Consider the following 132,603-nt stretch of genomic DNA (forward strand, 5'->3'; position numbering starts at 1 on the left):
TGTCAGGTCTTGTAGCACTGGCTAAGTACATAAGCGAGCCAATAATCTGAGAATACTTCAATTGATCTCTAGCAATTCTTCGGTTCTTTCGAAGCAGCACGCTAGCATCATATGGTGTTGGAGAGGGCTTGCAGTCACTATAGCCAAAGCGACTCAAGATCTTTTCTGTTGGGGAACGTAGTAATTTCAAAAAATTTCCTACGCACACGCAAGATCATGGTGATGCATAGCAACAAGAGGGGAGAGTGTTGTCCACGTACCCTTGTAGACCGAAAGCAGAAGCGTTAGCAGAACGCGGTTGATGTAGTTGTACGTCTTCATGATCTGACCGATCAAGTACCGAACGCACGACACCTCCGAGTTCAGCACATGTTCAGCCCGATGACGTCCCTCGAACTCCGATCCAGCCGAGTGTTGAGGGAGAGTTTGTCAGCACGACGGCGTGGTGACGATGATGATGTTCTACTGACGCAGGGCTTCGCCTAAGCACCGCTATAGTATTATCGAGGTGGACTATGGTGGAGGGGGGCACCGCACACGGCTAAAAGATCAAACGATCAATTGTTGTGTCTCTAGGGTGCCCCGTGCCCCCGTATATAAAGGAGCAAGGGGGGAGGTAAGGCCGGCCTAGAGGGGGCGCGCCAGGAGGAGTCCTACTCCTACCGGGAGTAGGACACCCTCCCTTTTCCTTGTTGGACTAGGAGTGGAGGGGGAAAGAGGAGGGAGAGAGGAAGGAAAGGGGGGGCGCCGCCCCCTTCACCTTGTCCTATTCGGACTAGGGGGGAGGGGCGCGCGGCCCTGCCCTGGCCGCCTCTCCTCTTCTCCACAAGGCCCACTATGGCCCATTAAGCTCCGGGGGGGGGGGGGTTCCGGTAATCTCCTGGTACTCCGGTATAATCCCGATTTCACCCGAAACACTTTCGATATCCAAACATAGGCTTCCAATATATCAATCTTGATGTCTCGACCATATCGAGACTCCTCGTTATGTCCGTGATCACATCCGGGACTCTGAACAACCTTCGGTACATCAAAACATATAAACTCATAATATAACTGTCATCAAAACGTTAAGCGTGCGGACCCTACGGGTTCGAGAACTATGTAGACATGACCGAGACACGTCTCTGGTCAATACCAATAGCGAAACCTGGATGCTCATATTGGCTCACACATATTCTACGGAGATCTTTATCGGTCAGACCGCATAACAACATACGTTGTTCCCTTTGTCATTGGTATGTTACTTGCCCGAGATTCGATCGTCGGTATCTCAATACCTAGTTCAATCTCGTTACCGGCAAGTCTATTTACTTGTTCCGTAATACATCATCCCGCAACTAACTCATTAGTTGCAATGCTTGCAAGGCTTAAGTGATGTGCATTACCGAGAGGGCCCAGAGATACCTCTCCGACAATCAGAGTGACAAATCCTAATCTCGAAATACGCTAACCCAACAAGTACCTTCGGAGACACCTGTAGAGCACCTTTATAATCACCCAGTTACGTTGTGACATTTGGTAGCACACAAAGTGTTCCTCCGGTAAATGAGAGTTGCAAAATCTCCTAGTCATAGGAACATGTATAAGTCATGAAGAAGCAATAGAAACATACTAAACGATCGAGTGCTAAGCTAACGGAATGGGTCAAGTCAATCACATCATTCTCCTAATGATGTGATCCCGTTAATCAAATGACAACCCATGTCAATGGCTAGGAAACTTAACCATCTTTGATCAACGATCTAGTCAAGTAGAGGCATACTAGTGACACTCTGTTTGTCTATGTATTCACACATGTATTTTGTTTCCGGTTAATACAATTCTAGCATGAATAATAAACATTTATCATGATATAAGGAAATAAATAATAACTTTATTATTGCCTCTAGGGCATATTTCCTTCAGTCTCCCACTTGCACTAGAGTCAATAATCTAGATTACACAGTAATGATTCTAACATCCATGGAGCCTTGGTGCTGATCATGTTTTGCTCGTGGAAGAGGCTTAGTCAACGGGTCCGCAACATTCAGATCTGTATGTATCTTGCAAATTTCTATGTCTCCCACCTGGACTAAATCCCAGATGGAATTGAAGCGTCTCTTGATGTGCTTGGTTCTCTTGTGAAATCTGGATTCCTTCGCCAAGGCAATTGCACCAGTATTGTCACAAAAGATTTTCATTGGACCCGATGCACTAGGTATGACACCTAGATCAGATATGAACTCCTTCATCCAAACTCCTTCATTTGCTGCTTCCGAAGCAGCTATGTACTCCGCTTCACACGTAGATCCCGCCACGACACTTTGTTTAGAACTGCACCAACTGACAGCTCCACCGCTCAATGTAAATACGTATCCGGTTTGCAATTTAGAATCATCTGGATCAGTGTCAAAGCTTGCATCAACGTAACCGTTTACGATGAGCTCTTTGTCACCTCCATAAACGAGAAACATATCCTTAGTCCTTTTCAGGTATTTCAGGATGTTCTCGACCGCTATCCAGTGATCCACTCCTGGATTTCTTTGGTACCTCCCTGCTAGACTTATAACAAGGCAAACATCAGGTCTGGTACACAGCATTGCATACATGATAGAGCCTATGGCTGAAGCATAGGGAACATCTTTCATTTCTCTCTATCTTCTGCAGTGGTCGGGCATTGAGTCTTACTCAACTTTACACCTTGTAACACAGGCAAGAACCCTTTCTTTGCTTGATCCATTTTGAACTTCTTCAAAACTTTGTCAAGGTATGTGCTTTGTGAAAGTCCAATTAAGCGTCTTGATCTATCTCTATAGATCTTGATGCCCAATATATAAGCAGTTTCACCGAGGTCTTTCATTGTAAAACTCTTATTCAAGTATCCCTTTATGCTATCCAGAAATTCTATATCATTTCCAATCAACAATAAGTCATCCACATATAATATCAGAAATGCTACACAGCTCCCACTCACTTTCTTGTAAATACAGGCTTCTCCAAAAGTCTGTACAAAACCAAATGCTTTGATCACACTATCAAAGCGTTTATTGCAACTCCGAGAAGCTTGCACCAGTCCATAAATGGATCGCTGGAGCTTGCATACTTTGTTAGCTCCCTTTCGATCAACAAAACCTTCCGGTTGCATCATATACAACTCTTCTTCCAGAAATCCATTCAGGAATGCAGTTTTGACATCCATTTGCCAAATTTCATAATCATAAAATGCGGCAATTGCTAACATGATTCGGACAGACTTAAGCATCGCTATGGGTGAGAAGGTCTCATCGTAGTCAATCCCTTGAACTTGTCGAAAACCTTTCACAACAAGTCGAGCTTTATAGACAGTAACATTACCGTCAGCGTCAATCTTCTTCTTGAAGATCCATTTATTCTCAATTGCTTGCTGATCATCGGGCAAGTCAACCAAAGTCCACAGTTTGTTCTCATACTTGGATCCCATCTCAGATTTCATGGCCTCAAGCCATTTCGCGGAATCTGGGCTCACAATCGCTTCTTCATAGTCCGTTGGTTCGTCATGGTCTGGTAACATAACTTCTAGAACAGGATTACCGTACCACTCTGGTGCGGATCTTACTCTGGTTGACCTACGAGGTTTAAACCGCATAACAACATACGTTGTTCCCTTTGTTAAGAGATTAGGAAGATCAATGACCAGTAATATGCCACCCTCTTTGGATAGCGAGACATTGAAGGATACGATGACCAGCCGGGAAACGGTGCCCGAGGACTCGGGGGCTTACCAGTCGAGGAATTCATGAATATCCTCTTTGGCTAGGATCATCAAGATCCCCAAGTAAGTGGCTTAACGGCAAGCATCTTCATGCAATGGGATTGCCAGAAGGTAGCGGAAGGAGGCTACTCTACCGACAAAGCTAGTACTAGAGGTTCGGCTACCTGAATTGGAAATTCATTAAGAAAATAAGTGATGTAGAGATAAGGCAGGATCTCACCCGCTTTAAGTATATCATCAAGCCATCTGGAGGAGAATTATCGAGGAGAGGATAAGTTTATAGACAATGTTGCCGATAAGTGTTTCTCATGCTAAAAACTATAATGGGGTTCACGAGTTCACCAAGTGCATCTCTCCAATACATAAAGGTGCCGTAAGTAACACAATCATGTGCAAAAGTACAAAATGAAATATTCCATGCTCATGCCAAACATATGAAATTCTCGATTCCTATATAGACAATACTTTCAAATACTATTCCATTGAAAGACTTCATATAGCAGAAGATGGCCACCGGAGGGCCACCAGGGGGCCCACGAGGTAGGGGGCGCACCCAGGGGGGTAGGGCGGGCCCCCCACCCTCGTGGGCAGGGTGTGCCCCCTGGTGAATCTATTCCGCTGAGTATTTTTTATATATTCTGAAAACGTCTTCCGTGAAGTTTCGGGACTTTTGGAACTGTGCAGAATAGGTCTCTAATATTTGCTCCTTTTCCAGCCCAGAATCCCAGCTGTCGGCAGTCTCCCTCTTCATGTAAACCTTGTAAAATAAGAGAGAATAGGCATAAGTATTGTGACATAATGTGTAATAACAGCCCATAATGCAATAAATATCGATATAAAAGCATGATGCAAAATGGACGTATCAACCCCCCCAAGCTTAGACCTAGCTTGTCCTCAAGTGAAAGCCAAAATCGAAAAAATATGTCCACATGTTTAGAGATAGAGGTGTCGATAAAAATAAAATACGAACATGAGGGCATCATGATCATTCTTAGAACAACACTTACATAATTCTTGTCATATGATTTCTTATGCTAGAGTAATACTTCAATCACAATTTCAAGTATGAATCATAAACTTCATCAAAAACTAACAAACTATAATCTTAGGCATTGGAGCAATTGCAATTTATCATAACATAGGAAAGCGTCAATATATAAGAGCTTTTCAGCAAGTCCACATACTCAACTATCATATAGTCTTTCACAATTGCTGACACTCACGCAATACTTATGGGTATGGAGTTTTAATCGGACACAGAGAAAGATAGGGGCTTATAGTTTTGCCTCCCAACGTTTTACCTCAAGGGTAATGTCAACAATAATAGTTCATGAAAACTCACATCCAATTAGCCATATATACCAGGATCTTTCCAACATAATGTGCTTGCCAAAGGATAAAATGTAAAAAGGAAGGGTGAAGATCACCATGACTCTTATGCAATGTAGGGGATAAAAGTAAAAGATAAGCCCTTCGCATAGGGAAGCAGAGGTTTTCATGCGCTTTTGTAGTTGGATGCACAAAATCTTAATGCGAAAGAACGTCACTTTATATTGCCACTTGTGATATGGACCTTTATTATGCAGTCTGTTGCTTTTATTTCTTCCATATCACACGATCGTATAAAGCTTATTTCTCCCACACTAATAAGTCATACATATTTAGAGAGCAATTTTTATTGCTTGCACCGATGGCAACTTGGAGGATCTTACTCAATCCATAGGTAGGTATGGTGGACTCTCATGGCAAAACTGGTTTAAGGGTATTTCGAAGCACACGTAGTATCTCTACTTGGTGCGATGAATTTGGCTAGCATGAGGGAGAAAGGCAAGATCAACCATGTTGGATGATCCATGACAATATAATTTATCTCAGATGTAAGAAAACGTAACCTATTACGTTGTCTTCCTTGTCCAACGTCAACTCTTTAGCATGTCATATTTTAATGAGTGCTCACAATCATAAAAGATGTCCAAGATAGTATATTTATATGTGAAGACCTCTCTTTCTTTATTACTTCCTATTAATTGCAACGATGACCAAAAACTATGCTTGTCAACCCTCAACAACTTTTATTCATCATACTTTTTTCTATGTGAGCTCATTACTCTCCATAAGACTCACATGATCTCTTTGTTTCTTTTTATTTTTTTCTCTTTTCTTTTGTTCCCTTAGGATCATGGCAAAATAATCAAGCCCTTGACTCAACACTAATCTTTATTATATAGCTCACGGACTCGATTACATAGAATAATTATAAAGCAAAACTCACAACTAGATCATACTAAGAACTTTTATTCTACTAGATCAAGATATTACCAAAAGGATAGAACTAAGAAAAACGGTAAAGATAAAAGTGATGGTGATACGATACCGGGGCACTCCCCCAAGCTTGGCAGTTGCCAAGGGGAGTGCCCATACCATGTGATTATGTCTCTTTTTTTTGGTGAAGAAGGTGGAGTTGTTGATGATGGATAGCCGCACATCAAGCATAGGAGGTCTTCTAACTTGCGGATAATGCCCTTGAGTGCGAGGATATGCTCCTTCAACAAAATATTTTCACGTGTGAGATACTTATTTTGTATACGAGCTAACTCAATCATCTTGAAAGCTTCGATTTCTGTTGGGGTAAGAAGATTGTGATCAAGTTGAAGGGTGTCTTCTGTTGCCGGAACTTGGTCCCCCATGGCCTTCTTGATCCCTTCATCCTTGTTGATCTCCATGGGTTCTTCTCTCTCCAGCTCTATCTTCATTAGCCAAGCATCGTTGCCCTCATGGTTGGAGGAGGAGGGAGACGACATAGTGCCTGGCCTTGAAAACCCTGACAGAAAACAACTTGAAACAAGAACAAGAGATTTTTGCGTGATACGTGATGTCAAAACCTCCGGGAGATTATATAATGAATTTTTACCGACCAAAATACGTGTCGTGCAAGAAAACGGAGTCCGGAGAGCACACGAGGTGCCCACGAGGTAGGGGGCGCGCCCAGGGGGTAGGGCGCGCCCTCCACCCTCGTGGAGCCCTCGTGTCCTTCCCGGACTGCTTCTTATTTTTCTATTTTTCTAAATATTCCAAAACGGAGAAATATTGCCTTAAAAACTGTTTTGGAGTCGGTTTACTTACTGTACCACATACCTATTCCTTTTCGGAGTCTGGAACATTCTGGAAAGTGTCCCTTATGTATTCCTCCGAGGTTACGGTTTCAATAACATTGGTTTCAACATTTATGTGATTACCTGAGATATAATGTTTGATTCTTTGACCGTTCACCACCTTCGGATTTGTGCCTTCGAAGTTGTTAATTTTTATGGCACCGGAACGATAGACCTCCTCGATAACGTAAGGACCTTCCCATTTAGAGAGAAGTTTTCCTGCAAAAAATCTTAAATGAGAGTTGTATAGCAATACATATTCACCTACATTAAACTCATGCTTTTGTATCCTTTTATCATATGCCATCTTTTAACTTTTTGTTTAAACAACTTGGCATTTTCGTAGGCTTGGGTTCTCCATTCATCGAGTGAGCTAATATCAAAAAACCTCTTCTCACCGGCAAGTTTAAAATCATAATTGAGTTCTTTAATAGCCCAATATGCCTTGTGTTCTAGTTCGAGAGGTAAGTGACATGCTTTTCCATAAACCATTTTATACGGAGACATACACATAGGATTTTTATATGCAGTTCTATAGGCCCATAATGCATCATCAAGTTTCTTGGACCAATTCTTTCTAGATCTATTAACAGTCTTTTGCAAAATTAATTTGAGCTCTCTATTACTCAATTCTACTTGACCACTAGACTGTGGGTGATAGGGAGATGCAATTCTATGATTAACATCATATTTAGCAAGCATTTTACGGAAAGCACCATGAATAAAATGTGAACCACCATCAGTCATTAAATATCTAGGGACTCCAAATCTTGGAAAAATAACTTCTTTAAGCATTTTAATGGAAGTGTTATGATCGGCACTACTAGTTGGAATAGCTTCTACCCACTTAGTAACGTAATCAACGGCAACTAAAATATGTGTATATCCATTAGAGGAAGGAAAAGGTCCCATATAGTCAAAGCCCCAAACATTAAATGGTTCAATAACGAGTGAATAATTCATAGACATTTCTTGACGTCTACTAATATTACCAATTCTTTGACATTCATCACAAGATAAGACAAACTTACGGGCATCCTTGAAGAGAGTGGGCCAATAAAAACCAGATTGCAATACCTTATGTGCAGTTCTATCTCCAGCATGGTGTCCTCCATAAGCTTCGGAGTGACACTTGCGTAGGATCTGTTCCTGTTCATGCTCAGGTACACAACGTCTAATAACACCATCTACTCCTTCTTTATAAAGATGTGGGTCATCCCAAAAGTAATTCCTCAAATCATAGAAGAACCTTTTCTTTTGCTGGTATGTGAAACTAGGTGGTATAAACTTAGCAACAATGTAATTAGCATAATCAGCATACCATGGAGCAGTATTAGAAGCATTTATGACATTTAATTGCTCATCAGGAAAGCTATCATCAATAGGAAGTAGGTCATCAAGCACATTTTCTAACCTAGACAAGTTGTCTGCAACGGGGTTCTCAGCTCCCTTTCTATCAACAATATGTAAGTCAAATTCTTGTAGCAAGAGAACCCATCTAATAATTCTAGGTTTAGCATCTTTCTTTTCCATAAGATATTTAATAGCAGCATGATCAGTGTGAATAGTTACTTTAGAATCAACAATATAAGGTCTGAACTTATCACAAGCAAATACAACCGCTAAAAATTCTTTTTCAGTGGTAGCATAATTTCTTTGAGCGTTGTCTAGGGTTTTACTAGCATATTGAATAACATTTAATTTCTTATCAACTCTTTGCCCTAGAACAACACCTACAGCATAATAACTAGCATCACACATAATTTCAAAGGGTAAATTCCAATCAGGTGGCTGAACGATAGGTGCAGAGATCAATGCTTTCTTAAGTATTTCAAATGCTTCTACACAATCATCATAAAAAACAAATGGTATATCTTTTTGTAATAAATTAGTCAGAGGCCGAGAAATTTTTGAGAAGTCCTTAATGAACCTCCTATAAAATCCGGCATGACCAAGGAAACTTCTTATACCTTTGATGTCCTTGGGACATGGCATCTTCTCAATAGCAACAACCCTGGCTTTATCAACCTCAATACCTTTTTCAGAAACTTTGTGCCCCAAGACAATACCTTCATTAACCATAAAGTGGCATTTTCCCCAATTCAAGACAAGATTAGTTTCTTCACATCTTTGCAAAACTCGATCAAGGTTGCTCAAGCAATCATCAAAAGAAGATCCATAGACAGAGAAATCGTCCATGAAAACCTCACAAATCTTTTCACAAAAGTCAGAGAATATAGCCATCATGTATCTTTGAAAGGTAGCAGGTGCATTACATAAACTAAAAGGCATACGTCTATAAGCAAAATTACCAAAAGGGCAAGTAAAAGTAGTCTTTGATTGATCTTTGGCTGACACGGGTATTTGAGAGAAACCAGAATAACCATCTAGAAAGCAAAAATGTGTATGTTTGGATAGTCTTTCTAGCATTTGATCGATAAAAGGTAAGGGGTAATGATCCTTTTTAGTTGCCTTATTTAATTTGCGGAAATCAATTACCATCCTATAACCTGTAATAATTCTTTGAGGAATCAATTCATCTTTATCATTAGGAATGACAGTAATACTTCTCTTCTTAGGGACACAATGGACAGGACTTACCCACTGACTATCAGCAACGGGATAGATTATACCTGCCTCAAGGAGCTTTAGTATTTCCTTTCTTACCACTTCTTTCATTTTAGGATTCAGCCGTCGTTGATGATCATGAACTGGTTTAGCATCTTCTTCCAAATTAATTTTATGTTGACATAGAGTGGAACTAATGCCCTTAAGATCATCAAGAGTATACCCAATAGCAGCACGGTGCTTCTTCAGAGTTTTCAATAATCTCTCTTCCTCATGCTCTAAAAGGTTAGCACTAATAATAACAGGATATATCCTTTTCTCATCAAGATAAGCATATTTAAGAGTACCAGGTAACGGTTTAAGCTCAAACACGGGATCACCCTTGGGTGGAGGAGGATCCCCTAGGATTTCAACAGGCAAATTGTGTTTCAGAATAGGTTCCTGTTTAAAGAATACTTCATCTATTTCCCTTCTTTCATTCATAAACATGTCATTTTCATGGTCTAGCAAATATTGTTCTAAAGGATTACTAGGAGGTACGGCAATAGAAGCAAGACCAATAATTTCATCCTTACTAGGTAATTCTTCTTCACGGTGTTGTCTACTAAATTTAGAGAAATTAAATACATGAGTCATATCATCTAAACCGATAGTAACAACATCCCTTTTGCAATCTATGGTAGCATTAACAGTGTTTAAGAAGGGCCTACCAAATATAATGGGACAAAAGCTATCTTGTGGGGAACCAAGAAAAAGAAAATCAGTAGGATATTTAGTTTTCCCACTCAAGACTTCAACGTCTCTAACAATTCCCATTGGTGAAATAGTATCTCTATTGGCAAGTTTAATTGTGATATCAATATCTTCTATCTCAGCAGGTGCAATATCATGCATAATTTCTTTGTATAAGGAATAAGGTATTGCACTAGCACCCATATCACATAAGCCATGATAACAATGATCTCCTATTTTAACAGGAATAACAGGCAAGCCTACCACCGGTCTGTTTTTATCTTTAGCGCAAGGTTTAGCAATTCTAGCAGTTTCATCACAGAAATAAATAACATGCCCATCAATATTATCAGACAAGAGATCTTTAACAATAGCAATATCAGGTTCAACTTTAATTTGCTCATGAGGTGTATAAGTTTTAATATTGCTTTTAAGAACCACAGTTGAAGCTTTAGCATGATCCTTTATCCTAACATGAAAAGGTGGTTTCTCAACATAAGAAGTAGGAACAATAGGATCATTATAAGTGACAATCTTTTCTTCAACTTTAATAGGTGCAGCTACTTTTACTTCTAGGGGAGGATGATATTTAAACCAGTTCTCCTTGGGGAGATCAACATAAGTAGCAAAAGATTCATAGAAAGAAGCTACTATCTCAGAGTCAAGTCCATATTTAGTGCTAAATTTACGAAAAACATCGGTATCCATAAAAGATTTAACACAATCAAAACTAGGTGTCATACCTAACTCCTTACCTTTGTCGAGGTCCCAATCTTCAGAGTTGCGTTTAATTCTTTTCAATAAATCCCATTTGAATTCAGTAGTCTTCATCATAAAAGAGCCAACACAAGAAGTATCAAGCATGGTGCAATTGTTATCAGAAAGCCGAGCATAAAAATTTTGAATAATCATTTCTCTTGAGAGCTCATGATTGGGGCATGAATATAACATTGATTTAAGCCTCCTCCAAGTTTGAGCGATACTTTCTCCTTCGCGAGGCCAAAAATTATATATATAATTGCGATCACGATGAACAAGATGCATAGGATAAAACTTCTGATGAAATTCCAATTTCAATCGTTTGTAATTCCAAGATCCCATATCATCACATAGCCTATACCATGTCGCTACATCTCCCTTCAAATATAAAGGGAAGACCTTCTTCTTAACAACATCTCCAGGTACACCTGCAAGCTTAAATAACCCACAAACTTCATCCACATATATTAGATGCTCATCAGGATGTTTTGTTCCATCTCCTAAAAAGGGATTAGCTAGCAGTTTTTCTATCATACCCGAAGGAATTTCAAAGAAGAAATTTTCATTTTCAGTAGGTTCAGTAGGTTGAGGAGAAACTCTTTGCTCTACTGCTCGGGGTGAAGATACCCCGAACAAGCCCCTCAGAGGACTACTTTCCATAGTAACAAGTGACAGTAAATTTCAGCACACTATATAAATTTTTCCTTACCAAATTCCACCTACCAAAGGCGCTTCACTCCTCGGCAACGGCGCTAGAAAAGAGTCTTGATGACCCACAAGTATAGGGGATCTATCGTAGTCCTTTCGATAAGTAAGAGTGTCGAACCCAACGAGGAGTAGAAGGAAATGATAAGCAGTTTCTAGCAAGGTATTCTCTGCAAGTACTGAAACAAGTGGTAACAGATAGTTTTGTGATAGGATAATTTGTAACGAGCAACAAGTAACAAAAGTAAATAAGGTGCACCAAGGTGGCCCAATCCTTTTTGTAGCAAAGGACAAGCCTGGACAAACTCTTATATAGAGAAAAGCGCTCCCGAGGACACATGGGAATATCATCAAGCTAGTTTTCATCACGCTCATATGAATCGCGTTCGGTACTTTGATAATTTGGTATGTGGGTGGACCGGTGCTTGGGTACTGTCCTTACTTGGAAAAGCATCCCACTTATGATTAACCTCTATTGCAAGCATTCGCAACTACAACAAAAGTATTAAGGTAAACCTAACCATAGCATGAAACATATGGATCCAAATCAGCCCCTTACGAAGCAACATATAAACTAGGGTTTAAGCTTGCATGCCTGCAGGTCGACTCTAGAGGATCCCCGGGTACCGAGCTCGAATTCGCCCTATAGTGAGTCGTATTACAATTCACTGGCCGTCGTTTTACAACGTCGTGACTGGGAAAACATACATCTCATCAAAATATCGAACGAATACCAAATTCAGATGACTACTAATAGCAAGACTTCTCCCATGTCCTCAGGAACAAACCTAACTACTCACAAAGCATAACCATGTTCATAATCAGAGGGGTATTAATATGCATATAGGATATGAACATATGATCTTCCACCAAATAAACCAACTAGCATCAACTACAAGGAGTAATTAACACTACCAGCAACCTACTAGCACCAATCCCGGACTTGGAGACAAGAATTGGATATAAGAGATGAACTACGGTTTTGAGAGGAGATGGTGTTGATGAAGATGTTGATGGAGATTGCCCTCTCCCGATGATAGGAGCGTTGGTGATGATGATGGTGATAATTTCCCCCTCCGGGAGGGAAATTTCCCCGGTAGAACAGCTCCACCAGAGCCCTAGATTGGTTCCGCCAAGGTTCCACCTCGTGGCGGCAGAGTTTCGTCCGAGAAGATGGCTTCTTATTTTTTCCCATCGAAAGACTTCATATAGCAGAAGATGGCCATCGGAGGGCCACCAGGGGGCCCACGAGGTAGGGGGCGCGCCCAGGGGGGTAGGGCTCGCCCGCACCCTCGTGGGTAGGGTGTGGCCCCCTGGTGAATCTTTTCCACTGAGTATTTTTTATATATTCTGAAAACATCTTCCGTGAAGTTTCTGGACTTTTCGAGCTGTGCGGAATAGGTCTCTAATATTTGCTCCTTTTCCAGCCCAGAATCCCAGCTGCCGGCATTCTCCCTCTTCATGTAAACCTTGTAAAATAAGAGAGTATAGGCATAAGTATTGTGACATAATGTGTAATAACAGCCCATAATGCAGTAAATATCGATATAAAAGCATGATGCAAAATGGACGTATCACCGCCGCACCTTGTCGCTTCACCCTCTCCTCCCCACTTCCCTTGTAAATTTCTTCTAACCTTCTTCGGTGGTTCTTGGGTTGGGTCGGTAGGGTCAGCCGTTTCTTCCTCGTCGGCTTAGGCGGTGGTCTTGGCTATGAAAAGATTCCACTTCCATTTCCCATTCAACTTCAACCAACAATGCATGACAGTGAAGGGCTTCCGCTCCAACTTCTTGTACACCAAACAAGCACGAGTAGGGTACAAAGTGAAACATTGTCAACAATGCATATCCGGCTAGTGAGCAATAAAAAATGGATGTCTGGCTAGTGATCAACAAAACTAAGCATATCCATCTAGTGATCAATAAAACAATGCATGTCCAGCTAGTGATATAAAAAAATGGTAACCTGAACTTCCATCACTTCCCGGCCCCTGATAACACGACCCTGCCATCGCTTCCCTCCCCAACATGGCCATGTCTCCCTGCAGCACCTCTGGCCATTGGAAATGCCCTGTGCATCAATACCATAGCTCCGGCAAGAGCCGACGCCCGGCTTACATCACTAGCTTGTGCTTTGCAACCAGTCGTGACCCTCAGGTTGTAGCGGCCGTGTCGCCGGTCAGCAATCGCAAAACCCCTTGAACTTGGCGACCCCAATTTGGTAAATTGTGTCCATTTTTTGGAAAGAAGTTGGCGGTGGCATAACACGGCGGATTCTGATTGGAACATGAACTAGACTCAAGGGATCCACGCGCTAACTCGCGCATATAAATGCTGCCCTCGTACCCCAACCCGTCACCTCGCAATCCATTCATCCGAAGGATCTACATGCAAGCCCTTGCCTTGATCTTCACCCCGTCGATCGATCTGCAAGGCCAAGGATGGTGTTGGTCTCTCGCGTAGATGGCGAATAAGTCAGCACCGACTGGCAAGGCCCATACGAGCATATCCTCCGTGCCTTGTTTACCTACCTGAGGAGGAGATGGGTCCGGAAGGATTTGGAGGCAACTATCAAGGACTTGCAGAAGGGGTATGCTGAGGCGATTAAGAGCATCCCTGAGGAGTACCCGGCGGTGATCAAGGGCATGATCAAGGAAACATTCAAGGGCGAGATGAGGAAGCTATGCAAGAGGGTGATCCAAGGCAAGTGAGAGAAGTACGCGGGCATGCGCATGCTGCCGGAGGAGTACGAGGACCTACTCCCAATGGTCAAGGACATGTGCGGGGAGTACAAGGTGGAGTAGATGTTGGAAATATGAGCAATTACCGAATGATTTTATTAATAGAAATATTAGATAAAGCATGACTAATATAGCAGAGATAAAACAAGTCATGTCCTTTGACAGAGAGAAGGTAAATAGTATCTGCATATACGAACTAGAACCGAACACATCTAGAACAGACACTAGAGCAAGAAGTTGTGACATAACCTCTAACAGGAAGAGTATGAGAACATACGGAACAGGGGCAGATGCACCGGTCTTAGGGTCGGTGTCCTCGCCAGCCATGTCATCTAGGAGGTTGTCGACGTTGGGGAAGAAGTCGTCGTTGGGAAAGTAGTTTTCGGAGCCCGGGGCGTCCGTGACGAAGAAGTAAGTACTCGTGCTGAGCGCTCCCCAAAAACCTTATCACCCTTCTCCCGTACAGGACTCAAATGGTGTGGTTTCAGAGGCCTACTGTCCCGACCTGCGGTGCACACCGCAAGTCGGGATGGGGAAGATCGTAGCAGCAGCGCAATGCTCAGAAACTTTGTGGCGAGAGGAAGAGGATCTTCTGGTGTGTCTCTCTGGAGAGGAGCGACCTCTCTTATATAGGCACACGAGAAGGAGCCGAACAGGCTGCGATGGGAGGTGAAGCAACAGAGGGAGACGAAGCGAACAGACTTCAGCCGAAGAGGCGAGCCCGTTGTGCGTGGCAAAAATTTAGACATCGACACGACTCATTCCTGCTACCCGCATCCCGTCGTGACGAGGCGTGGTGTGTGGCGGAGGAGAAGCGCCCGTGGATGTCCCTCTTGTTCTCATGCTCATACAAGTGGGGAAAGAACCTCCCTTATAAGGAGGTCCAACTCCCACTAAACTAGCAGTATGGGACTAAACTTTAGTAGTATCCCTTGTCTTGCACAAATGGGCTAACTGGGCCTCTAGGATTTATTTAGGAATTTCTGAAATAGTTATTGGGTTGTCCTAAAATAGACTAAATTCCAGCAATCCCCCACCAGATCCCAGAGGCACACAGAAATTTGCCTTTAGTTCCAAAACACTGTTTTATGTACCAATACTGCAATGGAGACTGTTAAGTTGAACTTCCACCTAGAACTATATGCTACATTAGTAAGCAACTTGAATAGTGGACTAGGCCTTGAACTGCAAGTTTTCTGCGAATCTAGCTTCACATAAAGCCTTGACCGATACGTGGCTACTGTGGATCTTCCCCGCGGGTGGAACTTATGCATCATACTCTGAGACCTTTTCTGAGTTTACTAGAGAGAACCCTACTCTCATTGATTGCGACGTTTGACAATCATACTCATTGTTAAGTTGAACCCTACACATTACTACAGCTTCAGCAACTTGCACACTTTTCCTTCCTAACCATATTGTACAAACCCATCTGGTTGTTCCATATAAATTTCCTCGTCCAACTCTCCATTTAGGAAAGCAGTCTTAACATTCATTTGATGAACGAGATGACCATGTGAGGTAGCTAGTGAAAGTAGAACTCGAATAGTGGTCAGTCAAACCACAGGTGAGTAAGTATCAAAGAAGTCTTCACCTTCCTTTTGGGTATAACCCTTATCCACGAGCCGAGCTTTGTACTTTTCAATAGTACCATCAGGCCTAAACTTCTTCTTGAATACCCATTGGCATCCTATAGGTTTGCACCCGTAAGGATGATCAGTTATCTCCCAAGTTTCATTCGCCAAGATGGAATCCATCTCGCTACGAACCGCTTCCTTCCAGTAGTCAGCATCTTCAGATGCATAGGCCTCTGAAATAGAACTGGGAGTATCATCTATGAGATACACAAGAAAATCATCACCAAAGGACTTTGCAGTCCTCTGTCTGTTGCTCCTAGTAGGAACTTTATTGTTCGCCTCCACAGGATTTTCAAATTGTTCCATCGAAATGGCAGGTTCGGTTACTGTAACTGGTTCTTGATTCGATGAACTAGGCATCTCCTGATTAGATGAGGTAGCCATATCCTTCATTGGAAAGATATCTTCAAAGAAAGTTGCATCATTCGACTCCATGATCGTACCGACATGCATGTCAGGTACCTCAGATTTTACAACCAAGAATCTATAACCAATGCTATGAAAAGCATACCCCAGGAAAACACAGTCCACAGTCTTTGGTCCAAGCTTGCGCTTCTTTGGAATTGGCACATTGACTTTCGCCAAACAACCCCAGGTTCGTAAATAAGAGAGTTTTAATATTTTCTTCTCCCATTCCTCGAATGGAGTTATCTCTTTATTGTTTGTGGGAACTCGGTTTAGGACATGACATGCAGTCAATATCACCTCCCCCACCATGCCTTGGAGAGACTCCATGTGTCTAACATGGCGTTAACCAAATTTGTTAGAGTACGATTCTTTCTTTCGGCCACCCCATTTGACTGAGGTGAATAGGGAGGTGCCCTCTCATGGATTATACCATGTTACGCACAAAAAGCATCAAATTCATTGGAAAAATACTCTCCACCACGGTTGGACCAAGGCCTCTTGATTTTCCGATCAAGTTGGTTTTCCACTTAAGCTTTATAGATCTTGAAAAAGTTCAAAGCTTCATCCTTAGATTTCAGAAGATACACACGACAGTATCTAGTGGAGTCGTCAATTAACGTCATGAAATATTTCTTTCCACTCTTTTGTCAAAACACCATTCATTTCACATAGATCTGAATGTATGAGTTCTAGTGGTGCAAGATTTCTCGTTTCCACAGTCACATGAGACTTACGAGGTTGCTTAGCTTGCACACACACTTGATATTTGGATCCCTTGACAGTGCTGAAACTAGGGATTAAGTTCAACTTCTCTAGTCGCGACATGCAACCAAAGTTAACATGATAAAGACGTGAATGCCACACATTTGATTCACTATTGTTGCAAATATGATTAACAACTTTATTGCAAATGTCTGATAAGGATAAACGAAACAGGCCTCCTGACTCATAGCCTTTACCAACAAAGGTTCCATACTTGGATATTACAAATTTATTCGACTCAAAGACAAGCTTGTAGCCATCTCTACACAGAAGAGATCCGCTAACAAGATTTTATTGACGGAGGGGACATAATGCACGTTCTTCAGCCGCACGATCTTCACCGAAGTAAACTTCAGATCGACCGTGCTAACACCATGAATAGAAGCACTTGAACCGTTGCCCATCAGCACGGTTGAAGTCCCTACGGTATGATAAGACAAAAACATGGAAATATTACCGCATACATGCACATTAGTATCTGTATCAATCAACCAATCAGGAGAATGACATACTGAAAGAATATTGGGAAATATACCATACCCAACATCCTTCATGTCAGTGTCTCCAATGACAACTTTAGCGGTCTTGCCGCCTTTCCCAGGATGACGCTTGTCATAGCGATTAGGGCAACTAGGAGCCGTGGCGGTGTCCTGGACTAGGGGGTACTCACCACGTCGTCTCCCGATCAGTTAGATTGGGCCGAGGACCCCATGGCCGCATACTCGTGGGCCGGTTCGGACAACCCCTGCCGCATACAAGGAAGACTCCACAAGACTTGGCGCCCAAGACAAGGACTCTCCTAAACCCTAGGCCTCCGGTGTCTTATATAAACCGAGGCCAGGCTAGTCAATAGACAATCTCATATTCATTAGATCAGTCTCGTGGTAGACATATGTACTCTGTACTACACCCATATGAATACAATCAAAAGCAGGACGTAGGCTTTTACCTCCATCAAGAGGGCCCGAACCTGGGTAAATCCTGTGTCCATGTTACCATCGCTCCAAGACGCCTAGCTTAGGACCCCTACTATGAGATACGCCGGATATTGAACTGACATTGGTGCTTTCATTGAGAGCCTGCTGGGTGATCGTCGCGGATCGATGGGATGATCAGGTGATATTTTTCAGTCATATCTATTCTATATAATTTCTCTCTCCTGCAAAGTCGTCGCTACCGTATTGTGCTATTTGTCTGCAGTCAATCGGATCGAGAATTCCTTTAGCGTCGGCGACCGTATCCGCCGCATCCGAACTACCGTGTGCACCATAAAGATCCTGGTGAGTTGCAGCGGCGCAGTTATTAGACTTGCTCCAGGGCTACAGCGACCTAGCCGAGGCAAGTGTGCAACTCGTACTGCCCACGTAGTGCGGCGCAGGTGGGCATGTTGACTAAAGATCAAATCGGCAGCAACAGGGAGACTCTCTTTCCTTTCCCTTTTTCTTTAATCTACTAGTATCAACGTTGCCGATAGTGGACTACTAATTTAAGCATGCATAAGACTAGCATTGATTGTGCTAGCACTATTCGGGATGAGTTCTGCCTCACGTGAAGTTCAAAGTGTTAGGCGTGGTGCTGCGTGTGGAGTTTCTGTCCACTAGTTCTAAAGGCGATCAGACGTGCCGCATGATATAATTAAGGCCAACTCCACCGCGCGACCCTATCCTGTCCGCCCCCGTCCGTTTGGGGTAAAAGGGTAAAACGAGACGGCCCAGCGCGCGGGCGCAAACGGACAAATGTCCGGATTCCGTCCGCTTTCGACCCATCCCCGGCCCAAACTTGCGCTCGGTTTGGGGTGAAACGGACGCGCGTGGACGGCCTCAACGCACGCCCTTGTCCCCCCCCCCCCCCCCCGTGGCCCGCCTGTCGGGGACACTAGCAGTTCCTCCGCTCCCAACGCTTCACCCTCTCTCCCCGCCCGCCCTGCCACCGGCGCCGCCGCTATTCTCCGGCCGCCTCCTCACCGCGCAGCCCCCCCGCCGTTCATACCAAACCACGTCTCGACATGGCCGCCACCACGCCCGCGCTTCCGCCGTAGTTTTGGTCGTCGATCGGAGGAGGTTTGGCCGTCGCCATCCTTGCCGGTGGCAGAGGGGACACGACTGCCGGCGACGTACCACGGCGGTCGAGGCAGATTCCGACGAGAGCTCCAGAGCGGCCTGTAGCCGGCCGGCAAGCACCCTGCTGCGTCGAGGTGATCATCGTGGCCTCTTCGCCACCACGACCGCAAGGTGTTCGACCTTTTGCCAACAAAGGTATGGACAGTGGAGACGAGTTTTTCTTCCATCACTTCCTTTGTCCATCGGACGATTCATCGTCGGATGATGACGATCTTGTGGTGGCTGCACTGGTCGTTCACGACCATATTCAACGGCAGCTTCCTCGGTACAGGGGGTCACTCCCTGGCTGTGCTCCCAACCTGAACCGTAACAGGGAGAGAGGCCACGCCCTGCTCTATGCATATTACTTTGCCAACACCCCGTTCTTCAGGCCGGATAAATTTCGTCGCCGTTTTCGTATGGCAAGGCATGTGTTCAATCGTATCCGAGAGGGAGTGGTTGCTCATGACCCATACTTCGAGTGTAAGACGGATTCCCTTGGCAAGCTTGGATTCTCCTCCTACCAGAAATGCACCGCGGCCATCCGCATGCTTGCATATGGAATTCCAGGTGATTTGGTGGATGAGTATGTGCGTATGAGTGAGACAACATGTCTGATGTCAATGTACAAGTTTTGCCAGGCTGTGATCGAGGTCTTTGGCCCAGAGTACTTGAGGCAACCAACTGCCGCTGATACAGAGAGATTGTTGGCGACCAACACAGCTAGAGGCTTTCCAGGTATGCTTGGCAGCATAGATCGTATGCACTGGGAGTGGAAGAACTGTCCATTTGCTTGGCAGGGCCAGTACAAGGGGCATGTTAATGGGTGCACTGTCATATTAGAAGCGGTGGCATCACAAGATCTTTGGATATGGCATTCTTTCTTCGGCATGGCAGGTTCTCACAATGATATCAACATGCTGCAGCGTTCTCCAGTCTTCACGAGGCTTGCAGAAGGCCACTCCCCACCTGTCAACTTTGAGATCAACGGCCACCATTACAACAAGGGATACTATCTAGCAGATGGTATATATCCTTAGTGGTCAACTTTTGTGAAGACAATCTCAAAACCCCAAGGTGAGAAGAGAAAGAGATTTGCCCAAATGCAAGAGAGTGTTAGAAAGGATGTGGAACGTGCTTTTGGTGTGCTTCAATCCTGGTGGGGTATCTTTCGAAACCCTGCACTGTCATGGGATGAAGGGAAGCTTTGGGAGGTGATGACTGCTTGTGTGATCATGCACAACATGATCGTCGAGGACGAGCGTGATGAGAGTATCTTCGTCCAAGGATTTGATTATCAAGGTGAAAATATTGAGCCCCTGCACCAAGACCCGACCACATTTGAACAGTTTGCCCAATTCCACCGTGAGATGCGTGATTGGCACACTCATGTGAATCTTCAAAATGACTTGGTTGAGCACGTGTGGGATCACATTGGCAACCAATAGATGTATTTGTCCATTTTATGTTCAGTCAAGACAATTTTGATTTGGTTGTAAAACTATTTTATGAAAGACAATTTCAATTGGGTTGTAAAACTATTTTAATTTTCAGACAAAAATTTGGGTTCGAAACTAGTTTTAATGCAAATTTGGGCATTTCTTGGCCCTGACAGACAGGACGGGGCAAAAGGATGCGGCAGCGCGCTGGGCGCACGGCCTCCGCATCCCAGTACAGGCCCGGACACGACCCCAAATCCCTACCCAAAGGGACAAAAACAGGACAAAACGGACGTCTGTTTGGGGTCGCGCGGTGGAGTTGGCCTAACCTCGACTACGCCACTTCGGCGAGCAGCTGTCGTCAGTCCGGCCTGCGTCAACCTAGTGTTGGCATCGCCTCAGCGCGGGTACCTGCAGTGCCATCTTCGTATTGTCACTTCAAAACTAGTATTAGTACTCTGGGTACACATTACTACAGCTTCACACAAACGTTCAGGTGGTATTTTTCCTTAATAAGAGTGGTTCACTAAATTGCTCCAAAATATTTTTTTGGGGCTTTCGCCGTATCGTTCTTCGCAGGAAATTTGTGAGTGTACGACATTTGTAGTCTACCTGATCCCAACAGTATTACAAATTCAATCCGTCCTCTTTGCCCATAGTCCGGCAGACATCGCCACGCACCTCGCGCCTTTGACACGGCTCGATGGCAGCACACCACACATGTCCGGCATGGATCAGTTCGTCCGTTTGCTTCGGTCAGCAGTCGTCGCTGCTGGTGTTCAGGTTTTATTTTTGCAAATTATTTGTTTATCATTATTATACCCAAAATATTTCTGTTGGCGTGTACTGCATTATCTTGGCAGAGAAATTCTACCGACGTCTGTACCCGGCGTCGGTCCGGCCAGCCTCTCACTGTCGCCTAGGCAGGCCGACCTTCGTCGACATCGCCATGCCACGACACCATCGCACCGTCGAGATAGCCTCAGCGCTCAGGCCATATTTACCAAACTTTTTTTGCATAAATTAATTATACACCCTTTTTTCACTATTATTATTTTTTGGTTGCACTACTTAGTGTGTGCAGGCAATCTATTTATGTTGGGCTGCGCTAACACCTTGCCAAGGCGATATCGTCATCCCACCGACGTTGACCAGGCGTCGCGTCGACGCCTGTCCCTGTGTCAACTTTTCCACATTGCCGCTCCGCCGGGCTGACCTTGTCGCCCAGGCCATATCTATTTCATTATTTACTTCACTCATGATTCTCGAAAAAAATTTACTTCACTTATATTAATTAAATTAGAAGATTTTTTTATATACATTATTATTTGTCATTACTTTTGGTTTGCACTATTTTATCTGTGTAGCCATCCGACTTAGACTGAGCCGCGCTGTCACCCCCGTCGACCGAATTGTGTCATCGCCTTGGAGCTCTGCCCGGTGTTGGCAACCCCGCATCGTCGCTTCATCAACCTACTCGGCCGGAGATCCCAGTGTCACCCGCCGACCTGCTCCATCACCGCGACTGGACGGGGGCTTCACATTTTCGGAGTGCCGAACTCTCTTCTCGGCCACCTCGGGGCCAGCCTGGGGACTGGAACCTTGTCCCACATCAAGCTCGGACCGCGTCATCAATGCCGAACACATTAACTAGCTAAGTCGCTTTCATGCTCAAAAGCCTTCAGTTTTAAATTTTTGTTCGTTTCGACCAAGCATTATACCTTTTTGGCAATAAGTTGTTTGTGAAAAAATTCCTTGTCATAACTTTGTTTGTGACACACAAATCCAAATACCCCGTTTACTCGGGGGCTTCCTTTATGAAGCCTTTCCTCTTGCATATGATTATACTTATACGGCTTCGTTCCTTGTTCGTGTATTACGCCACAATATGCACCATATTGACTTAAGCAATTTGCAAGCTGGGTTGCCTCACTCCTGTGGTTACCCCTACGTTCCCAATTGTTCGGCTAGGGAGTAAAGGGAGCACCTCTGCGATTGTCATGATCGGGTCATCCGAGCCGGACCTCAGACTGGGTGAAGCCGAAAGCTAGCGCTCTTATTGTTTTCAATTATGGCCAGCACACAACGGAACTCATGAGTACAAAAAAATATATTGCACAAGTCTCATAGTAACAATGAGCACCGAAGAAAGGTATCGGGGGGGTACTATTTTCTTCGAAGATGCTTCTTACACTTCGTCATTAATATAGCATAAGTTCCCTGAGCGCGCTTTGTCTGTTACAACCTTATGGCCTGATTGCCTGGTTATCGGAAACACCATCGATATTCTCGACAGGTGGAGTACATAACACTTTTCGGCCCTTGACCGAACAGGGAGAAGCCGACGGTCGGTTAAGACGCGTATAAAGTTTGGGTGAACACAGATATGATATAAGTACATCGGTACATACAATCATTATACATAATTTTTTTACCCAAGTCACTTGGGGGCTCTTAAAATTTATATGAGCTATTTAATAGTAAATGTGTTTTCTTCTTGGTCGTTGCAAAGTCTTTTTCTACCGCTCCTTTTTCGACTTGAGTGTATGGTCAATAGCCCGATAGCCTGTCTTCTCTCTAAAAGTTGCTCGAGTTTAGTTTGCTAAACTAACCTCGGAGAAGTACTCCGCCTTTGCGATAAGGATCTTGAAGCCGTAGGCTGACCCGTGTGAAGTCTTGAGATCGGATGTGTCATGTTAAAGCGCGACAGAAGCATAATTCTTTTTCCAATTTTCGGATTGGCACCGAACACTTGATCTTGTTCGGACGTCATGTTTTTACTGGCGTTTTTTGGTTTTCCAAGATTTTGGCACTTTTGTGTGTTTCCAGCACAAGTCTCGAAGTGCAGCGCCGGACATATTTAGAGATTCGGCAAAACATTCTCGGGTATTGCTTTATATGCATCGGTTTCGAATTGTGTCTTTAGTCAATAGTTAGGTTGCCCGGTTCCTGTGCTTGCCTTCTACGTTCCGCTATGTTCGGCTAGGTGTGCAAAGGGAGAACCACTGCGATTCTGCTTCCAGCTCACATGGTTAAGCACCTCAGTGGAGAAAGCCGAAAACTGACTGTCACAATAAGCGTAAACTGGTCAGCAATCCGATGACTGTGTTAAATGACGGGCCATTCATAACATTGGGCGAAGTGTTTATGGCTTCACCTTGACTGTTGCCGAACACTATTGGGGGCTAGTAACTGGCCTCCCAAACTAAATCCTCAATATTTTGCTCTTACATTAGGGCTGAGGTTTCATTATCATGCTTAGCATGACAACCCAAAGAAAGGAACCGATAGCGGGACTATTTTCTTCGGAAGACATTTCTTATGTTAAACAGTAATATAACATATCTCTCTGCGTACCTTTGTTTATAAAACTGTATGGCCAGATTGCCTCGTTTTTCGTAAATCTTTGCCCTCATAAAGGCTTTATAAAGTAGGACAAACACTCCTCGGCTACTGGTCGAGGAGGTGGAAGCCGATGGTCGGTCACCAAAGTTTTGTACAATGCGGATCCGAGCGTTAATGACGTAAAGTACTTGGTGTAACGCCCTCGATGCGGCTATATCTCCTACATGTCGAAGCACGACTTAGAGGCATAACCGCATTGAAAGTAATGTCGCAAGAGAGGTAATCTTCGCAAACAACCCATGTAATATAAATAAAGGGAAACGGATACATAGTTGGCTTACACTCGCCACGTCACACAAATACATGAATAACATTACATTCATCCCATGCACTCAGGGTCCGACTACGGTACCAAAATAAAGATCAACCCCCAAATGCGACAAAGTCCCCGATCGCCCCAATTGGGCACCACTACCGATCATCTGGGAAGGACACGTAGTAACGACGAGAGTCTTCATCGAACTCCCACATGAGCTCAAGTGCATCGTCTGGAGCGGTATCATCGGTCCCTGCATCTGGTTTTGGAAGTAAACTGTGAGTCACGGGGACTCATCAATCTCACACCCTCGCGATCAAGACTATTTAAGCTTATAGGTAAGGTAAAGGTATGATGTGGAGCTGCAGCAAGCGACTAGCATATATGGTGGCTATCATATTTGCAAAAGAGAGCGAGAAGAGAAGGCAAAAGCACGGTCGAACAACTATGATCAAGAAGTGATCCTAGAACAAACTATGTCAAGCATTACTCCAACACCGTGTTCACTTCCCGGACTCCGCCGAGAAGAGACCATCACGGTAGCACACGCGGTTGGTGCATTTTAATTAAGTTAAGTTTCATGTTATCTACAACCGGACATTAACAAATTCCCATCTGCCCATAACCGCGGGCACGGCTTTCGAAAGTTCAAATCCCTGCAGGGGAGTCCCAACCTAGCCCATCACAAGCTCTCACGGTCAACGAAGGATATTTCTTCTCCCAAGACAATCTGATCAGACTCGGCATCCCGGTTACAAGACATCCTCGACAATGGTAAAACAAGTCCAGCAACACCGCCTGAATGTGCTGACAAATCCCGATAGGAGCTGCACATATCTCGTTCTCAGGGCACACTCAGATGAGCGCTCCATACAACTAAAACCAAACCTCGAGTTTCCCCGAGGGGGCGCTGCACAGGGCTCTAGTTTGGACCAACACTCAGAGGAGCACTGGCCCGAGGGGGGGGGGTTAAATAAAGATGACCCTTGGGCTCCGGAAACCCAAGGGAAAAAGAGGCTAGGTGGCAAATGGTAAAACCAAGGTTGGGCATTGCTGGAGGAGTTTTATTCAAGGCGAACTGTCAAGGGGTTCCCATTATAACCCAACCGTGTAAGGAACGCAAAATCCGGGAACATAACACCGATATGATGGAAACTAGGGCGCAAGAGTGGAACAAAACACCAGGCATAAGGCCGAGCCTTCCACCCTTTACCATTTATATAGGTGCATTAAGATAACAAGATAATATTGTTATATCCCAACAATAAACAAGTTCCAACAAGGAATGATCTCCAAACTTCACCTGCAACTAGCAACGCTATAAGAGGGGCTGAGCAAAGCGGTAACATAGCCAAACAATGGTTTGCTAGGACATGGTGGGTTAGAGGTTTGACATGCCAATTTGGGAGGCATGATAAGCAAGTGGTAGGTATCGTAGCATAGGCATAGCAAAAGAGCAAGCATCTAACAAGCAAAGATAGAAGTGATTTCGAGGGTATGGTCATCTTGCCTGCAAAGTACTCAGAGTTGCCTTGATCCTTGAAAGCGAACTCAACGGGCTCCTTGTTCACGACCTCGTCTCCCAGATCTACCCAAACAACAACAAGCAGCAAAAGGAACACAATCAACCACGTGCAATGCTCAAGCAATATGATGCAAACATGGTATGATATGCGGGATGCGATATGTGATGCATATGCAAGATTTGCAAAGGAATGATTGAACCTGGACTCAACTTGGAAATCCAAGAGTTCCACTGGAAAGGGGAGTTGATTTCGGTTGAAATCGATATAAAGATCACCGGAATCGGATGCACGGTTTGGAAATGGCAAGCAAAACAAATATAGCACCGGTCTATGATAATCAGCAAGTAGCCATCTAAATGTATCAAGTAAAATATGCTACATCACTCAAACATGACAACAAAATAAATGGCAGGGATCCACTCATGATGCTTGACAAAAGATGAACACTAAGCTACGGCTAATGCATCCATTAACAGGTTCAAACAAGCATGGCAAAAGTGCAAATGATAACAGGTTTCAGACTTTGTGAAATTAACACAAGTCTGGAATTTATCATCAGGAAGCAATCTTTAGATTATGGAAACTACATGATACAGGAACTTAACATGCTAAAGCAAGGCATGGCATGAAGCTATTCAAAGCACTTAACAAAAGTCCCTTAGTGACCTTGAGCCAAAAGGGATCGGAAAATACAATTGCAAGGATGTGAACATAGCAAAAACACAAACAGATTCAGACTCAAGCTAGGTTGATCCATAAATGCAAACAAAGACATGGATGGATAGAGCACCACAATGTTAACAAAACATCCTTACTGATCATCCTCAAAAGAGGCACGGATCACTAGGAAACAACATGAACATATGGCATAACAACAAAATCAGGACAAGGACTTAGTGAAATTCTAAGTCCCTAAAATCAGCATCAACGATTACGCTAATTTGCATGCTTGTGCTAGTCACCACAAATATCACAAAAATACATGGCATACGCCCCTGTAAAGATGGCATGGCATATAACAAAATACATGTAGAGCTCAGGATCATGGCATGCACACATAAATCATGGCAAAAATGACAAAATGCCATTTGCTGAAACAGATCTGAAATATTCCTCACATAGCCCTCTTCCAATAGCATTTTGGTCATCAAGATGAGCTCAAATGAAAATGATGTAATGAGATGAAATGATGTACTCGTTGAGACGAACATTTTGATATGCTACACACACAAATCAGAGCTACCGATGCAGAGTTATGGCATGTCAAAGATTGCATAAAAGCTAGGGTTTGGAGAGGAAAAAGTCAACCGTCTCCTAAGATCCAGATCTGCATGCTTCTCAAGGAGATCGCCGGAACAGTGGCTCGTCGCCGGACTTGGGGGGCTTCACCGGAGAAGAAGAAGGCCGGCCGGGGCGAGGAGAAGCCGGAGAGGGCGGCGGCGCCCGGGGCGGCAAGGTCGCCGGCGATGGTGACTACGGCAGCGGGGAACCGGGTCGGCGGGCGGCCGGCGTGGTGGTCGGAAGAGGCGGGCGCGGCGGCCCGGCGAGGTTCGTCGCCAGTGTGGGAGGAGAACGACCTGGGCGGCGGCGGCGGTGGCCCGGGCGGGCCGCGCACGGTGGTGGCCGGCTGGAGGCCACGTGGAAGCCTACGAGTGGCTGCGGGCGGCGGCGGAGAGGCGTCCGACGCGGGCGAACATGTCCGGCGCGGCGCGAGGAGGTTTCTAGGGTTAGGGGGCAGAGGAGACGCGGGATTTTTGTGAGGGGATCTATTTATAGAGGTAGAGGGAGCTAGGAAGCTCCAAATGAGGTGCAGTTTTCGGCCACGCGATCGTGATCGAACGCTCTAGACGATGGAGGGGTTTTTGGTGGGTTTTGGGCCAAATTGGAAGGGTATTGGGCTGCAACACACACGAGGCCTTTTCGGTCCCTCGGTTAACCGTTGGAGTATCAAATGAAGTCCAAATGGCATGAAACTTGACAGGCGGTCTACCGGTAGTAAACCAAGGCCGCATGGCAAGTCTCGGTCCAATCCGAAAATGTTTAGTACCCGCACATGAAAAGAGGTAGAAAGGACCACCAAGTGACATAGGAGCGCCGGAATTCAAAACGGACAACGGGGAAAATGCTCGGATGCATGAGACGAACACGTATGCAAATGCAATGCAGCTGATGACATGATAGGAGATGCATGACAAAGACAGCAACACACGGAGACAAAAACCCGACAATGGAGATATACAATAACTTAGTGCCGGAAACGGCAAGAGTTGGGATACATATAAGGTAAATTACATCCGGGGTGTTACAACACTCCACCACTACGAAAGGATCTCGTCCCGAGATCTAGGACTAGAAAAACTCCGGGTACTCAGAACGGAGGTGATCCTCACGTTCCCAGGTGGCTTCACGGTCGGATTGATGTGACCACTTGACTTTGAGGAATTTGATTGACTTGTTGCGAGTCTTGCGCTCGGTTTCTTCAAGGATAGCAACGGGGTGCTCACGATAAGAAAGGTATTCTTGGAGATCAATGTCTTCGAATTTGACGGTGCGGACAGGGGTCTTGAAGCACTTGCGGAGCTGAGAGACATGAAACACGTCGTGCACATTTGCAAAGTTGGAGGGAAGCTCGAGTTGATAGGCGAGATCGCCTCTCTTGCTGACGATCTTGAAAGGACCCACGTATCTAGGGGCAAGCTTCCCTTTGATACCGAAGCGACGAATACCTTTCATTGGAGAGATGCGGAGGTAAACATGGTCTCCGATCTCGAAAGCCAAATCACGATGCTTACTATCATAGTAGCTCTTCTGGCGCGATTGCGCTGCTTTGAGATTATCACGAATGACTTTGCACATCTCTTCTGCCTCTGTGATCAAGTCATTGCCAAGAAGTCGACGTTCACCAGTCTCTGACCAGTTAAGAGGAGTACGACACTTCCTGCCATAGAGAATTTCAAATGGGGCCTTGCCCGAACTCGCTTGGAAGCTGTTGTTGTAGGAAAACTCGGCATATGGAAGACAATCTTCCCACTTCATACCGAAAGAGATAACGCAAGCCCTGAGCATATCTTCGAGAATCTGATTGACACGCCAGACTTGGCCGCTAGTTTGAGGATGAAAAGCTGTGCTGAAACGGATGTTGGTGCCCATGACCTTCTGAAAAGAATCCCAAAACTGGGAGGTGAAGATGCTGCCACTATCTGAAGAAATCAACTGCGGAATGCCGTGCAGAGAGACAATCCGAGAGGTATATAGCTCTGCCAATTGTGCTGCAGTGATAGATTCTTTGATAGGAAGGAAATGGGCCACTTTAGTGAGTTTGTCGATGACAACGAAGGTAGCATCATTGCCACGCTTGGACTTTGGAAACCCAGTCGCGAAGTCCATCTCAATGTGGTCAAACTTCCATTCTGGAATGGCAAGAGGTTGGATGAGACCAGCTGGTCGTTGGTGTTCTGCTTTAACTCTTCTGCAGACATCACATTCATTCACGAACTGAGCAATCTCGCGCTTCATTCGAGTCCACCAATACGATTGCTTGAGGTCCTGGTACATCTTTGTACTTCCAGGGTGGATAGAGAGGAGTGAATTGTGAGCCTCGTTCATAATGACTTTACGAAGGTCACCTTTAGGCACAACAATGCGATCCTCGAAGAAGAGAGTATCCTTGTCATCAAGGCGATAGCACTTGTACTTGGATTGACTTTTGGCAATCCCAATCTTCACCTTCTTCACCATAGCATCAAGAAGTTGAGCCTCGCGAATCTGATCTTCCAAAGTAGGAGAGACTTGGAGGTTCATGAGGAAACCTTGAGGAACAACTTGCAAATTGAGTTTGCGGAAAGCTTCACAAAGCTCGGTTTGGTAAGGCTTGAGAATCAAACTGTTGCAGTAAGCCTTCCTGCTCAATGCGTCAGCAATTACATTGGCCTTGCCTGGAGTATATTCGATACTTGGGTTATACTCTTGAATCATTTCGACCCAACGAGTCTGCCTGAGGTTGAGATTAGGCTGAGTGAAGATGTACTTGAGACTCTTGTGGTCAGTGAAGATGTCCACTTTTCGTCCCAATAAGAGATGTCTCCAAGTCAAAAGAGCATGCACAACTGCCGCCAACTCGAGGTCATGAGTGGGGTAGTTCTTTTTGTTGGGCTTCAACTGGCGAGAAGTATAGGCCACAACTTTCTTCTCTTGCATCAACACTACACCAAGACCTTGAAGAGAGGCATCACAAAAGACCTCGAACGGTTTGGATTCATTAGGAGGAGTCAGAACTGGAGCAGTGACTAACTTCTCTTTCATGGTGTTGAAAGTGATGTCACATTCAGGAGACCAAACATACTTCACGTGCCTCTGGAAAAGGTTGGAAAGAGGCTTCGCGATCTTTGAAAAGTTCTCAATGAACCTTCGACAATAGCTTGCGAGACCAAGGAAGCTGCGAAGTTGCTTCACGTTCTGAGGTGGTTCCCAATTCACAATTGCAGACACCTTCTCAGGATTCACAGCAATGCCCTTGGCAGAGATGATATGCCCAAGGTAGAGAACCTCATCGAGCCAAAACTCGCACTTCGAAAACTTAGCATAGAACTGATGTTCTCTGAGCTTATCCAGCACCAAACGCAAGTGCTTCGCATGATCTTCCTTGTTCTTGGAAAAGACCAAAATGTCATCGAGGTAGACCAAGACGAAGTCATTTGTGTAGGCGTTGAAGATGAAGTTCATCATTCGAGAGAATGTTGGCGGAGCGTTGACGAGGCCAAAAGACATGACAATGTATTCATATGAACCATAGCTTGTTCTGAATGCTGTCTTGGGGATATCCTGCTCGCGAATGTGAATCTGGTGATAGCCCATACGGAGATCAAGCTTGGAGAATACTTGGGCACCTTTGAGTTGTTCAAACAGCTCATTGATGTTGGGAAGTGGGTACTTGTTCTTTATAGTCTTCTTGTTCAATGGACGGTAGTCGACACAGAGTCGGCCCGTTCCATCCTTCTTCTTCACAAAAAGAACTCCACAACCCCATGGAGAAGAACTAGGTCGGATGAGACCCATACGCTCTTGTTCATTGAGTTGCTTCTTCAGCTCCTTCAACTCTTTAGGTCCTAGTTTGTAAGGACGTTTGCAAACATGTTCCGCGCCAGGCTCAAGATCGATGACAAATTCAACTGGCCGGTGCGGAGGCATTCTTGGAAGCTCTTCTGGAAAGACGTCTTAATATTCGCAAACGACTGGAATTTGAGAGATGACATCCAGCTCATCCTTCTCATTGAGAGAAAATAGACGAATGGTATCATCCCTTGCGGCAAAGACAATTACATCCTCAGACGAATGAGTTAATTGAATCGGTCTGGTAGGACAATCAAGGTGAGCCTTGTGCTTAGAAAGCCAATCCATTCCAAGAATAAGATCAATATCCGAGTCGCCCAGAACAATAGGAGAAGGTAGAAATTTGTAGTCGCCCAACGTTATAGTAACATCCGAGACGCAGATATTAGCTGTCATTTGCTTGCCCGGTGACACTATTTGCAAAGGTCTTTGCAAATTCTGATAATCGCACTCATACTTTGATGCAAAAGGTTTAGGAATGAAGCAATGCGATGCACTACTGTCCAAAAGAACTTTTGCAGGAACATCGTTAACAGGAAGGTTACCCATGATGACATCTGACGAGTCCTCTGTCTGAGCTGCATTCATCAAGTTGACCTTGGCGTGCTTGGGGTTATGCTTGACCACAACTGTACTTGCAGATCTCACAGGAGGAGGAGGAGGAAGACGCCTCTGATTGAAGCATTTGTTGGCATAGTGACCCTTCTGTTGGCACTTGTTGCACGTGACCTCCGAGAGCGGACGGTGATACGGAGCACTTGATCCTGGAGCTTGAGACGAAGTCTTGTTCTGAAAGCCAGGGTTGGGTGGGTGGGAAGATCCACTGCCACCTTTGCTCTTCTGCTGATAAGGCTGACGGAATGGAGGAGGAGGTAGCCAATACTTTTGCTGCTTAGCCACTTGAGTAGAGGAAGAAGGAGTTGCATCTCTGACTCGCTTTTTGGAAGCATCGCACTTCAGTTGGGCAGCCTCTTGCTTCATTGCCATGTTGTAAAACTCATCGTACTTCTTGGGATCAAAAAGGACAAGAGCAAGTTGGAGTTCTTCTCCGAGACAACCCCTGAACTGATAAATCATGCTCTTCTCGTCAGGGACGTCTTGCTTAGCGAAACGGGCGAGCTTCTGAAACATGATGTTGTACTGGTAAACAGACATAGTGCCTTGCTTCAGGTTGCGGGATTCCTCACGCTTGCTCTCAACCACACTCTGAGGAATATGATGAGCTTTGAAGTCTTGACGGAATTCATCCCAGGTAATCACATGGCCTCCTCTGGAATCTTTGTACTGCTGAAACCATTCTGCAGCTTGGTCTTTGAGTTGGAAGGAGGCAAACTTGACAAAGTCCTCAGGCCTGACGTTGCTGCACTCGAAATGCTTGCATATGTCCACGAGCCAATCATCAGCGTCTGTTGCCTCAACACAATTGCTGAAGGTCTTTGGCTGGTTAGCAAGGAACTGGTTGAGTGTAGCAAACTGATTTTGATTGTTGCCATGGCCATGGTTCCCTTGGTTGCGCTCTTGAAGAATTTGCATGATCAGCTGCGTGTTTGCATTGGTAGTGGCCATCACAGCTTGCCATGCCTCCGGAGGTGGAGGTGGTGGTGGCAGATCAGGATTCAGAGTCGTGCGCGTTGGAGGAGCCATCCTGAAGAGGTTGACATCCGTTAGAATCTTGACAGACAAATATTTAAGCTGAATCAAACGGGTTGAAATTGCAACATATAGTTTTCACATCCGAACAAAATGAATGAATGCATTCCAATTGAAATGGTCACATTTCCATAAATTGAGAATCCACTTAGAATTGAGGTAGAAGAATAAAAACAAGGTACGGACAAGAACAAATACTTGGTGAGGATTACCCAATCCCAAACCAAATATCCGTGGAAGAAGAACTAGAGCTACAAGAATTCCCACCTATGAAACTCCCGAACCTTTCCGGTTATGCAATCAGGTGTTGGGGATACATGGGAAGCATAATATCTCACCCAAAGCTAGCAAATCATACATCGAGCTGTATCCATCCTTCAACACATAACCAAGAAAAACTTCGAAAATCATTTACCTCAACCTTCCAAAAGCATCCGTTATACAAGTTATGGCAATACTCCCGAACTCCCGCCCCAGTACTGGGTGGCGTCGAGGTTATCTCACCAACAACTGCATAAAAGAGATTTTCGATGTCGGCAAAACTCAGGTATTCCGGAATCTCAATGATAAAATTGTGACGACAACACCACGGAGCTCAACTCCCCGGGACACTGTCACAACCCCTAAATGTCAGGAGGCACCAAGAACAATGTTCTCGTCACAAATCGATCGGAACGATTCCAAGATACCCGTGTGATCTTAAATGTTTTTTAGTGAAATTTGAGAAGAGAAGAGTCAATACTCTACGTCAGGATGCCTTACCAGAGCGATGAAGGGACTGGGGAGTAAAAAGAATTCCTAACTCTCCGATATATATAATCCTAAATGACTCAAAACTTTTCTTTCTAGACTCAACAACGCCAACGATTCGATCAAGCAGGGGGCTCCTAAGGTCGGGGAAGGCTCTGATTACCAACTTGTAACGCCCTCAATGCGGCTATATCTCCTACGTGTTGAAGCACGACTTAGAGGCATAACTGCATTGAAAGCAATGTCGCAAGAGAGGTAATCTTCGCAAACAACCCATGTAATATAAATTAAGGGGAAAGGATACATAGTTGGCTTACACTCGCCATGTCACACAAATACATGAATAACATTGCATTCATCCAATAGACTCAGGGTCCGACTACGGTACCAAAATAAAGATCAACCCCCAAATGCGACAAAGTCCCCAATCGCCCCAACTGGGCACCACTACTGATCATCTGGGAAGGACACGTAGTAACGGCGAGAGTTTTCATCGAACTCCCACTTGAGCTCACGCGCATCGTCTGGAGCGGTATCATCGGTCCCTGCATCTGGTTTTGGAAGTAAATTGTGAGTCACGGGGACTCAGCAATCTCACACCCTTGCGATCAAGACTATTTAAGATTATAGGTAAGGTAAAGGTATGATGTGGAGCTGCAGCAAGCGACCAGCATATATGGTGCCTAACATATTCGCAAAAGAGAGCGAGAAGAGAAGGCAAAAGCATGGTCGAACAACTATGATCAAGAAGTGATCCTAGAACAACCTACGTCAAGCATTACTCCAACACCGTGTTCACTTCCCGGACTTCCCCGAGAAGAGACCATCACGGTAACACACGCGGGTGGTGCATTTTAATTAAGTTAAGTTTCATGTTATCTACAACCGGACATTAACAAATTCCCATCTGCCCATAACCACGGGCATGGCTTTCGAAAGTTCAAATCCCTGCAGGGGAGTCCCAACTTAGCCCATCACAAGCTCTCATGGTCAACGCAGGATATTCCTTCTCCCAAGACAATCCGATCAGACTCGGCATCCCGGTTACAAGACATCCTCGACAATGGTAAAACAAGTCCAGCAACACCGCCCGAATGTGCCGATAAATCCTGATAGGAGCTGCACATATCTCGTTCTCAGGGCACACTCAGATGAGCGCTCCATACAACTAAAACCAAACCTCGAGTTTCCCCGAGGGGGCGCTGCACAGGGCTCTAGTTTGGACCAACACTCAGAGGAGCACTGGCCCGAGGGGGGGGGGTTAAATAAAGATGACCCTTGGGCTCCGGAAACCCAAGGGAAAAAGAGGCTAGGTGGCAAATGGTAAAACCAAGGTTGGGCATTGCTGGAGGAGTTTTATACAAGGCGAAGGGGTTCCCATTATAACCCAACCGTGTAACGACCGCAAAATCCGCGAACATAACACCACTATGACGGAAACTAGGGCGGCAAGAGTGGAACAAAACACCAGGCATAAGGCCGAGCCTTCCACCCTTTACCAAGTATATAGGTGCATTAAGATAACAAGATAATATTGTGATATCCCAACAACAAACAAGTTCCAACAAGGAACGATCTCCAAACTTCACCTGCAACTAGCAACGATATAAGAGGGGCTGAGCAAAGCGGTAACATAGCCAAAGAATGGTTTGCTAGGACATGGTGGGTTAGAGGTTTTACATCGCAATTTGGGAGGCATGATAAGCAAGTGGTAGGTATCGTAGCATAGGCATATCAAAAGAGCGAGCATCTAGCAAGCAAAGATAGAAGTGATTTCGAGGGTATGGTCATCTTGCCTGCAAAGTACTCAGAGTTGCCTGGATCCTCGAAAGCGAACTCAACAGGCTCTTCATTCACGACCTCATCTCCCGGATCTACCCAAACAAGAACAACAAGCAAAAGGAACACAATCAACCACGTGCAATGCTCAAGCAATATGATGCAAACATGGTATGATATGCGGGATGCGATATGTGATGCATATGCAAGATTTGCAAAGGAATGGTTGAACCTGGCCTCACCTTGGAAATCCAAGAGTGCCACTAGAAAGGGGAGTTGATTTCGGTTGAAATTGATATAAAGATCACCGGAATCGGATGCACGGTTTGGAAATGGCAAGCAAAACAAATATAGCACCGGTCTGCGATAATCAGCAAGTAGCCATCTAAATGTATCAAGTAAAATATGCTACATCACTCAAACATGACAACAAAATAAATGGCAGGGATCCACTCATGATGCTTGACAAAAGATGAACACTAAGCTACGGCTAATGCATCCATTAACAGGTTCAAACAAGCATGGAAAAAGTGCAAATGATAACAGGTTTCAGACTTTGTGAAATTAACACAAGTCTGGAATTTATCATCAGGAAGCAATCTTTAGAGTATGAAAACTACATGCTACAGGAACTTAACATGGTAAATCAAGGCATGGCATGAAGCTATTCAAAGCACTTAACAAAAGTCCCTTAGTGACCTTGAGCCAAAAGGGATCGTAAAATACAATTGCAAGCATGTGAACATAGCAAAAACACAAACAGATTCAGACTTGGTGAAAAACTGGAGCATGCAAAACAGTTAATGAGTAGGCATGTTTACGAGCTCGATGCACTCACTATAGAGCATGGCATGACAAACTAAGCATACAACCATCAAGAAGACATATCATAGAAGCTATACATGGCAAGAACAATAACATAGCATGCACGGATCAATAGCAACATCCTCGGCAAAATCGCTAAACATGTCAACAATCTACTTGGAACATTTTATAGCAAAAGTAGAGCTCGATTGACTCAAGCTAGGGTGCTCCATAAATGCAAACAAAGACATGGATGGATAGAGCACCACAATTCTAACAAAACATCCTTACTGATCATCCTCAAAAGAGGCACAGATCACTAGGAAACAACATGAACATATGGCATAACAACAAAATCAGGACAAGGACTTAGTGAAATTCTAAGTCCCTAAAATCAGCATCAACGATTACGCTACTTTGCATGCTTGTGCTAGTCACCACAAATATCACAAAAATACATGGCATACGCCCCTGTAAAGATGGCATGGCATATAACAAAATACATGTAGAGCTCAGGATCATAGCATGCACACATAAATCATGGCAAAAATGACAAAATGCCATTTGCTGAAACAGATCTGAAATATTCCTCACATAGCCCTCTTCCAACAGCATTTCGGTCATCAAGATGAGATCAAATGAAAATGATTCGATGAGATGAAATAATGTACTCGTCGGGCGAACATTTTGATATGCTACACGCACGAATCAGAGCTACGGATGCAGAGTTATGGCATGTCAAAGATTGCATAAAAGCTAGGGTTTTGAGAGGAAAAAGTCAACCGTCTCCTAAGATCCAGATCTGCACGCTTCCCGAGGAGATCGCCGGAACAGTGGCTCGTCGCCAGACTTGGGGGGGTTCACCGGAGAAGAAGAAGGCCGGCCAGGGCGAGGAGAAGCCGGAGAGGGCGGCGACGCCCGGGGCGGCGAGGTCGCCGGGTATGGCAACCGCGGCGGCGCGGAACCGGGTCAGCGGGCGGCCGGCGCGGTGGTTGGAAGAGGTGGGTGCGGCGGCCCGGCGAGGTTCGTCGCCGGTGCGGGAGGAGAACGACCCGGGCAGCGGCGGTGGTGGCCCGGGCCTCGGGGGCCTAGCGCGGGCCGGGCGGGCCGCACGCTGTGGTGGCCGGCGGGAGGCCATGTGGCAGCCTACGAGTGGCTGCGGGCGGTGGCGGAGAGGCATCCGACGCGGGCGGACATGTCCGGCGCGGTGCGAGGAGGTTTCTAGGGTTAGGGGGGAGAGGAGACCTGGGATTTTTGTGAGGGGATCTATTTATAGAGGTAGAGGGAGCTAGGAAGCTCCAAATGAGGTGCAGTTTTCGGCCACACGATCGTAATCGAACGCTCTAGACGATGGAGGGGTTTTTGGTGGGTTTTGGGCCAAATTGGAAGGGTGTTGGGCTGAACCACACACGAGGCCTTTTCGGTCCCTCGGTTAACCGTTGGAGTATCAAACGAAGTCCAAATGGCACGAAAATTTGACAGGCGGTCTACCGGTAGTAAACCAAGGCCGCATGACAAGTCTCGGTCCAATCCAAAAACGTTTAGTACCCTCACATGAAAAGAGGTAGAAAGGACCACCGGGTGACATAGGAGCGCCGGAATGCAAAACAGACAACGGGGAAAATGCTCGGATGCATGAGACGAACACGTATGCAAATGTAATGCACATAATGACATGATAGGAGATGCATGGCAAAGACAACAAAACACGGAGACAAAAACCCGACAACGGAGAAATACAATAACTTAGTGCCAGAAACGGCAAGAGTTGGGATACATATAAGGTAAATTACATCCGGGGTGTTGCACTTGGATACATAGAGTCATTACACATAATTTGTGATTTTACTAGGGATATCGATCCTTAATTCGGCCACCCGTGCCCGCATTAAGGCTCGGGGGCTACTGGGCTTCGGGCTTATTATTTACAAATATTAAAGGGGCACATCGATCCCCTGATCTGGTGTTGCCACCCGACCAGTGTCTCGGGGGCTACTGCATTGACAATCCAATGCAGAAAATTTAAAGTGCAATATTGTTTTCGAGGAGATTATTATCCTCAGGTTCGTCGGCCGCACCCAACCTGAGTCTCGAGGACTTTGCACACCGCTTTTCTATTCCTAAGTATGCTGCCGAGCTGGGAATTAATCCTTAGTCTAATTTTATGAATCGACCAGAGTCTCAGGGGCTACTAGGGTCTGCGGTTTGATTTTTTTCCTTCAGTCGCATCCCAGATATGGCCATCACGCACCTTGAGGGCTACTGGCTATACATCTCAGCAGAGATTACATTGCACAATTCGAGATTAAATTCATAAAAATCAGCCCATGGACGAGGTGGTGTACTACCTCGGATACAGTCTGGCGTTGGTGCTCGACTACCATAGACACCCCGGAAGCAGTCCGGCATAAAGCTGGGACGCCAGTGGTTGGCTCCGTAGAGGGCATTTCTGGCATTAAGCTCGGCTAAACTCCTTCGACTTTTTTGAGCCAAGGTGATCTATGACACCTCGGATATAGTCCAGCGTTGGAGCTCGGATACTCTCCGGCGTTGGAGTTTGGATTCAGTCCGGCGTTGGAGCTCGGATATAGTCCGGCATTGGTGCTTGGCTGCAAAAGATACCTCAAATGCAGTCCGGCGTTGGAGGTCGGATGCAAGAGGACACCGCCGCACGGGGACAACTTCAAACCCGAGGTGGGCGTGAAAATAACAAGGCATTGATAAAGGCCGGAAACATAAAGGGGCTCCTCGGATACCCGATGCGTAAACTCTTTGGATGCACTTTGGTGATCCTCAAGATCAAAGATGGGAAGATTTGTTGAACTACTTTTCAAGACCGACGACCGAAGATGAAGAACAGTTCAGAAGAATCGAGGAGCGTCCCCAACTTGAAGACCGGTTCATGGGGGCTACTGACGGTGTCCTGGACTAGGGGGTACTCACCACGCCGTCTCCCGATCAGTTAGATTGGGCCGAGGACCCCATGGCCGCATACTCATGGGCCGGTTCGGACAACCCCTACTGCATACAAGGAAGACTCCACAAGACTTGGCGCCCAAGACAAGGACTCTCCTAAACCCTAGGCCTCCGGTGTCTTATATAAACCGAGGCCAGGCTAGTCAATAGACAATCTCATATTCATTAGATTAGTCTCGTGGTAGACATATGTACTCTGTACTACACCCATATGAATACAACCAAAAGCAGGACGTAGGATTTTACCTCCATCAAGAGGGCCCGAACCTGGGTAAATCCCGTGTCCATGTTACCATCGCTCCAAGACGCCTAGCTTAGGACCCCTACTACGAGATACGCCAGATATTGAACCGAGAAGCCCAATGATCAGGATCCCCACACACATGACAAACACCTTTCTTCTTGTCATTCTTCTTCTTGAAGTTCGTGTGTTGCACAACCTTGTTCTTCCCATCAAACTTTAATTTACCATCAAACTTGCCCTTGTTCTTGACCTTGTGGGGCTCGAAGTTCTTCTTCTGTACCAGATTGGCACTAGATCCTCCCTCAATACCTCGAGCACGTGTGTCCTTTGCTCTCGCCTTTTCTTCCACAAGAAGATTACCAATGAGATCCGCAACGGAAAACTCCTGCCTCTTATGCTTCTGTAAGGTAGCAAAGTTCCTCCACGAAGGAGGAAGCTTAGTGATGATGCCTCCGGCAACAAACTTGTCCAGTAGCATACAATTGAAGTACTCAAGTTCTCTAGCAAATGATTGTCTCTCATGAGCTTGCTCAACCACGGAGCGCTCTTCAGCCATCCTGTAATCATAGAATTGCTTCATGATGTACAACTCAGTGCCAGCATCCGAGACCCCAAACTTGGCCTCGAGTGCATCCCACATATCTTTTTCATTATCAATTGACGCATAAGCATCAACTATGTTCTCGTCAAGAACACTCAAGAGAGCAGCCTTAAACAGAGTATCCATTTTCTCAAAAGCTTGTGCCTGTTGAGCATCAAGCTCTCCTTCAGGTTTGCCAAGAGTGGCGTCATAGCAACTCATGGTTTGACACTACTAGGAAAAACACTACCAGTAGCGTGGGTTTTTTGCATACCAGTAGCGTGGGTTTTTTGCATACCAGTAGCGTGGGTTCCCGCGCTACTGCTACGACGCTATAGCTAATTTTTAGCAGTAGAGCGTTTTTTACCATGCGCTACGGCTAAAAAGTTAGTAGTAGCGCGTGTGCACCCGCGCTACTACTAACCTAAAACCCACGCTACTACTAACCTAACTACTAGTAGCCCTCACTTTTGACCCACGCTACTACTAACAATTTAGGAATTAAAAAAATAGATGTAGTATTCATGAATGGTAATACGTCCAGTGCAAACCAAACCAACATCATAGAACCATCCCAATATCCATTTAACATCAGACACAACATCACAGAACCATCTCAAGATCCATTTAACATCAGACACACACAACCATCATCGTAAGGTGGGTACCTTCCCTAGTGGTCTACCACCTACCTAAACAGAACACTTCTCTAAATGTATCTACAAGGCTCGGAGTTCAGATGTCGTTGGACACGAATCCTCCCTCCCTCGAACGATGGCGTCGAGGTCCTCCACCTCGGCGACCTCCGGCGTCGAAATCACCTCGACGATCATCTATGCGACGTGGCCACCGGGCTTCACGGTGAAGTACACCTCCGAGTGGTTGAATAGCACAGCGCCACCGGGCCGTGCTAGTCAGCGTCAATCACGTCTACACCCACGTCGGGAAGTGAAAACTTGTTAGTACGCAAATTGCATCAAGTCAACGAAAAAGTACTATTAACAAATTCAAACTAAAGCCACGGCACTTATTTTGGGACGTAGGAAGTATGTCCTAGCACTTCTTTTTTAACCGGAAAAGATCTACGGATACTCTAAAGTTCCTCAGAAGAAACTAAATGATGTACCTCAGCTTCTTCCTGGGTCATACCCTCTTTCCATTGATGATCCATCAAGCCATACAGGTAACTGGAACCAGATCCTGAAAAAGGACAACAATAACATAGAAGTGTGAGAATCTGCACCTGGTATAGCATACACTAAAGCTGGATTAGCACAACTGTATGCTCGGTGTTTCTCAGCACTAAGTGCAACCAGATTGCATTAAACCAAGATAAGAAGTGTGATTATAACCCAATGTGTTTTACAAACCACAAGCAAGTAAGTGAGTACAAGCCTGCCAGACTGCACCAGGTTTGTTGTAAACAAGTGCTAGAAGCTACTCAAGGATGTAAATTCAAGTATAGGCAAGGAATGCTCCACATCTATTGGGGAAAGCTTACCTCTAATTGCGAATGGCTTCCTCAAGATCGTTCCACCAAGAGGGACTGAGTAAATTTGGCCCCCCTCATATTTATCCCATCCACCGACTATCATCCAACTTGCAACATGCTCTGGGCGTTGATAACAAATATGAGAAATGACATGATGTGTCTAAATAATGTGCCCAATCTTTTGCAGAAATATAAAACACTTACAAATCCAGAGCGACAGACGTAGACATTATCTATGAGATGACTGATCTTGTCTGAAGTACGGTTTGCCACATACATTCCTGCGGATTAAGATCAGGCAACAACACATATTACGTTCAGCAAATAATCCGAGAGAGCAAAACAAATCAATGTTGGCTTCCTTCAATTCGAGTGTAATCATTAAGGCTTTGTCCGGCATGTTGGCCAGCAGATCAATCAGAACATATTGTACTAAGCAATTGACAATGATACAAGGTTCAAAATGGACAAAACACAGCACAGAACTCCCCCAAGCAAAAGGAAGCACATACTCTAATTTTCACTGCCCCAATGATAACTATTCTGGTAAACCCAGATTCGTTTGCCTCTAATTCCATGGCAAGAGAACAAGGTTTGTCCATGAAATTTGGAATTTTGCATATAAGTAGCAGTACTTGGAGCTCTGATTTGCTAAACTACACGTGGTGGTAAGCTAAAGGGCGCATCTCCCCTTTATCGAATTATTAATAATCAGACTACTCCCGTCGACTACAGACAAACGGAGACGATTTCCCCTGACCTTGCAACTAGGTTATACCAGGGAAAAAATACTGAATTAGGAGAGGCGTCACACAAACCATGGCGACAGCAGCAGCAGCTGAAACATGGTACACGGGGGAGGTTGCATTGTGGCGACCCCGTGAATCCTCGTCTCCCTGCGGCGGCGGCGGTGGCGGTGGCGGTGGTTGTGGAGAAGGAGCGCGGCGTCCCGAGAAAAAGTAGACGGGGTGAGGTCGATGGTGGCTGCCCCGTCAATCACCTCCTCCCTACGGCGACAGTCATTGTGGGGAAGGAGCTGACCTTGGCGGCCCAGCTCGATGGCGGCGCGGATCCAGGAGCCCCCGATGTGGTCGTCGCTAGGGAGAGAAGTGGAGGGGGAGAGGATGGGGGCGTCGGCGTTGGCGATGGAGGGGAGGTCGGCTGTGGACGAGAGATCGCCGTCGGCGGTGGGTGGGTGGCCGGCGGTGGAGGGGATCTGGATCGGGGGTCGGGTGAATTTTTTTGGGATATAAACGGGGCGGGTGGAGGGTGGAGTGGGACTGTTGGTGGCGTGCGGTGAGGGTGGGAGTATACTAGTAGCGCGGTTGTCGTGCATGCGCTACAGCTATGCACATAGTAGTAGCATAGGTTTTAGAACCCGCGCTACTACTATGGTTTGTTCGCGGGGCACGGTTAGAGATATTTACTAGTAGCGTGTTTTTTTTGCCACCCGCTACTAGTAAGTAGTAGTAGCGCGGGGCAATATAGCGCGCTACTAGTAAGCATCTGTCTATAAGCTTTTTCCTAGTAGTGTGAAACCATAAGACTCTCTCACGCGCCACCTCTTAATTATAGTGGATACCCTCAAACATAGGAGGTTTCATGGAAGCAGCAAAACCACTCGGGGTAAATTGCCTATAATAAGGTTTTTGGATTCTTGGAAATATGAGCAATTTACCGAATGATTTTATTAATAGAAATATTAGATAAAGCATGACTAATATAGCAGAGATAAAACAAGTCATGTAATTTGACAGAGGGAAGGTAAATAGCATCTGCATATGAACTAGAACCGAACACATCTAGAACAGACACTAGAGCAAGAAGTTTTGACAGAACCTCTAACAGGAAGAGTATGAGAACATACATAACGGGAGTAGATGCACCGGTCTTAGGGTCGGTGTCCTCGCCAGCCATGTCGTCGAGGAGGTTGTCGACGTCTGAGAAGAAGTTGTCGTCGGAGTCCGGGGCGTCCGTGACGAATAAGTCAGTAGTCGCGTTGAGCGCTCCCCAAAATCCTTATCACCCTTCTCCCGTACAGGACTCAAAAGGTGCGGTTTCGGAGGCCTACTGTCCTGACCTGCGGTGCACGCGTCGGAGTCCGGGGCGTCCATGACGAAGAAGTCAGTAGTCGCGCTGAGCGCTCCCCAAAAACCTTATCACGCTTCTCCCATACAGGACTCAAAAGGTGCAGTTTCGGAGGCCTACTGTCCTGACCTGCGGTGCATGCCACAAGTCGGGATGGGGAAGATCATAGTAGCAGCGAAGTGCTTAGGAACTTTGTGGTGAGAGGAAGAGGATCTTCTGGCGGGCGGCGGAAGAGGAGCGCACGTGGATGTCCCTCTTGTTCTCATGCTCATAGAAGTGGGGAAAGAACCTCCCTTATAAGGAGGTCCAACTCCCACTAAACTAGCAGTATGGGACTAAACTTTAGTAGAATACCTTGTCTTGCACAAATGGGCTAAGTGGGCCTCTAGGATTTATTTAGAAATTTCTGAAATAGTTATTGGGCTGTCCTAAAATAGACTAAATTCCAGCAGTAGAAAGTTGGACACTTGATATTCTCGTTCGTTACGTTAGTCCGTCTGTCCCTAGGTTTTAGACAAGATTCAGTCCATCTATGCTTTTAATGTCAACAATTTCAGTTTCCGCAGCTAGCAAATCTCTTCTTGGTAGATAAGATGCATGGCTATGTACCGTATATAAGCATATATGTTATTAGCACTTACCTCAATGGCTCAATGCAATTTTTCATGGACCGACGAATATGCACTTACCTTGCCTCAAAGGAAATTTTATCTTCTTCTTTTTTTGTTTTGTATGCCCGAGCCAAATGTGCTTCTTTCAACATGGATTCTCTAGGCGGTCATGGGTTGCACTCACAATGTAATCAAGTGACAAGTTGCAGACACATTTCTCTCTGTGGATACAACAACAAAAAACAGTCTCTTGCTCTTATTCAGTTATTTGTGTTTGGTCTTAGCAGGTTCTTGCTAGAATCTGGAAATGCAATGACATTTCTGCTGAGTCATCCAGAATTCTTTGGTTGTTTCCATGAATTAATTACTTATGGTTATGTTGCCCGTTGATGTAGTATTTATTACGTTCGCTCTTCCACCGCCGCGACTTGTTGCTACGGTTTCGTTTTGCCTCCCAATCCTCCTATCGATGCGGCCGTGGAAGGCGAGAGGAAAATGATCACGCTCAAGAGCTCGGACGGTGAGAAATTTGAGATTGATGAGGCAGTTGCCATGGAGTCGCAAACCATCCGCCACATGATCGAGCACGAGCGCGCCGATAACGGCATCCCGCTCCCCAAAGTCGACTCCAAGATCCTCCCAAAGGTCATCGAGTATTGCAAGAAGCACGTCCAGGCCAGCCCCAAACACTACAAAAAATACACTTCTATGATGATACGTGTTTGTCACAGTAGGTCACATTTTTTGTCATGCATGCACATCCATGACAAATTTATGACAAAATCAATATAGTCATACCTGTGTTGTCGTAGAAGTATTCCATGACATTACCAAAATTATCATCACGGAAGTGTCCACTTCCATGACAATAAATCGCCGTCACAGAAGTGCTTTCGTCAAGGGTGACCGACACGTGGCATCCACCGTAACGGAACGCCGTTAAGCTATCGGGTCGGGTTTTGGATCCGATAACCCGTTAACAGCCCTGACCAATGAAGATTTTCCACGTGTAAAATCATCATTGGCTAGAGGAAACACGTGTCGGCTCATCGTTGGGATAGATGTCATCCACTCACTGGATAGAAGGCGCCTATGATATGTTGACACGTGGCACGGCCCAACAGTGGCCCATTCCTGTGAAAAGGCTGGCCCGTTTGACTTGGTCAAAAGCTGGCAGGTCGGCCCGTGGAAAGCCGGTTAACGGCCTATTCGCATATAGCCCATTTACAGCCCGCTAACCCAAGGCCCATTACACCCTATCTGAATTAGGCCCAGTAGTGTCATCTGGGCCGTCCAATATGATTCCAGCCCGTTTTCACTTCTGGCCCATGTATAGCCCATGACGTCTTTCGGCCCATATGAGGCCCTTTGTAACTCTTGGCCCATTAGCGCCCCCTGCTGAAACTGGCCCGTAATGAACAGTGTATTACTTCACACGCATTAATGGCCCGTGGTGAAACTGGCCCATAATGAATAGTGTATCACTTTATACCCATTAACGACCCGTTATTCCGTTGGGCCATTTCCAGCCCAAGTTAACTTTTGGCCTTTTGAGGGCCCATTTATTCTTGAGCTCATTTCCAGCATTCGGTTACTTACGGCCCGTTACTGTCATTTTCTGCTTGTGGGCCAAATTCAGCCCGTCGTTATAGTCGGCCCGTTTGTGGACCGTTAGTCTGTTGGGCCATTTTCATAGCATCACCAAATACGGCCTATTAACGGCCCGTTATGGTCAGCCCATAAAACGTATGATTTCCATTAAAGGCCCGTCTACTGCCCATTAAAGGCCCGTACAAGACCCATAAATGAGTCGGCGGCCCATGGATCCTACAAGACGTAGAAGGCCCATGGATCCTACGAGACGTAGAAGGCCCATGGATCCTACGAGACGTAGAAGGCCCATGGATCCTACGAGATGTAGAAGGCCCATGGATCCTATGAGACGTAGAAGGCCCATGGATCCGACGGCCCGTGAAGGGCCATGGTCGGGTGAGTTGGCCCCTGTTGGAATGATATAGCATATTCAAAGAATTATCCTACTCAATACTATCACCCCTAAAAAGCATACACTATACAACAAAGAGATCAAGGCATAGAAAGGTAGAATAATCCTACACTATACAATAAAGAAATTACGGCCGATTATACCCACTGGGAATTATGGTTCGGCACAGGTGATAATAAAGCATACACAAACAACAAATTACATACACTGGGCAAATACAGCTCATACATCATGGACGCGCATCAACTTAACTCCATTTGAACTATAATCTCTTCAGAAAATAGGATTCGCCGGATTCAGATAGCACAAATTTTAGTCTGCAAAATCTCCAATTCCTTCATGGTCACCTCAGTGTCTTGTTTCATTTTTTGACTCCTGCATCTAATACCTGCATGTCCAGTCTCAACTTGTTGATTATACGTTGACAATCATGTACATGTTGTCTTGCCACCTCTAGTTGATACTCGAGAACATCAGCACATTCCAATTCCAATCCATAATCATTCGGTAATGGCCATACTGCAATGCTCGTAGATCTTTGTGTTGATGTCACTTCATCCTGAAATGTTTCTGTAAGTACACATGACTAGGGCAAAAACATAGTTACAACAGTGAAGCGAACAAGACACTATTTTGTACTACATGGCAAAACAGGACTAACAATAATGTTACACGTCACTTTAAAAAAATGTTACACGTCATGAAGCATAAGCAGGTGATATTTTAAAAATTATAAAAAATATAGTCTGTGCAGCCTGCATACAGAAATCCCTCTTAGCTCACCAGAGGAGCATGATGTTGGGGCCCAATCAAAAACACAGACAAGTTACAAATTTAGACAACACGTTGCGTATAAGTAAGCAAGCAGTTGGCCATTCTGTGCCTCAATTAAATTCTTAGGGAGCATAATGAACAACAGAGGGTTTCATACAAACATACTACAGCAGGCAAAACTGTGCAATCATTAGCGTAGTATAAACTAGATTGTGAGCCTCATGCAATAATAGTTGGTTAATAGACTTCAAAGCTTCAGGCACACTTCGGCAGAGTAATTAAATGGTAAGGCCTTTAATTATGTCAATTAATAGTGATACAAGTACCAAACATCAGGCATGATTATTTGGGCATCTCATTAACTGAGGATAAATAAAAGCAATTGAAAAGAGAAAATTAACTATGCCTGAAACAAACAAGGAATTGAACTGTTGAGTTGCATACAGTGACTTACCTTAGCAGGTTGAAGAGGCTCAGCGCAGCTCCTACTTCTCTTGCAAGGATCCTTCCTAACATCTTATACTTGGAAATCCTCAATCTTATCTTCATTGCACCCCCTCTGCAAGGTGGCACAAACTAGTTACTCATCTCCTTGGAAGATAAATATGCATACTTTCCAGTCTATGAACACAAAAGGATGAGATTATAACAAAACAACACCACATAATGAAACATGCCACATCTCATGCACTTGCACACAATGAAATGAGCATTTACTATGTCTGCACTATGTAAAAACTAGGCATACCTTCAAACTGGATCTCCAGGTATCTTGGAGAGCCTACTGTAGTGTACAGCCAAACCTTTATGTCACCTATGAGTTAGACAAGGCCCCACTACAGCAGCTGTTAGTGTCAAAACCGGCAGATCTCGGGTAGGGGGTCCCGAACTGTGCGTCTAAGGCGGATGGTAACAGGAGGCTGGGGACACGATGTTTTACCCAGGTTCGGGCCCTCTTGATGGAGGTAAAACCCTACGTCCTGCTTGATTATTCTTGATAATATGAGTTGTACAAGAGTTGATCTACCACGAGATCGGAGAGGTTAAACCCTAGAAGCTAGCCTATGGTATGATTGTATGTTGTCCTACGGACTAAAACCCTCCGGTTTATATAGACACCGGAGGGGGCTAGGGTTACACAAGGTCGGTTACAAAGGAGGAGATATACATATCCGTATCGCCTAGCTTGCCTTCCACGCCAAGTAGAGTTCTATCCGGACACGGGACGAAGTCTTCAATCTTGTATCTTCATAGTCCAACAGTCCGGACAAATGATATAGTCCGGCTGTCTAGATACCCCCTAATCCAGGACTCCCTCAGAAGTCCCTGAACCAGGCTTCAATGACGATGAGTCCGGCGTGCAGTGTTGTCTTCGGCATTTCAAGGCAGGTTCCTCCTCCGAATGCAACGGAAGAATTTTAATACAAGGATAGTGTCCGACCCTACAAAATAAGTTTCACATACCACCGTAGAGAGAATAATATTACCACAAATCTAATCTGCTGACACGTTTTGGTAGTATGACATCACGCCACGGCCTGGTAATTATTTGAACCGTTTTTTCTTAACCAGCCCCACACATAACGCGAGGCGGTCTTGACACGTCTTGTCAAAGCAGAGATCGTGTTCCCCTTATTACGGGATTCTCATCAATACGGACGTGGGTAACCCAACCGTGCCTAGGAGTCCTAGATTTTAGGCAAGTCCCAAACGGCCACGAGGAGGACGCTTGACATTCACCCTCTTTATAAAGGGACAAGGCTTTTACTTTTTTCCCTCCCGTGCTCAATCGAATCCTTCCCCCACCTTGAGTTCTAACACCCAAAGTCCAGGTCAGGTGCTTCGGACCTTCAATCATGTCCGGATCCAGCCTTCAGGGCCGGTGGATGCCCTCCTCTGTCACGGAGGAGGACATGAAGAAGTTAAGGGAGGCCAGATACCTGACTGCCGAATTTTCGCATAGGCTGCCCACCCTAGGGCAGGTCATCCCTACTCCCGAACCCAACGAGAGCGTCGTGTTCGTCTCCCACTTCCTCCGAGGACTAGGCCTCACTCTGGATCCCTTTGTTAGGGGTCTTATGTTCTATTACAGGCTGGATTTTCACGATCTAGCCCCGGATTCCCTCCTTCACATCTCGTCATTCATTGTTGTTTGTGAGGCCTTCCTCCGCATTACCCCTCATTTCGGCCTGTGGCTCAAGACCTTTGATGTGAAGCCGAAGATGGTCGAAGGGCAGCACGCAACGTGCGGAGGTGCTCTAATAAGCAAAATTGTCGGGGCTCCATGGCCGAAGGGTTCCTTTCCAGAGGTGTCCGGATTGTGGCAACGGGAGTGGTTTTAGATCATAGCTCCCCAAAGTGCCAAGTGGGTAGCTGGCCCCACCTTTCGCTCGGGCCCTCCACCACAACTGATGTCATGGATTAGCAGGGGGCTGAGCTGGGGTCCAGCCAAGGATGTGCCTATGCTGCAGAACCGCGTCCGAGATCTCTTCGAGGGAGATTTCAGTCTGGTTATGGTAATGCAAGTTATGCTGGTTCGTCGAGTCCGGCCTTGCAAATGCCGGCCCCTCCGCATGTGGGAGTTCAACCCGGAAGGACCGCGCACTATTCAGAATTTCCTCGGCCTGACGCACGAGGAGATGTACAAATCGTTCTTCGGACCCCAAATTGAGTGTCCGGACACCACCGAGGACGTGGGCCTGAGCAGCAACCGCACCGCGGCCCAAGTACGTAATCCCCTAGCCGAACACACCGTCTTTTTATTTATCATGACATCATTCTGAAGAATCGCTCTTTGACCAGGACTAGATAACAAAGGCGAAGATGATCCGGTGTTCGGCCCCCCTTCCTGAAGGCTTGGACAATCCGGTGCTCGAAAAGATTCTCGAGCGAGCACCTCGCCCGGTGCCCTCAGAGGAAGATGAAGGGGGGAATAAAGAGGGCGAAAGCGGGCCTCCACCGCTACCTGTTCCAACTGAGGGAATGAGCGCCTCCGTGAGGGAGGATAACCAAGGGGAAGAATCTTACATTCTCTGGCCCCAGGGAAGGAAAATGACTACCTCTGAAGATCCGGAAACCAAGGTTTCCAAACGGGAGAAGAAATCTCCACCAGAGGGTCCTGCCTCGGAGGGTGCTCTTGCCGCATAATGTCCGCACGGGGATCAGCCCTCTAACGAGCTGTAAGTAATCAAAAAATACTTAATAGTGGAGATATCCTACCTTACTTCTCAGCAGGAAAATGACCGAAGTGTTTATCTTGTAGTTTGGATCTTAGCCCTTCTCAGCAGAGCTCGTCTTCAGGGGATCTTCTTCTGGAGATGGTGGAGAGCGAAACGCCTCCCCCGGATTCCCTAGCTCAAGGAGCAGGCGACCTTGAAGTGTCGTCATGGAGGGTCTCTCCGGATCCGGCGCGGCCAGAAGATAATCGTATGGTCACCCGAAGTCCCCAGTATCCGGCTCTTGAAGGGAGCAACCGAAAGAGTCCGGCACCGTCTGGCATGCGGTCGGACGTACTAAGGGATCTGCTAGAGCGAGCGGCTATCTCGGCAGAGCACCGTACATTGATGGGTACGGTGATGGAAAGGATTTTGTCCACCGAAAGCGGGTTTCATGAAGCCTTTATGAGTCTACTGACGGGCTTTGAGGTACGTGAAATGATATACATTTGTGATAGTACCACACAGTTTTAGGTGTGCCCTGTGTAGATAGTAACCCCTGAGACTCTGGTTGTCGTCGAGAACGGCAGCGAACAGAGGATCATAGTCCCAGGTAATAACCAAACCGCCTTTATGTGCAGGTGGTTGAAGCTCCGGTGGCTAGCCGAACTGATGGGTTTGCCGAACTAAAGCGGCAACTGGATGCAGCGGATGCCGACATCGAGCTTGTTAGCAAGCGGCTCGATGAGGCACAGGGTAGGTGATTTTTCTGGTGAATGTCACATAGTAAGAGCGGCGTGATGCCAGTATCTTTAATATGTTGTGACTGCAGATGGAGCTGCCACCGTGGAGACACTTCGGGCGGAGCTTTCCCGAGCCAAGGAGCAAGCAAGGAGTAGTAACGCGACCGCTTTGAAGGCGGCCGAAGAGTTAAGAGTCGAGAAGGCCATGCATAGCGAGACCAAAGGAAAAGTGGCCAAGATGACTAGAAAGTTGAAAGATACTGCCGACCGCTGCCAGCTTCTTGAAGAAGAAAACCAGGCAAAGGCGACGAACCTGGAAAAGGCCACGATGACGACCAAAGACACCCGCTCTGCAATGAGAGCAAAGAAGGAGGAACTGCGTGAAGCCGGGGATATTGTGGTTGGGAAGCCCTTTATGCTGCGGAGGAAGTTTGGAGATCCTCGGTATGCCCCTCTGGATCGGTTGTGGAGTTCGGCAGACGCATAGCTGAACTTGGCGGCGAGCGCTGTCGATGCGGCTGAATACTTCCGAGATCAAACAGATTGTGAAGTGGACAAGCTATTCTGGTCGCAATTTAACGTTCCAGAGCGTCCGCTTCCATTGACTGATCAGCTTGCCGAATGGGCCGAGCTCAATAGATTGTCTAGACTCGCCATGAGGTCTGTTGTGGATTATCTGTGGCTGGAAAGGCCAAAGCTGAACAGCTATTTTAGCTTGGTGCAGCAGTTCCTTGATGCGGTGCCGCACATTAATGCGATGAAGAGGTCGGCGTGCATAGAAGGCTCGCGGATGGCCCTTGCCCGTGTCAAAACATACTGGGCGGAGATGGATGCTACCACTGTTGCGGCGCAGGGTTCGGCCATAGGCCGAGTGGCTGCCGAGCACTATTTTGAAGAAGTTCTTGAAGGCGCTCATTCGATAGAGGCCCAGTGCTCGAAGAATATTATGTTTGAGTTTCATGTATTCCCAATGTAAAAACAATGTTTTATTAAATTTATCAAGGCTGTATTTATATTTTTGCCCGAAAGTATTATGATGCCTCCTGTGCGGCCGTTTATGTATATATGTATATAACCTGAAAGATTACAGTCGTCGGCTTCAGCCCCCATGCATATAATGCGGGGGTGTTCGCAGAAGACGCGTGTTCACACTTGATCCAACGTCTTGGTCCATTAAGGAGGTGATAGCGCAGCGGACTAGGCAACCGGACTATAATGCTTTAACACTTTCACTTAGCCGGAGGAGTTTGATAGTGGAGCTACTATATAGCCCCTGGTGGCTCCGCACTCACCCGAACTCGGGGTGCGACGTGCCTGGCCGGGAAACAGCCCTTCGTTAAGGCAGAGGAATCCTGAAGATTCTGGTAGGTCACCGAGTAGTTGACCAGTCTCACGCTATGTCACGACAGTCAGTTTTCGGCTTTCTCTACTGAGGTGTTCGTCTGGATGAACCAGGGCACAATCGCAGTAGTTCTCCTGGTGCCGCCTTAGCTGATAGAGTGGAACGTAAGGCAGCAAAACACAGGAGCTGGGCAAACCCAACATTTGACCAAAGACATGATTCGGAGCTAATGCATATAAGGCCAAACTCGCGACGCTAAACACTCCCTAAGGTATTCGGTCTTTATGGTGTGAACCGGGCCTAGACAATGCCCTTTCAAATAAGCCCCTGGTGTCCAGGTACGCGCAATTTTCTGACGTGGCCACATGCCAATACGTCAGCATCCTTCTCAATTGTACTGAGAGTTCGGGGGATGTGTATCAACAAGAGACAGTAAAAAAGGTTTACGCAGGGTCTTAATCTAAAAAGAATCCTTGGAACGAGTCCCTGCTGCACGTCAGCGCCTGTGTCTCCGTTGTGCCATATCCTGGACGGGTGTAGCACAATGGTCATCTGTAAAAGAGAGGAACTTAGTTGAGAAGTTGCCGTGCAAAAAGGTAGGTTGTACTAAAGAAAATATGTACAGTTCAAGATGAGTAAACTTGAGCCTAATTGCCACTTGTTTGCGCGCGTTGAGCCCCATGTATTGTAATAGGGGTATAGCCATCAAACCTGTATCAATTACATATAACTGCGCCGGACTTGTCCAACCGTGTCTGTGGTCTTAACGACATGTCAGATGCTTTAGTTAGTGAGGCCATTTAGTGTGCGGATGCCGAGGCAGCCACATGGTCTTCTGCACGCAAGGAGCGCTCAATATTTCTATTTACTGTAATGATGCCGCGTGGACCGGGCATCTTAAGCATGAGGGATGCATAATGCGGTATTGCGTTAAAGCGAGCGAAAGCTTCGCGTCCGAGTAGTGCTTGATAGCCGCTTTGGAACGGAGCGATATGGAAGGTTAATTTTTCGCTGCGGAAGTTATCGGGGAAGCCGAATATAACCTCTAGTAGCAGGGAGCCCGTGCAATCGGCTTCTGGGCCTGGCATTACTCCTTTAAAGGTAGTGTTGCTATTGCTAATTTTTGATGGGTCTATCCCCATGTTGCGTACTGTGTCCTGATATATTAGATTTAAACTACTGTCGCCGTCCATCAAAACTCGTGTGAAGTGGTATCCGTCAATTACTGGGTCTAAACCCAAGGCAGCCCATACTGCACGCTGGACACTTGCTGAGTAATCCCGATGGTCGAAAGTGATCAGTTGGGACGACTAGTGGCAAAATTCCGCGGTGATAGGCCCGGGGGCATGTGTCTCTGGGAGTGCCGCTTTGTTTCTCCCCTTTATTACATGTAACACGTTGACTGTTTTAAGTTCAGGTGGGAATTTCTTCTGTTCCCCAGTGCTTTGCTTGCGAGGCTCATCCTCGTCTTCGCTTGGTGTATCCTGCCCCTTATGTTCGACGTTGAGCTTGCCGGACTGCTTGAAGACCCAACATTCTCTATGGGTATGATTTGCAGGTTTGTCGGGGGTACTATGGATCTGACATATTTGGTCCAGAATCTTGTTTAGGCTGGACAGTTCGTCTCTGTTGCCTTTGGAGGGCGGCTTTTGCTGACCTGGCCGAGAGCTTCTGAATCCGGCGTTTACCGTTGTGCTCTTCGGGCTGTCTTCTTTATTCCGGCGCTTCTTTTTGTTGCGTCGTGATTTCCCGTTTCCGCCCCTGACTTCGGATGTACTTCTGTCGCTGGTGCTGCATCGGGCTAACCAGCTATCCTCGCCCGCGCAAAAGCGGGTCATGAGGCTTGTTAATGCTGCCATTGTTCGTGGCTTTTCTTGGCCGAGGTGTCTGGCGAGCCATTCGTCTCGAACGCTGTGCTTGAAAACTGCTAAGGCTTCGGCGTCCGGACAGTCTACTATTTGGTTCTTCTTAGTGAGGAACCTGTTCCAAAGCTTTCGGGCTGACTCTCCAGGCTTTTGAGTTATATTACTTAAATCGTTTGCATCCGGTGGTCGGACATAGGTCCCTTGAAAATTTGCCCGAAAGGCGTCTTCGAGCTCTTCCTAGCTTCCAATGGAGTTTTCGGGGAGGCTTTTAAGCCAGTGCCGAGCTGGCCCTTTGAGCTTGAGGAGTAAGTACTTGATGGCGTGGAGATCGTCTCCTCTAGCCATGTGGATATGGAGGATATAGTCCTCGATCCAGACCCCAGGGTCTGTTGTTCCGTCGTACGCCTCGATGTTTACGGGTTTGAATCCCTCTGGAAATTCATGGTCCAGCACCTTATCGGTGAAACATAGGGGGTGTGCGGCACCCCTGTATTTGGGTGTACTGTGTTGTTCGGATGTTTGTTGTGTTGTATTGCATACTGTAGTGCGCTTGCGTGGCCCGTATATGGATCTGGTTGCGCCGTCCTTTTGATGCGAGCCCTCGCGTGGATCGCGTACTGGCTTATGTGTGGCGTCGTTTGCCGCTCTATATTGGCCGCGAGGTCGTCTATCCGACCGGATGGCCGTTTTATTTTCTAATTGCGGGGGATCTAAGGTCCTCGTCGAATTCAGGTAGCAACTTTTGCTTCGGGTAGCTCTTGGTGTGGCGATTACCGCCGTACTTCGCTGCAGTGTTGAGTACTTCACTCCATCTAATTCTGAGTGTGTCTTGCGCAGCCTTGAGCCTTTGCTTCTGCTTTTTCAGACTCCTCGCAGAGGCAACAAGCCTTTGATGGGCGTTCTGTTGCTCTGGGCGCCTGTCCGGTGTGATGTCGTCCGGACTGTTATCTTTGATGGAGTCGGGTTGTTCGGTTTGATTCTCCGTGTTGCCCTAGTCGGGTGATGGTTCACCCTGCTCTATCGCTAGGTCTATGTGACCGCTGTTTCTGCCGAGGCGGGATTTGGAGCGGTGCTTATGCCGCCGCTTTGACTGCTTCTCAAGGGAACAACCCTTTGTTGCGTCCTTCTGTTCCTCATCGTTGTTTTCTTTGGGTATGTCCACCATGTATACATCATATGATGAGGTGGGCGTCCATTGCCCTGTGGGCAGTGGTTCCTGTTCGTCTCCTGCATCGTCGTCCATACCGTCGATGTCTTCGGAGTCGAGGTCGAGCATGTCGGTCAAATCGTCGAAAGTGGCTACTAAGTGGGTGGTGGGTGGGCGGCGAATTTCTTCGTCATCCGCACCCCAATCCTGCCGGACATAGTTCGGCCAGGACTCTCCTGACAAGGAGAGAGATCTTAATGAGTTCAGTATGTTGCCGAAGGGCGAGTGCTGAAAGATATCCACGGAGGTAAACTCCATGATCGGCGCCCAATTGGATTCGATAGGCACGGGCGCAGGCGGTTCGGAGTCCGTGGCCGGCAAAGGATCCGGCAGAACGGCATCACGACTCTCGTGAAGGGTAAGGTCGATATTTGGCTCGATCGCCGATGAGAGTGCGGCCTCCGTGGCGGGGTCTATCCACCCGCCCATGGAAGGCGCAGCTGGCTCCGAATTGAGGGTCGGAGCGGTTGCCGGCGCGATCTCCTGGAAACTGTCCGATGGCAGAGCTAGATCATGCTCATCGTGGCCGTGTGGCGCACTAGGGAGGGGCTCGAATCCGTCGAAGATCAAGTCTCCGCGGATATCAGCCGTGTAGTTTAAGCTTCCAAACCTGACCTGATGGCCAGGGGCGTAACTCTCGATCTGCTCCAGATGGCCAAGCGAGTTGGCCCGCAGTGCGAAGCCGCCAAATACAGAGATCTGTCCGGGGAGAAAAGTCTCATCCTGGACTGCATCACTATCGATGATCGAAGGAGCCATCAAGTCTAACGGCAACGACACAGAGGGACTCTCAATGAAAGCACCAACGTCGGTGTCAAAACCAGCGGATCTCGGGTAGGGGGTCCCGAACTGTACATCTAAGGCGGATGGTAACAGGAGGCTGGGGACACGATGTTTTACACAGGTTCGGGCCCTCTTGATGGAGGTAAAACCCTACGTCCTGCTTGAGTATTCATGATAATATGAGTAGTACAAGAGTTGATCTACCATGAGATCGGAGAGGCTAAACCCCAAAAGCTAGCCTATGGTATGATTGTATGTTGTCCTATGGACTAAAACCCTCCGGTTTATATAGACACCGGAGGGGGCTAGGGTTACACAACGTCGGTTACAAAGGAGGAGATATACATATCCGTATCACCTAGCTTGCCTTCCACGCCAAGTAGAGTTCTATCCGGACATGAGACGGAGTCTTCAATCTTGTATCTTCATAGTCCAACAGTCCGGCCGAAGGATATAGTCCGGCTGTCCGGATACCCCCTAATCCAGGACTCCCTCAGCAGCCCTTAGTGTTTAAATCGTTGACAAGCTCTGTTAGAGTGTTAGGTCAAGAACAGCAAGTAATCAAAGCAAACTGTCCTAGTATGGCTGGCTGATGCAAACAAGCAATTGAACAGATGTGTGAGCAAATCTTACATATCAAGAAAAGAAGCAAAGAAGGAGGCTTAAAGACCATCACTTGACTGACCAGATTTAAGGGGCATTTAAACATCATGTGCAACGTATGAACTAGCATAAACATTGCATATTCCAGATTCTACAATGGAATGCACATGTATTAGGTTATGCCATGTATGATGATGCCTAAATGTACAGATAGCAGGCAGGAGTGATTCATCATTGCATGCACAATTGAATTGCAGGTTAAGGGCCAGTTCGATTCCGCCTTTTCGGGGCATATTGTCAAAATAAGCCATAAAAGATGTAAAGAAGTCATTTTTGAGTTATGGGCTTGGGCTTAACTAATTTCGCTTTGGAGGGGGGTGTTTCCGGTAGAACCTCACTAAAAATTGAAGGGAAGGGGAATAGTGAAATGACTCTGTTGGCTGCCTATATTACACTCAAAATGCAACTGCTGACGCCCGTGTCACACCTGACCCTCAAGTAAAAACAAACACGCAAGCATTCATTGCCCTGCCCACTTGCATCTCCTCTCCCCTTTCCCTCTACATCGATCCCCTGCCTGCAGCACTAGGGTTCCTCCAGCGAGCCGTCGCCACTGGTCCCATCTGGCCTGGTCCTCGACGATGCTATGTCCAGCTAGGCTACATGGCCGACGGGTAGGGGCAAATCTCCCTGGCTGTTCCTCCCTCTGGCGCCGCCCCTCATTCTCATGGTCTCCAGCAGCTGCTCCACTGTGGTTCATCCAACGCACTACTCCGGCGGGTGCTGCACAACTACGGCTGATGCCACACTGCGGCAGAAGGCACCTTATTCCCCCTTCCTTCCTCCCAGGCCATGGCCTTGAGGTGCTGTTGAAGGATGAGCTCATCCAACAAGGTGAGGAACTCCTATGATTTTTTGCCAAATTTTCATTCTGATCCACTATACAATGAATTGCTATGAGCTGCTTCTGCTGCTGCTATATGATGCATTGCTATGAGCTGCTCCTGCTGCTGCTATATGATGAATTGCTATGAGCTGCTGCTGCTGTATGATGAGTTGCTATGAGCTGCTGCTGCTATATGATGAATTGCTATGAGCCGCTCCTGTTGCTATATGATGAGTTGCTACAAGCTGCTCCTGCTGCTGCTATATGATGAATTGCTATGAGTTGCTCCTACTGCTGCTGTATGATGAATTGTTATGAGCTGCTCCTGCTGCTGCTATATGATGAATTGCTATGAGTTTCTGCTGGTATATGATGAATTGCAGACTGCTACTGCTGTATGATGAGTTGCTATGAGCTACTGCTGCTATATGATGCTTTTAGGTGGTGCTGCTATACGATAATAACCAGCCACTTGGACCATCGAATTTCAATAAATAATTGTTCTTCATTTAAATGTGGGTCAAGCGTTCTTCATTTAAATTAGGCAATGGGATCTCTATGGAAAACATTGACCAAAGTAGATTGTGCCAAGTAGATGGTATCTTTGTATTTGCATTTTGAGCAAATAGTGATGGTCTGTTTTCCTATCATATTAATTACTGCATTGGGTTCAATTTGTGATGTTTGCAAGTCAAATTAATTTCCATATGGGCAGCAAAATGGAAAAAATATAATGCAATCTAGACTTTCCACTGATCATACCAAAGATAAGCTGAAAACACAATGAAAAGAACCGGTTGGCTTATTACATGGAGCTTATATTCACAGGTGCTTATTTTCTTAGGATAACTCGTAATAACTGTCCCTAAGAAACTTGGCTAATAGAACTGGCATACAAATAACATGTCACGATGATTGCAATGGAGGAGTGATGTACCATAGCACACTGTATAGGCTCACCGCTGCCTCTCCTTTTTTGCGATGTTCCATGAAATTGCCACATACATCTTGTACTTTTTCATTGTGTAACACTATCTGCAAGTTGACACGGCTAATTTCAGACATCTCTACATGATACTACATTGCATATCCCTTGCACATATTTAAACCACCAATTAACAATTGTGTGCGTACCATAAACTAGCCATGACTCTATATGTTGGACTAGCAGGCACTCTAAGTGAGCCTAATGTAGTGCACTGGAATTCCTACATGCCACCTACGATTTTGTGTAATGTACTGCCCCTGTTCCTAAATATATGTATTTGTAGAGATTCCAGTATGGACCACATACAGATGTATATAGATGCATTTTCGAGTGTAGATTCACTCATTTTGCTCCATATGTAGCCTATAGTGGAATCTCTAGAAAGACATATATTTAGGAACAGAGGTACGAGGTAGTATCATGTATGACATCTACATATCTAATTTAGCAGCCAGTAGTAGAAATCATTGTTTGCACAAAGGGATTACTAGTCGAAAATCCTAGCAAAGCACGCTGGCAGGCACAGAATAATACAAGAGAGAGGACGCGCTTACAAGATCATAGCAATGCCTCAGTCCATGATCTTGGTTGGCCAAGCTGTTAGATCCAGAAGAAACATCTTCCTTGTAGTTTTTGCCAGCTGCATAACAGGTAACATCGACCGGTTAGTATATTTGAAGTACATCGGGCAGGTGATGCTGGACGGGTTTAAAGGTGACAAGTACCTAGGCCGTGGCGGGTGCTTGGCATCTCTCCAGACAGTGGGAATCAGGTTAGAAACGTTGAGGGTGATGACGCTGTGCTAGCTGTCGGGGTACGGTAAGGAGATCTAGAACCATCGAGTAGGGTATTTGTGGAGCGGCTCCAGTAGGGTGGACTACGGTGTGAGCGAAGCGAATCTGTGGCAGTGGACAAGGGCGTAGTTGAAGCTGCTCCGGTGGTTGGGTTAAGGATGGTGTCGACAACGCGGATCTGCGGCCGTGGATGGGGCGTCAAAAGCTGCTCTGGTGATTGGGTTAAGGATGGTGTCGACGATGAGGATCTGTGTCCGTGGACGGGGCGTCAGGAGCTGCTCCGGTGGTTGGGTTAAGGGTGGTGTCGATGATGCGGATCTGCGGCCATGGACGGGGCGTTAGAAGCTGCTCCGGTAGGTTGGATGAGGGTGCGAGGAAGCGGATATGAGGCCGTGGACTTGTGAGTTGGCAAAGCGGCCCCGGTAGGGTTGAGAATGGTATAGGCGAAGCTACTCCGGTAGGGTTGACGATGGTGTCGGCGAAGCAGCTCCGATAGGGTTGAGGAAGGTGTCGGCGAAGCGGCTCCGGTAGGGTTGAGGAAGGTGTCGGTGAAGAGGATCAGAGGCCGTCGACGGGGGCGTCGGTGGGGCGGCTCCGGGGGGTGTGGACGAAGCGTCTCCGGTGGGGAGTACGAATGAGCCGCTGCAGATGCGCGGCGGTTGACGAGAGTACTGGCGAAGCAGATCCGGCGCCGTGGACAAGGCCGGCACTGAATGGGTTGTGGTACAGTGGTGGATGAGCAGTCTACTTGTTTCTAGGGGAGGTTGCAGGGGTAGATGCGGCCGCAGAAGTAGATCCGGCGAGGTGGACGCCGCTGGCAGTGAATGGGCTATGGTACGCCGGTGGATGAGCAGTCTAGGGTTTTGAGAAGGGAGGGGAGAAAGGGCAATGAAGTACGGACGGCGTGATGTAAGATGCTCTGGTGCTGTGGAGTTAGTCGTTTTTGCGGGAGGGGGAGAGGAAATGGGGTTGCCGTGTAGTGGGGGAACCGGAAGTTACCAAAGCAGCCCTGACCTATCATGTAGATGAGGGCGGTATTGTAACTGTTGGTCTCCGTGCACCAAGGACAAAAGGGGGATTTCTCATGCTAAAGACTAAGGTGGCGGAAATTTTAGAAGGAGGCGGGAGATTTTGCCGCCCACGGGATCGTTCGTATCCAGTTTCAACTAATTTTGGACCGTGCTAGTGGGAAGGTCATGCTAGACTGTGTACATGGGGCATGCTTCAGCAGTTAATAACTGGTGTGAAGTCCACCCCAGAAAAAAGACAATAACTCGGGATGATGCGCCGATAACTTAGACATTCACACGGGCGCGGCCAACCATACGGGTGTAGTGGCGCGTTCACAAAAAAGGGATCAAACGCTCAGCCTATGTATTTCTCATGTAAATAGATAATTTAGTGCCATTGGTTATTTACTTTAAACATAATGCATTGACGTGTTAGTGTAGAGGCGCACAAAAAGAAATGGATATTATAGTCAGCTACTTAAAAGTGTTACCTCGTATGATTACATAGCCTCCATTTCATAAATTGCGTACCCGTTGAATTCATATATGAATATTACATATATTACTTCAAAATAGAAACTTAAATCATCCAAGACTAATGAATTTGAATGCAAGAGTAACAATGGTGCATGTACATGATAGCTACATTGGTTGTTTGAAGAAACATCACTGTAACTTTGGCATGCACAACTGAAAATGTTTATTTAAATAGAAAAAAATGTGATATGTGAGTGTCCAATCTTTATAGCGTTGAATCGATATTGTACCTTTGGCCATGATACGAAGTAGATATTGACTTATGTTCAAGCGATGCACGTCCACGATCGCTAGATAGTGATACGTGAATGAATTGTGCAATCTCTCTCACACGCATACATATCCCATTTCCCTGTGGGCATCGGAATCACACACGTGCACTTCATGTATTTCTCTCCCTCCGTCAGGGTTAAATTCGTCTTTCTACCCCGTCCTACAAGTCTCTCACATAGAAACACACATGCTCTCTATGTCTAACACGCCCACCCCTTTAATTCCGCCCACCCACAGCCACTAATGTCTCAAAGTATAATAATGTCTCTCACACATATGCTATCTACATATGGAAGTGGATTAAGAGCACTCGACGACGTAGCCCTCTGGAATCACCGCCGCTCACCTACTAGCTCGGGATCAGCGCCACCTTTTACAAAACATTTTGTTCGTGTGAATACAAATCCAACGCGTAGAAACAAACAGTTCATACATGTGCTTATAATGACGGATGGAAAGCGTGTGAGGTTTGGTTGTGTAAGGTGGTAATAAATGATTGTGCACTCATTTAGTATGTCTGCAATTTCATGGAAAAAAAACTTGGTTGAGGTCTTTTGTTTTGTGGGATTTGACATGGTAAAAGGTGTGTTGAGGTAAAATAGTGCACGAGAGAGGGTTGGAAGTTGACGTGGCTGCAGTAAAAATGTCCGGTGTACGTGGTAGGATTGGTACGACCATGTGCATGGAAGGGTCATATGAAAAAACCTAATGAATATCATCATTGGTGGCTAGATTGATGAAAACATTATTAAGATTAGCAATAATAGAGATTACATAGTATTTGTTGGTCATTGTATGTCAATTGATGACAGATGACATTAATTCCCTAGATTAGATACAAATCAATCTAGACTTAACCTTGCGACATGGTATAACTATTTTGTACTACTGATGTGGTAACATGGCCTGGATGTGCTGACTAGGTCTCACAAGTACAATTTTCCTTGAAGACGAAGGTTTAAAGCAACCTCGGCGCAGACGAATAGTACAATAAGGAGATTTAGTGCCAGCAGGGCGATGATGATGCGGTGGAATTTCCTGTCTACGGTAACATGAAATGGATGGAAGAGGCCGGTGCATGCATTAACATGAAATAGGTGGTTGGGCGTTGGTAGTTGAGTTCAATCTTTGTGATAAGGACAGAGACTTTGTTCTCCGGGGACAGAAGCGCGTGGACCTCACTTTTGATATACGGAACAGTGGAAAGCGCATACAATCTGAAAATGTTATGAATACAGTGGGGCTACTTTAGTGTGTGCGGATCCCAAGACGCCTGCATGGTCAGGATTCCGATGAGCGTCGGCGCCGAGTGCTCCTATGCAATTTCGATCTACATATCCCTTAATATAGCTAGATATGTGTCACACAAACTCCTTCTCCCTACTAGCAAGATGCCCATGCCTTGCACGGAACATCAAGATGCATTTGTATGAGAAGTTTATCTTGTGGGAGAAAAGGATGAACGAGGGATGCCTTATTTGCAAATGCGGAGAGGGGTGTGGGTATCTTTTTGCAAAATTGCCATAGTTTCCTTCCTGTCCGTCGGATATAAATCGGATGGCCTATATTGCAGGATGGCAGGAACACCATCATCACCAACTCTGTTTTTTATAAGAGTAGAGATATGTGAGTGTCACTGCCCCCCCCACACCCACACTTGCCAACACCGAAGGAGTAGGGTGACACCTTGATCTTGATACTAATCTATCGACTGGTTTCTCTCTAAAACATACACACACACACACTACCCGTCACCGAAGGAGTAGGGTAGCACATCGATCTTGATAATAATCTATCTACTCCTCTTTCAAACACACACACACACTCACTAGTTGTGCCTCTGTGCCTACCGCGCACACTCTCGATACGTCTTTCTCTCCCCCCCAACAATGACAGCAGAATGGGTGACAACTCGATCTGATCGTAATTTGTCAATTGGTTTCTCTCTCAAACATTGTGTGTCGGTGCCTCGCTCGGTAGCCCCCTCGATATGTAGACTTCTCGCGCGCGCACAGCTGTAGTGACGATGACACTGAACCCAGTGTGCCTTGTTTTTACTGGCCTCATGTGATAGTTTTCACCCTGTTTTCTGTTAATTAACAAGGCAACATTTTCTTTGTTACTACTAGTGAATCTGAAATCATTTGGGGCAGACATAAAATATATCACTTCAACACAATTATCGCAGCAACTATTTTAAAAGAATAAGCTAGCTGCCCATGCGTTGCACGGAACATCAAGATGCATTTGTATGAGTAGTTTATCTTGTGAGAGAAAAAGTTGAACGAGGGAAGGCCTTATTTGCGAACGTGGAGAGACGTGTGGGTATATTTTTGCAAAATTGCCATAGTTTCTTTCCTATCCGTTAGATATAAATCCGACGGCCTATATTGCATGATGGCACGCACACCATCATCACCAACTCTGTTTTCTACTCCCTCCGTCCGAAAATACTTGTCATCAAAATGGATAAAAAGAGATGTATCTATAACTAAAATACGTCTAGATACATTTCCTTTTATCCATTTTGATGACAAGTATTTCTGGACGGAGGGAGTATTTGTCTTTTTAGATATTTCAACAAGTGACTATGACCGGACCTTACCAACATACTCAAAAAAGTAGTCCATAATTTTGATGTTACCGTCTTTTCTTGGCGGTGCAGTGCCATCTGGATACCTCATAAATAAATCAAGGACAAATCTGACCCCTTCCTGAAAAGACATACGGAGCAAAATGAGTGAATCTACACTCTAAAATATGTCTACATACACATCCGTATGTGGTAGTCCATTTGAAATCTGAAAAAGACAAATATTTAGGAACGAATGGAGTATATATAAGAGTAGACATGGAGATATATCTCCAGCATGGTCTACAACAAAAATGTGCTGGGCTGGTTAGCGCCGGATGCTCGCAATGCGATGACATGAGTTCGAATTCTGTCTTTTAACTTTACATTTTTGTATTATATATTACTCTACTTATTTAATATATACTTCTTTCACTACTGTACTGACAGTGGAACCCACAGAGTACTTAGAATACAAGATTAAGGATGGACTTGTTTCTTTTTAACATTCTGTACGAAGGTGTAGTCACCCTGCAAGTCACGTGTACACTGTACATGCAATTAAATTTTTATAGAGGGACAATCATACAGGAAATTAACTCAAATGGATTGGATGTCACTCTATTATTTCCAGCACAAAGAGCATCTCCAACGGCAGCCGGCAAACAAGGACTGATTTCATATAAGCATGAAGGATTCCGTATAAAAAAGCTGGATCTTCATATAAACATGATGGATTTCATTACATTTACATGAACTAAGAGGTGCCAATCTGGCTCTCTTGTATAATTAATACTCCCTCCATCCGGAAATACTTGTCCTAGAAATGGCCGCCCACGGATCCCTTTGTCTTCCTCATGTTCGTCAGACACTTGCGGGGTCGACAAAGGTCCCAGAAGAGACAAAGCAGCAAAGAAACCACCTGAATCTGCGGCCGTCGCCTCGGCGGTGGCCTTCATGGGTCCCAAGTGGCAGCGGCCTCCCGTGTTCTACTTCTCCTCGATGATGGTGGCGGACACGGAGAAGCTGGCCACCGACTCGTCGCTCACCATGCACCCGGCTTCTGTCTCTGCCTGCATGGCGCTGCCGAAGGCACGGGAGGCGCGCCCACAGACACGGGAGGCGTGGCCACCGCAGACACTGGTGGCACGGTACGACGCGGCAGCGATGGCGCTCGTACCGGCGTGCTCGCCGCCGTGCCGGCGTGGAGTGATGTCTACTACACAACCTTCTTCTTGTAGACGTTGTTGGGCCTCCAAGTGCAGAGGTTTGTAGGACAATAGCAAATTTCCCTCAAGTGGATGACCTAAGGTTTATCAATCCGTAGGAGGCGTAGGATGAAGATGGTCTCTCTCAAGCAACCCTGCAACCAAATAACAAAGAGTCTCTTGTGTCCCCAACACACCCAATACAATGGTAAATTGTATAGGTGCACTAGTTCGGCGAAGAGGTGGTGATACAAGTGGTATATGGATAGTAGATAAAGGTATTTGTAATCTGAAATTATAAAAACAGCAAGGTAACTAATGATAAAAGTGAGCGTAAACGGTATTGCAATGAAAGGAAACAAGGCCTAGGGTTCATACTTTCACTAGTGTAAGTCCTCTCAAAAATACTAACATAATTGGATCATAAAACTATCCCTCCACATGCAATAAAGAGTCACTCCAAAGTCACTAATAGCGGAGAACGAACGAAGAGATTATGGTAGGGTACGAAACCACCTCAAAGTTATTCTTTCTGATCAATCCGTTGGGCTATTCCTATAAATGTCACAAACAGCCCTAGAGTTCGTACTAGAATAACAACTTAAGACACAAATCAATCAAAACCCTAATGTCACCTAGATACTCCAATGTCACCTCAAGTATCCGTGGGTATGATTATACTATATGCATCACACAATCTCAGATTCATCTATTCAACCAACACAAAGGACCTCAAAGAGTGCCCCAAAGTTCTACCGGAGAATCACGACGAAAACGTGTGCCAACCCCTATGCATAGGTTCATGGGCGGAACCCGCAAGTTGATCACCAAAACATACATCAAGTGAATCACGTGATATCCCATTGTCACCACAGATACGCACGGCAAGACATACATCCAGTGTTCTCAAATCTTTAAAGACTCAATCCGATAAGATTAGTTCAAAGGGGAAACTCAATTCATTACAAGAGAGAAGAGGGGGAGGAGAAACATAAGATCCAACTATAATAGCAAAGCTCGCGATACATCAAGATCGTGCCAAATCAAGAACACGAGAGAGAGAGAGAGATCAAACACGTAGCTACTGGTACATACCCTCAGCCTCGAGGGAGAACTACTCCCTCCTCTTCATGGAGAGCACCGAGATGATGAAGATGGCCACCGGAGAGGGATTACCCCCTTCGGCAGGGTGCCGGAACGGGTCTAGATTGGTTTTGGGTGGCTTGGAGGCTTCTGGCGGCGGAACTCCCGATCTATTGTGTGTTCTGGAAGTTTTACGATACGTAGGTATATATGGGTGAAAGGAGTACGTCGGTGGACCGAAGAGGGGGCCACGAGGCAGGGGGGCGCCCCAGGGGGGTGAGTGATACGTCTCCAACATATCTATAATTTTTGATTGCTCCATGCTATATTATCTACTATTTCAGACTATATTGGGCTTTATTTTCCACTTTTATATTATTTTTGGGACTAACCTATTAACCGGAGGCCCAGCCTAGAATTGTTGTTTTTTGCCTATTTCAGTGTTTCGAAGAAATGGAATATCAAACGAAGTCCAAGCGGAATAAAATCTTCCGGAACGTGATTTTCTCACCGAATGTGATCCAAGAGACTTGGACCCTGCTCCAAGGAACAAAAGAGGCGGTCAAGAGGGTGGGGGCGCCCCCTAGGGCGCGCCCCCTGCCTCGTGGGCCCCTCGTTGCTCCTCCGGCGTACTTCTTCCTCCTATATATACACACGTACCCCCAAACGATCAGAACAGGAGCCAAAAACCTAATTCCACCGCCGCAACTTTCTGTATCCACGAGATCCCATCATGGGGCCTGTTCCGGAGCTCCGCCGGAAGAGGGCCGTCATCACGGAGGGCTTCTACATCATCATAGCCTCTCCGATGAAGTGTGAGTAGTTTACCTCAGACCTTCGGGTCCATAGTTAGTAGCTAGATGGCTTCTTTTCTCTCTTTGAATCTCAATACAAAGTTTTCCTCCTCTCTCGTGGAGATCTATTCGATGTAATCTTCTTTTTGCGGTGTGTTTGTTGAGACCGATGAATTGTGGGTTTATGATCAAAGTCTATCTATGAATAATATTTGAATCTTCTCTGAATTCTTTTATGTATGATTGGTTATCTTTGCAAGTCTCTTCGAATTATCCGTTTGGTTTGGCCAACTAGATTGGTAGTTCTTGCCATGGGAGAAGTGCTTAGCTTTGGGTTTGATCGTGCGGTGTCCTTACCCAGTGACAGAAGGGGCAGCAAGGCACGTATTGTATCGTTGCCATCGAGGATAACAAGATGGGGTTTATTTCATATTGCATGAATTTATATCTCTACATCATGTCATCTTGCTTAAGGCGTTACTCTGTTTTTAACTTAATACTCTAGATGCATGCTGGATAGCGGGCGATGAGTGGAGTAATAGTAGTAGATGCAGAATCGTTTCGATCTACTTGTCACGGACGTGATGCCTATATACATGATCATGCCTAGATATTCTCATAATTATGCACAATTCTATCAATTGCTCAACAGTAATTTGTTCACCCACCGTAGAATACTTATGCTCTTGATAGAAGCCACTAGTGAAACCTATGGCCCCCAGGTCTATTCTCATCATATCAATCTCCATCACTTTAATATTGTTTTGCTATTTACTTTTCCTTTACTTTTTACCTTGCATCTTTATATCAAAAATACCAAAAATATTCTATCTATCAGATCTCACTCTCGTAAGTGACCGTGAAGGGCTTCACAACCCCTAATCGCATTGGTTGCGAGTAGCTATCGCTTTGTGCAGGTACGAGGGACTTGAGCGTGGCCTCCTGCTGGATTGATACCTTGGTTCTAAAAACCTGAGGGAAATACTTACGCTACTCTGCTGCATCATCCCTTCCTCTTCGGGGAAAACCAACGCAAGCTCAAGACGTAGCAAGAAGGATTTCTGGCGCCATTGCCGGGGAGTCTACGCAAAAAGTCAATATACCAAGTACCCATCACAATCCCTATCTCTCGCATTACATTATTTGCCATTTGCCTCTCGTTTTCCTCTCCCCCCAATTCACCCTTGCCGTTTTATTTGCCCTCTCTCTCTATCCTCCCTCTCTATTTGCCTCTTTTTGTTCGCTTGCTTTTTGTTTGCTTGTGTGTTAGATTGCTTGTTCGTTGCGATGGCTCAAGATACTACCAAATTGTGTGACTTCACCAATACCAATAATAATGATTTCCTTAGCACTCCGATTGATCCTCTTACCGATGCTGAATCTTGTGAAATTAATACTGCTTTGTTGAATCTTGTTATGAAAGATCAATTCGCCGACCTTCCTAGTGAAGATGCCGCTACTCATCTGAATAGCTTCGTTGATTTATGTGATATGCAAAAGAAAAAAGATGTCAATAATGATGTCGTTAAATTTAAGCTATTTCCTTTTTCACTTAGAGATCGTGCTAAAGCTTGGTTTTCGTCTTTGCCTAAGAATAGTATTGATTCATGGAACAAGTGCAAAGATGCTTTTATCTCTAAGTATTTTCCTCCCGCTAAGATCATCTCTCTTACAAACGATATCATGAACTTTAAACAACTTGATCATGAACATGTTGCACAAGCTTGGGAGAGAATGAAATTAATGATACGTAATTTCCCTACTCATGGTTTGAATTTGTGGATGATTATACAAAAGTTATATGCCGGATTGAATTTTGCTTCTAGAAATCTTTTAGATTCAGCCGCGGGAGGCACTTTTATGGAAATCACTTTAGGAGATGCTACTAAACTCCTAGACAATATTATGGTTAATTATTCTCAATGGTATAATGAAAGAACATCTAATAAAAAGTGCATGCGATAGAAGAAATTAATGTGTTGAGTGGAAAGATGGATGAACTTGTGAAATTATTTGCTACTAAGAGTGTTTCCTCTGATCCTAATGATATGCCTTTGTCTACTTTGATTGAGAATAACAATTAATCTATGGATGTGAATTTTTTTGGTAGGAATAATTTTGGTAACAACGCTTATAGAGGGAATTTTAATCCTAGGCCATATCCTAGTAATCCTTCTAATAATTATGGGAATTCCTGCAACAACTCTTATGGAAATTATAATAAGATGCCCTCTGATTTTGAATCTAATATTAAAGAATATGAATCTTGATGAAACAGAATATGATCTTCCTTTACCTAGAAGGCGTTCTAAAAATTTGGAGTGTTTAGATCTTAATGATGAAATTGATGAAAGTGGGATGGAAAGAAATAAAAATCTAGATGTTGCTAAACCCACTAAATTGGATTTCAAGGAATTTAATTATGAAAATTGCTCTTTAATTGATTGTATTTCCTTGTTGCAATCCGTGCTAAATTCTCCACATGCTTATAGTCGAAATAAAGCCTTTACCGAACATATTGTTGATGCCTTGATGCAATCCTATGAAGAAAACTTGAGTTGAAAGTTTCTATCCCTAGAAAACTCTATGATGAGTGGGAACCAACTATTAAAATTAAAATTAAAGATTATGAGTTTTATGCTTTGTGTGATTTGGGTGCTAGTGTCTCTACTATTCCCAAGACTTTGTGTGATTTACTAGATTTCCGTAATTTTGATGATTGCTCTCTAAACTTGCACCTTGCGGATTCCACTATTAAGAAACCTATGGGAAGAATTAATGATGTTCTTATTGTTGCAAATAGGAATTATGTGCCTGTAGATTTCATTGTTCTTGATATAGATTGCAATCCTTCTTGCCCTATTATTCTTGGTAGACCTTTCCTTAGAACGGTTGGTGCGATTATTGATATGAAGGAAGGGAATATTAGATTTCAATTTCCATAAAAAAGGGCATGGAACACTTTCCAAGAAAGAAAATAAAATTACCATATGAAACTATCATGAGAGCCACTTATGGATTGCCTACCAAAGATGGCAATACCTAGATCTATTCTTGCTTGTTATGCCTAGCTAGGGGCGTTAAACGATAGCGCTTGTTGGGAGGCAACCCAATTTTATTTTTATTCCTTGATATTTTCTCCTGTTTAGTAATAAATAAATTATTTAGCCTCTATTTAGGTTGTGTTTTTTTTGTTTAATTAGTGTTTGTGCCAAGTAGAACCGTTGGGAAGACTTGGGGAAAGTCTTGTTGAACTTGCTGTAAAAAACAGAAACTCTAGCGCTCACGAGAACTGCTTTCATTTTTATTTTAAGAGTGCTATTTAGTTAATTATTTTTGCAGATGATTAATAGATAAATTCCTCTCGTCCAGAAATTTATATTAGAATTTTTGGGGTTCCAGATCTTGCGCTAGCTACAGATTACTACAGACTGTTCTGTTTGTGACAGATTCTGTTTTTCTTGTGTTATTTGCTTATTTTGATGAATCTATTGCTAGTAAAATAGTTTATAATCCATATAGAAGTTGGAATACAGTAGGTTTAACACCAATATAAATAAATAATGAGTTAATTACAATACCTTGAAGTGGTCTTTTGTTTTCTTTCGCTAACGGAGCTCACGAGTTTTCTATTTTGAGTTTTGTGTTGTGAAGTTTTCAAGTTTTGGGTGAATTCTTTTGATGGATCATGGAACAAGGAGTGTCAAGAGCCTAAGCTTGGGGATGCCCATGGCACCCCCAAGATAATCCAAGGACACCAAAAAGTTAAAGCTTGGGGATGCCCCGGAAGGCATCCCCTCTTTTCGTCCACTTCCATCGGTAATTTACTTGGAGCTATATTTTTATTCACCAACATGATATGTGTTTTGCTTGGAGCGTCTTGTATTATTTGTGTCTTTGTTTGCTAGTATACCACAATCATCCTTGCTGTACACACCTTTTGATAGAGCCATACATGAATTAAAATTTGATAGAATACTCTATGTGCTTCACTTATATCTTTTGAGCTAGATAATTTTGCTCTATGTGCTTCACTTATATCTTTTGAGCTAGATAATTTTTCTCTGTGTGCTTCACTTATATCTTTTGAGCTAGATAATTTTGCTCTATGTGCTTCACTTATATCCTTCGAGTTAGATAATTTTGCTCTATGTGCTTCACTTAGATCTTTTAGAGCACGGTGGTGGATTCGTTTTAAAGAAACTATTGATATCTCATGCTTCACTTAAATTAATTTGAGAGTCTCTTAAATAGCATGGTAATTTTCCTAATAATAATATGCTTGGTATTCAAGATTTGTGAAACTTTCTTTTGAGTGTGTTGAATACTAAGGAAAGATTGAAGCATGATAATTGTTTTGAGATATGGAGGTGACAATATTAAAGTCATGCTAGTTGAGTAGTTGTGAATTTAAAAAATACTTGTGTTGAAGTTTGTGATTCCCGTAGCATGCACGTATGGTGAACCGTTATGTGATGAAGTCGGAGCATGATTTATTTATTGATTGTCTTCCTTATGAGTGGCGGTCGGGGACGAGCGATGGTCTTTTCCTACCAATCTATCCCCCTAGGAGCATGCGCGTAGTACTTTGCTTTGATAGCTTCTAAATTTTTGCAATAAGTATATGAGTTCTTTATGACTAATGTTGAGTCCATGGATTATACGCAATCACACCCTTCCACCCTTGCTAGCCTATCTAATACCGTGCAACTTTCGCCAGTATCATACACCTACCATATACCTTCCTCAAAACAGCCACCATACCTACCTATTATGGCATTCCCATAGCCATTCCGAGATATATTGCCATGCAACTTTCCACCATCTAGTTCATCATGACACATTCATCATTGTCATATTGCATATCCCGGTACACCGCCGGATGCATTCACATAGAGTCATATTTTGTTCTAAGTATCGAGTTGTAATTGTTGAGTTGTAAGAAAAATAAAAGTGTGATGATCATCATTATTAGAGCATTGTCCCAGTGAGGAAAGAATGATGGAGACTATGATTCCCCCACAAGTCGGGATGAGACTCCGGACGAAAAAAAGAGGCCAAAGAAGCCCCCAAAAATAGAGAGAAAGGCCATATAAATATATATATATATATATATATATATATAAAATGAGAGAAAACAGAGAAGGGACAATGTTACTATCCTTTTACAACACTTGTGCTTCAAAGTAGCACCATGATCTTCATAGTAGAGAGTCTCTCATGTTATCACTTTCATATACTAGTGGGAATCTTTCATTATAGAACTTGGCTTGTATATTCCAATGATGGGCTTCCTCAAATTGCCCTAGGTCTTCATGAGCAAGCAAGTTGGATGCACACCCACTAGTTTCCTTTGTTGAGCTTTCATATATTTATAGCTCTAGTGCATCCGTTGCATGGCAATCCCTACTCTCTCACATTGATATCTATTAATGGGCATCTCCATAGCCCGTTGATATGCCTAGTTGATGTGAGACGATCTTCTCCCTTTTTGTCTTCTCCACAACCACCATTCTATTCCACCTATAGTGCTATATCGATGGCTCACGCTCATGTATTGCGTGAAGATTGAAAAAGTTTTGAAAAAGTTAGAGTATGAAACAATTGCTTTGCTTGTCATCGGGGTTGTGCATGATTTAAATACTTAGCGTGGGGAAGATGGAGCATAGCCATACTATATGATTTTGTAGGGATAACTTTCTTTAGCCATGTTATTTTGAGAAGACATAATTGCTTTGTTAGTATGCTTGAAATATTATTATTTTCTATGTCAATTAAACCTTTATCTTGAATCTTTCTAATCTGAATATTCATACCACAATTAAGAAGATTTGCATTGAAATTATGCCAAGTAGCACTCCGCATCAAAAATTCTCTTTTTTATCATTTACCTACTCGAGGACGAGCAGGAATTAAGCTTGGGGATGCCTGATACGTCTCGAACGTATCTATAATTTTTGATTGCTCCATGCTATATTATCTACTGTTTTGGACTATATTGGGCTCTATTTTCCACTTCTATATTATTTTTGGGACTAACCTATTAACAGGAGGCCCAGCCCAGAATTGCTGTTTTTTTGCCTATTTCAGTGTTTCGAAGAAACGGAATATCAAACGGAGTCCAAACGGAATAAAATCTTCGGGAACGTGATTTTATCACCGAACGTGATCCAGGAGACTTGGTCCTGCTCCAAGGAACAAAAGAGGCGGTCACGAGGGTGGGGGCGCCCCCCTAGGGCGTGCCCCCTTGCCTCATGGGCCCCTCGTTGCTCCTCCGGCGTACTTCTTCCTCCTATATATAAACACGTACCCCCAAATGATCAGAACAGGAGCCAAAAACCTAATTCCACCGCCGCAACTTTCTGTATCCACGAGATCCCATCATGGGGCCTGTTCCGGAGCTCCGCCGGAAGAGGGCCGTCATCACGGAGGGCTTCTACATCATCATAGCCTCTCCGATGAAGTGTGAGTAGTTTACCTCAGACCTTCGGGTCCATAGTTAGTAGCTAGATGGCTTCTTCTCTCTCTTTGAATCTCAATACATAGTTCTCCCCCTCTCTCATGGAGATCTATTCGATGTAATCTTCTTTTTGCGGTGTGTTTGTTGAGACTGATGAATTGTGGGTTTATGATCAAAGTCTATCTATGAATAATATTTGAATCTTCTCTGAATTCTTTTATGTATGATTGGTTATCTTTGCAAGTCTCTTCGAATTATCTATTTGGTTTGGCCAACTAGATTGGTAGTTCTTGCCATGGGAGAAGTGCTTAGCTTTGGGTTCGATCTTGCGGTGTCCTTACCCAGTGACAGAAGGGGCAGCAAGGCACGTATTGTATCATTGCCATCGAGGATAACAAGATGGGGTTTATTTCATATTGCATGAATTTATATCTCTACATCATGTCATCTTGCTTAAGGCATTACTCTGTTTTTAACTTAATACTCTAGATGCATGCTGGATAGCGGTCGATGAGTGGAGTAATAGTAGTAGATGCAGAATCGTTTCGATCTACTTGTCACGGACGTGATGCCTATATACATGATCATGCCTAGATATTCTCATAATTATGCACAATTCTATCAATTGCTCAACAGTAATTTGTTCACCCACTGTAGAATACTTATGCTCTTGAGAGAAGCCACTAGTGAAACCTATGGCCCCCAGGTCTATTCTCATCATATCAATCTCCATCACTTTAATATTGTTTTGCTATTTACTTTTCCTTTACTTTTTACCTTGCATCTTTATATCAAAAATACCAAAAATATTCTATCTATCAGATCTCACTCCCGTAAGTGACCGTGAAGGGCTTGACAACCCCTAATCGCGTTGGTTGCGAGTAGCTATCACTTTGTGCAGGTACGAGGGACTTGAGCATGGCCTCCTACTGGATTGATACCTTGGTTCTCAAAAACTGAGGGAAATACTTACGCTACTCTGCTGCATCAGACCTTCCTCTTCGGGGAAAACCAACGCAAGCTCAAGACGTAGTAGTGGGCGTGCCCCTACCCTCGTGAGCACCTCCTTCATCTTCTGACGTAGGGTCCAAGTCTATCCAGTAGGTTTCGTTCCAAAAATAACTTCTCCAGTTGATTTCGTTCCGTTTCGACTCCGTTTGATATTCCTTTTCTTCGAAACACTGAAATAGGCATAAAACAACAAATCTGGGCTGGGCCTCCGGTTAATAGGTTAGTCCCAAAAGTAATATAAAAGTGGATAATAAAGCCCAATATTGCCCAAAACAGTAGATAATATAGCATGGAGCAATAAAAAATTATAGATACATTGGAGACGTATCATGGTGCAACTCGCCACTCCTCATCGAGCTGAACTGGAGCAGCGAGTTGCTGAACCACGCGCCTGCTTGGGGCGGCAACTAGCTCCGTCGGGCCAAGCGAGGTTGGTGAAGCACCGAGCGGCCTCTCCCGTATCCAGAGGGCTCAGCGGGCCACCCAGCCGGTAATATGCCGGAGAACGGCTCATCGGAAGCCATTAGAAGAGTGGAGAAAATGGTGAAGGAGGATATGGGGGAGCGGCGGAGGGGTGCGATTCTTGCCCGTTGTCTGTCTGGCCTCATGTAAATAGAGGGCGGACGATAGGAGCTTGGTCGGCATCTGGCCTTGTTTAAACTGAGGGCAGACGGGAGGAGCTTGGCCGTTGTTGCGTTTAATTCCGGCCCGCTCATGAATGGACGTGTGGCCGAAGTAGGATTCTCGATTTTCATGCAGGTTTAACGAAGGGGTTTAATGGAGGCGCCAGGCGTGCAGCGGGCGGCGCAGTACTATTCGATTTGACATCATTAATGAGCCGTCAAATCACAAAGGCCCTCGCCTCTCATGAAACCGACCGAGCTAGACTGCCCCGCCCTCTAACCTTTTAAAAAATGTATATACTCCACTTTTGTACAGTAGTAGTATAGATGGATTGCGCCATGGAGCAAAACTTGAAATTAAAGAAAAGGTGGTACATATAGAGAGCGCTCGTCGCCAAATTATGCATATAGTACTATTAAAAAGGCTTGTCACAATAATGGTGTCCAGCATAAGTGCACAACCCAGCCCTCAAATAAAACTAAGCACCCTGGAATTCTTTGACAAAACTAAGCACCCTGAAATTCTTTGACAACTAAACGGCTGGCTATATGATGTTGGCCATATATATCGTACGTATATAATGTGAAGAAACGAGTGGTAGTACTATACCAACTAAAAGATGAAATGTAAGAAATACTAGTATGTACGTACTGAAGAGTTAAAGTAACAAGAAGAAACATAACATAGTTCTGTTGGGGGCTCAACACAACACACCCCTCAAATTAAATTAAGCACACCTGAAATTAAACTTTGCAACTATTCCGGTAGACACTGCATTAGAACCACCATGAGCAACGACACTGCCACCTTACTCGGAGTCCTCGTCCACATCCTCGACTTCATCCTTGTCCCTCTTCCTCTTGGCCGATACTTCTTTGCTTGAACCACACACTTGGCCATTGCTCTTCATCCAACCCTTGTAGATATTGAAGCAAAGGAGCCATCCATTGCAGCGTAGTGGATGTGGTCTATATCTAGTACATTCCGCTGCCATGCATGATGATGAAACATGTATGGAGGTTTCTCCAGTTTACCGTACGAAGGATGAACCATGGCTCCTGCCAGGGTCAGCATTGAAGGCTGACGAGAGGACACCAGCCGATTCTTCTGGAGGTCGAAGGTGTTGCCTACAATGAGGCCTATCCAACGCAGGACTTCTTTGTCTTTACCAAAGTCTAAAGTAACGAATTTTACTAGGTTGCTCTTGAGGAAGTTCTTAAAATCCTGGCACTCAACGCCGGCATGGCATATGTGGTAGACCAAGCATAAGTCATGCACGCAAACCTGGATCACGGCGGGCTTCGTCCTCTCTTCGTCCTTTAGATCCTTCTCTCATCCCAGGACTGTGGTGTACTCAACATCTAGCCCAGCGACCCACTCATCATATGAGTCTTCGAACATGCGTCTGAAGCGAGAAAGGCATCCTTTGACCGTCGTGGAAGAATGGGTGTAGATGACGTCGAACTCATCGCTGGTTATGGTTCTAACCTTGTACTCACCGCCGATGGGGGAGATTTGGGACACCATGGATTTGGGAGGAGGGTTAGGATTAGTGGAACTGCCGTAATGTGAATGGACGGGACGACTAGGAGCGAACCGTCGTTGTATTGAAGGACGTGCAGGGACGAGTAGGAGCGAACTTCCAGCGTGCGAACGGCAGGGTAGTGGCTTTCCATTCTCCCATGATACGGGCTTCCGAGAGCCCTTGGATCTGAGATCGAACAGTTGCATGGAGTGATTCTAGACCTATGGGTGAATATCCTATCCTGGAGGGTTATTCTGCAAATTATCAGCAACTTAGCATGCGACTGTTTGATGTCAGATCCAAGGGCTGCCAGCAGCCCGTATCGTGGTCGCGCCTACTGTTGGAAATATGCCCTAGAGGCAATAATAAAAGCATTATTATTATATTTCCTTGTTCATGATAATTGTCTTTATTCATGCTATAATTGTGTTATCCGGAAATCGTAATACATGTGTGAATAATAGACACCAACATGTCCCTAGTAAGCCTCTAGTTGACTAGCTCGTTGATCAACAGATAGTCATGGTTTCCTGACTATGGACATTGGATGTCATTGATAACGAGATCACATCATTAGGAGAATGATGTGATGGACAAGACCCAATCCTAAACATAGCATAAGATCGTATAGTTTCGTTTGCTAGAGTTTTCCAATGTCAAGTATCTTTTCCTTAGACCATGAGATCGTGTAACTCCCGGATACCGTAGGAGTGCTTTGGGTGTACCAAACGTCACAACGTAACTGGGTGACTATAAAGGTATACTACGGGTATCTCCGAAAGTGTCTGTTGGGTTGACACGGATCAAGACTGGGATTTGTCACTCCGTATGACGGAGAGGTATCACTGGGCCCACTCGGTAATGCATCATCATTATGAGCTCAAAGTGACCAAGTGTCTGGTCACGGGATCATGCATTACGGTACGAGTAAAGTGACTTGCCGGTAACGAGATTGAACAAGGTATTGGGATACCGATGATCGAATCTCGGGGAAGTAACATACCGATTGACAAAGGGAATTGTATACGGGGTTGCTTGAATCCTCGACATCGTGGTTCATCCGATGAGATCATCGAGGAGCATGTGGGAGCCAACATGGGTATCCAGATCCCGCTGTTGGTTATTGACCGGAGAGCAATCTCGGTCATGTCTACATGTCTCCCGAACCCGTAGGGTCTACACACTTAAGGTTCGGTGACGCTAGGGTTGTAGGGATATGTATATGCAGTAACGCGAATGTTGTTCGGAGTCCCGGATGAGATCCCGGACGTCACGAGGAGTCCTGAAATGGTCCGGAGGTAAAGAATTATATATAGGAAGTGCTATTTCGGCCATCGGGACAAGTTTCGGGGTCATCGGTATTGTACCGGGACCACCGGAAGGGTCCCAGGGGTCCACCGGGTGGGGCCACCTATCCTTGAGGGCCCCATGGGCTGAAGTGGGAAGGGATCCAGCCCAAAGTGGGCTGGGGCGCCACTTCCCCTAGGGCCCATGCGCCTACGGTGGGGGAAACCCTAAAAGGGGGGCGCCCCCTTGCTTGGGGGGCAAGCCCCCCACCCCTTGGCCGCCGCCCCCCTAGGAGATTGCATCTCCTAGGGCCGGCGCCCCCCCTAGGCCCCCTATATATAGTGGGGGGATGGAGGACCTCTCACCTTTGCCTTTGGTGACTCCCTCTCCCTCTCCAACACCTCCTCCTCCTCCATAGAGCTTGGCGAAGCCCTGCCGGAGTACTGCAGCTCCATCAACACCACGCCGTCGTGCTGCTGCTGGAGCCATCTTCGTCAACCTCTCCTTCCCCCTTGCTGGATCAAGAAGAAGGAGACGTCACGCTGACCGTACGTGTGTTGAACGCGGAGGTGCCGTCCGTTCGGCGCTAGGATCTCCGGTGATTTGGATCACGTCGAGTATGACTCCCTCATCCCCGTTCTTTGAACGCTTCCTCTCGCGATCTACAAAGGTATGTAGATGCATCCGATCACTCGTTGCTAGATGAACTCATAGATGGATCTTGGTGAAACCGTAGGAAATTTTTTGTTTTCTGCAACGTTCCCCAACAGTGGTATCAGAGCCAGGTTTATGCGTAGTTCTCCTTGCACGAGTAGAACACAATTTGTTGTGGGCATAGATGTTGTCAACTTTCTTACCGCTACTAGTCTTATCTTGCTTCAGCGGTATTGTGGGATGAAGCGGCCCGGACCAACCTTACACGTACGCTTACGTGAGACCGGTTCCACCGACTAACATGCACTAGTTGCATAAGGTGGCTGGCGGGTGTCTGTCTCTCCCACTTTAGTTGGAGCGGATTCGTAGAAGTTGACAAATCACGTTGTGGCTTTCACGTAGGTAAGAAAATGTTCTTGCTAGAACCCTATTGCAGCCACGTAAAACTTGCAACAACAATTAGAGGACGTCTAACTTGTTTTTGCAGCAAGTGTTCTATGATGTGATATGGCCAAAGTTGTGATGAATGATATATATGTGATGTATGAGATCATGTTCTTGTAATAGGAATCACGACTTGCATGTCGATGAGTATGACAACCAGCAGGAGCCATAGGAGTTGTCTTTATTTTTTGTATGACCTGCGTGTCATTGAGAAACGCCATGTAAATTACTTTACTTTATTGCTAAACGTGTTAGCCATAGTAGTAGAAGTAATAGTTGGCGAGCAACTTCATGGAGACACGATGATGGAGATCATGATGATGGAGATCATGGTGTCATGCCAGTGACAAGATGATCATGGAGCCCCAAGATGGAGATCAAAGGAGCTATGTGATATTGGCCATATCATGTCACTATTATTATTTGATTGCATGTGATGTTTATCATGTTTTGTACATCTTGTTTACTTAGAATGACGGTAGTAAATAAGATGATCCCTCATAATAATTTCAAGAAAGTGTTCCCCCTAACTGTGCACCGTTGCGACAGTTCGTTGTTTCGAAGCACCACGTGATGATCGGGTGTGATAGATTCCAACGTTCACATACAACGGGTGTAAAACAGATTTACACATGCAAACACTTAGGTTGACTTGACGAGCCTAGCATGTACAGACATGGCCTCAGAACACAGAAGACCGAAAGGTCGAGCATGAGTCGTATAGAAGATACGATCAACATGAAGATGTTCACCGACGTTGACTAGTTCGTCTCACGTGATGATCGGACACGGCCTAGTTAACTCGGATCATGTTAAACTTAGATGACTGGAGGGATGTCTATCTGAGTGGGAGTTCATTGAATAATTTGATTAGATGAACTAAATTATCATGAACTTAGTCTAAAATCTTTACAATATGTCTTGTAGATCAAATGGCCAACGTTGTCCTCAACTTCAACGCGTTCCTAGAGAAAACCAAGCTGAAAGACGATGGCAGCAACTATACGGACTGGGTCCAGAACCTAAGGATCATCCTCATAGCTGCCAAGAAAGATTATGTCCTACAGGCACCGCTAGGTGACGCACCCGTCCCACAGAACCAAGACGTTATGAACGCTTGGCAGACACATGCTGATGATTACTCCCTCATTCAGTGCGGCATGCTTTATAGCTTAGAACCGGGGCTCCAAAAGCGTTTTGAGCGACACGGAGCATATGAGATGTTTGAAGAGCTGAAAATGGTTTTCCAAGATCATGCCCGGGTCGAGAGATATGAATTCTCCGACAAGTTTGTCAGCTGTAAGATGGAGGAAAATAGTTCTGTCAGTGAGCACATACTCACAATGTCTGGGTTACATAACCGCTTGACTCAGCTGGGAGTTAATCTCCCGGATGACGCGGTCATTGACAAAATCCTTCAGTCACTTCCACCAAGCTACAAGAGCTTTGTGATGAACTTCAATATGCAGGGGATGGAAAAGACCATTCCTGAATTATTTGCAATGCTAAAATCAGCAGAGGTAGAAGTCAAAAAGGAACATCAAGTGTTGATGGTGAATAAAACCACTAAGTTCAAGAAAGGCAAGGGTAAGAAGAACTTCAAGAAGGACGGCAAGGGAGTTGCCGCGCCCGGTAAGCAAGCTACCGGGAAGAAACCAAAGAATGGACCCAAGCCCGAGTCTGAGTGTTTTTATTGCAAGGGAAGTGGTCACTGGAAGCGGAACTGCCCCAAATACTTAGCGGACAAGAACGCCGGCATCACGAAAGGTATATGTGATATACATGTAATTGACGTGTACCTTACCAGTACTCGTAGTAGCTCCTGGGTATTTGATACCCGTGCGGTTGCTCACATTTGTAACTCAAAGCAGGAGCTGCGGAATAAGCGGAGACTGGCGAAGGACGAGGTGACGATGCGCGTCGGGAATGGTTCCAAGGTCGATGTGATCGCCGTCGGCACGCTACCTCTACATTTACCTACGGGATTAGTTTTAAACCTCAATAATTGTTATTTAGTGCCAGCTTTGAGCATGAACATTGTATCGGGATCTCGTTTAATTCGACATGGCTACTCATTTAAATCCGAGAATAATGGTTGTTCTATTTATATGAGAGATATGTTTTATGGTCATGCTCCGATAGTGAATGGTTTATTCTTAATGAATCTCGAGCGTAATGCTACACATGTTCATAGTGTGAATACCAAAAGATGTAAGGTTGATAATGATAGTCCCACATACTTGTGGCACTGCCGCCTTGGTCACATAGGTGTCAAACGCATGAAGAAGCTCCATGCAGATGGACTTTTAGAGTCTCTTGATTATGAATCATTTGACACGTGCGAACCATGCCTCATGGGTAAAATGACCAAGACTCCGTTCTCAGGAACAATGGAGCGAGCAACCAACTTATTGGAAATCATACATACTGATGTGTGCGGTCCAATGAGCGTTGAGGGTCGCGGTGGCTATTGTTATGTTCTCACCCTCACTGATGACTTGAGTAGATATGGGTATGTCTACTTAATGAAACACAAGTCTGAAACCTTTGAAAAGTTCAAGGAATTTCAGAGTGAGGTTGAGAATCAACGTGACAGAAAAATCAAGTTTTTGCGATCAGATCGTGGAGGAGAATACTTGAGTCACGAATTTGGCACACACTTAAGAAAATGTGGAATAGTTTCACAACTCACGCCGCCTGGAACACCTCAGCGTAATGGTGTGTCCGAACATCGTAATCGCACTCTATTAGATATGGTGCGATCTATGATGTCTCTTACCGATTTACCGCTATCTTTTTGGGGCTATGCTTTAGAGACTGCCGCATTCACTTTAAATAGGGCTCCGTCGAAATTCGTTGAGACGACACCATATGAATTATGGTTTGGGAAGAAACCTAAGCTGTCGTTTCTAAAAGTTTGGGGATGCGATGCTTATGTCAAGAAACTTCAACCTGAAAAGCTCAAACCCAAGTCGGAAAAATGCGTCTTCATAGGATACCCTAAAGAAACTATTGGGTATACCTTCTACATCAGATCCGAAGGCAAGATCTTTGTTGCCAAGAATGGATCCTTTCTAGAGAAAGAGTTTCTATCGAAAGAAGTAAGTGGGAGGAAAGTAGAACTTGATGAAGTATTACCTCTTGAACCGGAAAATGGCGCAACTCAAGAAAATGTTCCTGAGGTGCCTGCACCGACTAGAGAGGAAGTTAATGATGATGATCATGAAACTTCAGATCAAGTTGCTACTGAACTTCGTAGGTCCACAAGGACACGTTCCGCACCAGAGTGGTACGGCAACCCTGTCTTGGAAATCATGTTGTTAGACAACGGTGAACCTTCGAACTATGAAGAAGCGATGGCGGGCCCGGATTTCGACAAATGTCTAGAAGCCATGAAATCCGAGATAGGATCCATGTATGAAAACGAAGTATGGACTTTGACTAACTTGCCTGTTGAGCGGCGAGCCATAGAAAATAAATGGATCTTTAAGAAGAAGTCAGACGCGGATGGTAATGTGACCATCTATAAAGCTCGGCTTGTCGCTAAGGGTTATCGACAAGTTCAAGGGGTTGACTACGATGAGACTTCCTCACCGGTAGCGAAGCTAAAGTCCGTCCGAATCATCTTAGCAATTGCCGCATTCTATGATTATGAGATATGGCAAATGGACGTCAAAATGGCATTCCTTAATGGTTTCCTTAAGGAAGAATTGTATATGATGAAGCCGGAAGGTTTTGTCGATCCTAAGAATGCTGACAAGGTGCGCAAGCTCCAACGCTCGATTTATGGGCTGGTGCAAGCATCTCCGAGTTGGAAAATTCGCTTTGATGAGATGATCAAAGCGTTTGGGTTTACGCAGACTTATGGAGAAGCCTGTGTTTACAAGAAAGTGAGTGGGAGCTCTGTAGCATTTCTCATATTATATGTAGATGACATACTTTTGATGGGAAATGATATAGAACTCTTGGACAGCATTAAGGCCTACTTGAATAAGAGTTTTTCAATGAAGGACCTTGGAGAAGCTACATATATATTAGGCATCAAGATCTATAGAGATAGATCAAGACGCCTCATAGGTCTTTCACAAAGCACATACCTTGATAAGATATTGAAGAAATTCAATATGGATCATTCTAAGAAGGGGTTCTTGCTTGTGTTACAAGGTGTGAAATTGAGCTCAGCTCAATGTCCGACCACGGCAGAAGATATAGAAGAGATGAGTGTCATCCCCTATGCCTCAGCCATAGGTTCTATTATGTATGCCATGCTGTGTACCAGACCTGATGTAAACCTTGCCGTAAGTTTGGTAGGAAGGTACCAAAGTAATCCCGGCAAGGAACACTCGACAGCGGTCAAGAATATCCTGAAGTACCTGAAAAGGACTAAGGAAATGTTTCTCGTTTATGGAGGTGACGAAGAGCTCGTCGTAAAGGGTTATGTCGATGCTAGCTTTGACACAGATCTGGATGACTCCAAGTCACAAACCGGATACGTGTATATTTTGAATGGTGGGGCAGTAAACTGGTGCAGTTGCAAGCAGAGCGTCGTGGCGGGATCTACATGTGAAGCGGAGTACATGGCAGCCTCGGAGGCAGCGCATGAAGCAATTTGGGTGAAGGAGTTCATCACCGACCTAGGAGTCATACCCAATGCGTCGGGGCCAATCAAACTCTTCTGTGACAACACTGGAGCTATTGCACTTGCCAAGGAGCCCAGGTTTCACAAGAAGACCAGGCACATCAAGCGTCGCTTCAACTCCATTCGTGAAAATGTTCAAGATGGAGACATAGATATTTGTAAAGTACATACGGACCTGAATGTAGCAGATCCGTTGACTAAACCTCTCCCTAGAGCAAGACATGATCAACACCAGAATTCCATGGGTGTTCGATTCATCACAATGTAACTAGATTATTGACTCTAGTGCAAGTGAAGTGGGAGACTGTTGGAAATATGCCCTAGAGGCAATAATAAAAGCATTATTATTATATTTCCTTGTTCATGATAATTGTCTTTTATTCATGCTATAATTGTGTTATCCGGAAATCGTAATACATGTGTGAATAATAGACACCAACATGTCCCTAGTAAGCCTCTAGTTGACTAGCTCGTTGATCAACAGATAGTCATGGTTTCCTGACTATGGACATTGGATGTCATTGATAACGAGATCACATCATTAGGAGAATGTGTGATGGACAAGACCCAATCCTAAACATAGCATAAGATCGTATAGTTCGTTTGCTAGAGTTTTCCAATGTCAAGTATCCTTTCCTTAGACCATGAGATCGTGTAACTCCGGATACCGTAGGAGTGCTTTGGTGTACCAAACGTCACAACGTAACTGGGTGACTATAAGGATACTACGGGTATCTCCGAAAGTGTCTGTTGGGTTGACACGGATCAAGACTGGGATTTGTCACATCCGTATGACGGAGAGGTATCACTGGGCCCACTCGGTAATGCATCATCATATGAGCTCAAAGTGACCAAGTGTCTGGTCACGGGATCATGCATTACGGTACGAGTAAAGTGACTTGCCGGAAACGAGATTGAACGAGGTATTGGGATACCGACGATCGAATCTCGGGCAAGTAACATCCGATTGACGAAGGGAATTGTATATGGGGTTGCTTGAATCCTCGACATCATGGTTCATCCGATGAGATCATCGAGGAGCATGTGGGAGCCAACATGGGTATCCAAATCCCGCTGTTGGTTATTGACCGGAGAGCGATCTCGGTCATGTCTACATGTCTCCCGAACCCGTAGGGTCTACACACTTAAGGTTCGGTGACGCTAGGGTTGTAGGGATATGTATGTGCAGTACCCCGAATGTTGTTTGGAGTCCCGGATGAGATCCCGGACGTCACGAGGAGTTCGGAGTTCCGAAATGGTCCGGAGGTAAAGAATTATATATAGGAAGTGCTATTTCGGCCATCGGGACAAGTTTCGGGGTCACCGGTATTGTACTGGGACCATTGGAAGGGTCCCGGGGGTCCACCGGGTGGGGCCACCTATCCTTGAGGGCCCCATGGGCTGAAGTGGGAAGGGATCCAGCCCAAAGTGGGCTGGAGCGCCACTTCCCCTAGGGCCCATGCGCCTAGGGTGGGGGAAACCCTAAAAGGGGGGCGCCCCCTTGCTTGGGGGGCAAGCCCCCCACCCCTTGGCCGCCGCCCCCCTAGGAGATTGCATCTCCTAGGGCCGGCGCCCCCCCTAGGCCCCCTATATATAGTGGGGGGGGGATGGAGGACCTCTCACCTTTGCCTTTGGTGACTCCCTCTCCCTCTCCAACACCTCCTCCTCCTCCTCCATAGAGCTTGGCGAAGCCCTGCCGGAGTACTGCAGCTCCATCACCACCACGCCGTCGTGCTGCGGCTGGAGCCATCTTCCTCAACCTCTCCTTCCCCCTTGCTGGATCAAGAAGAAGGAGACGTCACGCTGACCGTACGTGTGTTGAACGCGGAGGTGCCGTCCGTTCGGCGCTAGGATCTCCGGTGATTTGGATCACGTCGAGTACGACTCCCTCATCCCCGTTCTTTGAACGCTTCTACTCGCGATCTACAAAGGTATGTAGATGCATCCGATCACTCGTTGCTACATGAACTCATAGATGGATCTTGGTGAAACCGTAGGAAAATTTTTGTTTTCTGCAACGTTCCCCAACACCTACCACGACCGTCGTCTCGCTCGTGCGGTCGTGCCCTTGGAGATTTAACATGTTGCGTTAGGCTATCTGATGTTGGCATGTTATACATAGTCATCACTTAGTCACTCATACTACAACAAATTTTTGGCTATAAGTGTATTTTTTTTACTTCTCTCTATCTCTCTCTTCGTACTCCCTCCGTCCCATAATATAAGAATGTATTTGACACTAGTGTAGTGCCAAAAACGTTCTTATATTATGGGACACAGGGAGTACTAGTATTTATTGCATTTTCCAAGGAGTGACCTCTTCCAATGAAATGGTGTTGCTAAGTTTGCTTCATTTAATTAGCTATAGACTCAAAATTGTCTTTTCACCTAGGTACACGCGCTTAGCACCGTTTCGTCCTTGGGTCACCAAACTAGTATCTCTCTTCTTGATTAACTTGCCACATCAGACTTTATGCCTATGTGGCAAGCTTAAGCACCTGTAGAAGCAAGTAAGTACAATAGTGCGCTTTACATGGCATTTTTGCATATGTGGAGGAAAGAGAGGCAAGGAAAAAGTGGAGAAGTTGGCTCTCATGCAAGAGCCAGCCTCTACTACATGGTGGAGCATTGGGAGAGGCACCTATATGGAGGTGGTCAGGAATCGGGAGACTCACGCCGGTCGTAGCGCTGTAGTTAAAATGATAATGGTAAGTCAAATCATGGGGCCCCACCTGTCCAGCAGTAACTCGCTGTCAAATCACACAACCCTACGTTTGCAGCAACCTACTCCCTCGTCTTCTCGCGTCTCTGTCGAACCGACTAGGCGGAACTGCCCCGCCTACCGCGCAGGAAAAGCCCGCGCAGTATACTCCCTCCGTCTAGGTGACCAAGGTGGAGAGGAAAACGAGAGAACTTAATGTTTAGTATTTCCTATGGCTGGTTGTAATGGTACTAGCCTTAGCAATTTTGATGAGGTGTCATAGAATTAAATGAAGAAAGAGAGAGAGTTGAGTACTATGTGTCATACATGGCAATAAATAAAGTACTACATGATACTAATATATGATACATGGCGAGGAGTAATAAGTATTATTAATACAGTTTTGCTAGAACTCATCTAGATGAGATATAATTTGGTCTCATTCATCTTTTATAGCCATTGGATGTGATGCTATATAAGATGCGTGTGTGCTGACGTGGGTTGTATTTTTTCTTGTGCAACGAACTGACCATTGCATGTCATGTTTGATAGTCTCAAGTCATTAAAAGCATACAAGCCCCACATATCTTCTTGGTTGATTCCTCTATTTATGTCAAAAAAATAAGAAACAACGTGAGAGTTAATGCACCACGCCTATGTGTTTACTATTTGGTTTTCGTAAGATGACTTAACACTCACCTAGACGGAGGGAGTATTCGATTTGACAGCGGGCGGCGCAGTTCCCGATATGGCTTTAATGTAGACGAGGGAGGGAGTAGCGGTTCCCGATATGTTGAACGGCCAATGCATCCTCCTTCAATTAATGCATGAGGGAAGTAATGGGAGGAGGTCCGGGAAAAGAGGCTGCACGATGTGAATGCAACGCAGTTTGCCCTCATTGCCCTGATATAAAGGCGCCCCTCCATTCCAATGCATCTACCACATCGTACGCACCTAAGCATTGCCTAAGCACCTACACTAAGTGCAAAAGAGCTCACTCCAGACCCATGGCGGCGATGCACGTGAGTGGCCAGCGGCTGCACCAGATGGTCCACGACGCCAGCCTGCGGCATGGCGCCGAGGATCTCTCCAGACGGTGTTGGAGACCGGCTGTTGGATGGCCGCCGTCGACGCCAACTACGACTCTCAGTTGGACCAGATGATCGTTGCCACCAGCAACAAGTTCACCGTCCTCAAGAAGCTCGCGGACGACATCGCCGTACTCCTCCAGCCCGCGCGCCCGGGCTCCTCATTGCCTGCCACCCTAATCAGCCTCCATGGCCGAAACCTCTTTCAAGCACTGGTGGCCCTGCGACTGCCCGCCGACGCCACGAAGAACGTCCACCTGGAGGTCGTGCTCGCCGCGAGGCGCCTTGCCCTGCAAGAATTCGTCGACCTACACATCCACGTGTACGAGCAAATCGTGTACATAGGTATCTACAAGGCCAGTGAGGACGCTACGACGTTGGCCTTCCTCAACCGGCTGGAAGACTTGGATGCCTTTGCTGAGAAGCACCTCGACCTCGCCACAAAAGCCGCCGCTCCTTAGCTGCCGGTCGGTGGCCTGGCGCACTAAGTTGAGGAGGAGGAGGTCGTACGTTCGTGGATCGATCTTTCTTCTTGCCTTCTGTAACCACCACTACGATCGCATCATCGTGGCCTTAATTCTTATTGTGATGTTGCATTCTCGTTCCAGTCAATACCGACATGTGCGATCCCTTTGCTTAATTATATGCATCACTGTAACTAGTACTCCATCCGTCAATTTATAAGTTGTGCTTACATTTTCCATCAACTTCGTGCAACACGCGGGCATCTTGCTAGAAACACTAGAATATGTCTATATAATCCGTATGTGATAGTCCACTTGAAATCTCGAAAAAGACAAATATTTAGGTACGGAGGGAGTAATATATTAGGAGTATATCAAAACAATAGTGATTTCTTTCAAGTTTGTGAACAAATACTACTATTCTAATACTTTGGATCCGTCGCAACGCACAGGCACATTGCTGGTAAAAGGAAAAGGCCTGCCGCGTTCGCGTGGCACCCCCACACGCCCGGGAATCGGGAGCACAACACGGCCCGTCAGGCATGACACATAGCTTAGGGAAGGCATGTTGCCTAGCATTTTCACTTTCATGTGGGACCGCCGTTGAGCAAACCGACACTCCGCCCGCCGCCGGGTTGGAAAACAGAAACGAGGGGAATATCTAGTTGTAGCACGGAAGCCAAGAAATTTGGTGTCAGACGGGGCTCGTTGATAGAGTAGGAGCATTCCGTACTAGTACTACTCCTACTAGTACCAAATTTGTACTCCTAATACTATAGTATGACTAAAAAATGGGAAGATCTTGTTTTGGGTGATTTATCTTTTTTTCAATCAACATAGTATGAATAATATGATGTGGGGGGCACCCATGAAGCTTATGTGGCTTGGTTGCATGGCTACGGAAGGTTATAGAAAAATAAATAGATAATGTGTTTAGAGTGCACTCCACTAAATAGATATACTTTGGATCCATTGCAACGGACCGACACATCTATATCTATACCCCCTATATAGTGTGTGAAAAACTTTGAAAGTTGGTCGTTGGATGAAGCCAATCCGACAGTACAAAGATGGAAAATCCGAGCACTACTGCCCGTTGGATATCATCCACCAGATTCTGCCACATGTATAATCTAGAAGACCCTATGGTTGAACTTAATTCATGACTAACTTTGCCACAACTAAGCTTAGGCAAAGTTATTAGTTCTTCAAAATGAGAGCCACAAGTTGGCAAGCCTAAGGGAATCTTGCCACATTTTGTGTGTGCATGTCATGTGGGGCCTTAGTGTGGCTTGCCTAAGGCATGGCTTGAACCAAACACTCACCTAAGTTAATCAAACTTGCCTAACCTTACATTCCACCAGATTTTGCCACATGTTAGAATCCAGAAAGCTCCACATGTAGAAGCATAATGCACAAACCACCAGAATCTCATGCGTGCAATGCACGTGTACCTTACTAGTACTAGTTGGTAGTAGTAAGAAACAAATTCCAGTTTTGGCACGAGCTCGTACCGCGGGAGCACCACAACGCCTGCCGCAGGATTTACATTTCCCTCTCGGGGCCCACGGGACCGAACTTCAGTGGCTTAGTTCCCGGTCTATGAGTCAATGACATGCAGACCTTAAATGCGGCTGGCCCACATGTCATTCTCATGGTGGTGGCGTGGTTCGCGACTCACTCGTTCGAGATGAACCGGCCGGTAGTGGCGTGGCCGTGGCGAGGGTGCCGCAGCTAGGCGTCGGGGCGTTACGAGGCATAGATGGCCACACCGGCGGGTACTACCTGTAGTACATAAGTACTCCAGCTAGGTTTGATGCCTGGGACGAAATGTGTCACAACCGCTGGATGAAAATTCGATGGTGCGGGAGTACGGATCGGGGCACAGCAGCGGAGCAGGCAAACCGCGTCCAATCGGGTGTGTATGTGGTAGAAAGTTGATGGTCGCCGCAGTTCAGCTGGCCCGCATGTCATGCACACAAAGGCAGAGGAGCGGTGGGGCCGAGAGGGATGAGGGGCATGTCGGGGGGATGAGGATCCCCTGACGCGAACAATCCTACCATTCTGTCAATGACATGTGGGACCCATAAGCGTGGGTCCCACCTGTCAGCGAAGGAAAGGCAGGGCAAGGCAGTGATAGCCACGTTAGAGGATCCATGTCCATGTCGGGGGACGTCGTGCCATGGGTTGGAGCAGCATCGTGGGAATTGCGTGTGGGTGTGGCAGTGGTAGAAACAAAAAACGTGATGGTCGCCGTGGTTCAACTTCCATGGACAAGCTATCATGTCTACTGACACATGTATATCAAAACTAGAGTGTTTATATTTCAAGCACGTGAACAAGTATTATTCTACTACTTTGGATCCATTGCAACGCACGTGCTAGCACATTGGTAGTAGTAGTGTCCATCTCTATCTCTAGAGGCCTTCCCTCGTTCATCCTTTTCTCTCACAAGATAAACTACTGATACAAATGCATCTTGATGTTCCGTGGAACGCACAAGGATGTTTCCTTGGGGGTCTCTCCAGCGCGGCGTGGTCGTAGTTGCAAGTTGACGCCCCTTGAGATGCCGACGTTGAGGGGCACTCGGATTTCCTCCGATGAGCAGGTAAGATGAGTTTGATCACGTAGTAAATGCATTCTAAAGATTACTTCCGTGTACATTTCCTAATTCTCCCCCTGCCCACTGTTTCACAGGTTAGGCTCGGTGCGAGTGGAGATTGGCTTGCATATGTACGGGAGGGTACCAACATCAATTTGCACAATATTTACAACGGTGACACCATTCCCGTAGAACCTTTTTCCAACATTGGGATCAACCATGCAACAGGCCACCGCATGAATTGGTACGTGGAACCACGGTGAGATTGAATAAGATAGCATGAACCTTGCACATGGCGGTCAAAGGCGGACCATGCTGTCTGCGACCGATTTGTTGCCGTACGAGTAGGAAGACGATGTGCTCCTTTCTAACCGCATCTTCGCAGTGACAAACTAGGGGACTTATTTTGTATGGGACACATCCTGTGATATACTCCCTCTCTCCCAGTATATTTGTTTTGAATCTTTTCGTTTTATAAGTTTCAAATTCAAATTTAGAGCTCCCCATCACATGTTGAGATTACAATGTCCATTAAATCGTTGCGTGCATGTATAGTAAAGAAACAAATCTCGAGTTTGGCATGAGTTCGTGCTGCGGGAGCACCACAAGCCCTAGCGCAGGAGTTACATTTCCCTCTCAGGGCCGTCGAGACTGAGATTCAGCGCCTTACTACACCTACCTTTGAGTCAATAACATGTGGACCCGATAGGTGACTGGTCCACATGTAATGCTCCCGTAGGCAGAGGGGCAGTGGGGCCAAGAGGGGTGAGCCGCAGGTCGGGGGACGTGTGGTTTCATGGGTTCGAGCGGCGTCGTGGGAATCACGGGTGGTTGTGGTAGAAACTTGATGCTCGCCGCATTTTAGGTGGCCCACATGTCATGCACACAAAGGCAGAGGGGCGGTGCGGCCGAGAGGGGTGAGGCGCACGTCGGGAGGGGCGTGGTGCCGTGGGTTGGAGAGGCGTCGTGAGAATCACAAGATGAAACGTGATGGTCGCCGTAGTTGAACTTCCATGGACAAGCTGCCATGTCTACGGACACATGCACTACATACCGATCACTGGAAGGAGTAGCAGAGAAAGCTATATATACGGATAAATAGTTCCTTATAGTCAAGCGGACCCACGCTACTACTCTGTTCCAAAGACATGCACACCATCGAAATAGTCCATCTATATCAATATACACCGAGAGGGAATAATTTTTTTTACAAGAGAGGAAATAGTTCATCCATCCATAATGCCGTCCTGCTGGTGCAGCCTTTTCTTCTTCTTCTTCTTCTTCTTCTTCTTCTTCTTCTTCTTCTTCTCTGTGGGAGACGGCTTCGTGACAAGCTCTTTGGACCTTGCAGCTATCTCGAAACTCACACGGGCATCGAGGGCAGCATATTTTATCCGCTCGTACGTCAAGGGATAATTCTCCCATCGAGACGACCTTAATGCCACCGTCTAATCACCCTTCTGAAGATTTGTACCGAGCACAAAATTTCCTACGTCGAATAGGGATGGTGTTTGTTTATCACAATCTTCTACAGGAATTTTGATTCTGGTTTGTAGGTCAGCGATGCTTTTCAAATCAAGGTTGTACCGATCTAGCTTCTGTTTGTCCCTTTCGATGGCTGCCCCATAGAAGTATACATCCTCCCGAGACAAGAAATCGAGAAGCTCACCTGGTATGGAGGGCGAGTGTATGATGTGGTACACCAAAACATCATCTTCGAGGCACAGCTGAAGGACGGCGGCGCGCTGGATCTTCCCAGGGGCACGCTCCGTGTACTCTGCGTCGAGACCGATGACCCTCATTCTACCTTTTCGAGGGAGTTGGATACATTGTTGATCCACTGCCGAACAACCCTTGGGTTGACGGTGACGGTGGCAACTATGCGCATCGAGCCTTCGACGAGGACATGTTGGACGCTAAAAACCTGCATCTCGACCTCTTTCGCCATTTGGAACCGCTGGAATGGAGGGCTATGGTTTGGAGAATTATGATTAGATGGCTAGTCTAACTGAAGTAGTAGATGATTATTTAAAGAGGTCAAAACAATGTGAACGCAGTGGGGTTTGGATGCAAATGAAGACAAAGGGGAGGTGAAGAAGCCAAGGAGAATTGGTTCCCGATGGAGAAGTAAATGGGAGAAGTGGCGTGCAGGCAGTTGATTAGATGGCTAGGTAAACTAAACGAAAAGGCTATGCGGGTAGACTGATGAGTCGTACCTGTTCGTGTACATGCCCATCCTTCCTGATAGGTGGGACCTATGCAAACAGATAAAAAAATGTGTCGTAGTTTTTTTTGAGCGCGTGAGTGGGAGACACAACATTCTCTGGTTAAGGAATACTCCCTCCGTTTAGGTGAGTATAAGTCACCTTATGAAAATCAAGTTTTCCCAAAACCTTTAGGCGTGGAGCATTAACTTCCTGCTCGATCCCCTCCCAGCCTTGTTAGCCAGCGTTCTCTTCCTCTGCTGCCGCGTTCTACCTTTCCATTTTTCCTCTTCTCAAGTGTGGAACGATCTGCATGCCGTCCTTGATGCACCAGAACGACCACTGCATGCATCGCGGTAGGGCGTTGATTGGGCATGCACGAGAATTTGGTTCTGCTCGCAATATGGATGATACCTGAACGATGAAGTGAACAGGCATGCTAGCACGGGAGACCTATTTCCGCTATACAATACTGTAGTACTCATGTTCCTACTACTACTACTACTAGATGGTCAAAATACAACTGCGGTACACTTGATGGTCAAAATACTATTCATCCAGTCCTCACAGTGAAGTGACAACACCCTGCGCCTGACACCAGTCCAGGCGGCGTGTTTGGGTTACCAAAGTCAGCCTCACCCTGTGCACTGTGCAGTCTGTCACCGCCGCTGTACAGCACATTGGCGCCTCGCCTCGTCTCCCTCTCCGCTCCCATAGCACCACTCCATCTCCATCTCCTTCTTCGTCTCCATCTCACTGTGCCCCCGTGTACCGTCGCCTCACTCGCCTCCCCCAGTACCACTATTCCCTCGCCAGCCGCTCCAGCACCGACATCTTTCTCCCCCGTAAATCAAGCCCCCTTCCAAACTCCACCATGGCCAAACACGAACTGCGCAGCATCCATATGAGCCGTGATTGGAGTAATCTCCCCAGTGACATCCTCGACCTCCGTTGTTCGTGTATGGATATGTTGAGCGCCCTGTGGCTGGCTGCATGCTCGAGGGACATGCACACGGCCATCGTCGAAGCGAGGCCTAAGCTTTTCAAGACACCCTACTTGCTGCTATCTGGTCTTTCGAGATTGGCTCACCATGATACGGAGGCGTGCATGCTGCCCCTCGACTTCAATCTGATCTCCATTAGCCGAAACTTCTTTGCAGGTATGTAGTGGATCGCCGTACATCATTTCCCTCGACATCGATCCGATCACCATTGCCCGAAACTTCTTGGCAGGTATGTACTGGGTCGGCATGAACTCCCACTGGATGGCTGCCTTCAGAGAAGACGGTAAAAAGTTGGTGCTCATGAACTTCCAGACCTCCCATGAGATTATCCTTCCTCCATTGGATTATATAGAGTATTACCTTCGTGGTCCAAGTCATCTAGATTACTACATCAGTTGGACGGACCTTATTTTGCAGAAGATTGTAATCTGCCAAGTGCCCACACGACATGCGAATTACGCAGACTTCAAGCTAATTGCCTTGTTCGACCGCGGACTCGCCTATCTTTACGCCGGTGCCTTCTTTAGCTGGAGACAACTCGGCTCGCGGTGGATCATTGTCAAAGCTGATACACACTTCTATGATGCTATTGAACACAATGGCATCATCTACGCGATCGACAAAGCAGATGGCACCACGTATTACTGGGACGGCGCGTGTAAGTTGTTTCCGTCTCATGTTAATGATGACGCCATGACACTGTTTGAACTTTTTGTGATGATTGGCATCTCACTATTTGAGCAGAATTTGAGTAGAACTACGGCAATGTATTAGAGACGCCGTAAATCAGCTATATTTGGAATGAGTTAATTCATGCGATTGTGACCATGTCATTACAGCCAATTTGTACCCTGAATAATCAAACGGTTAGGAATATATGGATATTATCCTTATTTTACAGTAATCTATATACTACTACTAAATATGAGTGTGTATCAATGGCCATGTTAGTTTCCTCATTTTCATGATGTAGAAACATGCACCACACTGTTGGTTTCATCTAACCATACATTAGGGAAGTAAATGTGCATATGGAGAACTCTATATTTGGAAGTAGTGAAATCCTGCAATGCTTACCATGTGTACATACCTATATTCGCCCTTCAGCAATCAATGGCTAGAATAATATCCTCACAAAAAAATTTCCCACAGAACACAAGTATATAACAATGCATGGTCTGTTAGTTACCTTGAAGAATTTTCTTGTGAGGACAGAACATGATTACATAACATGCTTGACATGGTAGTTTCCTGTGAAGAATCAATTGCGAGATAACATGAGTATAACCATGCATGGCACTTCTATATTTTCGAACCCAGTATACATTTCCCTGTATTTTCCTCCCAGTTCCAACAGGGACATATCAATGTTGTTTCTTGCTTTATCCTACTCATACTCTGAACAATACTGATCTTACATTAACAATGCCTGTCCTTTTTGATATGATGCAGTGTCCCTACAGTTACTGCCCTTTGTAATCACACCACCTTTGCCAAAAACAGGGAAGCACAACTGGTTCCTCGCTCGATCAGACAACGGCAAAAGACTGATGATCATTCGAACACATGAGCCGGAAAAGTTATATTGCAAAAACCCCACTGTATACAAGCATCGTCTAATACGTGAGTATCCGGACAGTGGCTGTTACGTCTATGAGTAGGATACCAGCTTGTTGGGGCCTTTAGGATTTTTTTAGTTGGAGGCGGGTAAACAACCTTGGTTCACACTCTCTGTTTCTCGGACTCAATTATCCGATTAACCAGGAGATCATCGTTGGCAAGGACCTTGATGGCAGAGAGGCTCTGTTTGCTATGGAAAACTGTGTCTACACGGCGAGTCCTAGGAGTTCAGGAGCAAACTCCCCTGATTGTCAACGATACAGCCTGCAGCCAAAAGAAGGTGAGAATGACAAAGGCATCCGGATTAACTTTGATCCTTGGATGTCTCAATTACGACAGGCAGTGATGTGGTTCAAGCCTTCAGGTTGATAGGTAATTGGGCGGTTGCATCGAAAGGGTGGAGTACTGGTGTCTCCGGATCACTGGTCGCTGAAGCGGGGCTGCAAATTATGATGGTGTTGGATCATCTCTTCGAATGACTTTGTTGTCTTTGCTGCTGGTTCTGGATGGGTAGTTCTTTCTTTTGTTATGCATATTCCTTGTCATTTGGTCATCCTCGTCTATGTCACTCTTACTATGTAATAGTTGCTTCTGTTTAGAATGTCATTCTCGTCTGGATCACGAGAGTCTGAGCGCTGCAGATGGGTGCATTTTGGTGGTGTAGCAAGACTTCTTATGAACTATCATGTATTGTTGTTTATGTCAGTAGTAGTCACTAGTCAGTGTTTGAATGTTGTATATATCGTTGTTTCGAACTGTTTATTGTCTCGAACTACTGGTGGGCTAAATGACGGCATCACCATTCTCCAGTGTTCAGAGTATATCTTCTTTTTTCAACTTATATAATTTGAGCTCAGTGTCTTTCATTGTTGAGGAAATCGTTAACTGGTAACTGCTCGGCTGGCTGGCGAGTAGGGGATTAATAGGCTAATCGGGAAGTTAATCGGCCATTTAATCAATTAATTGGACGATTTATTAGTTTATCGGCTACTCGGTGACCCTATGAGTAGGGATTAATCGGCAAGTTAACTGGTTAATCGGATGAATTCTTGAGCAGGGGTGTCTTTTCGATGATGTACACTTGTTTGGGCCAGTGAGGTGTCGTTGAGTATGGGGCGAGTAGTAACGCAATGCCAAACAGGTCAGTTATGACTCTCAGGCCGGGCTCTCAAAAGATCCTGGAAAAAAAGGCCTGGCTCTCCAAAAAAGAAAGAATAAGGACTCTTAGGCCGACATGTGGGCGCCACTGATGTTTTCGTGTGCTTGCGCTCCGAGAGCATATTGGCGCGTGCTCGAAATTCATGCTACCTTTTCATCCCCAGTCTCCCGCCCCCCCCCCCCCTTTTGAATCTCGATTCCTACTCCAGTTCCCCCAAATCCCCCCCATGTACTCCCTGTACTCAAGCGCACTATCATGTCGCCGGTCAACGCGGATCTCCGAGCGGGAGATCCTGAGGTCCGTCCTGCCTTCGGCCGCTGCGTGCTGTCGCTCAACAGTGGCATGGCAGCGCTTGACGACCAGTTTGCCGGCAAAGTGCTGATGGTAACCATCAACGGCGACCGGCCTCCCGTCTCGCCGGACGACCTTGTCAAAACTCTTGGCATTGCGCACGGCATCCAAATAAGTGACTTGCTCGTCGAAGTCTGTCCGCCACCGGCTGATTTCTTCGTCAGGTTCCGGACAACTTTCGACTGCAATCGTGTGTTCGAATCTTCACGGCGTTTGTTATGCGATGGCGCGCTGGTGAGCTTTGATCGGTGGCACCCAGGATGGGGCTCGGTGCCCTCTGAGCTTGAGTTTTTAACAAAGCTTATCTTCCACGGCATCCCTCGATGTGCTTGGAACAGCGAGTCCATGAACGAGCTTATCAACGACCTTGGAGGTGAGCTCGTAAGTATGTTTGTTCCTCCAGACAGCTGGGCTCTGACGGTTATGGCATGGATGAAGAAGCCGTCCACCATACCGAAGGTGATTGGTGTTGAGATACCGGTGCACGAACCGGGGTTGTACTATTCGGTGCCACTAAGGCCGCCGCGGACCACTTTAGGGATGTACCTGTATCAAGTGTTCGTGCATGTCGAAGAAGTGGTCAATCCATCAATCGAAGTCCTGCCGCCGCCGCTGGTGCCAGGGTCCGTCGACGACGTCCATTACAGGAGTCAACGTCAGACTTTCCCCGTGTTGCTCGAAACAATGGATGGCACAGGGCCTACTCCATTGCGCGGCGGAGGCCACTGCTTCTTTGGGAGCAGAGGCAGGGCTGGCTTCCTGGATGTGCTCTAATTTGAGGTAACAACTAAATCTTGTCAGATACTAGTTAAATCTGAGCTATGGGTGTGAAGCACTGATATGCCAGTACATTTGATTGTGACCTGTTCTAATTTTGTACCTGAACTTTTTTTAGAAAGGGTTGTACGTCAACTTAATGTGTTAGCAGAACTTATTGTGTTGTCTGTCTGTTTTCTTTGCACAACATTCAAGATATTTCCCCATCATTGATAAAGACGATGAACCGTTATGTATGACTTCGTTGGTTTCAACATAGCCCTTCTCGTAGCGATCCACTGCTTCCATCCTGATTGTGTCGCCTGCGTGAAATTTTTGTATGCAAGTTCAGTGTGCTATGATGTTCTATATGATTGTGTGAACTATATAAGTTTTACTGAGCATCAGCAATGCATATGGCTGAAAGATGTATTTACGAGTATCGACCGATGGGTCTCTTTATCTCTCTCTCTCTCTCGCACACACACACACACACAGACGCACAAGTGGGACCCGTTGAATTATTTATTTTCTCGTGACAGCTTTTAATTAGGTTCCACTGTAATCTAACTTTTTTCTTAAGTTATTAATTGAGCTCAGTGACTTCAAAAAGTTGTACAGAAGCCTTATTTGGGCCTTTCCAGCGTCGTTGAATGTGGGCTGAGTAACCATGTTAGATTGTACTGTACCACACAGGCTTTTTTTCAACATCAGCAATGCAACTGGGCCGACAGTTGTACACAATATTCGGGTCAACTTGTTATTCTCCGCCCCGCTGGGCTGCAGACTTTTCTAGGAGGTATGCATTAGGCTTAACAAGAAAATGGACTTTAAGAAATAATAAATGGGATGTAATTATAATAACTGGACAGTTACTATGCACCAAACACGTAATTAGTTTGAAAAATATATTATTTTTGGATTTGAAAATTTTAATTTCATTACTTGTTGCGTGCGTAATATTTCGTTGGATTTTAGCGTAATACAACTTTATTTTGAAATTATATTTAACCTGACTAGAAATTTCGGATAAAAATATTTTGGATTCCATCAAAATGTGGGATTTTTTTTTTAATTCTGTTTTGAGCGGTTGTTTGAAATTATTAACCGTTGTCCTAGCTAGAGTTGGGCTGTACTTTTAACAAACTGTAAATGGGTTGTAGTAAATTCCATTAGAATTAAAAAAAATGGGTTGTACATTCTTATAAATCGCAAATGGGCTATATGTTCTTTGCCAAATCCGAGCTGTGGGCCTACTAAGTTGACGCGTACCAAGGGCTTTGTCAACTTAGTCAATATAAACGATTCTAGCTGCAGTTATCGTACGATGTCCATTCAATGGCCGTAGTGCTTCTTCAACCTCTGGTCTTCTTGCTCCAGCCGCCCAAAGCAGCGTCGATTGTGTCGCGTGCTCCTACCTCCTGTGGCCGGCTGTGATGCCGTGGTGACCTCATCGCCCCGTACTACTCCCACCGCTGGCTAGGCCATCCCTCTACTCACCCACACCCCATGTTATTCTGCGGCGACGGCAGCCTCACACCGTAGCCGAACCAGTGAACCCTCGTACTCCTCTCCGCACGGGCTTCCACTGCTGCGTCTTCCCCGGCTCCGCGTCGTCCTCTTCCTAGGCCTCGCCGTCGTCCAGACCACCGCCCTGGTGCTCTCGGCGCGGCGTGGTCAACGTGGTCAACGACCGACTTCCATTGGAAGAGCACTACTAGGTAAAACCGTTGTAGTAGTGCGGGTAATTGCCTAGTAGTAGCGCGGGGGACTGCGCTGCTGCTAGGGCGCTACAGCTAACTTTTAGCAGTAGCGCGGGTGGTACCCGCGCTACTGCTACTTGTAGTAGTAGTAGCGCGGTTGCCACCCGTGCTACTACTACTTAGTTGTAGCATGTGTCAAGGCCCCGCGCTACTACTAACTAATTGAGAATTAAAAAAATAAATTCCATCCATGGCGGCTGCTTTTGCTGGGCATCGTCCTCTCAATCCATGGCTGCTACTGGTCCTGGAGGGGATGAAGTTGTCCATGGTGTTGGTGATTCCCCACCCAACTTGTGCCCGCACCTCTCGTCTACTGCTGCTACAAGAGAAGAGAAAATTATTAGAAAGAGGAATAGAGAGATAGAGAGAAGTAGGAGGAGGAACTCACCGGTGGCCGCCGGAGTTGGAGCCGACGCCCGAAACCCTAGATGAAGCTCGGTGACCTGGTGCTGCTTGTCGTGGGACCCTTGACCCGACGAGGAGGTGCAAGTGGCTGCGTCCATGGCGGATCTGGTCGCCGCCATGGATGACGCTTTGCTGGTTTTCGTCTCCTTCCACCAGCTGAGAAGAAGGAGCATGGAGGGGGAGGGGAGGGGTCTGCAGTGCCGCCGAGGATGGAGGATGGAGGGGGAGGGGGAGGGGGAGAGGAGGTCGCCAGATTTGTGAGTGCCGCCGAGGTGCGAGGCCGGCAGTGGCAGTGGGTGAGGAAGGGAATGGCGAGTGGGAGGAGAAGGGGAATCGGAAGAGTGTGGGTTTGGATTTGTGCCTCGGCAAGCTATGTGTACGTATGTCTTGGTGGGTCGATAGTAGTAGCGCGGGTTTATACCCCTCGCTACTACTATGGCATGTCCCGGGTGGGCACGGTAGAGACCACTTAGTAGTAGCGAGGGTTATAAACCCGCGCTACTACTATCGACTTAGTAGTAGCGCGGGTTTATACCCCTCGCTACTACTATAGCATGTTCCGGGGGCGCACGGCAGAGACCGCTTTGTAGTAGCGAGGGTTAAAAACCCGCGCTACTACTATCAACTTAGTAGTAGCGAGGGGTAAAAATCCGCGCTTCTAGTAAGTAGCGGTAGTGAGGGTTATAAACCCTCGCTACTAGTAAGCGTCTGCCTATAAGCTTTTCCCTAGTAGTGGAGTATTGTACGTGGAGAGGCTGACAGCTGGGTCCAGGCGGCCGCAAGGAAGTGCCTCCTTATTACGCGCAAAATAATTATTCCTCCACCTGACAGCAGGGACCCATCGGATGGGCCACCTTATTTCGCGAAAAAACGTTCCCCCTGACTGCTGGGACCCACCGGACGGGCCAGCGTATTTCGCGAAAAAAATGTTCCCCCCGCTGTCAGCTCGGACCCATCGGAAGTGCCTCCTTATTACGCACAAAAAAATGAATACTTCCCTGCTAGCTGGGACCCACCATGGTGGGAGGCTGACTTGTGGGCCTACTAAGTTGACTGGGATGGGGGCCTTTGTCTACTTTAGTCAATATGAACGATTCTAGCTCCAGTGACCGTACGATGTCCATCCAACGGCCGTAGTGCTTCTTCAACCTCTGGTCTTCTTGCTCCAGCCACCCAAAGCAGCGCCGGTCGTGCCGCATGCTCCTGCCTCCCGTGGTCGGCTGTGCTACCGCGGAGGCCTCAGCGCCCCCTACTATTCCCACCGCTGGTCAGGCCCTGCGGCGACGGCAGCCTCACACCGTACCCGAACCAGTGAACCCTCGTACTCCTTTCCGCGCGGGCTTCCATTGTCGCGTCTTCCCCGGCTCCCCGTCGTCCCCTTCCTAGGCCTCGTCGTCATCCACCACCCTGGTGCTCTCGGTGCGGTGTGGTCAACGTGGTCAAGGAACGAGTTCCATCGGACGTGGACTGTACGTGGAGAGGCTGACAGCTGGGTCCACGGCCGCAGCAAGGAAGTGCTTCCTTATTATGCGGAAAATAATGATTCCTCCACCTGACAGCTGGGACCCACCGGACGGGCCACTGTATTTCGTGAAGAAAACGTTTCCCCCTGACTGCTGGGACTCACCAGCTACATCTTCGCACGCAAGGAAGTGCGTCCGGGCAAAAAAAAACGATTCACCCCCCTGACTGCTAGGACCCACCAGCTATATCTGGTCGCGAACGTGTACGTACATATATATTGGTGGATGTAGAGGCGTGCACGTGTCGTAGTAGAGGCGCGTCGTGTCGTAGTAGAGGCGCGCACGTAGCATGTACATGTACATACAGCGGCCAGGGCGCAAGAAAGAAAATACGGCCACGTATGTGTACATATTGGCGTGGTCTCAAACGCCTACTCGCGCATACGTACGGCCAGGGCTCGTGTACATGGCTGGGTCGGAACGGAGAAATAACGTCGTCGTCGTGTTCATGGGGAGGCAACGGAATGCGTCGTGTTCATGGGGAGGCAACGGAATGTGTCGTGTTCATCGGGAGGCAACGGAACGCGTGGGAGCCAACCGGCTGGGTCGGAATGGAATGCGTGGTCGTGTTCATCGGGAGGGCTTGGACGGAATAGGTGATGGAAATGAGGCCTGGCGTAGCGCACAACGGAGGAAAAAGACCTCCTACGTTCGGAACGGGGTCCTGTTGATCGGGAGGGGTGTGGCGTACCGCAAAACGGAGGAAACGGACCTCCTACGGTCGAAACGGGGGTCCTGTTGATTGGGAGGGGTGTGGCGTACCGCAAAACGGACGAAACGGACCTCCTACGGTCGAAACGGGGGTCCTGTTGATCGGGAGGGGTGTGGCGTACCGCAAAACGGACGAAACGGACCTCCTACATTCGAAACGGGGGTCCTGTTCATCGGGAGGGGTGTGGCGTACCGCAAAACGGGACTCCATGGGATATTGTTCATCTCCACCGTCGACCTCCTCCAGCCTCCACGGGCTACCGTCGACCTCCTCCAGCCTCCACGGGCTCCTGTTCATCCAGCCTCCACCGCGCGCTACTCCCTCGACTACTGTTCAACCACCCCTCCACGGGCACCCCTCCACCGTCTACTGTTCATCCAGCCCTCCACACCACGGGGTCCTGTTCAACCACCCCTCCACCGTCTACTGTTCATCCAGCCCTCCACCACATCACGGGGTCCTGTTCATCCAGAGGCAACGCCACCGCTCACTGTTCATCCAACCCCTCCCCCCCCCCCAACGCTCACTGTTCATCCAATTGATCGGCTTCAGTTAGCAGCAGTAGCGAAGGAATCGCTCGATCGGGTTCAGTTAACAGCCATCGATCGATCACTCGGGTTCAGTAACACGTAGCCTGCAGTGCAATCGCTCGGGTTCAGTTAGAGCCCAACGCCTCGCTCGGGTTCAGTTAGAGCCAACGCCTCGCACACACGCGCGTACGTGTACAAGAGAAACGCGCATCGCTCGGCCCCCGACCTCCCACCGTAACCGGAAACTCCCCGAAAGTTTCCTCCCCCTCGCTTCTACCATGGTTTTTTCCGTCATGGACGGCCCAAAGAATGTCATGCAGTTGCGTCTCCGGCCCGCCCAGGACGAAAAGCCCATTTTATGTCATGATTTTTTGTCATAGAAGTAGGAACCCACCACATCTATGATGATACCGGGTTTTGTCACAATTATCGTCATAGAAGTGTCATATGTATGACATAATTTTTTTTCGTTCGGCCCAGAATATCACGGATGTGTCTTTTTTTGTAGTGAAACCGGCCAAATCCGGCGCTGCCGCCGACGCCAGCTCCTCCACCTCTACTGCAGCCACCGCCCCCGCCGAGGACCTCAAGAGCTTTGACGCCGAGTTCGTCAAGGTCGACCAGGCCACCCTCTTCGACATCATCCTGGCTTCAAACTACCTCAACATCAAGGGATTGATCGACCTTACTTGCTAGAGTATTGCAGAAATGATCAAGGGCAAGACTCCGGAGGAGATCCGAAAGACTTCTAACATCAAGAATGACTTCACACCCGAGGAGGAGGCGGAAATCTGCGCGCAGGGAGAACAAGTGGGCTTTGAGTAGAGAAGAGAAGCATCTTTCTTTTAGATCTGCATTGTTTCATTGAATTACTGCTTAGTATTCGTCTTTCTTTTAGACTTCGTATTATGCAAGAAGAAACCTATCGTGGTAAGTTGTCATTACTTGTGAAATTGAATTGTTATTTGTCAAGTGGATGTTTTGATTAGTAACATCATCCTTGGCTGATTTATGCGTGTGATTTGAGATATTTTGGGCTGTGTTGAAATAGCCTTATTATTTCTGATTTTATATCTACATATTTGCTAAAGATCCTGTTGAAATCTGTCACACATGATTTTCATTTGCCTTCAGGTGGAATCTAGTGACCGTTGGATCATTGTCACGAATCTCAACGCGCAACAACGTTATTTGTCCTGTCGTGAGCGCGACATGCATTTTAGTTTTTTTTCGGGTTACAGGTCTCCACTCTCCACCCCGGGTCACTTCGTCGTTTTAGCTAGCGAGAGACGTCGTGTCACCCCGTGTCACTTCTTCGCCCCCCGCGCGACGTCCTTAGTTAGAGCCGTTGATTTCCACCCAATGTTTTCACTCCGGTGGAAATCCTGTGCTGGAACACCTACGTTGGCGGGCTGGACTGGAGTTTTTGTGCGCTTCATTTGTCTTTAGTGTTGTGCGTAATTTTTTGGTGTTTTTCATCAATGTCATTAGCAGTGGAAATAGGTATATGGGTGTATGGGGGCATTCGGCAGAAAAATGATTTTTGCATGGGGGATGGTATTAGTGTTCTTCAATCCTGATTGTCTGCGTCAATATTGCTAGCCGAATGGGAGCTGCTGCACTGCTAACTTAGGCTGCCATTTTCAGCGTATTTGCTTCTAGATATTCAATCAAAATCACGTTCCAAAATAACTGACTATACATAAATATAGTATGGATATTACATGGTGATTATTTTGTTCATGGCAACGAGCGAGAATGGCTAAGGTGATTTGGAGGAGTGACCGGTTGTGGACATGTTGGTTTAGTTCGATTTTCTGAATGCAGGCTTTTTTCTCATCAGTAGTCCTTCACATTGGAGCTACATCTCTGTATGATTGCTCAGTTTATCATTTACGTCTTTGTTCACTGACTATGGTTGCATCATTTTTCAGTCGTAGTAAATTTTAACGGCAGAACTAAACATAACACATCAGGCCCACTCTTAGTTTCTTTTCCTTAAGTATCTCGGCTCCCTAAGTTTTACCCAAATGATAACACCCACACCTGTGGCACGAAGCAATTTCTCCCATACGTTTTTTATGGCAACTTTAGTTGTGAAGTATGACAACTTTCTGTTTGGATGACAAGTTTCAGGTTTTTTGAATTTTTTTTCGGATGGCAACTTTAGCGTAAAAGAATGTGTGGGCGGTATTACTACATGTCACACGTGTGGCAGTTATCAGCGTCCAAGTTTTATGTTTTAAGTTTGTGCTTATTCCTCAGTCCTTTTTATTCTTCTCGAGTAATCAGTGTTCTTTCTTCATTTCTATGTTCAGTCTCCTAATAAGTTTTTAATCTGTGTTCTTTCTTCATTATAGTAGGGAAAAAGAATTGATTATCTCAGTTTTCTCATTGTGTGGTCTCATTGCTTTTAGAAAGCTCAGTAATTTTAGTTTTAGTTATCATTTTCAGTGTGGTCCATCGTTCTTCGGTTTTTCTTTTCTATTGTGTTTATTCCTTACTTTGTGAATCAGTCATTGTTTAGTTCATTAGTGAATCTTCTTTAGTTCCTCTTTGCAATTTATTTTTATCACTCTTTTTCTTTAGTTATTTTTTCCTACGGTCTTTATTTTTCTTAATTAATTCTTTATTCACTTTTCAGTCATATTCTTTTAGATTTTAACTATGGCATTGCCTCCTGCCTTCAGCCCGTAGTTTTGTTTTTCCCTATTTGCAATTTCATTTTTTTACTTCTCAGTCTATATAAGTTAGCAGTCGTCCGCGTGGGTGAATCGGGCGGCGACTTGATCCACTTTTCTTGCAGTCATCCCCGTGTGCCTTCCCCTCGCAGCCACCAGGCTTGTCCGCACGGCTGGCAATGGCGGCGGGGTTCCATTCCCGTGGTGCTTTGGGGGGGGGGGGGGGGGGGGGGGGGGGTTGGCCAGGTACATGCAGCGGCTGGAGGTAAAGGAGGAGTTATCAGCGGCGTCGACAATCCAAACGGGGTTGGATCCAGCGAGAGCTTTGCGCGGGTGGCCAGATTAGTCCCATAGTCCCCGCCACCGCTTCTCATGGACACCATTACGGAGTGCCATCTTCAATGGATGCAGTCACTCCCAGCGCCATCAAATTCGTCAGCGGGATCATGGGAGCCACTACCCTATTCCCTGGCAGGAGTAAGTCCACCTTGTACGGCCGCCTCCCATGGCATCCTCCATCCGGGGAGCCTAACTAGTTGAGGCGGTGGCCTAACATAGTTGCCTCGGCCATCGCTGGCAGGGAGGGGGGGGCTCTTGGAGGTCCTTCACTCGGGCTCGGGTGTAAGGTCATATGTCGCCATAAATCTGGATAGTAAGTTGTTGGCCGGTCATCGGTCGGACGGCAATAACCTAAGGAACACTGTCCTATATGATCAGCCACCACAGGCAATGATATAGGAACATGGCAAATTCATTTTCATAAATTTTCTGAAGACCAAGATAATTTTGAACGCATTATTAATTGTGATGTGACAAATTTCATAGATTTTGCACAATGAAATTGTACGTGCTTATTTCAAAAGAAAAAAGAGATTCCCATGTCAGTCTCAAAAAAAGCCAAGGTCCAAATAACAATAAATTTGCCATTGACAATGCAAAAATAACATTTTTCCATTAGAATAATCTTGGAATGTAGTATAAAACTTAAGTGTGCCCATGGCTAAAACATGAGAGGTTTTCCATGGGTAGTTTGCCCCTGTTATCTAGTCTAATTAATATAGTTGACATGGTATAAATACTAAGACTGCGATGTGACATACAGTAAAACTATGATGGTCAAATTTGCCATGATAATAAAAAGAAATTTGCCATGATACATAAAGTAAATTTGCCATGATGTGTGAAACAAATTTGCCATGTTTCAAAAAGATAAATGACCTTGTTCTAAACACGAGGGCAATCCTTTGTCTACTACAATTGTAACTACGAAGTTAAAATATTTGCCATGGTCCATAAACTAAATTTGCAATGTTTCAGAAAGCAAATTTTCCATGACCCATAAAGTAAATTTGCCATGGTTAAGTGAGAAGAAAAATCCAGAAGCTTGCCATGGGAGTGTTGCAAAAAGATCTAAATTTGCCATGTATGGGAGCCAAAAAAATGCTATGAATTTGCCATGTGATAATTTAGAAATACTTCTAAGTTGGCCATGGGTAGAAAAACATGATTATAATGATCTCCAAACATGATTCTGTTTTTTTCCAAATTTTGCCGTGAATTAGAGATCTTACTCCCTCCGTTTCTAAATATAAGTCATTTTAGAGATTTCAATACGGACTACATACGGATGTATATAGACATAGTTTAGAGTATAGATTCACTCATTTTGCTTCGTATGTAGTTTATATTGAAATATCTAAAATTACTTATATTTAGGAACAGAAGGAGTATTTCTAAGTTTGTGAACATGACAACCTTATGAATCTGTAATAATTATATTGATAATTTAAGAGGTATTTTAGGGATTTAGTTCTCTGAAACACATGGTGAATTTAGTTGAGAAGGCAAATTTAGGTGGAGGACAAATTTAGTTCTTTGAAAACATGCCAACTTAGGAAATGTGTAATGTACCATGAAGAAGACATAAGCATAACAGAAAAAAATGATTGGTTGACCGATGATTACAGCAGCGATAGAACGAAATAGACACACATGGCAAATTTAGTTGAAACGGCGAAATTCTGGTGAGATGGAAAATTTAGATCTCTGAAACCATGGCAACATTGGAAAATCTGTAATGTACCCTGAAGAAGACACAAATCAAAATAGATTTTTTGGCCTAAAATTCATTGATTAAAGCAGCAGCAGCAAGCGAGCAACACTAAATTGACCTAAGATGGCACTGACGGCTGACGAGGGACTCAAGCATCTAGGCTCGACCTAAGATGGCACTTCTCGTCATCAAGCTTCATCCAATCTTCGGCAATGTTATTCTTCTTCTTTTTCGATCTTCGGGTCGTTTTCTTTGCGTTTATGGCGGCGGCTTTCGCTTTCTTGGCAGCCTCGTGGTCATACTTAACTTTCCAGAAGTCAGAATTGGCCTGCAGACAGGTAAAGATGAAAAGCCAGGCAAATATTAAACAATACGGCTGGGGAAAATACAAAGGAGAGAGTTCAGAATATTCTTACTTCTGGCACCGGGTTAAGATTGCAGAAGGGGTTTAACCCAACAATGCTGCAATCTTCGTATTTCCCGTTCATCAGAAGGGTCGACATTGAGACAATATCTTATTCTGTCAATTGAACGGGGCTGTGACGAAGAGAGTCATCAGGGCCTCCACCATACTCATACATCATCTTTGACCGGCGGCTTAAAGGGATGACCCGCCATCAGATCAACTCCAGTTAACCCGTTCCCCAACAGAGCATTGATCCTTTTGATGGATGGTATCAGCCTCTTGCGTTCAGCGACAGTAAGCTTATCAGGAAGCACGAACTTGGAGTCAAGACGATCGGGGCGATAGCCCGGTAGTGGCTTCTCGTTTGCTGGTGAAGTGTCCTGGCAGTAGAACCAAGTCTGGTTCCAGTCCTTTGGGTGACTTGGTAAGACAATGAGGGGGAAGACGGCACCCTGCCGGCGCTGAATTGATATGCCTCCAAGCTCTAAGCTAAGGCCGTTGGTGCACTCATTCTGCCGGTTCAGATAAAAGTATTCTCTAAACAACTCCACGGTCGGCTCTTGTTGAAGATATACTTCACATAGTACTTGGAAGTTACATATGTTAGATATGGAATTAGGCCCGATATCTTGAGGATGGAGCTTGAAAAAGTGGAGGACCTCTCTGAAGAACTTTGAGCCGGGCAGTGAGAAGCCACGGTTCATGTGGTCAGTGAAAACGATCACTTCACCGTCTCTTGGATTGGGTCGTTCTTCTTTCGAGTCGGGGGCATGGTAAGACATGACAGTTTTCGCTGGCAGAAATCCTATGGTGAAGAACTCTTTCAAACGTTCCTCAGTTACGGTTGAGGGAACCCAGTTACAGATGGTTGTTGCTTTGGACGGCATGATGTGCAAAGACGAACTGAAAAGAAAGGCAACATGCCGGTTTAGTTTAATTGTGAGATTGACAGTTAACTAATGATGATGCAAACAAGTAATGGCGGCTTAGTTAAGGGCTAATGACATATAAGGAAAATTAAGCCGGCATGGTAAGCTGCCATGACTACAGATATTTGAGGAAGGCAAATTAAGCTAAGTGTTGAGACAAACAAGTTTCCTAAATTGTTTGGTATTATTCCAGATCAAATGGCTATTCAAAATGGAAAAAATTCTAGACCTAAAAAATGTCTGAAAGTTCTAAAGCAACCTTTGAATCAGAAAAACGGATCTGTGGATCAAGAAGAGGTACAAAAACACTACTGCGCAAGCATATATATAGCTTTTTGGATCAGAAAGGGCTTGCGGTGGAAGAACTACGATGAAATATGGAGAACACGCGGGAGCTCGGAAACCCTAATGCAGATCTGAGAAATGAAGGAAAGAACACTTACGATTGCAGGTTTTCTACGGAGGTCACTGCGGTTTCTCTGGATCGGTTCGGGTTGATGCAGCGGCCAAAGTCGACGGAGACGGAGATGAGGCGCGGCGGCGGCAGAGCTCGAGCAGCAAGGGGTTTGCGAGAGGAAGAAGACGGAGTAAGAGAGGAGAATGAGAAGGCCAAGGCGTGCCTATTTATAAGGAAAGATGTGAACAGACGGGCGTGAAAATCGAGGAGAGCCGAATAAAGGTTATCTAGCTACACAGACGCCTCGATTCTCGGGAAGCATTAAAGATAAAAGATCTGTTGGGAGATGACGTCATGAAAGTTCTTTGCGTTTTCAACAGATGGCATCACGGCGGGTTACGAAAACTTCAACGAAGATAAGAAGATGGATTTTTGTCTAAGTATTGAAGATTGACAAAGAATGAAATTCAAAGTCAACCTGGCGCCTAATGTTGGGGATATTACTATCAGTCATGACCCGCCTGGGAGGGGCCGGGTCAGCCCCAATGGCGGGTTACGCAAGAAGCCCAGTAAACATTCAAGACGATAGTTTATTAAACCTTATAGAAGGCACAAGGGCCTGGACGCGGCTTAAGGCCCGATATTATAAACCATCGTATGTAAGGAAAGACTTGTAAAGAAAGGCATGTTAAGGAAGCCACCGAGCCGGACACGATTATGAGCCGGCCGGGACTCTGTAGGCCACCAGGCGTCAACCCATGTATACAAGGGGATGACCCGGTGGCGGCTTAGGGCAAGAAACAACAAATCGATAACCAAGCCGGCGAGTTGAGCCTCTTGGTGATCGAAACCCCAGCAATACCAACCCCAACTAGACGTAGGCTTTTACCTTCATCGTAAGGGGCCGAACTAGTATAAAACCCTCTCGTGTCCTTTGTCCCGATTAACCCTCTACCTATATATATATGTGTGTGTGTGTGTGTCTCCCTCCGAAATCTCACGGACAAACCCTAGATCTCTTCTCCAACCACGTGCCGCCACGTTAGCCGGCCTCCTCCCTCTCTCTCCTCCGTGCCCGTCGTCGGCCTGCGGGCCCGCAGCCGGCCCGCGCGGCTCGCGCGTCGCCCGTGGCCGCTTGCCGCCAAGCCGCCCCGGCCACCTCCGTCGCCGGCGCATCGCCGGAGCGCTCCGCCACCGCGCGCCCCGCAGAGCTCCGCCACCGCGCCGCCATCTCCGCCGTCGTCTCCAGCTCGCACGTCGGTCGTCGTGCGTCCGCCGTCCGCCGCCTGCCGCCTACACCGCCTCCCCGCACCGGCATCTACCGCGTCGCCGACCGCCGGCTGCCTCCGCGCCTCCACGCCGTCGACCTCGCCGGAATGCGCCGCCCCACGCGCCTGCCGCCTGACCTGTCGTCTCCATTCCGATGAGCTCCTCGCGCCTCCTCCGTCGTCTTCCTCCACTCCGGCGAGAACTCCGGCGAGATCCCAGAGAGTGGGCCAGATCCACCACTTCAACGAACCAAACAACCCCGCTGCATCCCGGATCTCCTCGTCCCGCACAACCTCGTCCCGTTGACTTTTCCGAGGGAATATTTATTCTAAGTCCCCAGATATGTGATGTCTTCAGGCCATGTTTATCGCATCATAACTCTGCATCCTTAGCTCCATTTTGGGCGTGCCATATATCAAAATGTTCGTTAGGATGTCCACTTCATTTTGTTCCATTGCACCATGCTTCTTTGAGTCCATCTTGATGCCCAAATGTCTGATGCAAGAGTGCTATAAAATGTTAGTTCATGTTTCTTAACAAATCTTGAGCATTTGTCATTTTTGCCATGATTATTGTGTGCTGCATATGGGCATGAGCTCTACATGTGTTTTGGGCTATGCCATGCCATCTTTACAGGGGTGTATGCCATGTATTTTTGTGATCAATGTGGTGACTAGCACATGCATGCAAAGTAGCTCTCGTGATGTTGCTGATTTCAGGGACTTAGAATTTCACTAAGTCTTTTCCCTGCTATTATTTTTATGCCATGTATTCATGTTGCTACAGTGAGATCCATGCCTCTTTTGAGTATGTTTAGTAAGGATGATTTGGACATATGGTTATGCTCTATCCATCCATGTCCCTGTTTGCATTTATGGAGTGCCCTAGCATGGCTCAATCTTGCTCTACTTTTGCTATAAAATGTTCCTGGCAGATTGTTTACGTGTTAATCAATTTTGCCAAGGTTGTTGTAGTTGATCCATGCATGCTATGAATTTGTTCTTGCCATGGTTAGCTTCTTGAACATGTCTTCTTGCTGGTAGTATGCTTACTTTGTCATGCAATGCCTTGTGTTGAGTGCATCGAACTCGCAAACATGCCTTCGTAATTCTGTTGATGCCATGTCCAGTTTTCTGCAAAGTCTGAATCTGTTAACGAAACTTGCTATGTTTACATGGGTGCCATCATATCTTATGATCCTTTTTGCCTTATGGTTAGTAAGGGACTTCTGTTATATGCTTTGAGTAGATTCATGCCATGCCTTGCTTTGCTATGTCCTGCTCCTGTAGCATGTTGTAATCTTGCTCTAAACATTGCTTCCTGATATTAATTCCTGGCATGTTAGTATTTTCACTAAGTCTGTGAAGCTGGTATCTTTTGCACTTTTGCCATGCTTGTTTGAACCTGCTCTTGTGTGATTTAGCCGTAGCTCAGTTTCATCTTTTGTCAAGCATCTGGAGTAGATCACTGCCATGTGCTTTGTTGCTATGTTAGAGGGCAGTAGCTTAGTTTATTGTTGCATTCTAGATGGCATCGTGCTGTTAATCGCAGAATCGTGCCATTCTTATTTTGCTTGCCATTTGCAAACCGTGCATCCGATTCCAGTGATCTTTATATCGATTTCGACTAAAATCAACTCTTCTTTCCAGCGGCGCACTTGGTTTACCAAATTGAGGCCTGGTTCAATCTTCTCCTTCCGGAGCACGCATATGCATTGCATATCTCATCCCGCATATCATGTCATGTTTTGCATCATGTTGCTTGTGCATTGCACCGTGGTTGATTTGTTGTTTCCCTTGCTTGTGTTCTTGCCTTGGGTAGAGCCGGGAGACGATTACATGATCGAGGAACCCATTGAGTACGCTTACGAGGATCAAGCTTTTGTCAACTCGGAGAACTTTGCAGGCAAGATGACCATACCCTCGAAATCACTTCTATCTTTGCTTGCTAGTTGCTCGCTCTATTGCTATGCTGCGATACCTACCACCTGCTATATCATGCCTCCCATATTGCCATGTCAAGCCTCTAACCCACCTTTCCTAGCAAACCGTTGTTTGGCTATGTTATCGCTTTGCTTAGCCGCTCTTATAGCGTTGCTAGTTGCAGGTGAAGATGGAGTTTGTTCCTTGTTGGAACATGGATATTTGTTGGGATATCACAATATCTCTTATTTTAATTAATGCATCTATATACTTGGTAAAGGGTGGAAGGCTCGGCCTTATGCCTGGTGTTTTGGTCCACTCTTGCCGCCCTAGTTTCCGTCATACCGGTGTTATGTTCCTTGATTTTGCGTTCCTTACGCGGTTGGGTTATAATGGGAACCCCTTGACAGTTCGCTTTGAATAAAACTCCTCCAGTAAGGCCCAACCTTGGTTTTACCATTTGCCACCTATCCTTTTTCCCTTGGGTTCTGCAGACTCAAGGGTCATCTTTAGTTGGGACACCCCTGCAGGGTTTTGAACTTTCGAAAGCCATGCCCGCGGTTATGGGCAGATGGGAATTTGTTAATATCCGGTTGTAGAGAACTTGACACTTAACTTAATTAAAATGAATCAACCGCGTGTGTAGCCGTGATTGTCTCTTTTCAGCGGAGTCCGGGAAGAGAACACGGTCTCGTGTTATGCTTGGGCGTAAGTAGATTCAGGACCACTTCTTGATCATTATAGTTTCTCGACCGTGCTTTACTTCTCTTCTTGCTCTCATTTGCGTAAGTTAGCCACCATATATGCTAGTACTTGCTGCAGCTCCACCTCACTACCTCATTTTCCTACCCATAAGCTTAAATAGTCTTGATCGCGTGGGTGTGAGATTGCTGAGTCCCCGTGACTCACATATTACTTCCAAAACCAGTTGCAGGTGCCGATGATACCGTGCAGGTGACGCAACCGAGCTCAAGGAGGAGCTCGAAGAAGATCGTGTTCGTTGTGTTGTTTCATTTTCCAGTTGATCAGTAGTGGAGCCCAGTTGGGGCGATCGGGGATCTTTGGCATTAGGGGTTGTCTTTCTTTATTTGGTTCCATAGTCGGACCTTGGTTGTATTCTGGATGGTGTAATGTTATATTCATGTATTGTGTGAAGTGGCGATTGTAAGCCAACTCTTTATCTCTTTCTTATTCAGTACATGGGATGTGTAAAGATTACCCCTCTTGCGACATGCCTACTATGCGGTTATGCCTCTAAGTCGTGCTCCGGCACGTGGGAGATATAGCCGCATGGTGGGTGCTACAAGCCTCCTCACGGACGGCCTCAACGTGGAGATCCTCTCCCGTCTCCCTGCCAGGTCTGTCCACCGTTTCAAGTGTGTTTCCCGTCTTGGAGCGACCTCATCGCTGACCCCGCCAATCGCAAGAAGCTGCCGCACACCCGCTTCCTTTACAACATCTACGACAGCGAAGACCCCCGCTTCCAGCACTTCCACTTCGCCAAGGTCTCCGTCGGTGCAGCCCCGCCGATCGACCCGCTCCTCCCTTTCTTGCCACCCGACAAGTACATGTACGTCATCCAGCTGGACTCCTGCAATGGCCTCCTCCTCTGCCTCTGCTACATGGCCCATACTTCTCCTTCCACAGATGAGAATGCGCCGGTTGAATCCCGTTACGTGGTGCGCAATCCGGCCACAGAGAGGTGGGTCGACCTGCCCCCTAACTCAGAGCTGCAAGACGGCCATCGCATCTTAGCTCGTTTGGCTTTTGATCCAGCAGTCTCGTCCCATTTCCACGTTCTTCAGTTTGATGAGACTGATCAGGAGAAATGCGTCACAGGAGTGAACATCTACTCCTCGCAAACTGGAGCCTGGAAGCATAGACAAAGCCGCTTGGTTGAGAAAATTAGCATGTTCGCTGGCTTTACAAGTGTCTTCTTTCAAGGTATGTTGCACTTGCTTGGTTTGTTGTATCCCATGAAGATGGATGACGATGTTATGCTGCTAGAAGTGGACATGGAGGGGCAGGTGTGGAAGACTATCAGTGTGCCATCAGGTGGTTTGAGTTTTGGTGCGATCGGAGAGTCACAGGGGTCCTTGCACTTTGCTACCACACCCCTAGCTACCGCGGACAAGAAGAAGAAGAAGAAGAAGAAGAAGAAGAAGAAGAAAGGAGAGTACCACACTGATAGCATCACTCTGGCGTTTGGAGGATTATGATAGCAAACAGTGGGTCGTGAAGCATAGTACGAGAAATGATGAGTTGCAGATCAATATACCTAGGCTGGAGTACAAGGTGGCTGCTATTCATCCAGACTGCGACACTATTTTCTTGGACACATGTGGGTCCTGTGTGACGGTCGGAGCAGAAGTGTGGAACGACGGCGGAGGAGAAGCGGCTTGGAGCCCGGGTGTACAGTTGGAAGTGGGGGACTCTTCGAGTTCCGTCGGGGGTGTGTCATGACGGCCGGGATGGTGGAGCGGTGGCAAAGGCAAGAGAAAAAGACTGAAGGAGAGAAAATAGGAGAATAGAAGCGCGAGGTCTAGGAGGGGTTTTGGGTGGGTCGGGGGTGCCAGAGTCATATCTGTGTGCAGTCCGGACTCCCGTATACCCCTCCTCACTTTATCTCGGGTTTGCCGGAAAAAATACGTCCAGACTGGTCGACGGACCGATACAGGGCCGCGTTGAATAGCACAGTCCAGACCATGCAGTATGGTCCACATTGGAGATGCCCTAAGTAGGGATGAAAATGGAGTCCAAGTAGGGATGAAAATGAAGTGGACACTTTTCGTTTTTCCGGAGGAAAAATAAAAACAGAGAGAAAATATGGAAACAGAAATGGAAATTTGCAAAACGAAGTGAGAGTGATTTTTTTTATGCAGAAACAGAAACAAAAACGGAATGGTGTTTAACGGTGGAAGAGGAGTGGAAATGGAACTTTCCGTTTCCGTAAATATGGAATTTATGTTTTGACTATAGACTTATGGCTGCTTTGAAGCCCAACCACCAAACAACATATAATGACACAATGAGTAGAATGGATCATTTGATGCCCTACTTCTACTACCATACATGTACTCGGCTAGACCCTATAGGTAATTGTCCAGTACACTACTACAATACTACGCGAAGTTACTAACATCATGATATTATTTGTAGTCATGTTAACAATTCATTAAATTTGTTTTGTGTGTGTGTGTGTGTGTATTTGTCTATGATTCTAAGTGCTTTTAAGTTTCTGTCAACACCCATTTCAGTTTTTGTGTCTGCTTTGTATTCGATCCATTCCCGTTTCTGATAGTATCTGTTTCTGTATTCATTTTCGAGGTTTTTATATTCGTTCGCTTTTGCGAAAATGTATGAAAACAAATATGATAGCACTCAGTTATGTGTGTTTCTTCTCCGTTTTCATCCCTAGCCCTAAGCTTGGTTCAAGCCTCTCCTTCTCTTACTTTTTCTCCGCACCTCGAGCTCTACCAGTTAATTGCCTCGAATATAGCCTGCGCGTACATATACGTGGTGCTTGGTTTGGATTTGCACACGGAAACCTCGAATAGTGGAGCTACAATCGGATTTTAACCGAGAAGGAGAAGTCCCGCGATTCGTCCGTACCCTTACATACCGTATCGAGCGTCTCCGTGTCTTCCTACGTCTGAATTGTTCGTGGGACATACAAAGCATCCATCGTCAGATCCCACGGACTCGTCCATCGATCGGACCGATGGCCAGTGCACGCGCCGCCACCGACGGCCAAATCGCCGACGACGTCCTCCGCGAGGTCTTCGCGCGCCTGCCGGGCGTCCAGGATCTCCTCCGCTGCGCAGCCACGTGCAGGCGCTAGCGCCGCCTCGTCATCGACCGGGCCTTCCTCCGGCGCATCGGCCTCTGGCCGGACAACGCCCGCCGCCCCTCCATGCTGGCCGGGATCTTCTCCCAGAACATGTTCCCTGACAATGACAGGGTTCAGCCCTTGAAAAGGGAACCTCGGAGCCCTCCGCAGTTCCTAAGCCTTCAGGCCGGCGGCGCGCATCTCAACTTCGCGTGGTTCGTCACCGACGGCGATGGGCTCTTCAACAACGCGAGGCCACTGGCGTCGCGCCACGGTTTTCTCCTCCTGCGCGTCATACTGCCCGCCGACACCGGCGGCCGTGAGAAGCTCCATCTGGCGGTGTGCCGCCCTCTGATTGACAGGAGGGATACACATCTCCTCCCGCCGCCCCCCATCGACCAACATAGAATCTTGGACCGAGGTCTAACTGGCTGCGCCATTCTCACCAGCGCGGACCATGCTGCAGTCAGAAATCTGGATTGCCAAGAGGAATCGGCGTTTCAAGTTCTCTTGACGTACACCGACGAACAAGGGTTTATGAACGCGTACATGTACTGCTCTACCAAACAGAGTTGGAGCTCGCCCATCAACTACCCCCTAGCACCCAAACTCACCAGGCGCGGGCCTCGTGCCGGCGTCGTCACTCGTGGCTTTGCGCACTGGCTGTACAAGAACGAGACAAGCTTCTACATCCTCAATGTAAGCGCGGTCAGAGCACGTGTCTCTTGGACCAAGATCCCGAGGAAAGTCCATGCCGGCATGTCGCGGAAGCGACCTCCCTTGCCGTGTGTCGCAGAAGGAAGGATTTCACTTGTTAATATACGAGATCATGGTGTGCTAGAGCTTTGGACCAAGCAAGAAAGAAGGAACGATGATCATCAAAGTGAGAATGAGAGGGGCTGGCTATACTCTAAGCTCACCGATCTTGGGAGCACGAGACTACAACTTCTCTTTTTTGCAGAGAGTAGAGGGGCTTTACTCATCGAGCAAGGTGGTGCCTTTTTCACTCGTGATCTCAAGAGTAAGGAGAAGGTGCAGGTTAACCTCAAGCACGATGAAACTCACCATGGTTTAAGGTGGTTTCCAGCAGACTATTGCAGCAGTAGTTTTTGCGGTGGACATCGAAATGGCGGGACATGTGAAGAAACTCCACCCGTACTCTACGAGATGGATTGGGTGTTTAGTCATCATATCTTTCTCAACTCTTCCGGAGATGAGGCAAGGGTGGATTAATTCAACACTATGTAAAGACAAATAAGTGCATAGGTAGAAGGATATATAAAAGTGGGAGTACCTTGGAGCTATTTTGTCAATGAGCCGGCTAATATACATCATCAATTAAGATGAATTGTCATTGTTGTGCTATCGATCTGTTTGATGGGAAAAAAATCTACCCACCCACCCCCACCCAGACCTCCCAATTTCGTGCACGTGGTAGCTCAACCAATAAAAAACAGAAAGTATCAATTAAACTAGAATAATAAATAATATGGCGCAAAACAATTATATTAAAGTGAAAATACTCGATGTTTTTTCATGTTGTATTAAGACAACTAACATCCTGAATATTTGAATTGTATTCTATAGATTTACAGGGTTTTCTTTTGCACTTATAATTATTATTGTTTATTCATAGAATTTCAGTGACTTTTATGCATATTGCCAGTTTAGTAGCTTTGATGGTATTTCCCTAATATTTATTTTTTTTCCTTCATTTTTCAACTTTTCTGAAGACACTACCTAAAGACAGATAAGCGCGGGGAAGGATATATAAAAGTGGGAGTAGTATGGTAGCTAGTTTTTGAATGAGCCAGCTAATATACATTATCAATCAAGATGATTTGCCATTGTTGTAATGTCAGTTTGATGGAAAAAGATCTACCCCCTCCCCCGAGTTTGATGGAAGAATGTAAGGTTGATTCCTAAACATGATATCGAATATAATTGGTCTCGCATGTGCCAAAATCTATATTTGGTCAGTTGTCCTACTAAAAGAGAATTTTATGACAAATCGGTGTTTGGTGCACATGGTAGCTCCGCCAGTTAAAACATAGAAAATACAACCCCTGTTCCTAACTATTAAGAATAATACATAGCGCAAAACAGTAATATTCAAGTGAAAATATTATATGTTTATTAATGTTGTATTAAGGCAAATAGCATCCTGAATATTCAAATAGTATTCTATAGAGGGTTTTCTTTTTGTGCTTATATTTTTTTTATTCTTAGAATTTAATTTCAGTGACTTTTATGCATATTAGAACTTTACTAATTTTGTTGGTATTTCCCTTATGTATCTTTTTTTATTCCCTGAATTTTTGAATTTGTTATACATTTTATGATATTTGTTTATATTTTTAGTTTTTAATTGGTTTTGGTCAAGTAATCTAAGGGATTAAAACCAGATGGTTTTGGTACCTTGGGAACAAATAATATAGAGCATAGAGTTGATGCAAAAATTGCCTTTCTGCTTTTGTAGAGTCGCATGGATCATTTTTGCATAAAGCCCTACTGAGACCCCCCCCCTCCCCCCCCCCGGTCCCCCTGTCTCCTCATGCCATTGTGGACATGGCAAAAAACAAGTTAAGAAAATAATTGGCAATAAAGAAATAAAAACAACATATAATTAAAATAATTACATATTGCACGGTAAAGGATTAGACTTGGATCTTGCACAGTGGAGGGTTCGACTTACATATTGTCCTACCATGTCAAGTGTTAGAGTGTTGTTCTCTTCCTATATCAACTTAGGCTTCTAACCTCCCCCTCTTTGTGGACTATATTTGGGCACGGATATCATAATCTGTAGGATTTTTGTATACATTTCTATGCAATGGTGGTGAATTCGTCTTTGGGCTACACATTACAATTTGAAGAAACTGAACCACGACTAATAAATATAAATATTGAGAAAGGCGGTACTAAAATAATTCCCCGTTAAGTACAGACGATAGATAGGGATATATATATAAACAAATGGCGGGATGGCATGGTTCCAAAGAAAATAGCTTACAATTGTGTAAACTTCCATAGTGGAGAGAGTGTCAAACTGCCTATCACATTACGGTACAGCTTGGGATCAAACAGCTTGCCTTCATCCTCCTTCCTGACTTCAAACGACACTCCATTGGAGTGCTGCTACTGTTGCACTCTTCCATGCCAGCTACCTCTAGGATTTTCTCCGCATAACTCCGCTGATGAAGTGTGATTTCACCCTCTGTTTGGGATACCTGAATCCCCAAGTAGTAGCTGAGTAATCCAAGGTCACTCATTTTGAAGAGCGTCTTCATCTGATCCTTGAACTCTCTGATTAGCCCTTTGTCCGTGCCGGTAATGACAAGGTTGTCCACATACACTCCAACTAGCAGAAAAGTGGACTCATCTCCACGCCTGTAGACTGCATGTTCTAATGGACTTCTCTCAAACCCAAGATTGACAAGAGAATCGTGAAGCTTTGCGTACCAGGCTCTCGGCGCTTGACAGAGGCCGTAGAGCGCCTTGTGCAGCCTCAGTACACGATGCTCTTCCCCTGGCGCAGCAAATCCGGGCGGCTGGTCTACATACACCTCCTCACTGAGATCGCCATTTAGGAATGCCGATTTGACATCCATATGGTGAACTTCCCAGCGGTGGTGCGCGGCGAGCGCGAGCAGAACGCGCACAGTCTCCAGTCTGGCCACGGGCGCAAAGGGTTCCTCATAGTCCACCCCTTGCTTCTGTACGTATCCCTTCGCCACTAGACGGGCCTTGTACTTGGTGATGTTGCCAGCAGGATCCCTCTTGACTTTATAAACCCATTTCAGCCCGATGGATTTCTGACCGGCAGGCAGGTCTGACAGTTCCCAAGTCTTGTTCTCATGGATGCAGCGCATCTCCTCCACCATCGCAGCCTTCCATGGTGCATCACCCAGAGCCTCTTCAACGTCCCGCGGTTCTTCGTCACTGAGAAGACAGCTCTCATGATACTCATATTCAGCCTCTTCTTCTGTGGCATCCATGACGCAGGACATGCGTCGGTACCTGATTGGTCCGGTGTCCACGTCCCGCCGGTTTTCATCTTGTGACAGTGGAGTGGCCCACCTAATTTCAAGCATTCTCAGAGTCTCTTCTGTACTTGGTGTGGTTGTTTCCCCCATGGGTGAAGCTGGCGTCTCTCCCGGTACTGCCGTCCCAATTGGTGTCGTCGGTGGCAGCGGCGTACTAGGCGAGCCACCATGAACTCCTCCGGTGTCCAGCTCCTCCACACCTGGTTCCGTGGTGTACACCACAGTGAAAACGTCCGGCGTGACCTGCGCCGGGGCCGCGGTCACCGCGTCCCAGTTCCATGCCCGTCCTTCCTCGAAGAGCACATCACGAGTGGCTTGTACCCTCTTTGTTTCAGGATCATAGACACGGTAGCACTTCGCCCCCTCTTCATATCCGACGAAAATCATCGGCTTGGAGCGGTCAGAGAGCTTTGTAATGCCCGGCCCCAACATCTTGACATGTACTATGCAGCCAAAAGTTCGCAGATGCTGAACGGCCGGCTTTCGCCCGTGCCACGCTTCATACGGCGTGACGCCTTCGAGGCTGCGGGTGGGAGCTCTGTTGAGTAGATACACTGCAGTTCTCACAGCCTCTCCCCAGAAATATGCAGGTACTGCCATGCTCTTCATCAGGCATCTTGCCATCTCTACCACAGACTGATTTCGCCTCTCCACCACGCCATTCTGTTGGGAAGAGTAAGGCGCCGTGGTGTAGTATTTCACACCCCTTTCGCTGCAGTACTCTTGAAATTCCATTGAGTTGAACTCCCCTCCGCGATCAGACCTGAATGCTCGAAGTTTACAGTTACCTTCGGCTTCTGCCATGGTCTGAATCCTCTTGAAACAGGTGTGTGCCTCATCCTTAGACTTGAGTAGCTCAATCCACATGTACCGACTGTAGTCATCAACAACAAGGATGAAGTATTTGTTCCCTCTTGGTGTTGGTGGCGTAATAGGACCACACAAATCTGTATGGACTAGCTCCAGACCATGCTCTGCTCGATATGAACTCGCCTGCGGGAAAGGGGCTCGATGCTGTTTCCCTAGTGCACAGCCATCGCAATACTGCTCGATGCGAGCTATCTCAGGCATACCTCGGACCATGCCTTTTGCAGACATGGCACGCAGCGCTCGGAAATGCAAATGCCCCATTCTAGCATGCCACTTCCAAGTCTCATCATCCACTTTCGTCATCAGACACACCGGCGTGTCAATGGTCAGCATGCCAGTGTACAAACGAGTGACTGATCGCCGGACACGAGCTAGTATGCGTTGAGCTGGGTCATGTACTGTCATCATACCATTCTGAATCCCAATCTGACACCTCCCCTTCGTCTAACTGACCAACAGAGATTATGTTGCTTCGCAGGCTCGGTATGTAATATACCTCTGTCAAGGCACGCTGCTCACCGCTCTGGCACTTGAAAACAATGGATCCCCTGCCACGGATTGCTACATGTGACCCATCTCCAAATTTGACCGTGCCATGCACGCCCTCATCAAGCTTAGCAAACATACTCCTCTCTCCTGTCATGTGACTTGTGGAACCCGTGTCAAAATACCATAGACCGTCAGGGGATGGCACGGGGATTACCTTTTCTTCATTGAGAAAAACTGCATGTGGTGCCACTGGTTCAGCCGCTGTGTCGAGGGTGACCATGGCCATGAATAGGCCTTGCTCATGCTCGTCGCCTCCTTCGTGCACCAGATTGGCTTGTTCCTTCTTCCCTTGCTGACCTTATTTTTCAAGATACGACCAACAATCTTTCTTCCAGTGGCCAAGTTTCCCACAGAAGTGACATTTCCCTTTCTTCTTTCCGCCCGATCCACCGGATCCACCAGCGCCGCCGTTGCCGGCCGCAGGTTTGCCTCTGCAGGGAGACATGTTCTTGGCCGACTGCTTGTTCTTGCCGGCGCCGCTGCCGGACGACGATCCGCCACCGCCGCCCTGCTTCTCGCAGGCCAGCCACTCCTCGTGGGTGAGCAGAAGACGCCCAGAGGATTGCGCACCGTCATCGAGCTCGTAGTGGTCTTCGCAGGCGGAGAGGCGGCCGACGAGCTCCTCGATGGTCATGGTTTTGAGATCAATCATAGACTCGATCGCCATGGCCATCGGGTGGTACCGCTGCGGCACCACGCGGACGAATTTCTGGACCGCCTTGTGCTCGGTGACAGGGTCGCCGTACAGCTCCAGATCGGCGATGAGGGCCGAGAGGCGCAGCCCGAAGTCTTCGACGGTCTACCCATCCTTGAACCTGAGGTCCTCGAACTCCCGCCGCCGGACCTGCGCCTTGGCCTCACGGGCGCGCTCGCTGCCCATCCGCATGGTCTTGATAGTTTCCCACGCGATCTTCGCCGTGTCCTTTGCGGCCAGCACGCGAAGCATCCCCGGTGGAACACCGGTGAGGATAATCTGCAGCGCGCGCCGGTCGTCATTCTCGTCGGCGGCGTCGTCGGTCACCGCGGACCAGACGCGGGCGACCTGCAACTTCACTTGCATCAACAGCGCCCACTCTTGATAATTCGTACGCGTGAGCATCGTCGACGCGCCCGTCTCCTCGCGCACGACGCGCTCCACCATGCGGAACTCGCCGCTGCCGCTGCCAGTGAGGCGCGCGACCGGCGCCTTTGACGAGGGCGTCTGCGTCGGCGATCTAGCGCCGCCCTTACTCTTCCCATCCGACTCGTCGCCAGACATGACCACGGCGGATCAAACACCGCCGCCGCTCTGAGGATCGAACACCCCGAGGCTCTGATGCCAAATGTCGTCGCCGGATCGATTGAGAGGAGAAACGGGTGAGAGAGGGATGAACACACGCGAGGAAGAAGACACTGGTGTATCTTGTGTCGTCGAACTCGACAGCATTTTTCTGTTATTCCTCTTGCTGTTCTTTTGCGATTACTAGGCTAACTACCTCCCGATCAGCTGCTCTAGATCCGCGTCTGTCGCGCCATCCCACGACTGCGTCACTAGTGCCATACCGATCGGGAGTTTACATCAAAATAGAGAAACGGGAAACTGGAGATCGTGCAACAGCACGTCTCGCTACCTAGCTTGGAGCTGTCCCATCGGACATGCTTGCATGCACTTATTCTATGCTGAAACAGGTACGCAATGGAGCTGAGCTTAATTAGGTCCTACATTTCACCCCCTTAAGATCTGCTCCTTAGTACCAACCTCGGACATTCCAAGCTTCTGACGCATCTCGACAAAGACAACACGGCCCAGCGACTTCGCCAGTGCATCTGCAATCTGCTCCCTGGTACGAATGTGATCCACTTCCACCTGACCCTTCTCCACACAGTCACGTATGTAATGATACTTGATGTCAATATGCTTGCTACGGTCATGATGGACTGGATTTTTACTGAGAGCAATGGCAGCTTGATTGTCCACGAACAGCTTGAACTTGGCCTGCGGCCTCCCGAGCATCTCACTGATCAGACGAGAGAGCCACACACCTTGGCACGCCGCCACTGCCGCAGCGACGTACTCAGCCTCGCAAGAAGAGAGAGCCACTATCTTCTGCTTCTGCGAGCTCCAAGTGACAAGATTGTTGCCAAGAAAGAATACTTGCCGGAGGTGCTCTTCCGGTCCTCAGTGTCACCTGCATGATCACTGTCTGTATAGCCAACAAGCTTCACCTCGCCGTGCCCGGCCTGATATCGACAGCCGTAGCCCAGCGTCCCTCGAATATACCTGAGAATCTGTTTCACGGCTGCCCAATGATGAGTGCTCGGGGTCTCCATGAATCTGCTTACAATTCCCACGGCATGTGCGATGTCAGGTCTTGTGTTGACAAGATAGCGAAGACTTCCTATCACACTACGGTACAGCTTGGGATCAAACAGCTCGCCTTCATCCTCCTTCCTGACTTCAAACGACACTCCATTGGAGTGCTGCTACTGTTGCACTCTTCCATGCCAGCTACCTCTAGGATTTTCTCCGCATAACTCCGCTGATGAAGTGTGATTTCACCCTCTGTTTGGGATACCTGAATCCCCAAGTAGTAGCTGAGTAATCCAAGGTCACTCATTTTGAAGAGCGTCTTCGTCTGATCCTTGAACTCTCTGATTAGCCCTTTGTCCGTGCCGGTAATGACAAGGTTGTCCACATACACTCCAACTAGCAGAAAAGTGGACTCATCTCCACGCCTGTAGACTGCATGTTCTAATGGACTTCTCTCAAACCCAAGATTGACAAGAGAATCGTGAAGCTTTGCGTACCAGGCTCTCGGCGCTTGACAGAGGCCGTAGAGCGCCTTGTGCAGCCTCAGTACACGATGCTCTTCCCCTGGCGCAGCAAATCCGGGCGGCTGGTCTTACATACACCTCCTCACTGAGATCGCCATTTAGGAATGCCGATTTGACATCCATATGGTGAACTTCCCAGCGGTGGTGCGCGGCGAGCGCGAGCAGAACGCGCACAGTCTCCAGTCTGGCCACGGGCGCAAAGGCTTCCTCATAGTCCACCCCTTGCTTCTGTACGTATCCCTTCGCCACTAGACGGGCCTTGTACTTGGTGATGTTGCCAGCAGGATCCCTCTTGACTTTATAAACCCATTTCAGCCCGATGGATTTCTGACCGGCAGGCAGGTCTGATAGTTCCCAAGTCTTGTTCTCATGGATGCAGCGCATCTCCTCAACCATCGCAGCCTTCCATGGTGCATCACCCAGAGCCTCTTCAACGTCCCGCGGTTCTTCGGCACTGAGAAGACAGCTCTCATGATACTCATATTCAGCATCTTCTTCTGTGGCATCCATGACGCACGACATGCGTCGGTACCTGATTGGTCCAGTGTCCACGTCCCGCCGGTTTTCGTCTTGTGACAGTGGAGTGGCCCACCTAATTTCAAGCGCATTCTCAGAGTCTCTTCTGTACTTGGTGTGGCTGTTTCCCCCATGGGTGAAGCTGGCGTCTCTCCCTGTACTGCCGTCCCAATTGGTGTCGTCGGTGGCAGCGGCGTACTAGGCGAGCCACCATGAACTCCTCCGGTGTCCAGCTCCTCCACACCTGGTTCCGTGGTGTACACCACAGTGAAAACATCCGGCGTGACCTGCGCCGGGGCCGCGGTCACCGCGTCCCAGTTCCATGCCCGTCCTTCCTCGAAGAGCACATCACGAGTGGCTTGTACCCTCTTTGTTTCAGGATCATAGACACGGTAGCACTTCGCCCCCTCTTCATATCCGACGAAAATCATCGGCTTGGAGCGGTCAGAGAGCTTTGTAATGCCCGGCCCCAACATCTTGACATGTACTGCGCAACCAAAAATTCGCAGATGCTGAACGGCCGGCTTTCGCCCGTGCCACGCTTCATACGGCGTGACGCCTTCGAGGCTGCGGGTGGGAGCTCTGTTGAGTAGATACACTGCAGTTCTCACAGCCTCTCCCCAGAAATATGCAGGTACTGCCATGCTCTTCATCAGGCATCTTGCCATCTCTACCACAGACTGATTTCGCCTCTCCACCACGCCATTCTGTTGGGGAGAGTAAGGCGTCGTGGTGTAGTGTTTCACACCCCTTTCGCTGCAGTACTCTTGAAATTCCATTGAGTTGAACTCCCCTCCGCGATCAGACCTGAATGCTCGAAGTTTACAGTTACCTTCAGGCTTCTGCCATGGTCTGAATCCTCTTGAAACAGGTGTGTGCCTCATCCTTAGACTTGAGTAGCTCAATCCACATGTACCGACTGTAGTCATCAACAACAAGGATGAAGTATTTGTTCCCTCTTGGTGTTGGTGGCATAATAGGACCACACAAATCTGTATGGACTAGCTCCAGACCATGCTCTGCTCGATATGAACTCGCCTGCGGGAAAGGGGCTCGATGCTGTTTCCCTAGTGCACAGCCATCGCAATACTGCTCGATGCGAGCTATCTCAGGCATACCTCGGACCATGCCTTTTGCAGACATGGCACGCAGCGCTCGGAAATGCAAATGCCCCATTCTAGCATGCCACTTCCAAGTCTCATCATCCACTTTCGTCATCGGACACACCGGCGTGTCAATGGTCAGCATGCCAGTGTACAAACGAGTGACTGATCGCCGGACACGAGCTAGTATGCGTTGAGCTGGGTCATGTACTGTCATCATACCATTCTGAATCCCAATCTGACACCCCCCCTTCGTCTAACTGACCAACAGAGATTATGTTGCTTTGCAGGCTCGGTATGTAATATACCTCTGTCAAGGCACGCTGCTCGTCGCTCTGGCACTTGAAAACAATGGATCCCCTGCCACGGATTGCTACATGTGACCCATCTCCAAATTTGACCGTGCCATGCACGCCCTCATGAATCTTAGCAAACATACTCCTCTCTCCTGTCACGTGACTTGTGGCACCCGTGTCAAAATACCATAGACCGTCAGGGGATGGCACGGGGATTACCTTTTCTTCATTGAGAAAAACTGCATGTGGTGCCACTGGTTCAGCCACTGTGTCGGGGGTGACCATGGCCATGAATAGGCCTTGCTCATGCTCGTCGCCTCCTTCGCGCACCAGATTGGCTTGTTCCTTCTTCCCTTGCTGACCTTATTTTTCAAGATACGACCAACAATCTTTCTTCCAATGGCCAAGTTTCCCACAGAAGTGACATTTCCCTTTCTTCTTTCCGCCCGATCCACCGGATCCACCAGCGCCGCCGTTGCCGGCAGCAGGTTTGCCTCTGCAGGGAGACTTGTTCTTGGCCGACTGCTTGTTCTTGCCGGCGCCGCCGCCGGACGACGATCCGCCACTGCCGCCCTGCTTCTCGCAGGCCAGCCACTCCTCGTGGGTGAGCAGAAGACGCCCAGAGGATTGCGCGCCGTCGTCGAGCTCGTAGTGGTCTTCGCAGGCGGAGAGGCGGCCGACGAGCTCCTCGATGGTCATGGTTTTGAGATCAATCATAGACTCGATCGCCATGGCCATCGGGCGGTACCGCCGCGGCACCACGCGGAGGAATTTCTGGACCGCCTTGTGCTCGGTGACAGGGTCGCCGTACAGCTCCAGATCGGCGATGAGGGCCGAGAGGCGCAGCCCGAAGTCTTCGACGGTCTCCCCATCCTTGGACCTGAGGTCCTCGAACTCCCGCCGCCGGACCTGCGCCTTGGCCTCGCGGGCGCGCTCGCTGCCCATCCGCATGGTCTTGATAGTTTCCCACGCGATCTTCGCCGTGTCCTTTGCGGCCAGCATGCGAAGCATCCCCGGTGGAACACCGGTGAGGATAATCTGCAGCGCGCGCCAGTCGTCATTCTCGTCGGCGGCGTCGGCGGTCACCGCGGACCAGACGCGGGCGACCTGCAACTTCACTTGCATCAACAGCGCCCACTCTTGATAATTCGTACGCGTGAGCATCGTCGACACGCCCGTCTCCTCGCGCACGACGCGCTCCACCACGCGGAACTCGCCGCTGCCGCTGCCAGTGAGGCGCGCGACCGGCGCCTTTGACAAGGGCGTCTGCATCGGCGATCTAGCGCCGCCCTTGCTCTTCGCATCCGACTCGTCGCCAGACATGACCACGACGGATCAAACACCGCCGCCGCTCCGAGGATCAAACACCCCGAGGCTCTGATGCCAAATGTCGTCGCCGGATCGATCGAGAGGAGAAACGGGTGAGAGAGGGATGAACACACGCGAGGAAGAAGACACTGGTGTATCTTGTGCCATCGAACTCGACAGCGTTTTTCTGTTATTCCTCTTGCTTTTTTCTTTTGCGATTACTAGGCTAACTACCTCCCGATCAGCTGCTCTAGATCCTCGTCTGTCGCGCCATTCCACGACTGCGTCACTAGTGCCATACCGATCGGGAGTTTACATCAAAACAGAGAAACGGGAAACTGGAGATCGTGCAACAGCACGTCTCGCTACCTAGCTTGGAGCTGTCCCATCGGACATGCTTGCATGCACTTATTCTATGCTGAAACAGGTACGCAATGGAGCTGAGCTTAATTAGGTCCTACACTGAGTAGATCGGCGCCGTCCGCTCCGTGGCCGCTCCGCTATTTATACTCCCCCAACCCCTCCCAGCTAGAGCACACCATCACAAGCAGCTTCCTTCTTCCCATCCCAAACCAACCGTCCTGCTTCTTTCCCACTTTCTTTTTTGCTTTTGTGACACGAGCAACTCCATCCATGTGCTATTTCGTTTCGTTTTGATTCTTTGGTTCTGCTGTTTTTGACGTTTCTCTTGCGATGGATGGTTTGTTTTTCTTGAACTTGTCTTGTGATGATTCTTGATGATGCGCCGGTGAAGGCAAGATCGAGCTCGGTTGGCAAATATCCTTGCAGCGTTGCATGCGTGAGTGCCGGATGTATCAGGCCGCAGATCGTTGCTCGAGTGCCTGAGGCAGGGTTTCCTTGTTCTTCCCGTCAGGAGCTTTGTGTGTGGCTGATCGATCAGCCGTTGGTGCGATATCTTCTGGTTTTACAGTCACTCCTATTCATCTTCTTTCCCTGTTCTTGTAGTGCTCTTGCGTTTCAACTTTCTTTTACCGGCAAGGAGACGAGGTCCGCGCGGCTCATGTTCCAGATCTGTATGTTGTCCAAAACCCTGTGCGCTCCATGGTTTGCTCTGTGTTTTTCTTGAGTTTTTCTCCGCCTGGAGTGCTGCGCGCACATCCGCGGCTGTTTTTTTGTTCCGTTTCTTGTCGTTCGGAATGGTCTCCCCGATCGATGAAGCGTGTTTCTTGCAAGCGACCATACATACATACGCCGATGATGATGATGCATATATATATTTGCAGATGTGCCACGCACAAGTGATAGCAATTAATTAATGTCTTCATCTGAGGCGCTGTCGTTTCGCAGCCTTTTGGTTTCTTTGTTGCTCGAACGAGATGCCAAGTTCTTCCTCCTCTTGACAGTCGGTATTTCTTTTCTCCTCCGTGCTCGATGATCAATGCAAGCAGTTGTACGAGCCACCATGCATGCATGGTGGTCTCTCTCTCCTTCCGTTTTTTGGCTGGTAGTGCTAGCTCTGCTGCACCCGCGGTCTTCCCTGCCCTGGCATCGCTTTTGCTTTGGTCCTCCTTCTCTTTTTCCTTATCTTTTCGACGATCTCTTCTTACCTCGGTGATGCAAATTAGCTGTGATAGACCTGATGCTCTGACCGCTGATTGATTCGCGGCGAGATTCATTTCACAACAGCTGAGAGGCTTTTACTGCTCAAGATTCTTCGTCTACCTTTGCTAACTATGTCAGGGTGGCAGCTTTTATTCCGCGGCAAGAAATTGTCTGGAACTGGAACAATATTGTTCAGTATTTTACTTCTCTCACGTACGATTTTTTTCATTCTGCCAATGATGCATAAATACATGAATAAGTAAAATACTCCGACTCATACCATGCGGAAAACTTTTAACATCGCCGAGGCATTTGCTCTTTGTTTCGTTCATCGTTAGCCTCCTGCGTTTCTTTGGTCTAGTTTCTCTCCGTTCTCTTCGTACTTGATCTGGTGTTACCAGAAACATTGTTCAGTATTTTACTTATATGAGGTTCTCATCCCGTTTCCAGAATTCCCGCCTCTAACGGACGATTATTTTCTTCCTGCCAATGATGCTTAAATACATGAATAAGTAAAATACTCCGACTCACCCATGCGGAAAACTTTTTACATCGCTGAGGCATTCACTAATTTAATTTGAACCCTTGAGTTTTTCTTTTTCTGTACTTTTCTATCCAGCTTTCTTCCTGACTGGATAGGCAAAATTTACTCATGTCTATGATGAGGTGTCCTTAGCGGTTTGATGCCACTTGAAAACGAAATGACATTTCTGAGACATGTTTTTTTGGGGCGTTGATGTATATTTTGTTTATGAACGCACTGATGTGCCACGTACAAGATAGCAGTACACGGAGGCCATTTAAGCACCTGAAATTTAACTAGTAGTAGTAGCATCAATTTGAAAAAAAAATCCAGGGGCTGATGATGCGGAACACAGTTCAATTTGGAGTAAATTCTGGTTTTTACCCTCTATTCTGACATTTTTGACACTAATTACCCTATTTAGCGAGATTTTGTCCGTTTTACCCCATTTAGCAAAAGTTCTGCCAGAATTTACCCTGTTTAGCGAGATTTTGTGTTCTGACCGACAAGTTTCAATTGTCTGGTCCAGCTGGCATGCCACATCAATGGTTTTTTATTGCCTATTTTTCTCCATGCCGAACCAGTCCTCGTAGCTTCTACCGACCAGGACAGCCTGATGGTGATCACTCGCATCACGTCCAACGCACAACGTGCGAGTCGGCCGAGCGGCGAGTGCCATGCTCGCCTCTACTCGGTTCTCGCTTGCGTTGCTCGCCCCCAATCGTTGCTCAGGATTGTCAAGAAGTGGCGACGATGACGGCGACGGTGGCGGGTGCTGAGGTCCTGGCCATGCGCTTTCATACCTCCTCGGGCCGGGCTGTATGGCCACAACATCATGGCAAGAATTGACCTCGTGGAATCCGATGGTCCCGTCAAGTTCGCTGACGTCGGCGTAGTCCTCTGAATTTGATATACTTAAAAAACTAATCATGTATGTGACCGCATCATGTTGTGCTTAGTTCTTCTTCCTACTTTGGCGACATAGCAGGGACCCTATTAGTCTGTGCTCAGTTGATGGTGGTTCTATGGCGACGTCTGGTCCAACAAATCAGCAAGGTTGGTGAACAAACAAGCCCTCTCAGTCATACCCCATTCCACATGATTTTGACCATCTCTATTACAGCAATTTGTGTATTCTAAAATTTTCCTGACTCATACATTTGCTGGTTAGGCGTTTAATTCGGACAAAATTAAGATGCTTATTAGAAGATCATGTTTATATATATCACCCTTCTGTAATTGAGGTACATTGATTTAAAGTGTTTTTCAACATTTTGAATATTGGAATTCTTTTACTTCTTCAGTTTGATAAACCTTTATCAGAATATATTTTAGAGTAATCCAGATCTCCTTCAGTGGTTGTAAGGCGCATAGATGGAGGATGATTTTTGTGGTTTGTGACAGCTCCTGGAAGTGATGGAGGACAAGATGATGTTAGCATCCTAGATGGAGAGCTTTGCAAGGTGTAGGAGCTAAGAAAGGTGAAGACTGACAAGGTGTATGTGCCACTGCTACTGTTTGGTGTATTCTGAAGCTTCTGCAGTTGTGAACTAGTGAAGCTATTTATACATGTGATGTTATTCAGCTGTACTATAAGGTCCTGGTGCTATCTATAAATGGGAAGCATCATTCAACCTGTTTTCAACATGTGAACCCAGAGCAATCTGTAGTCTATATTAATAAATTTTGATAGTTGTGTATTTCCATGATCTGTTGCAAATAATAGGAGAATGATCTGATTTATAAATAATAGGAGAATACCATCAACTCCAAAAATATCAAACATGGTAACACAATTGGACCAGCGTGTCAGAATGCTCATAAAATATTAAACTAGGTAAACTGTGGCAACACTTTTGCTAAATTGGGTAAAACGGATGAAATCTCGCTAAACGGGGTAATTATTGTCAAAAATGTAAAAATAGGGGGTAAAAACCGGAATTTACTCTTCAATTTGATCCAAGGGCCTGATTTCTTGGCCTATTTTCGACATGTAAACTTCATATTTCCCCTGAGGCCTCCCTGATGATGCTTTGACCGCTCGTCCGTGAATTTTGTATGTGAAGACGTTCTCATTGGGATCAGGGAAGATCAACATGTGCTGTGCTGCCGCTCTGTCCATGGCCATGCTTTATTCTCTTTTTTCTGCCTTTTCCAGTGCCTTCCGTGCTTGTTTTTCTTTGCATGCAAGCATGGTGGTCTCTCGTTCTTCCTTCTTTTTTCTTCTTGTATTGTATTGCTGCTGTGCACCCTGACATCGACCTTGTCGGAAGGAGCGAGGACAGCAGCCGTTCTTGTGATTTGGATTTGGAGTAGTGTAGCATTCTTTTTTGTTAGTAGCATTTGGTCTCTAGGGTGGTGATCTTTTTCTTGGACCTGAACAGGTGAATTATCCTGACTTGTAATTCTCTCTTTGGCCGATGATGTGCTGAAATATCGTGCTGAACAGGTGAAAATATCCGTCACATGACGTACAAAATTGAACGCTAGTGCGTGCCTGAGGCCTTCTACTTCTCTCAATGACCTCTCTTCTTGACTCGCCTCTGCTGTAAGCTCTTCTTGACAACCTCTTCTTCTTTTGCTGCTTTGTACGCCCGAGCCAACTGTGAGTTTTACTGACACTGTAATCAAGTGACATTTCTGCTGTGGATACAACAATTTCTTGCTCTTATACTGATGTCTGTCTTGGTGCTAGTATGGGATAAATGCAATGACACTTCTGAAGTTATGAGACATCCAGAATTCTTTTGTTGCTTCCATGAATTATTTTTGGTTTTGTTGGCCATTGATGCCGTCGAATCTCACTATCGTTCTGATGTGTGTGCCACGTGGAAGATAGAAATACACTGAGGCCATTCAAGCACCTGGCATTCAACTTGTAGCAGTAGCATTCTCTCTTCTTTGCCCCATTTCTTTTCTCAGTGAACTTTGCTCACGTCTCTCTGCTGCCAGCTCTCACTTGTTTCTTTTGGTTGGTTAATTATTTTCCTTCCTGCTACTGACTGGAAGTTGGCCTTGCTTAATTATTTTTCTTTTGCTGCACTGGTTGTGGTTTGAGTTACATATAAACTTGAGCTACTCCTCTTTGTGTCCAAACTACGTTTCTCTCTTAGTTGATTTTTCTGAAGCCTCTTGATACAATCCAACCTTGAATCAATCTGTTCACAAAATATGTTGCATAACCTTGAGTATGCATGGCTGTGATGGGAAATATTGTTTGGATGTGTTTTGCTGCTGAAATTCTGTACAAAATTGTCCAAACTCTGTCTTATAAAATTGGCTCTGATTTTTATAATATTTTCTACAAAAATTGGGTTTCAACTCTCGGTGGTCATCTCTTCTTTAACAATAATACATATTTTGTGAACAGAAATGAA

The 132,603-nt window shown here is 46.4% G+C and overlaps 1 pseudogene; it reads left to right on the forward strand.

The window, feature by feature from the left end:
• The first annotated feature begins 44,173 nt into the window (after window positions 1-44,173).
• On the forward strand, window positions 44,174-103,020 carry LOC125537699 (annotated as a pseudogene).
• The last annotated feature ends 29,583 nt before the right edge of the window (window positions 103,021-132,603 follow it).

This window comes from Triticum urartu, chromosome 2 (assembly GCF_003073215.2).
Source record: "Triticum urartu cultivar G1812 chromosome 2, Tu2.1, whole genome shotgun sequence".
Lineage (NCBI taxonomy): Eukaryota > Viridiplantae > Streptophyta > Magnoliopsida > Poales > Poaceae > Triticum > Triticum urartu.